Source organism: Thalassophryne amazonica, chromosome 22, assembly GCF_902500255.1.
Source record: "Thalassophryne amazonica chromosome 22, fThaAma1.1, whole genome shotgun sequence".
NCBI lineage: Eukaryota > Metazoa > Chordata > Actinopteri > Batrachoidiformes > Batrachoididae > Thalassophryne > Thalassophryne amazonica.
The window spans coordinates 8,530,576-8,652,471 of NC_047124.1; the positions used below are offsets into that span (position 1 = coordinate 8,530,576).

Genomic DNA, 121,896 nt, shown 5'->3' on the forward strand with positions numbered 1-121,896 from the left:
GAATTACAACAGCAGCAAAATCTGGACATATGGCATCTAACCACGACAGATTAGCTCAGATTGTAATTCCGTTACCGTAGAATTGCCCCTCTTGCCTCAATATACTACCAAGAAATAGTTTCTATCAGACAAAGCATTCTTTAGTTATTGCGCCAAAACAAAAAGCAAGATGACCCCTGTGGTGGCCAGACTGGATTAAGGACAACCGCCAATTTTTAAAAGGAACCTTCCTTGTACACCACCCAGAAATGGTTTCAATTACATGAGGCGTTCTGTAGTTATTGCACTTAAATGAAAACCAAGATGGCATTCATAGTGGCCATATTGAATAAAAGACGATGACAGTTTTCAAAAAAGAACCTTCTTCTTGTCTCCACCAATAAGCTGACACTCATGGTAGCCATATCGGATATCTGATGATGGGCATTATCAAAAGGAACCTCTACCCTCCCCCAGCACACCACCAAAAAATGGTATCTATCAGATGAGATGTTCTTCAGTTATTGCATGGAAATGAAAGTCAAAATGGTGCCCATACTGGACCTGCCTCTTGCCTCAATACACCACCAGGAAATAGTTTCAATCACATAAGGCGTTCTTTAGTTATTGCACAGAAATGGAAATCAAGATGACACTCATGGCAGCCATATTGGATAACTGATGATGGCCAGTATTGAAAGGAACCTCTAGCCTCCCCCAGCACACCACCAAAAAATGGTTTCTATCAGATGAGATGTTCTTCAGTTATTGCATGGAAACAAAAATCAAGATGACCCCTGTGGCGGCCATATTAGATAACATACAGCTGCTATTTTTGAAGGAAAGCTTCCTCTTGCCTTCACCAATACACCACCAAGAAATGGTTTCAATCAGATGAGATGTTCTTTAGATATTGTGCAGAAATGAAAATTTCACAGACAGATGCCCAGTTGCTCAACTGGACAGGGTGAGACCATGATGCTGACCCTAACTTCGTTAAGCAGGGGCATAAAAAACAAGGATGGAGTAGGATGGTTTAACAGAAGCACAGAGTTTCGAGCACTTCCTAAGGAGGTTGATTATCTGCTGTGCCGGCACGAGTGTAATTCTGACTGATGAAGTGTCACGTTGTTCGGTCAATCAGTGAATCAGTCAATCAATCCACCAGCTGCTTGGTTTCCCACTTATCCAGGATGCTGGTGAGGATCAGTAAGGCAGTAGCTGGGTGAAAGTCCAGCCACAAAGGGCGGGCGAGGCTCCCGATTATTTCCAGACAACAGTTCAGACGGCCAAAAAAGAAGGGAAGAAGGAGGGAGGAGGCTTTGAGTGTAGCACATTAACAGCAGGACCTCGGCAGTTGGTGTGTTTTCACAAACCTTTCACCATGGGAGATTACAACCGCATCGTGAAGTGAGAACACCAGGATACGACGAGCACACGGTCACCATGATGCAGCTGTGGGCTCTTCTCACTGTCGCCTACCTGTCCGTCAACCTGGAAGCCAATCAGCACTGCAGGAAAGGTAGGTGGACTCGCCTGCTCCGTGCACACTCTGAACATCTGTCACGTCTCATAGGCCATCAGAATGTCAAAAACATGTTGAGACGTTCCTTATTCGGAGGTCAAATCAATCCCCTTATGAACGGGAATCGATGGCGCCGACTTTATGAGAGAGGATAAAAAGCACTTTGGCGCCAACTCCAACATGGCAACGTGTACATTTCCAGCTTAAAGTGACTGTTATTACAGGATTTGTTTATTGAGGAAATTCCGATCCCAGCACTCGCATAGTTTGAAGTCTTGAGATAAGTCTGGTGATGTGAGAACATATTCAAGTTAAAGAGAAAGAATTTATCTTCAGGAAATAAGGAGCAGGACTGATCGAGCTTTTGCACAGGATCAAACCACAAATATATTTATTTGAAGTTATTTTGTTGTTGTTGTTGCTCAGCCAAAATCTAATACATTAAGATGAGGTTGTGCAGAGGAGGATTGTCACACAAGAAAACTGATCAAATCAGGGCTTGGGCCTCCCGTGTGCCTTCTAGCAAAGTGTAGCTGAAACGTCACATGTTCTTTTTTTTTAAGAAAATCCTCTTTGTTCCACTCCACCGTGAAGCTGTTACTGGTGATGTATTCTGCAGTTTCTCCAATCGCAGCCACAGAAGCTGTAACTCCTTTAGTGTTGTCACTGGTGGTCTTGGTGGCTTCCCTCATTTGTTCAGTTTTTCAGAACTGCCTCCTTAAAAACAGAAGTAAGCAGATTCACCCAAACGTATTAGGCCTGGGTAAGGGTTTGGGGTAGGGGTAGGGTCGGGGACCAGGTCTCACTTGTCCTGTATCCATGACATGTTGCCATGTAAGGTGAGAACTAAGCATTACAGATGGTGCAAGCTATTCCTTTTTAAGATCCCTTTTTATCAACATTGAAGCAACTTTAACTTTTGATCGTGTACAAATTGATCTTTGTCAATATTTTTTGCTGTTTTTACCCCATAACTCCATAACATTCAGTCAAATTCCAAACTATACCATTTTTTTAGCTTTATGATCAGACAAATAATATGGTATACCGTTCAATAGGATTGGAACATCAAATTTTGCCCCTATCCGGTTGTAGCTACCACCCTGGGATGGCCACCGTACATTTTTGTATAGGCCATAGTACACTGAGACTGGATTGTACAGGTTTAGTCCTCTTATTTGGCACATATTGGGGCAAATTTGGCTTTGGAGTCGTGGACTAAAAAGGGACTTTGGTGGTTTTCCTTTCTGATGGGGATTTGAGCAGAGGATCTAATCTCTAGACCATCATCACTCCCGCCTTAACTCTTGATACTATGACTGTATATCTGCAAATCACCTTATTTAACCTTTTTACTTAACCAGGTTACAATTATAAAGTTTCCAATCCACCTAACCTGCATGTCTTTAAATGTGGGAGGAAACCCACGCAAACACGGGGACAACATGTAAACTCCACACAGAAAGGCCGCAGGTGGGAATCGAACCCATGACCTTCTTGCTGTGAGGCAGCAGTGCTAACCACTAATCCACTGCTTGCAGATTAGCATCACACTCAGCGTATCAATGTCAATGTCCGTATAAACACAGTAAAGAATATATTTTGGATGCATTTTGTTTTTGCTGTGGGTTTCAAACGCTGTAGTGGACCTCTGTGGACTTTTCAGCCCTTTCCACACTAAATTAAATGGATTTAAAAGGTCCATTTTGTTGATTGTTTTTATTTTTGCCTCACTCTCTTCTTCATCAACAGAATCCTTCCAGCTATGAGTACCATTTAGCGCCACTAATTAATGGATCTTTGTTGTTCTCCTCATCTCCTTGCAAGCAGTTAGTGGGGAGATTACAAGTTCCCTGCCTGTGAATAATAACACTGGGGGAAGCCTGAGCATCCACACACGAATTGTTTGGCGCGCAGAGGGAGGGATGCAAAGCGCAACGGATCAACAGACTTTACGACGGCAGCATACCAAGCTGACATGTTTGGAAAAAAAAAAGGGCATGCGCTGTATGGCACCTAAGAAACAAACTAGTCTATAAATAAATGTGTACATCCATTTTTTTCCTGTAAATTTTTTAACATAGAATCAAATCAAATCAAATCAATTTTATTTATATAGCGCCAAATCACAACAAACAGCTGCCCCAAGGCACTTTATATTGTAAGGCAAGGCCATACAATAATTACGGAAAAACCCCAACGGTCAAAACGACCCCCTGTGAGCAAGCACTTGGCGACAGTGGGAAGGAAAAACTCCCTTTTAACAGGAAGAAACCTCCAGCAGAACCAGGCTCAGGGAGGGGCAGTCTTCTGCTGGGACTGGTTGGGGCTGAGGGAGAGAACTAGGAAAAAGACATGCTGTGGAGGGGAGCAGAGATCAATCACTAATGATTAAATGCAGAGTGGTGCATACAGAGCAAAAAGAGAAAGAAACACTCAGTGCATCATGGGAACCCCCCAGCAGTCTAAGTCTATAGCAGCATAACTAAGGGATGGTTCAGGGTTACCTGATCCAGCCCTAACTATAAGCTTTAGCAAAAAGGAAAGTTTTAAGCCTAATCTTAAAAGTAGAGAGGGTGTCTGTCTCCCTGATCTGAATTGGGAGCTGGTTCCACAGGAGAGGAGCCTGAAAGCTGAAGGCTCTGCCTCCCATTCTACTCTTACAAACCCTAGGAACTACAAGTAAGCCTGCAGTCTGAGAGCGAAGCGCTCTATTGGGGTGATATGGTACTACGAGGTCCCTAAGATAAGATGGGACCTGATTATTCAAAACCTTATAAGTAAGAAGAAGAATTTTAAATTCTATTCTAGAATTAACAGGAAGCCAATGAAGAGAGGCCAATATGGGTGAGATATGCTCTCTCCTTCTAGTCCCTGTTAGCACTCTAGCTGCAGCATTTTGAATTAACTGAAGGCTTTTCAGGGACTTTTAGGACAAGACTCTCATGTTAAATTCCAAATTTGATAGATTGGTTCACGCCCGTCGTCAGATCTACATGTTTATAACTGCAGTGAGAATCCATTAATCCTGCAATGTTTTAGGAAAAAGACAGATTTTTTATTTTACTTCAGTTTATATACTCCATAGGTTAAATATATAGGAAATTAAAATAAGGAAGGATGAGATCACTGATTCCCAAAGTGTGGGCCGACACACGCAGGTGGGCCGTGAAGATACCACCACATCTAGAAAATGGTCATATTCCCCAGCAACATTTTTCTGGGAGTCATCAGTTTAAACTTGATGAGGTTATGCATAATTAGAGCGTGGTTTACTTGAGTGACAGCTACCATCCAAGCACCCAGCCACTAGCACATCCCCAGCAGTGGGACACAAGCAGACTGTTAGCTCTTTTCTGAACCTTTTTCACAGCTCTAAGTTGTAGTTATCAGGAGAATTTCTATCCTTCTGTACGACCTTCCGGCAAATGTTTGTATCTTAAAACTCAAAAACTGTAAAACTCTCAAAATCAAAATTTGTAGACATTAATACTGGGAGGTCAAAGCTCTGTTTCCCAAAAAAACAGGCATTTCTGACATTTATACTTGCCTTTTTTACTGAATTTTTGGGTTTCAAGTAGGAAGTGTAGCAGAAGCCCTGAAATGCTCACATCGCCCACTAGATGGTGACAAAAACTGCTCAAATGTGCTCCAGTTATTGTGCTTAATGCTAGATAGATAGATAGATAGATAGATAGATAGATAGATAGATAGATAGATAGATAGATAGATAGATAGATAGATAGCTTTTATTATCATTGTCATTACAACAACGAGATTTCCGCACTCACATTCTACATACAAACAGCAATTAATCCACAATTATTACTTGTTTACCGTAATAATGGCACACATCAGAATTAGGACAACACATATACATTTGACATTGTTTATGTGCAGTAAACGTGAAACAGTCTGTTTTCCAAATTGAGGCGATGTCAGTGTGTTGGTAGCCGCTGCAACTGAAGTCGCGCCGCCTGCTAGCTTGGGAAGAACGGGGGCCTGCTGCGGGGGTGGTGGGGGGCAGGAAGACAGGTAAAAGGAGAAACTGGAGCATGCTTCAGTCCATGTGTAAGTCAGTTATTGTCTTTGTGGGTTGAGATAAGAATGGAGCCGAATAATCTCACCAAGGCCTGAATAAATTCCTCTGGAGGTAAACAGTGGGCAACTGACCTTGAGGCTAGATAGCCTCGAGTGTTGCAGCTGAGCAGTGAAAAACACTTTTTAACAGAGTCACTTGAATAACCAAATCCCAATTATGAATTAAGAATATTCCCAATTATGAATTAAGAATATTCACCATATTGAATTCATATTGTTATAGTTTTAATTAAAAACTTGCACCCAAGCCACCTGGCCAGTCCACACAAATATGCATAAACCAAACACCCCAATTTAGTAACTTTAAATGAAACAGGTTTTTGGAGCTCGGTCACTCGGGAGGAGCTCGGAGTCGAGCCGCTGCTCCTCCACATCGAAAGGAGTCAGTTGAGGTGGCTCGGGCATCTTTTCCGGAACCTGGACGCCTCGCTGGAGAGGTGTTCCGGGCACGTCCCATTGGGAGGAGACCCCGGGGAAGACCCAGGACATGCTGGAGGGACTACATCTCTCTGCTGGCTTGGGAACGCCTTGGGGTTCCCCGGAGGAGCTAGGGGAGGTGTGTGTGGATCGGGAAGTCTGGGCGGCTTTGCTTGAGCTGCTGCCCCCGCGACCCGACTCCGGATAAAGCGGAAGAAAATGGATGGATGGATGGAGGTTTTTGGGTTTCATTCGAGGGTTTGGCATTGCTAACTTGGCAACATCTTCAGAAAGCCTACTGGTGACATCGCTGAAGGTTTGCCCATAATTTTTCCAGTATATGGTGAGATTTGAAATGGTTGAAGGAGCTGCTGCCCCTTTGCAAAAGTTTAGGAATTGAAGATTAATTAAATCCGAGAGGTGCATACAATAAGGAAGCTTGGAACGGGGGAAAAACTTTACCAACAAGTTCCACAGCTGCACACCGGCATCGTAAGGACTAAATAAAGAGGTGGAAGGTGAGAGAATCCTGCAGAGGATTACATCAGTGCTCCGCCTTTCCTCTTGGTTATGAATGGTGGATTGTGAAAGCAGAGCTGTCGTCCAACGTAAAAGCAGGTACACGTGGCGCTCAGCCAGCACACGCAGCTTTGGCTGACCTTAAACCTGCCATTAAAAAAAATAACTGCAGCTGGCTGGCGACTGGCGAGGCTACGGGGCGGATCACGGGGAGAGAATGACTTGATCCAGATTCAGGTCTTCATACCGTATATTACGATCTGTGCGTTGGCTCGCATCATCAGCCAGACCGCCGATGGTGAAGCTCTGGAAAAAGACAAGGAGTTCCTTTTCGTTTCTTCCCTTTCCTGTTGCAGTACTACTGAACAGGTCTTGGATTCCCACCAGACGTGTCAATCGGGAAAAAATATGGGAAATGAAGTTATGTGGCTGGTGTGACTTGGCATTGGTGTGCGGCCGCTGGGCTCACTTTGTATTTCACTCTCGATTTTGTTTCCTCAAGGGTGTTACGAAAAGTCTGAACACAAATAATAAGGTCAAATAATTCCATGGATACAGTGCTGTTATACTCGATTATCACCATCCATCCATCCATCCGGCAGCTCTCACCTTCTTCTCACCACCCACATGCAGGATTCCAAGACATCTCCAGGCCAGATGGGATGTATAATTCCTATAACATGGTCTATCCTGGAGTCTCTTCCCAGCGGGATGTGCATGAAAAACCTTGAAAGCAAAATTTCCAGAATCTATCTCAAATGATTTTTGCTGCTCTTCCAGTCTGATTTCTCATCCTGCCTTTAAGATTGACTCCAACAAGGAAGAAAACTCATCTGAGATGTTTGTGCTTTGAATTTTTTTGGAATTAATTGGTGGTTTTCCTCTATGATGGTGTAGTTTTTGTTATTTTATTTATTTATTTTTTTACTATAGGGAGGTGGTGGTCTAGTGGTTAAGTGTTGAGCTTCAGACCAGAGGGTCCTCAGTTCAAATCCCTGGATGGCCAGAAAATGAGCCCTTGGGCAAAGTCCTTAATCCCTAATGCGTGTGTGAATGTGAGGCATCACTGTAAAGCGCTTTGAGCTTCTCATGTAGATCCATTTACCATATTATAGCGTATTACATTTTTACTTTTATAATTATTTTAACTTTGTTTAAAGTGTACCGCATTTTGTAATTTTTGTCTTGAAATTGCTGAATGAATTTATTATGATTATTAATATTATAATTATTTTAGCAAATATGAAATCACCTTAATTCTAATATGAATGTGATATGAATAACTAATAAATATTCCATTCATATTTTGATCATGCTGAGGTTTCTCCTGAGGTGCAGAGCTTGATGTCCTGCTTTACTCCGCATCTTTGGATGAGAGGTGTGGGGCCGTGGAATTGCCTCTGGTTATCACCTCCATTAAAATATGGATTTCACGGTGCATTATCGCGGCGATGTGGCAGCAGCGATTGTGTCCACTTGCTCACACTGATGGGTTTCATTCTAACTCCATCTGGTCCCTTCAGATTGTGGAGTCTCTGGTCTGCCGCATACGTACAGAGACTCAAACTTTTAATGCAGATCAAATGAAACCGGGAACACCTCAGGATCCCTGCAGACCGGAATCTCCAGCACCGGTCAATCAAACCTGCAAAATATTTTAGCAGTAATGTATCTTTACTTATCCAAGCCCAGGCCCACCCACAAGCACACGTCTGATAATTTGGTGCCTAATTTCTTGAATGTGAGAGAACCTCTAATCCAATTTCCTTTTCTGCTGTGTTCCAGCTTTGTATCCGTCAGCTTATAGGATCAAGCGTGAGACGTATTCACTGATCAACCCCACGTTCCAGCACTCCGTAGAGGATCTCAACCTGCTTTTTGAGGTCAGTTCAAACTCTGTAGGATTTTGAGGTGTTGAAATGCATCATTGCTCTGCGATTCAGCTAATGGAGACTGATTTTAATCGAATGCCCCTCCAAATCACACAGTGGCATCATGCTCTTAAATTGTGGAAAAGTCTCCAGTTTAACGGAGTGTTGACGAAAACAACACAGTCCTTAATGCGATTAATAAAGACACCTGATCCAACCAGTGTTATCAGATTAGATTAGATTAGCCAGAACTTTATTAATCCCTTGGGAAGACTCCCTCAGGGAAATTGAGGTTCCAGCACACAGGGGAAGAAGCACACAGAGAATCAAACGTGAAAGTAAAAAAAACAAACAATTTGCTAATATAAATATAAAGACACAAATATAAATACCAGACATACTGATCGCTACTGGTTTACTTGCTACTACTGTTCCTCTCCTTCCTGTCCTCTGTCTTCCTGTTACTCCTCATCCCCGCAAGTGAGGAGTTGTACAGTCTGATATCCTGAGGGACAAAGGGTTTCAGTATGAGTGATGTATTTCAGTAACGCAAGCACCTGAGAGTGCATACTCCTGCTAGTTATCTGTTTCTGCACAAGGGGGCGCTGTGCTGACAAAATACAAAAGTGCTGAGGGAGCAGAGTGATGCCACATCCACATTTCAGAATATCAGGCAGCACCTCACTAAGAAAAAAGCGATAGAAGAGATTCATGTCGGGTCGCTGTTGTGTGTGTCTCCCAGATCCTGCTTGCTGGAATGCAGATAGAAGGTGGGAATCAGGCCATGATGATCCCAGATGAGGAACTAGCCTCCCTGAGGAGCACGGAGAAGTTGGAGGTCATCTGTGATGACGTTCTCCCCAAGAAGCTCTCCGACATTCGCCGTCTGATGGCACAGCTCACCCAGCGGCCACGGCGGCCTCTGAGCAGGCAGGACTTTGAGAGGACAGTTCTGACCCTCGTCTATGTGGCTCAGACGCTGACTCGCTTCACCAACCAGCGGCAGAGAGAAGCCTGGACAGAAGCTCTGGTTCAGTTATTCAGAGCTGTAAAAAAGGACCTGGAGTTCTCTTGAGGAAGATCCATGACAGATTTCTGCTTATTCTGGAAGATGTGTCAAAAAATGAACATAAAATTTTCAACAAAATTCTGCAGAGAGCCAATCTTCAAGTTGTTAGGCAGAGGTGAAGGTTTTCCAACATTTGCCTACCTTCTGGGTGTCAAGTGTGACACCATTTATGCTGGACGTTATTACTCTGACATGACCTGGTTGAGTACTGATGGACCATATTAAAGAAAACGCTAATCACACTTAGTGTTAGCATACACAGTCAAGCGTTAGCATTAGCATATGCAGTTGACAGCAGTTGATGCTAATAACTCATAGTTAAGGGGAACTGTCACTTAGCGTGACTGCATGTGTTCAGGCGACACCCAATACGCCAACCTTTTAATGTGTGGTCGTATACCTATTCTTATGCTAACACAGTTAATTTTGTTTAGAACAACCCAGTAGGTCTCAAATATGTTGTGTTAATGTAAAAATACTCGATATAAATGGTGGTCAGCTGGACAACCAGTGAAACAGCCAAACATTCACCTACAACTGAGTCAAAGTGGTCAAGCCTGTTTTAGATCTTTCTAGGCTAGTCCATTTTATCCTTGTACCTCTGGGACTGGGGGTATTATTTAGACTGGTCTTTCTATACCAACCCCCAAAGCAAGATTATATCTTGGACATACGCATTACTCAGAGAAAATAAAATAATCCAGGGTAGCTTGTTAAATTTCAGCGAGTTTCACGCTAATGAAGTTCAGACTACAATGAATCCCATGCTAACAAAACACATTTAAACACTTATTACAAAACATCCCTTTGGACATTTAAATAAGACTGGAGTAAAAGACAAGTGGGTATAAACGGAATGACAGAGGTATAGTTGGGTGAAACCCAAATTACTACATGATACATAAAGCAAATCTGATTAACTCCCAAGATCAATTCCAAAGTATTCCTGGAACAGTCTGCTGTACCCAAAAATATGCCACAGGGTATCAATCACCTTGGACTATTTAACACCTTTGGGTGTATTTTGGGCAACACCAGACTGTTGTGTACCCAGGTATAATCTGGTGAAGCCCAAAATATGCCCCAGAGTATAAACCATCTTGGATTATTGAATACCCTTGGGTATATTTTGAGGTCCACCAGACTATACCTAGGTATAATTTGGAATTCTTTAAACTTTAACCCTCTAGTCAGGGAAGATTTATGGATCCGAGGTGTCTAGCTTGTCCATCACCGCCTCCGCCTCTCTAACTTGAACAGCCATAATTATGAGTTTGGGGATGTTTTTAGTCACAACTCACTAGACAGCAAAGAAACCACAAACAGCTGTAGGGTTTAACCCTCAGTACCGAGGCCAGTATGATTCAGAAAACTCTTTGCTCTGGTTACAGTTTGGTGACATGTTCCATGTACACTTCCAAATAAGATGTTCAGTTTTTAATAGGCCGTGTGTGTTTCTAAAAATCCGTCTTCAACGTCAGGTCAACCTAATATTGTGTTACAGCCTCTTGTGCACAATACCCATCTATTCTTTCTCTTGAAATTCAGATTTTGTTCTCTAACTGCTTTCTTTCGCTTCATATCAAGCTTCCACTTTGAGACTGGTGAAAATTGAATCAGGAAAATGAGTTTTTACTTGGAGTACTAACCTTTATTGTTGTGCTTCGTTTTTATATTATGTCCACTTAGTGTGTATTCCCAGTAGGTCATATGAACCAACCAGCAGCACCTTGCATGTTGAGACAGCGCCACCATGTGGCTGGAGTCAGCAGTGCTGCTTAGAGCGTTGAAAGCTGTATTTTGCCATGGGATAGGCTCCAGCCCCCCGCGACCCTTATTTGGACTAAGCGGTTGAAGATGAGTGAGTGAGTGCTCTTGTTTGAAATCTAGCAAGTTGAGTTTCTAGCTGGAAATCAATCTCTTTTTTCTTCTTTTTCATCAGCAGACTTCTTCACATACTAAGAAGAAAAATCAAGGGATATAACAGTTGTGTCTTGTAACATTAACAATGGCTAAGTGGCGGCCAGCAGGAACAGCAATCAGAACCTGAAGCCGGTTGACTGCAAAATTGTTTAAATCACTCAAAACCCAACAGGTTTAAAAGAGGTTTGCATGCTTATTTAAAAATGAAATTCCTTACAATGATGAGTTATATATGTACATGACTTTACTTCTCAGTATAACTGTAATTCATGTAATTATGGTCACTAGGTGGCAACATTAACAAACCTTATTGACCTGTGAAGCAACAAGAGTTTATCATTTTATTTTTTATTTGTGATTTGTATTGTGGTGACTGAGTATATAAGAAAATATATTTCAATAACTTCAACAAAATCTACTTAATGATGCAGTCACTTTAGAACCACAACTCTAATCACACTTGTTTTATAGAAACAGTAGGAGTTGGAAGCCGCGTGCTCCGGCTACTGTGTTGATTATGTAGAGCTAATCATCCGCAATAATGTTAAAATAGCACCTTACCCCATACACACGTTAAATTAATATACCATTTGATCACAAATGAGCTGCTAATTTCCGAGCCAGCTACATGCTACTTTAGCACTCCTATGCACTGCAAAATAAATTAGCAGTTACCTGCATTTATACACTATGTCAATGCAGTTTTGTCTTAAAACTTACTCCAAGTTAAATCAAACTGTTATAAGAACAATTTATACTTTGGTCAGGCTGGATTTGATAATCATAGATGAGGGTTAGTGAGCATGATAGCTCTAAGCTACAGTGAAAAGTACTGTTATTAGGCCAATGTAGTGCCTAGCACAGCTGCTAGCCAATAATAAATTTCAAATTGCATGCAGGGAGTGTATTTGGAACAGACTAAAAATTTGATTTGAGCTGTTACACTTTTTGTAAAATAAAAGTCACAAACTGAGTAGCACTTTAAACCAAGAAACACATTTTTTTGAATGCAGTTTGCTCACAAACAACCTAAACATGCTAATTTCACAGCCAGCTAACTGCTAAGCTAGCACACAGATACATGCACTTGTGCAATCCAGCATTGTCTGAAAACTTATTTTAAATGATATTGGGATGGTAATGGAACAATTTTTAATTGGCAGAGCAGGATTTGATCAAATTAGACAAGACAACTAACATAACATTTTAGTTGAGTAGAACTTAGCAAAATTAGATGCTATCATGGCTAGTAAATGTAACAGCTGCTATAGCAGCGCAACACAAAGTACTGTATTTGTACTGTTCAGTATAATCATATGACTTTGCTCTCAGCATTAACATTTTGGCAGTTGATAATTTAGCTAAATTAAATGCTATCATGGCTGGAAAATAGTAAAATGTTGCTTGAGTCATATCGCCAACTACTATCGTGCTTGTCAACAGCTTCTATAGAAAAAGAATCTAACACTAGAATGTACTGCCCTGAATTACTTTAATTTCTCATATCTGCAGTTTTTGTGCATAAATAGCTTTTTATTTAATTACATATCTTTTCACAAACTGCTGACTGATGTATGAGAGGGGGAAACTAGGCTTACGAGTCATGTGGCATTTTTAATTCGATTTTTGAGCCTGTGTTTGTGAGTTGTCTTAATTAGAGATGAATCTCGTCCAAACTGGACTGCGTATGTGATCGTCCTGCCGATTTAACTCGAGGTTATTGGCTGCGTATGTTTTCTCCACAGCTGTCAGACACATTTTCATGCCTGGTATCTCCAGCACAGCCAAAGAAACAAGACGGAATATCACAATCTGTCACACATACAAACACTGTTGTTCTGCACCAAACGGAGCCACTTAGCACTCCGTCCACGTGGCTTCAAACTGTCGTGTAACTAACAAAACAAAACCTCCTTCTGACTATCAGTCAGAAAACTCAAAACCGTCGGCCAGGATATTATGATAAAATTCCTCAGGATCTTTATCTTCAGGAAAACCATTAAAAACATTCCTCTGGTGGCAAAAAAAAAAGAGAAAAATCCATCAAATACCCATGGGGCCTAAATTCTGTTTTTTGAAGGGTTTGGGGTTTTAAAATGTTGTTTTTTGATGAAATACTGTATTTATCCAAAGATAGGAATGTAAAAATCAGTTTCAGAAGCAAGGGGTCATATTGTAATCGCTGCCATTCTGAATAGGAATGAAAGCTGTGACTAAAAAACACCAGATGTCTGCCGTCATGTGATGGGAAGTGATTAATGATTAATTATCTGCCCATCGGCACGCTAGACTAACTGTGCCCGTGTCCAGAATCTGTGATTTTTTTTTTAAAAATTTTCGGCTTTCTTGCATTTTCCATGCACGTGCATGATGAGTCAATAGACTGGACGCTGGGACTGTTTAGAGATGAGGGAGGATCTCAATTTGCTGTTGCACCACCAACAAAGTCCAACTTTTTAACAAAACCAGCTTTTTGCCTACTTTTGTTGGAGTTCTCTGCATTGGGGTCTTCTGTCAAGGTGCTACATGTCACATTTTTATTAAAATGGATGCAAAAATCTTATAGATGTGTGACACACCATAATCAAAAAGATGATGTATGGTGAGAATCAAAGAATCAAATGTGAATATCTCTGGAAAACAACAATGAAAATAATAGAAAGTGTGTATGTGTTTTGTGGTTTATTGTGCATAAATAAATAACTAATAATTATGTCGAATGAGACAATTAACATACAGAGGTGTGTCTAATAAAAATTAGTGTACATTATTTTGATTAAAGTGGAATACATGTAGAGATGCTGCAATTTCATTTATTGATTATGTTTGTACGACGGAGTTTTAGGGCCACATTGAATTTCTTTTTCTTTTTTTTTTGGACTTCGAGAATTTCCAAATCAGAGAATAGTACTTGTGCCAGAATCCACAGGATTGCTTCTTCTGGGTTTGGACTGAGCCCCCCTCTAAAGTATTCTGGGTTGTTCAGGCAACCTGGTGCCTAACTTTCTAGTTTTGGTGATCAGTACCAGAGGATACACCAGGGTACACGCAGAGCATGCTAGTGGGAGTATATAACAGAAACACCTTGAGTTCCGACCTAGGAGGTGTTGAGGGACGTGACTGGATGCAAAGAACATCTTATTGGCTGACCTTCTCTCAGCACGATCCACATTTAAATCTAAAGTTACCTTTTTAAGGTTTTAATTCTGCAAACTGCATGCATCATGCAGAAGCCGGTTGTGGTCATTTGTCGAAAAATGTTATTTGAAAATAACATATAATTGCAGCTGAGCCTGGAAAAAGAGAGACGGTGCCAGCAAGCGAAAAGGGCTGAGGGGTGAGATGAATGGATAGATGGATGGATAGAGACAGGATGAGTGAGACAGGGGAATGGGATACCTTGCTGTGTCCAAAAGCCAATTACACAGCATGAGTGAGGACAGACAGCTGGCTCAAAACAGCCCGTCGTTCTCTCTGCCACAGGTCAACGCCGTATTTCACAAATGCAACATAGCAGCTGAGAACAGCGTCAAAGGAAAGTGCAAAGCTTGAATGAACGAGGGGAGTGGAAAGCGCCACGTGGCTGAGTTTCATCCGGATGTTTTGCGTTGGATTCAGAACCCTATGTTGGAAAAACTGTCTCCACTGTTGTCAGACAATGCCTTGTTTTTCCACTTTGTACAGCAAAAACCGGCAGTCAGTACACAATTCAGAGTTCCCACCAAGTAGATTTGTGGGAGGTTTTGATAAGATAATGTGAGAATGTTTGGAGGCCGTACCATGGTATTGTGGATAATCCTCCCTGATTCTCCCAAACTGTTATCATTGTTACAAAGAGGCTGGAGGGTTTACACGAGAGTTCTGGCAGGAGATTCTGCGCGGGAATTCAGGCATAGTATGTTCCAGCACAGCTCTGCTGGTCTAATTGGACTGTTTTGGTGCAATCCATCCACAGGTGGAGCCGTCTCATCGGGAATCCTTAGAAAGCAAATGAAACTGTAATAATGACGCTATATGATGAAGTGACAGTGCTTACGTGTTATGAAAAGGTTCGCATTGTCCTCTAAGATCCTTCCCAATTTACTAGCACTTGCTATTGGTTCATAGGTGACTAGGTCGAATTTGGTCAGTTTAAGGGTCTTTTTGGAGTCATCATCAAAATCCTTAATGACTGAAGTCTAGAAATTAAGAGCGACTCCATGTCTTGGTCTTCAAGACCTTTTATTAAAGTGGTTTCTTCACTTTTAAAAGCTAAAGGAATCCATAGACCAAAGACATCTAGTTGTCTTAGGTCCACACACAGCAATGAAGGTTTGGCTCAAACTCAACCACAGATTGACCTGACGTGGCCTACATCTGAACATATACAAGTCTGCCTGATTAAATTTGGGCCACAAAACACTTACCAATGCTGCAACTGAGCCATAAGTGTCAAATGTGTCTGATATCAGGGTCACTGGTTATCATGCAGGTGCGACAAAGGTAAATATCGCTGGAAGCACTAGGATCTGAAACACTTGGACCTTTTGCCACCTCCTAATGTGTCAGCAGCGCTGTACCCCTCTGTCCTGTGACATCATGACTCCTCTAGCCCATCCCTTACATCCTACAACTGATGACGTTGACGGATGTTCCTGCTTTCTCAATGACTTCAATGCTTTTTCCACATATAGACACACACCCAAAGACTAAGTTGTTGCGATCACTCTGAATATACAAATCCAGCAAAGTGAGATCTCATTTGCTGTTGGGATTGAACAGTATTGGTTGGACGTCCATCAACCACATGTAGAATGGAAACAGAAGGTGAAAGTGTCGTCGTCCCGGCAGCCCTTTGGGAAAACGCATCCACGGGTTAATCCTGATCTAATCGATGAAATTACCTTTGAGTATTCTGGATTGCTCACTCAGCTAATTAGTTTTATTTATTTACTGTGGTACACATGGCCCAATGGCACTCACACTGTTGAACCAATTAAATACCTTGGCCTCTATATGGCCTTCATCACTGCACTTCTCATTTACTTAAAGTCTCGGTGGCTCTGCGAGGGGGGCGTGGGGTGGCAGGGGGGGGCTATTCTTTTTACGCATGCACTGATTATTGATCTAGAATTGAGGTCATCTCCACTTCACTATATGTCTGTCAAGGGTCACCCTGACTAAGGCGTAATCAACAAAATTAAAAGCGGCAGGCCTCAGACTTCATTACTGAATTGGGTTTGGGGCAGACAAGAAATGACAAACAACTCAATTTGATCCAGAGAGGGGGATCAGGAAGTGTCCACCCCAAGGACTCATGAATGATAGTCCCAATGCACAAAGATCCCGCCCCCAAAAACTGACAAGCGGTGTTTGGTGGCGAAGTCAAACGTTGACGGCTGAAGAAAAATGTGGATGAAGTGATGTGTTTGAGTTTTAGTGATAACTTTAATAATTTCCTTTGTTGTTCACATATGCTTCTAATCTTCTTGACAGCGTGATTGTTGGGCGCATTAAACCTTGAACGCGACGTGCGCCCCTCTTTGTGAGAATGAAGTCATATCCTGTTTCTGCCATGCGGACCTCTAAATTTGCAGTGTGATTCAAATCAGAACTGATAAGAACTGTGGAAAATTGGATTTCCAATGCTGAATTTCTTCTTTGTTACTCTGCAACAAAAAAAAAAATGCAGCATTTACCTTCATGCTCAGGCAGAGAAACCAGTCAGTCGCTCAGCTGCAAAAAGAATAATGTTTAAAACGGCAACTCTGGTCTTTTTTCTTCGCGCAAGATTGAAATTGTTATGAAAAAAAGGATGATTGATGAGTTTTGATTGAAGGTCACATATGAATTAAAGAGAATGTTAATTGGAAATGCTTCATCTTGGTTTTTACACATTAAAAAGCTTTCAAACAAAGCAGGAAGGATCATTAAAGCCGCTGGTTATTCAGAGGACTGAGTAATCCTGAGCGTATTGATTAAACTGTCTGAGGTGTCACTCTTTTCTCGACTGGTCCTATTCTTTAGTCATCCCCTGATTGAAATGTGGCCAAAAATAAATCAAGCGTGCCGAAGTATTGGAACATATTAATAAATCTTGTCAGCTAACCTGCATGAGTTCATTCTCGCCCGACGGGTGCGTCCCATAGTTTGTTGCCTAATTAAAATCACTACGACTTCATTAAAACACAGCAACCGGTGGTATATAACAGACATGGGGTCAGATACTTTGCATTGTATTTAAATACAAATACAAATACTTTAGATTTTTGAATTCCAAATACAAATACTTTGTACTTTTTCAAATACAAATACAAATACTTTATATTTTGAGTATTTCAAATACAAATACAAATACTTTCTATGAACTATAAACAACAAATCAACACAAAAACTGATAAACTGGTCACAATTTATTGTGAAAATAGCATGACCAAATACTATGGATAAGTAAAGGATTGAATGTTTTATCACAAATTCACTATCATAATATCACAGGCAATAATCAAACTATCACAATCTATATTCAACACGGTGTTACAGAGATTTCCAAGTTTGAAAAGTATTTGAAAAAGTATTTGTAAAAGTATTTGGAAATACTTGGGATTGGTGATGTATTTGAAATACAAATACAAATACTTTGAATTCAAAATCAGAAAATACAAATACAAATACTCCAAAAATGCATTTAAGTATTTTCAAATACAAATACGTTTGTATTTGGCCCCATGTCTGGTATATAAAGTGTTACAAGGCACATGTATGGAATCGTCTTCCTGCCAGATAATTACGGAAAGATATGAGGAACTGTAAAAATAAATAAATAAATTACAATGCAAAATCACAGTATTCAGCTTTGCATTTCATAATTGTGAATAGAAGAAAAATACACAATTTTGCTGTTTTTTTGTTTTTTTTTTCTTCAACCACTGAAATAAACCATTGAAATTTTGACTTAATATCACGTAATGCTTAATTTTTAGAGAAGCAGGTACCAGGTGAAATGCAGTGAATGAATAACTTTTTTTGACCAAACTACTCCAAAATCTTATCACTCTCTAGATAGTTATCCAAGTAATATTCCCACCAATTTTATAGGAAATCCGTCCAGTGTTTTTTGAGTTATCATGTCCACAAACACACACACTGATACGCAAGTAAAATACATTCCCCACAGCTTTACATTGACTAAATTGTTAAAATGAACCTTGTTAAAAGTTGTGTTTACTCCTGAATAAAAACTGTTAAAGAATCATTTTCAAAAATTTTAAAATAAGCAAATATGACAAATTTCGAGGTTGTACAAAGTACATAAATTTTTCTTTTCGTGGTGTTTTAATAAAATATTTTGACTTGTGAGAAAAGGTGCTACTAGAACTGATGTTCCCAATCCATGAAAAGGTTTGGTTTCAGGACATGGATGTTTCTAGATTTTTTTTTTTTTTTTTTTTTTTTGACAGAGAAGTGCTTTCTAATTTGCACTGTTTGAGTTCGTCATATTCAAATGTTACATTTCTGTAAGTTAGGCTAATGCAGCGTCTGTCAACTGTATGTTTAAGGTCACTGAAAAAAACATTGTCCATCAGCGTGAGGAACAACAGGGCTGATGGCGGCTCTTTAAATAAATCAAAGCCAATCAAATTCTATGCAGATGACAGAATGCTTTCACATGCTGATTTATCTTGTGATTGGTCACGCTCGTTGGTTAACCCTTGAACTCAGGATGCATATAAAACACCAGTAAGTTTATACAAGTCCAATTTCTAAATGATGGGTGACACAGGGCCAATACACCCCCCCATTAACGCTCCACTCTAATCTGATAAATGATACACAAAATGTGAACGTAGGACTACACAATCCCACTTCACTTATTTAGATACTGTACATTAATGGAGAACAGTTATAAGGTCACAAGATTAAAAAAGCATGACGTTATTAATCATCTGCCCTGAAAATTTGATTTATTTCAACTGGAAAAGGCTTGAAAAAGAATAGATTCTTTTTGCCTTTATTTTTGTTTTGACTTCAAAAACCGACTTTGCGGGCAGATATCGTTATTACTGAAGTGGAACGTCAAAACAACATATAACACGGTGTAAAACAAACCACAGTTTGTGGAAAAAAGCATCCACAGATTGTGGTTCAGAGAACAGAGGCTCATTGTGCCTTCACCATCAAAACAGCTGCATGACATCAACTTTTATCCAGTAGAGATTCAGAAAAAGTCACTGAAATGCTGCTACTGATGACAGAATTTACACTGCAGGATGTAAAACAAAATGTTGATAGCTGCTGCAGCTTTCTGTTGATGGAAGACAAATTTTGAGGGGTCTCAAAAGGTTTTGGCGAAGGAACGACGGCACCACAGTGCCGGTTTTGTGCAGCATGTCCATTAAATTGTTGGACTGTGCACGTATTCTCTAAATAATTTACTGCTTTGCAAAGTTACGAGCCAATATTAAAAGCAGCACCTGAAAGCTGAAATGTACATTCAGCCTTTTCCTAGCAAGAACCTCCTCTGACGAAAAGTGAAGCCCTCATGGAAGTGCCATAGCCTGCAGTTCCTTCAATGGCCACCGGCTACAAAAGTAAGTCACTCCCTTGGAGACACCAATGTTAAATTGCCCACCTTTCGAGCAGAATGTGACTCAAATGTTTAAGCTATTTTAGGCATAAAATTAGGAAAAATTAGCGCCCTATGGTCCATATATCCAATGGCCAGCATAGGGTGCTAGCAGCTTTGGAGTCAACCCTGTTTGCAAATGTAAACTTTCTGAGCATTTTCCAACAAATACCTGCGATAACACAGCTTTTTGTGTGGTCAGGGGTGGTGGCCAAGTAGTTAATGCGCTTGGTTTCAGTTCAGAAGGCTCCAGGTTCAAATCCCACCCCTGCCACATTTCTCCACGTAATGTGGAGTGGCATCAGGAAGGGCATCCAGTGTAAAACCTGTGCCAATTCAACATGCAGATCCACCTTGGATTTGCTGTGGTGACCCCAAGTGCAAACAAGGGAGCAGCCAAAGGGACTTTTAAATGTAGTAAGGGTTAGCATTGTATGGTTAGCATTGGTGCATCACAGCAAGAAGGTCGTGGGTTAGACGACCAGCCTGGTCCTTTCTGTGCGGAGTTTGTATGTTCTTCACATGTTTGCGTAGGCTCCCTCCGGGTTCTCCAGCTCCCTCCCACCTCTAAAAACATGCAGATTAGGTGAATTGGAAACTTACGTAAGATTGAGTTTGTCTGTCTAGATGTGTCAGCCCTACGATATACTGGTGGATTGTCCAATGACCGCTGAGATAGCTTCCTCCCTACCGAGCCTTAATTGGAATGAATATTGGTACTAATTAGAAGATATAGATAGCTTGGTGACTTTAGCTACACCTATAGTGCCACCATTACTTTGGAAAAACACTAGTCATAGTTTTGATACTTCAAGCCATCAATTAGTCTCCAAAACGATAAATTAACCAAACACCCAATCCAAACGTTACCAAGCCTGCAACACTAGCTTGGTAACTTTGAGATAGGTGGGCATTTTGGGGTATCCTAGCTATGTGATGCTGGTCTTGTCTGCACTATACCTATTTACCCCTTTATGCAGAACAGGTATCTCAGTAGATAAGGAGGTGACCTGCCAAAATGTAAACTTGGGTTCAAATTCTGTTTATGCTACCTGTCTGCACCCTTGGACAAGACACTTAATCTACATTGTCCCAATCCACCTAGCAGTAAAAAGGGGTACCACCCATGGCTAGAGAAGTAAATATGAGCCATCATTGTAAAGTACTATAGTCAGGTGATGGTGAGATCTAAAGCTGCCCTATTTGAGTTCTACAAAAAAAAATACCCCTATGGGTGACATTATGCAGTGTTTGTACAGTTTGTCCAGTATACTGTATATACAGTCTACAGGGGTTCCACGGGCAAGTTGTTTTTTGGCTAACTGAGGGATGTGGTTTGTCGAGGGAACAAGTTGAAGAACTTGAATAGTGGCAGTGAAAAACCTATAGTTCTCCTCTGTGATCATTCTACACGGGTGTCTGGAATCGGCTGAAGGTTGACGGTTCACGGTGAGTGCTTTCTGGGGTTGTGGCTCCACAGGGAAGTCATAGGTGTGTCAAAGGGTTCAGAGTCACCTTCAAGTCCCGACACATGGGAACTGACACCATGCATCTTTGTCTAATGCTAGAGTTCGGTAAGGGATACAGCTTGACTCTTGACCTTTGGTGCAATTCAGCCATTCGTTACGCATCGTGAGATGACGGACTCCGGCTCCTGGCACATCTGTTCATAATACAGGTAGTTTGTGGGGGGAGGGTGCACATCCAGCTCCCCAAGACGCCTTGAGCAAGAACCTGAACGATTCGGCTGCATCGGGAGTTGGTAGACGCGGCTCATCCATCCATCATCTCTCTTTTAAAAACGGTCACAGCAGTTGCGGTGTCCCATTTAGCTGTCACCTGCTGTTTCAAACTATTATGAAAACCAGCCGTTTGGGAACATAAGGTGTTTACATTGTCAAAGACAGATGATTCGAGCTCTCTGTAGGTTCAGCACTTTGTATATACGTTACTTTATGTTTGGTTTTCTATCATGCCAGACTTCCATTTGCCCTCAACGCACTTTTTAAAACCGTTCATGCCATTAACCGTTGTTGCATTTTGTGGAAGAAGTTTGCTGTGATGGCAGAAAATCTTCACGCTCCCTGTTTTTTCAATTGGTCAGAGAGGTCAACACTGGATTGACACCGGCATGATCATAGACAGGTGACCCTTGACCTTTAATGAAGGCCCAATCAGAGAACCATGACCATTCACAATTGATGCTGACATAATCTTCTTAGGGCCTAGAACACCCACAGAATATCTATTGTAGTGTGCCATCGACTGCGGCAAACACAAAGGCAACTATTGAGTGACCTCGCTGGTCCAAGCGGATTGACATGAAAAGCCACGTGGAGACTCTCCACCTGATTAAAATTCCTGTGAAGATCCAAAATCACCGGCGTGATCTACACTGACAGTGCAATTACAGGATGAAGACGATAAACGAAATTATGTTCCCCCTCAAGGAGACTTATCTCAGTCTTAAACTATGTGGTTAATCCATCTAAACTGTGATACGGGAGTTTTTCTTACTTGTAGGAATTCCATCTAATTATTATGTAGTACCTGCTGGCTATCATTCACCAGCTTCTGGAGTAATTAAAAAATAAATAAAAATTGCCCATGGGTGTTTTTCTATTGGCCACAAAACTTATTTCAATGTAGTTTTCCATAAGCTGGGGTTCATCCAGATCTCCACCAGGAGGCACTAACGGGAAAAGTTGCATCAAGATCAATACAACTGAACTTTGTATTTTTATTTTATTTCCTCTAACAAATCAATCACAAGCCACTTTGATGTTGACTTTCTGTGAGGCAGAAGTGACTAAATCAGTGGCTACATGGAGCTAGCTAATCATGCTCGAACATTCGCTTTAATTTTTATACTTTCAGACAAATACTTTTCTTTCACATGTGTAGTTAATTTTTCTTTTTTGGAACATATCACATAATGGCCACAGTAGCTAAAAATCTAACTTGTCCAGTTTCTGCAATTAGCTTAGCTACTTAGCATGTAGCTAGGTTGAAAATTTCGCACTTTTGCGGCCAACTAATGTATTCTGCTAGTGTGTTCATCTGCTGACGTTACTCTGCTAATTTAACCTACATTAATATAGTATTAGCGTCATACTAACAACACGTTAGCCATGGCGGATCCAACAAAAAGCAATTATATCACCAAGCTTCCCGCCCCACTGTGTTTCCGTACATCACAGATTAAACAACTAGTTGCTAATTCCTTATAGAACTGTAGCATTATGTTGAAATCATATTATATGTTCTTTTTATTGCTGTTTTGGTCACACCATTACATACATGATAATATGAAAAAATACATAAACCATGAACCTTAAATGTGCTGTCAGTGTTATTTATATTTAAATGCATCCCATCAAAATTCTTTTGCAAATACAACAGATTCTGACAAAATATTACAAGATGAAATTATTTAATTTTATATAATGGCTGAGTGGATCCTTGTCATTTGATTGGTGCATTGTATGTCACGTGACATGGATTATTCGTCCCATTTGTGTTGCGTTGCATTTAGTGTGCATATTTGGTTCCATTTACTGTGCAAATTTGGTTCCATACGCTTTGTACCCTTGCACGCTGTGAACCCCACCCATGCACACACTAGTGGGGGTGGCGTTTAGCTAAATATGGCGGAGTTTGTCTTGCTGGCGAACGATTTGAACTAGCTAAATGATGGTGCTAATTCTTCTAACACACACAAAAAACAAACAAATCCACAACTCCATAAGCCGTCTGGAGGCATGAAGAGCTGTTAGGATGAAGTTAGGATGAAAACCTGGACAAATGCCTGATGCAATTTTTCGCTGGAATGAGGAAGTACATGTCTTTATTTTATTTATTTTTTGTGGAAGTACACAAAGTCAGTGCACGAACATCATCAGAAAATTTTTTTAACTATCTAACTGTTTTTCCAAGTTGACTGACAACATTTTGGACTCATATTTAAAGTTCACATTGGACTATTGACGTCAAAGCTAGAGGTGGGCGATACCGGGAATTTTGGTATTAATCCAATATCAAGTAAATACAGGCACAGTATCGCCGATACCGATACTGATACTTTTTCATATTTAAGCTTCATAGATCCAAAGGATCCAAAAGACCTAGGATAGAATTTCGCCAAACATTGTACGTGACAACAAAATACTTTATTATCACAATCAACATTTTTGTTTTAAAAAAAATCACTCAACACAACTTAAAATCTCCTGAGGTAGAGGGCTGACAAACCACAATACAAGGTTGCGCTGCTCCGTATTGTGTGACACAGTGCAGCGCTGCTCTTACAGACAGAGTAGACTTTGATGAATCTGCATGTGCAGCAGTCAGTGCATGCGGGAGAGAAAAAAAGCTTGAGTATCGATCTTTTTACACCAGGATCGTTCAATATCAATACCAGCGTTGGTAACGACATTATCGATATTATGATTGATCCGCCCACCTCTAGTCAAAGCACCAGTGGCACACACCAAAATGTAAGTCCCTTTTCTGTTGTTTATAAATTAATAAAATATCAAATGACAAGGATGTATTTTAGCCGTTATATAAAACAAATAATGAATGTTTTTACATTCTTTCACTGGAATGGATATTTCATGAGGTGAAAGATGGAATGTTCCATTCAACGAGGCAATTAAAGCCGAGTTCATAAACATTCATAATTTGTATAATGTATTATTGGTCAAAGAAAGTTTACACAACTGCCTATTTGTATGGAGCCTGACTTGGGTACTATTTGAGTGCAAATAAATACATGGTCACACAGGAACAATTCAGAGAAATTAGAGATAAAATTCAATCAGATCAAGCAGACAACACGGCAATGAGACGGGAAGTAGCGTGAGCAGTTAATGAGCTATGGCTGACAGGCCAAAACTGATTGTGTCTGCGGTGATGATGGTGGATGAGTCCACAACCGACTGGATTAAATGTCTGGTGTGCAAGATAATGTACCACCTTCTAGAGTGGTATGTTCATCTGTTGAAGTCTCTACAGAGCTACATGTCTGTGTTCACTATCTACATACAATATACGAGGTCTGTTAGAAAAGTATCCGACCTTTTTATTTTTTTCAAAAACCATATGGATTTGAATCATGTAATTGCATCAACCTTCGTGCGCATGCGTGAGTTTTTTCACGCCTGTCAGTTGCGTCATTTGCCTGTGAGCAGGCGTTGTGTGAGCAGTGGTCCACCCCTCTCGTCGGATTTTTATTGCAAATAAATGTCTGAACGATTTGGAGCTTTGCTGCATCAATTTTTTCCAGAAACTGTGAGAGACCTCCAGGTGGTAACCATTCGGAAAATTCAAATGGCTTTGAGGGATGATTTTGTTGGGATTACACAGATTAAGGAGTGATCCAGCCGGTTTAAAGACCGCCCACAGCTGCTGAGAGCACGCCGCGCTCCGAGCGCCGATCGACAGGCTGAAACAAGCAGATCATTTCCAACGTGAAGGCTTTGTTGATCTGGGATGTCGTCTGACTTACACAACAATGGCAGGAGACGTGGACATCAGTACTTTTTTGGCGCATTCCACTGTTACAGGAGTTTTTTTCATGGAAAGAAAAGCGGACGGATGCGCTACCGTGCCGCTCATGGCGCGGCACAAAACCACCTCCATGTTGGTCTCACAGGACGGCTTTGAGATGGCTTTCAGACGGCTGTCAGTGGGTTTTCAGTCGTGTGACTAACTGAGAAATTGTGGATGAGCCTGGATATGCCAGAACATGTCCTGTGAGGCTTCATCACGGCGTTGCTTTGCGCCATGCGGCACCGCCGCGACGCGCAGAATTCCTCCGCTCCTCTTTCCATGACAAAAAATCCTGTAACAGTGGAATGTGCCGTTCATTTCCTTTTTGTTTTATGCGGGACATCGTCTGACTAGCACAGGAATTGCGGAGGATGTGGACATCAGCACTTTTTCGGCACAATGAGACAGACGTGTGGAGGAATTCCTTCATCTGGTCCAGTGGCTGGTAAATCCCAGGCGATTGGGGTCTGAGGACCTGCTGCAGCCTTCATCTACCTTCACAGCTGTTGGATTACAAGCCGCCTGATCTACCGTTGAACTTCTTGTTTCACCAAAGCACCATTATCCAGCTCGTGTTCAGGGTTCCTGTTGGGCCTTCATGGTTGCCGTAGCTGCCACTGGGCACACAAGGTCCCCAGCATATTTCACCCTAACAGGCAATCCCCTATTTGGTCCGTTACTCAGGTGTCATGATCCGGACAAGGGGTTGGATTTTGACACCCAAAGAAAATATGTGACATTGACTCACCGGAACACCAAAAACCAAACTCACAAACTCCTTCAACCAGGTTCACTGAGCATTTATTAACTGGTGGGTCTTCTACTGACTCAGATGAACTCACGCTTGCCCATGTTTTATTTTGGATGAGAAGAAGTCACTTCAATCAGATTCTGTAGAGACATTCAAGTCTAGACTTAAGACACATTCATTCTCCCTTTTGTATGGCTAGAATACTGACATAGCATGGACCTATGCTTCCTGTCCTTCTAAATTCAGTCTGTTAATAATGGAACAAGTCTGCCTCAACCTTATCTAAATTCAGGGTCTGTTAGTGAAGCTTATGGCTCACGGTTGGTGATCACCATAGAATTTTACCTTAGGTGTGGTTTTCCGGCTGACTAATTCTGCTCTTTTTCTCTCTGGCCGAGGTGCCGAGGGAACTACACAAGAGTGGCACCTGTGGACAGCGGGATGCTGGACTGACAGCGGGTGCTTTGTTTTTGCCAAACTTTATTAAACCTTGTAACTGTTAGAATGCCCTAAGCAGTGGGTCATCCCCTTGCATCTGGTCTGCTTGAGGTTTCTTCCTCAATATCATTGGTCAGTTTTTCCTTACCACTGTCGCCTGTGTGCTTGCTCTAGGGGTTGGTAAGGTTGGACCTTACTTGTGTGAAGTGCCTTGAGGTAGCTTTGTTGTGATTGGACGCTATATAAATATAATAAATTGAATTGAATTAAATTGAATTTCCAATGACAATGGAAAACTTCAGAATATGTTAGGGCACACTTACATAGCATGGAAGCCAACGGGCCTCTACAGGACTTACTGCTCTCTAAATGGTGCATCACTCAGGCAATTTATTCACTCTTCCATTTGCACTTCCAAATGCTTGTCTGAGGAACTTCTGGTATGTCTCATTATCAAACACTTTCCAGACTGGACTGAGTTGCAGTGGAACATACTCAGCCACTTGAAACATCTTGATATTAGCTGTCTAAACATTACTTTCTCTGCCATTCACTGAGGGATCCCAAGCATACTGTCCAGCACTTCCAAGCCTATTATTCTTACAGCGGCCGTGTCATTCAGCAAGTCCATTATCACTCAGTCTCTTTCCAGAAATCTAATTCCAGCAACTGTCACTCGAAATTCTACCAGCTGTTCCAGTCGTTGAGTCTTCAGTAGCTGATTGTCTCATTGTTTATAACACCAAAGTCATATGAGCCAATCCTGTTTATGAGCCAAATACAACACCTAGCATTGAGTCTAATTGTGCCCGCATGTGCCATTTCTTCTTTTTGATCAAATTGCAGTATGAGATTAACCTTTAAATCCACTTTTATTCAAAATTTAACGTTCTTTATTGCACATCCCAGACCACGGATATTCTGTCTGTATGGCACGCTATGAATTCAGATATTATTTTGAACTTGGTCCCAGTATTGCAATGTTTTATTTTCTGGCTTGCCACAGTCCAGAATCAGGGGTCTTCAATTGGTTCTAAATGCTGCTGCCAGACTTTTGACATGAAACAGAAAGTTTGACCACATTACTCCCATTTTGGCATCTCTTCAATGGCTTCCTGTCTCTGTGAGATCAGATTTTGAGGTCCTGCTACTGCCTTAAAATTGTTCATGGACTGACACCATCTTATTTGACTGATCGACTTAAACCCTACGTACCGACCCGGGCTTTGCTTTCACAAGACGCAGGCTTACTTTGTGTCCCTAGGGTGAATAAAAAGTCTGTGGGAAATAGAGCATTCTCTTATCGTGCCTCGGTCCTGTGGAATGCTCTCTGTGCGTTAGTGAGGCAGTCGGACTCTGTTGAGAGTTTTAAGTCACGATCGAAGACACATTTGTTTTCCATTTTATATGACTAACATATTGTTTTACTATGCTTTTTATTCTTTTTACATTTTTTACTTTTATTATGCTTTTAATCTTTTAATTATGCTCTTTAATCTTTTGGTTTCATTTGTTGTTGTCGTTGTTTTTTTCTGAAGCGCCTTGAGGCGAATCTGTCGTGATTTGGCGCTCTATAAGTTCAGTAAATTGAATTGAATTGTATGATGTTCGAGTATCACAATGCAGCAGCTTAATGACAAACAAGAAAAGCCATGGCAACCAGATTCCATTAGTTCCAGCGTGGAAGCGTTGAGACCTTTTTAAAGCTTGATTTATTTCTCACACATTATGTGAGGGGAGCACAAAATGATGTGCCGTGATGGGAACGGAACTTATAGAGTGTCCGGTAACATCTGAACAGATGGGCAGTGGATTGACCTTTTTCTGACTGTAGCAGCTAAGAATCGAGCAGTGTTACAATGACAAACAAATAGCTACAAAAAAGGCAATAATATAAACTTGATGCTTAGAGTTACAAACAAGATTTTATATATTTTACATGCACCTTAGATAAAAACTTTCAAGCATACATTTTCCTCAAATGTGCAAATTCAATTTTATTAAATAATCTGGTGGGGTTGGCCTCCACCAGGGCTGCGCTTTGTCACCAATCCTGTTTGTGATATTCATGGACAGGATATCGAGGCGTAGTCTTGGGGGGGTCTTCAGTTTGGTGGGGTCAGGGTCTCATCACTGCTTTTTGCAGATGATGTGGTCCTGTTGGCTTCAGGACCACAGAGGCTGGGATGAGGACCAGCACTTCTAAATCTGAGGCCATGGTTCCAGTTTGGTGGGCTCAGAGTCTTATCACTACTTTTTGCAGATGATGTGGTCCTGTTGGCGTCATCGGCCGGTGACCTCCAACACTCGCTGGATCGGTTTGCAGCCGAGTGTGAAGTGGCTGGGATGAGGATCAGCACCTCTAAATCTGAGGCCATGGTTCTCAGCAGAAAACCGATGGATTGCCTGCTCCAGGTAGGGAATACGGCCTTGCCCTAAGTGAAGGAGTTCAAGTATCTTGGAGTCTTGTTCATGAGTGAGGGGATGATGGAGCATGAGATTGGCCAGAGAATCTGCACAGCAGGGGCGGTATTGCATTCGCTCTACCATACTGTTGTGACGAAAAGGGAGCTGAACCAAAAGGCGAAGCTTTCGATCTACTGGTCAATCTTTGTTCCTACTCTCACCTATGGTCATGAGGGTTGGGTCATGACCAAAAGAATTAGATTGCGGGTGCAAGCAGCCGAAATGGGCTTCCTCAGGAGGGTGGCTGGTGTCCCTTAGAGATAGGGTGAGAAGTTCAGTCATTCGTGGGGGGCTTCGAGTAGAGTCACTGCTCCTTTGTGTTGAAAGGAGCCAGCTGAGGTGGTTCGGGGATTGGTAATGATGCCTCCTGGGCACCTCCCTAGGGAGGTGTTCTAGGCACGTCCATCTGGGAGGAGACCCCGGGGAAGACCCAGGACTAGGTGGAGCACCCCAGTCTCACGTTTTTTTTTTTTCGTGCTCCCGTGACGACATGAGTCAAATTTTCATGACGGGGTGTTTTTTAACTCACTATTCTTAATCCTACTTCTACCCCGACCCTAACCTTAACCATAACTTAATCTTACCCACCCCCATTGGTAAGACATTGGTTTTAGTGCACCACCTGCAGGGTGGGCTGCAAATGACAGGTTAGGGCTTAACTTGAGCACCAGAATGACCAGAAATGCCAGTGCATCACCTAAAGGGCTGTTGATAAAGAAGGAAACCATTAATCCAAAACGGACATAAAAAGCTGCTCAATAAAAATTTACAGTTGCTTTTTTTTAATGCTTTTACACCAAACACCAATTCCTAATAAATGATGTATGTTATGCTTTAACTCTTGATTACCCACCTTACAAGTTCCCCAGTAGGTCTTGTACCATTGGTAAGACCCAACCCTCGACTATAGTCGACAAACGTTCTCGACGTCGGCAGCACTGGAAATAAAATGGCTGTGACTGCTATTGTTTGAGAATGTAAGTGTTGGAAACGGAACCTTCATGTTGTATTCGAGATGGAGCGTTTGGTACGAGCCAGGGAGGGCTAATACAGAGAATTAGCATCACGTTGACCTCATTGAGCTCTCTGCCCTTGTTCTTGCTTCCTCTGTAGCGTACAATGCTGTCCTGCTGATATCCTTCTGATGTGGAAATTATCCTCTCATAGAGTCACAGCGCATCTCATTTGTCACTTCCAGTCGTTCTTCATTGCAGATGAGTAACACATGGACTGTGCAGATTACACTTCAAACGTGGACGCGGCGCTGCAGGGAGAGTCCTTTCCAGTTGTATCGACACAGACCGTGACTCCAGCAGAATTCCTTTGTACTTTTTTTCTGCAGGGTCGGGTTCGACCGCTTAATTAGGACGGTGTCTATTTCTTTTGAGCATTCATCAGATCTGCCCTTTTGTGCTTGGCAACTGATTAGTGATGCGATTATTCGCATCTCTTTTTGGTTTTCTTCACTTTCGTGTGTTTATACAAGTGTCAGCCACAAGTATGCACTGAGTACACAAATGAAAGGGAGAAATGTGAAATATGAACAGCCGTCCTGATGGATGATCTCATGTGCAACAGATAAATTCATCCCCACGTTTGTCCACCGAGCTGAAAAAAAAAATAAAATGTGGCAACTATCATAAAATCATTATTAAGTAGGCTATTTTCTGTATTGTACAGCCTGTAAATTATAGTATATGTCCTACTTGTTGCACGTTTGTATGATGTGGCTTTCTCCTTAAGAGATCAGATGGAAAGCAACTGAGTAAACCCGCTCAAAGACAACACCAGAACCATCATTTTAAGTTTGCATTTTGCACCTGCCAGTAGAGGTGGGCGATACCGATACTTTTTCATATTTAAGCTTCATAGAGCCAAAGGATCCAAAAGACCTAGGATAGAATTTCACCAAACATGTACGTGACAACAAAATACTTTATTATCACAATCAACATTTTTGTTTAAAAAAAAAATCACTCAACACAACTTAAAATAAAATCTCCTGAGGTAGAGGGCTGACTCAAGGAGAGCGCTGAGTGGGCGGGCCAGGCTGAGCCTACCTGCATGGCTGTTGGCTGGCACTGCTGAGCCATGTGACTGCGCAACAACAAAAGACCAGAGGGGGGAGGGTGCACTGCTCTTTGTTGTGTGACACAGTGTAGGGCTGCTCTTACAGACAGAGATTGTCTGTAAGAGCAGAGTCTGCTCTTACAGACACTCAGATTCATCAAAGTCACTTTGATGAATCTGCGTGCGCAGCAGTCAGTCTGTGCGGGAGAGAAAAAAGCTTGATATCGATCTTTTTACATGAGGATCATTCAATATCAATACCAGCGTTGGTATCGATTTTGTCGATATTGGGATCAATCCGCCCACCTCTACCTGCCAGGCAAAATTATCAGTCGCATCCATCCATGAACATGCAAACAGCACTGGTTGTTGAGTAACAGTAAGTCCAAGGTGGATTTGGATGTTTATTTCGCACGTTTTGCACCAGATGCCCTTCCTGACACAACTCCACCTCGCATGGACAGAGGTGGGGTTTGAACCAAGAACCTTCTGCACTGAAACCAAGTGCACTAACCACTTGGCCACCATCCCTGCAGTGGTTGATGAGTAATAAGCAGCGGGGAAAAAAGGTCGTCTTAGCTTACACCCTTATTCAACATTTAGGAACTTTAATTGTTCAACTACGCAGATAAACAGGATGGAATATGAGATGCGACACAAAATAATAGCATGTAACAGCGGTGATGACAGCTTACAGTTGAACCTTTGACCAGATAATCTAATATGAAGCACTCATGTAAACGCCACGTAGTGTGGTGAGCATCGTTGCAGGACCTTCGCTGACCTCAACCTGAGTGTTTAATGTCAGTGTGACAAATGAGGAACATCTGCAGCACTAACGAGGCACAGGCTGTTCTAACGGTGCGCTTAAGCTAGCCATCGAGGACACGACGATCCTGCGTGCAAAAGAGACAGCTGATCCCAAGTATAAGAACACAATCCTGCAAAATTTGGTGTTAGATTCATTTGGGTGGGGGCAGTAACCAAGCACCACTCTCGCTGCCCCACTGAGATAGACGCTCTTGAGCCACGTGTTCAATCCACCGGCTTCATTCTCATTTTCTTTTTCTTTTTAGAGAACCAAAATGTGCCACATGGCCAGAATGTCGAAGCTGACGTTTCCTCCATATCGTTACCGTGGCGACGTCACTTCCTGGTTTCACTAGCTGCTAGCTTTGCAATGTTTTTGGCTAGAAATAACACCTTTCTCATACATTATGTAAAAGCTAGCAAGAAATACACACTTCTAAAACTGAAAATGCTGTTTTTGGAACCTAATAACACCTCTGAACTTATTTACAACACAATTAGCAGACATTAGCGTGCATGCTAACTTCTGCTAACTTAAAGCTAACTTCTTATGGAGTTAAATTTGTCTCATTAATACCTGCAAATGTACAGCGGGTGAGCTACAACTATTCCTTCATTTGCACAACTTCTGCTCTTGTTGAACACATGCACATGCAAGGCCTCCTCCATACGATGTTAAATTGTAAATATTGTTTTTGATTGATTGATAAAGGGGCTTTATTGAACATGTACAAATTGTACATAAGACAATAGGATCTTAATTCATTAAACAACTGCTAATGATAAAGAACACAATGCTTATACGGCCGAGGATATTTTAGCATTGCATTATATTTTTCAACTTGCTGTCAGTTTCCCTTTCCAAATGGGGATGGATTTGTAGAGACTGACAAGTGCTTTAAGATAACACCAAAACCAGCTCTCTAGTCACTATATCTTTTGGATATAGGTATTTAAATTTATGAGGGTGTGCTAATTAGCTGAAATTTTGTTAGCCTGTATCTCACTAATTAAGAGTACATGAGCCACAATATGAGAGTTCTGGGTATTCCTTTTGAATCCCAGTGATCCACAAAGATTTGCAAAATTCTGAAAGATGTTGGTAGGATCTTCGTTGACTTGAAACTGAATGACCCAAAATACATGCAGTACTAAGAATGGCCTTAAAGTCATACCCGTGGATCCTCCAAAGAGATGTATTGATAAGAATGACCCCAAAGTCATACCCGTGGATCCTCCAAAGAGATGTACTGATAAGAATGACCCCAAAGTCGTACCCGTGGATCCTCCAAAGAGATGTACTGATAAGAATGACCCCAAAGCCATACCCATGGATCCTCCAAAGAAGTGCAGAACTAAGAATGACCCCAAAGCCATACCCATGGATCCTCCAAAGAAGTGCAGAACTAAGAATGACCCCAAAGCCATACCCATGGATCCTCCAAAGACATGTAGAACTAAGAATGACCCCAAAGCCATACCCATGGATCCTCCAAAGACGTGTAGAACTAAGAATGACCCCAAAGCCATACCCATGGATCCTCTAAAGACATGTAGAACTAAGACTGAGCCAAAGGCATACCCATGGATCCTCCAAAGACATGTAGAACTAAGAATGACCTTAAAGTCAAACCCATGGATCCTCCAAAGAAGTGCAGAACTAAGAATGACCCCAAAGCCATACCAATGGATCCTCCAAAGAAGTGCAGAACTAAGAATGACCCCAAAGCCATACCCATGGATCCTCCAAAGATGTGTAGAACTAAGAATGACCCCAAAGCCATACCCATGGATCCTCCAAGATGTGTAGAACTAAGACTGAGCCAAAGGCATACCCATGGATTCTCCAAAGACATGTAGAACTAAGATTGACCTTAAAGTCAAACCCACGGATCCTCCAAAGACATGTAGAACATAGAATGACCCCAAAGCCATATACATGGATCCTCCGAAGAGGTGTAGTACAAAAGACATCAAGTCATCGCCTGGTGGTCTTCCCTCTCTTGGGAAAAGAATTCTTTTGTGCCAAAAATTGGGTCTGGATTTGGATAGTTTATCCTCATAGTGAGATGAGGGTAAAAATACAAAAAGTGCCTTCCTGTGTTTTTTTTTTTTTTTCCTAATCATGTGTGACATCATTACACCTGTGTGGTGAATGTCACCAACTTAGTTTTTGGTTCACTGAACTCATTAAGTTGCTTTACTGCTGAAGGGTGCCACGTATCTTCCTTTACTCTCACCCGCCTGCACTCGTTATCCACTCCACCAATGAGGAGCCTGCATTTGAGGCCAAATAAAAAAGCCTGTACCACTCTTGTGATCCACCCTGACACTTTAATTGGAGAAGCATAAATCAGACTCCATTGTATAGAAGACGGGTAATTATTCCTTCTGTCTCAACCACCAGCACCGCCCTTTGTCCTCCCCCAGTGTCCTCCCTCCTCGCGTGTCGCGCTGCTTCCTCCTAGCTGCGACGTTTCCCAATAAGCTTCAGTTCTACCTTTAAGTCGATGCACTTTGGCATAAAATCCATCACATCCCGGCTCATACTTGCGGTAAATTGTTAAGTGACACTCGATCGGGGAAACACAAATGGATCCATCCCTGAAAGTGCAAGCAGAGCGTAATTTGTAGAACTCTGTATGGAAATGGGGCAACCTCAGAGTGGATAACACATGGTTTACATCCATTTATCCAGCCGAGTCTTTGGAGACTATGTCGGTTTTGGCTTGTCTACATCAGAATACATTAGCGTTTGTGTGGGTAAAGGTTTTGGCTGAATATGCACATGTTCCCCACTTTACCTGACATTGTGTTTAAAGTGAGCTTTGTTTTCCAGCATGACATTAACATGATGTCGTCTCTGCATACGGATTTGGAAAGAACAGCGTTTCTCTCACTAAAAGCAAATTCATGTCTGTCTCATGTCAGACCACATTAGCGAAAGCACAGCCTGCATGGACAGTGGGATAATGAGTTGGGCTACCAATATGTAGGCCTGGGTTTGATTGTCTTGTCCTTGGACAAGACACTTCATCTGCACTATCTCAGCCCACCCAGTTGTAAATGGGTACCGGCCTTGGCTGGGGAATATCTTCAATGGACTGGCGTCCCATCCAGGGGGAGTCATAGACTTTAATCTTGTTTGTGCTACGGAATTCTGGGGATAAGCACTAGCACCAGTGGACCTTAGGGCCTATATAGGACTTATGTCTTCTTCTCTGCTACCCATGGACATGGTGAGAGTAACAGCTATGGCACTGTCACATTTGTCCACAATGACCTTGACTTTCACCCAAATCATTGACGTATGGTTGAACTTGCCAGGACAGTTCTGGAATCCACCTCAGTGTTGTGTCAGATTTGACCCAAATCAAACTGAAACTCAAGTTCAAAATGGATTCTTTAAGGAAAATATTTTAAGTTATGACTGGACACATTTGTTTTCTATTTATATGATTAACCTACTGTTTTACTATGCTTTTTATTCTTTTTACTTTTTTATTATGCTTTTAATCTTTTAATTATGCTCTTTGATCTTTTGGTTTAATTTGTTCTTGTTTTTTGTGAAGCGCCTTGAGGTGACGCTGTCGTGAAAAAATTGAACTAAATTGAAATATTGGAATCAACTTTTACTGGCTCATCAAGCTTGGTAGAAATCGGCTAATGGTCTTGTTTGCTGATTATTCAGCTGTACATCACATTGTTTCATTTGCGCTATAAAAAAATAGTATTGTTGGACCAATGTAATAAAGGGCTTTAACTGGAAACACTCAAATGAGTTAGGTTAATCCAAATTATCTTAACAAGCAACATTTATGCCGACTTGTTAACCAGATCTTGGCATCCTTAATTTTAAGTGTTACCAGCTGAGGTAATTTGATTAAATTATCTCTTTTTTTTCAGTGTCTATGCAAAACATTTAAATAAATAAATAAAATACTTTTTTTAAAAATTACATTGCATGGCTTAATTCTCAAAATGAAAAGTCACAGAAATGTGATTTTACAAATATTGTGTTATAGAGTTTCTACAGGATGTAAGTATTTGGAAGGTTGACTGAACTCTGACAAATTAAATATACTACATTTACTTCTTTTACACTGGGGAAAAAGTGAAACTTGGACTTTTTTTAAAAATACTGTAATTTATAACATCTATATTTATTAATTTTTTCTCAAAGTATATTTATAGTTGACATTTTCAACTATAAATATACTTTGAGAGAAAGTAATAAGTTTAGGTGTAACAAATTAGAGCAATTTTAAGTTAATCCAAGTTTCACTATTTCATTATCTCAACCAGACCAACAAAACGTTAAAATGGGAAAAGTATATTTATAGTTGACATTTTCAACTATAAATATACTTTGAGAGAAAGTAATAAATTTAGGTGTAACAAATTATAGCAATTTTTTAAGTTAATCCAAGTTTCACTATTTCATTATCTCAACCAGACCAACAAAACGTTAAAATGGGAAAAGTATATTATAGTTGACATTTTCAACTATAATATACTTTGAGAGAAAGTAATAATTTAGGTGTAACAAATTATAGCAATTTTTTAAGTTAATTCAAGTTTCACTATTTCATTATCTCAACCAGACCAACAAAATGTAGTTAAAATGGGAAAAGTATATTTATAGTTGACATTATCAACTATAAATATACTTTGAGAGAAAGTAATAAATTTAGGTGTAACAAATTATAGCAATTTTTTAAGTTAATTCAAGTTTCACTATTTCATTATCTCAACCAGACCAACAAAACGTAGTTAAAATGGGAAAAGTAAATTGTAACAAATTGTTAGCATTAATAATATATTGTGTTTCAGGTTTCGTGGGTCTGGTGGACGTAAACTAGATGAGGTCAACGTGGCATTTAATTTCTTCGAGTGTGTGACCTTTTGGGCATCCTCCACCTCCTCCCTGATGTTTGAGAGATATATGTTAAAGAGATCTGTTTGCTGTCTCGTTAACACAGCGAGCGAGGGAGGGAGGACCATCACGGAAGGGTGGAGGAGATGAGGGGGATTCGGGATGTAATAGGACACCAGCCTTCTCTCTCTCACTCTCACTCTCTCTCTTCTCCTCCTCCTCCTCTCGACTCTCTCTGTTAGTCTTGTCCTGTGGGCACTTAGATGGAGCAGCAGCGTTTCTCCTCTTTGGGAGGAGAAGGGGGTTAGAGGAGGATAAATCAGAGTTGGAGTCCGGATTGCTCAGAGGCAACCACAAGTGAAAGAAGCTCCATAAGGTGAGTCCTGGAACCATTCCTGATCTGATCTGTTAATCCGGTTTAAAGATGTGGATGGGAGACGGTGAGCAGAAGGAGAACATGTGCAGACAGTCACTGGAAGTTAAAGTGAAATCGTCTGTAATATTCCAGTGAACTCTGACTTTGTGCTTTATTTTTTTTCCCCCACACGTTTCTGGCCGTATTATCAGATAAATTGCATAAGCTGTTACATCAGCTGGTGTGAGTTTTAAACTGATTAGAAAACAACAAATTAGACATTTTAATGCTTTCATTTCATAATGTGACAGATCAAAGACGAATCACGATGCCTATTTTTCCCGGTAATTTGAAATGCTTGAGAGTTCCCAGGCCTCAGAGTCACACGTGGGTGGAACGTGGGTGCCGCCGCTGACATCTGAATGACAGGGTGTGGTATGAACACACATGGTGCCACTGCCGGGACACAACGTGTGGAATTGTTTAGCATTCCTTTATCATTCCCGTCTCCGGTCAAGTGTAGTGTGTTTGGGGAAACAGTGAGATCCGTGTAGCCTCATCAAGACGGGGAGATTCTTGCAGACTTGTGTTTGGGGTTTTTTCCTGCACAACTTCCATAGTTTATTTAGTGGTTTATTGAGGAAAGCCAGCATGAGATGGAACATTCACAAGGCTTGTCATGGAAAGAACACACTGTTATCATCCCACACTGGAAATAGGACTTCCCTTTTACCCAAGCTGACCTGCTTTCCTGGAGACAATTAATTGTAGGATTCTGGTATTTGTGGGTATTTTGAAGAATTTGGAGAAAGTGAGTGAAGTACATTTAAGAACTAGTCTAGACTCTGATCTGAAGGCTGGTGATTCCAGGCAAAATCAACAAACTGTTAAGACCTTTAGTCGAGGATCAGCTCATTCATGACTCTTAGTATGGTACGCACACATACAGCCGGTACGAAGCATCTAATTCTGACCTGCTGGGTGTCATCGGACACTTAGCTCGATTCACTTGACGATGACTTTAGCAGCTGTGAAACCAATATTTCCAAGTCGGAGCCTCTCCCTAGGAGAGTCAAAGGCATGGACTGATCCCAAAGCAGGACTGGGGTTGAGGGTCACAACTGGGAGCTTGAATCTAATGTAACAAAGAAGCCTTAAAGGTGGATAATGCACCATTCTCTTTTTATTCCTCCTGCACCGGGATAGAAAAAAATTCACCTCTGCAACAAGTCGGGTCTGGTCCAAACACACCCAACCCAACTGAAATTTTATTGCATCATGCAGCTTTCTTGTCTGTCAGCCATCAAATTTTATTGCACATCTATAAGCAATGAGAGCAGGGATCCTGAATAAATATGTTTTTTCTTTGTTTCTTCGGCGTCAGGGATTGTAAACACACTGGGGATTTTTTTTTTTTTTTTTTTGGTTTATTTGTTTGGGTTTTTCTTTTCTTTTTCCTTGATACGCAAGTGTTTTAACGTTAAAACAGGAAACTATTCCTCTAGCACTGGACTCGGTGCCCCACGGGGAGCAGAGTACCTGCCTCCATCAATAATTGAAGCCATGCCTGTCTTGTTGTGGCAAATGCACGGGGAGCGGCTGAGAGTGTTTTCTGGCAATATTTTGTTGCCGATTTAGTGAGTCATGAACTGACATGTTTACATCTGACTGAATAAAAGCTATGAATCATTGCACTTTGCAACCATTCTGGACTGCCAGAGTTGTGATTTAATGATAAATCCTCCATTTTATAATAAAAATAAATAAAAACCGATGCAGTCATGTGTTGTGGTATATTCATTTTGGTACTGTAATTAATTTTCTTTATTATTTCAGCAGAGGAGAGAGATGGGTGCGGTATTTGTGCTGGAGACCCTCCTGTCCTGTGCACCAACAGCATTTCCTGTATGTTTGTTTTGTGAATTATTCTGTAATTTGTATCTGTAGCATGGCCCAAGCAGAGGGTCACCCCTTTGAGTCTGGTCTGCTTGAGGTTTCTTCCTCAGAGGGAGTTTTTCCTTACCACTGCTGCTCTGGGGGTTAGTAAGGTTAGAACTTACTTGTGTGAAGCGCCTTGAGGCAACTCTGTTGTGATTTTGCGCTATATACAGTAGTGTTCAGAATAATAGTAGTGCTATGTGACTAAAAAGATTAATCCAGGTTTTGAGTATATTTCTTTTTGTTACAATGGGAAAACAAGGCACCAGCAGATTCAGTAGATTCTCACAAATCCAACAAGACCAAGCATTCATGATATGCACACTCTTAAGGCTATGAAATTGGGCTATTAGTAAAAAAAAACGTAGAAAAGGGGGTGTTCACAATAATAGTAGCATCTGCTGTTGATTCTACAAACTCAAAACTATTATGTTCAAACTGCTTTTTTACCTCAACAAAAATATAAACGCACACTTTGGTTTTGCTCCCATTTTGTATGAGATGAACTCAAAGATCTAAAACTTTTTCCACATACACAATGTCACCATTTCCCTCAAATATTGTTCACAAACCAGTCTAAATCTGTGATAGTGAGCACTTCTCCTTTGCTGAGATAATCCATCCCACCTCACAGGTGTGCCATATCAAGATGCTGATTAGACACCATGATTAGTGCACAGGTGTGCCTTAGACTGCCCACAATAAAAGGCCACTCTGAAAGGTGCAGTTTTATCACACGCACAATGCCCAGATGTCGCAAGATTTGAGGGAGCGTGCATTGGCATGCTGACAGCAGGAATGTCAACCAGAGCTGTTGCTCGTGTATTGAATGTTTCATTTCTCTACCATAAGCCGTCTCAAAGGCGTTTCAGAGAATTGGCAGTACATCCAACCAGCCTCACAACCGCAGACCACGTGTAACCACACCAGCCCAGGACCTCCACATCCAGCATGTTCACCTCCAAGATCGTCTGAGACCAGCCACTCGGACAGCTGCTGAAAAAATCAGTTTGCATAACCAAAGAATTTTCTGCACAAACTGTCAGAAACCGTCTCAGGGAAGCTCATCTGCATGCTCGTCGTCCTCATCGGGGTCTCGACCTGACTCCAGTTCGTCATCGTAACCGACTTGAGTGGGCAAATGCTCACATTCGCTGGCGTTTGGCACGTTGGGGAGGTGTTCTCTTCACGGATGAATCCCGGTTCACACTGTCCAGGGCAGATGGCAGACAGCGTGTGTGGCATCGTGTGTGGGTGAGCGGTTTTCTGATGTCAGTGTTGTGGATCGAGTGGCCCATGGTGGCGGTGGGGTTATGGTATAGGCAGGCGTCTGTTATGGATGAAGAACACAGGTGCATTTTTATTGATGGTATTTTGAAAGCACAAAGATACCGTGACGAGATCCTGAGGCCCATTGTTGTGCCATACATCCAAGAACATCAGCAGGATAATGCACGGCCCCATGTTGCAAGGATCTGTACACAATTCTTGGAAGCTGAAAATGTCCCAGTTCTTGCATGGCCGGCATACTCACCGGACATGTCACCCATTGAGCATGTTTGGGATGCTCTGGACCGGCGTATACGACAGCGTGGTACCAGTTCCTGCCAATATCCAGCAACTTCACACAGCCATTGAAGAGGAGTGGACCAACATTCCACAGGCCACAATTGACAACCTGATCAACTCTATGTGAAGGAGATGTGTTGCACTGCATGAGGCAAATGGTGGTCACACCAGATACTGACTGGTACCCCCCCCCCCCCAAAAAAACAAAACTGCACCTTTCAGCGTGGCCTTTTATTGTGGACAGTCTAAGGCACACCTGTGCACTAATCATGGTGTCTAATCAGCATCTTGATATGGCACACCTGTGAGGTGGGATGGATTATCTCAGCAAGGAGAAGTGCTCACTATCACAGATTTAGACTGGTTTGTGAACAATATTTGAGGAAAATGGTGATATTGTGTATGTGGAAAAAGTTTTAGATCTTTGAGTTCATCTCATACAAAATGGGAGCAAAACCAATCACTAAACTAGTATTTAGTTGTATAACCACAGTTTCTCATGATTTCTTCACATCTGCGAGGCATTAATTTTGTTGGTTTGGAACCAAGATTTTGCTTGTTTACTAGTGTGCTTGGGGTCATTGTCTTGTTGAAACACCCATTTCAAGGGCATGTCCTCTTCAGCATAAAGCAACATGACCTCTTCAAGTATTTTGACATATCCAAACTGATCCATGATACCTGGTATGCGATATATAGGCCCAACACCATAGTAGGAGAACATGCCCATATCATGATGCTTGCACCACCATGCTTCACTGTCTTCACTGTGAACTGTGGCTTGAATTCAGAGTTTGGGGGTCGTCTCACAAACTGTCTGCGGCCCTTGGACCCAAAAAGAACAATTTTACTCTCATCAGTCCACAAAATATTCCTCCATTTCTCTTTAGGCCAGTTGATGTGTTCTTTGGCAAATTGTAACCTCTTCTGCACATGTCTTTTATTTAACAGAGGGACTTTGCGGGGGATTCTTGCAAATAAATTAGCTTCACACAGGCGTCTTCTAACTGTCACAGCACTTACAGGTAACTCCAGACTGTCTTTGATCATTCTGGAGCTGATCAATGGGTGAGCCTTTGCCATTCTGGTTATTCTTCTATCCATTTTGATGGTTGTTTTCCGTTTTCTTCCACGCGTCTCTGTTTTTTTTTTTTTTTTTTTTTTTTCCATTTTAAAGCATTGAAGATCATTGTAGATGAACAGCCTATAATTTTTTTGCACCTGCATATAAGTTTTCCCCTCTCCAATCAACTTTTTAATCAAACTACACTGTTCTTCCAAACAATGTCTTGAACGTCCCATTTTCCTCAGGCTTTCAAAGAGAAAAGCATGTTCAACAGGTGCTGGCTTCATCCTTAAATAGGGGACACCTGATTCACACCTGTTTGTTCCACAAAATTGACGAACTCATTGACTGAATGCCACACTACTATTATTGTGGACACCCCCTTTTCTACTTTTTTACTAATAGCCCAATTTCATAGCCTTAAGAGTGTGCATATCATGAATGCTTGGTCTTGTTGGATTTGTGAGAATCTACTGAATCTACTGGTGCCTTTGTTTCCCATGTAACAATAAGAAATATACTCAAAACCTGGATTAATCTTTTTAGTCACATAGCACTACTATTATTCTGAACACTACTGTAAATGAAATAAATTGAATTGAAAAATTTAGGAGGGTTTTTTTTTCCATGTTTGATAAATGATTTGATTGCTCATCATATGACTTATCATGGAGAAACACCTCAAATATTCCAAGCACTAATTTAGCTTGGGTAACTAGTCAATTCAGAAGCACTGTTAATGAACTAAACACAATTACTTTTAGCTTGAGCAGCTATTAGTCACAAGGATTGTATTCAGTAATTAGCTCAGTTAGCTAAGTATGGCAATAGCTTAGCCTGAGTGACAAATCAAATTCACAAGTGGTGTTAATCGTTGTTAGCATTACTTTGAGTAAATCATCAAATTTGCAAGTCATGTTAACATCTTAAGCTAGTGAGTAATTACATTGACAACTAATGTTAATTAACTGTGTTTGCTAAGTGCTAAAGAGCATTAGCTTGAATGACTGGTCAAATTCACAGCTAATGTTAAGTCTTTTGTGTATCTAAGCTCTCATTAGCATTAGCTTGTGTAGCTACTCAAATTCACAGCTCATGTAAACTTACAAACAGTAAATATCATTGCTAGCTGTCATTGAAGTAATATTCGGTGAACTCGCTGTGAGACAGATCCGCTGGCACCGCGGTGCATTCTGGGAAGGACAGGCAGCCGCCAGGGGCATTATGGGAAATGCTGAAACACCAAATGAATTCATTAATTTGTGCGCTAAATAGTATTAGCTTACGTGAAAATCAAATTCACAACACGAATTGACGAACATGTACAATTTTGTGACAGAGCTACTGTACATGAGAAAATACATACATAAGTTATGCTCATTGCACAGAAATAATGTTTGACTGTATTAAAATTTCATTTATATCCAGTTGTGTGAATCTTGAGAATGAATGTTCAAACTCCACGTTTGTCTAATTAGCGTTAGCATGGATTTCTGATAGCTGAGAGTTAAAGTACCATTTCAAAACAACAAAAAACTCCAAGATTGTGTGTTTACAGTGTGACAGAAGTGTGCAAATGTATTTTTCCTTGATACTTTGAAAACTTGATGCGTTTTGTTTCCAAACAGGTGGTGACTGGCGGCGGTGAAAGGGCGTGGTTCCTGAGCGGCGCAGTCATGGGCAGGCCGGAGGGGTGTGCCAGGCTACCTCTGGTGCCAGCTGTGGCGTTTTCCGTCTTGGCCCTCTTTCTCCTCTTCCCTGAGGTTTCTGGCCTCCCTCAACCCTTGCCCAGAGTCTTCCTTTCATTTGAAGGTACGGAAAATGTATCAAAAACCTGTGTTGTGTGCACGATGGGTGTCATGTTGTTGATTTTTGAGTTAATGCTGAACAAATGCTCGATATTGAGGCTAAACAGTCACGCATCTAAATTTTGTTATTGCATTTTTCCTGTGGATCGGTTGACTTTATGATTGTTGGAGATGTTTCCAAACCCATGGGCGCCCGTGCACCTCTCGCCGCACTGCCCAGACTCTCTTCTTCCATCGCTGTGGTGCCAGCAAAGATGAGAGGCTCTGCAGGAGGTGGCGCTCCTCAAAACAACCCCGAGTCTGTTCCTAGTTAAACTTTAATCGTGCAAACTTTAATCCCTGTACTGCCGGCCTGCAGCCTCTGGTTTTGATTCTCTTGTTTTATTTAATATCTTCATTGTGGGTTATTTTTCTGCATTTTTGATGATGTCTTGGAATGAGATTGCCAGGCGGTTTGTTTCTGCGAGAAGTGAGCGGTGCAGTAACCTTTTGCTCATGGCTGGAGTGTGCGGAGGGGGTTGAAGGAGACGTTTGATCACCTTTCACTACCCCTCACCATGGATTAGGCTTCACAGTGCAGCTGAGGCTGTCTGTCACTCAGGTTTCTAGGCTTTAGACTATTTGATTAGGTCTAAGATCGGGGGGGAGTCACATCAGCATTTGTGTGTGATAGTTAATTCTCTTTGAGTTGAATTAGTCAATCACGTAATTCTTATGGCTGATTATAAACAATTTTGTGACCCTTGGGGTGACTGAAGAAAACTGAATGAAACTTCCAAAAACAGATTGGTAGATGTTCAATGTTCAATAGTTGTTATAATCTGCCACTATAGCTCCAAAGCCATTGGATCAAAAATAACGAAACTTAAGCAACGGTTACACGAATTATATATTGATATGGTCAGGGGGGTCCATGTGTGCAAAAACCTATCTTGGCTCATTGAGACAATATTACAATTACCTCAAATATAACAAATTCCAAGGCACCCGCTAGGTACCAGGTAACCTTACTTGGTCTTTGCAGGTTCAGAACTTCTTGGTCCTCACAAACCTTTACACCTCCAGAACTGATGATGGCACAACACCTTCATTTGCTTTGGCAGCCGTTCCTAAACTTTGACTTGCATTAGTTACGTTATTCACTCACCTACTTTCGCTGCACTTATATCAGATTTTAAATGTATTATAAGAAACAGCTGCATTTGAAAGCAAATATTTTCCATTTGCATGTTTGTGTTTTGTACTTTCGTCTCAGTACGTGACTGTTTGACTTGTTTTGGTGTTTTTATTTCATTCCTGTCTTTGTGTTTTCAACTCTCTCAAATGATTGCTTCATGAACTATGGAATAGCGCCAGCAGCGACTCCATCCCCATGTTTGGGTTTGACCACTCAAGTCGCATTATTCACTCGCTCCCAATCCCTCAGTGCTTCCAAACAACTGGCTTTAATGGCCAAAGGTGGCCGTGTTGAAAACAAGCCAATCCCTGTCATCCTGGAATGTTTGATCCCTGTTTGGAATTTTGGATTCGGTTTGGTTTGCGTTACGTAGTGTGGTTATGCTTTGTACAAAGTGACTGCTGCTACGGTAGCAGTGGAGCATCTCTGACTTTTGCAAATGTTTTTAAAGAGGCTCTGGAGTTTATCCTTAATCTGTGTGATCATGAAGATGTTGATAGTTTTAATAATGAATTTTGGTGTTACAAGAAGTGTATTTGTTCAAAGACAGCCAGCTGGCTTACACATCTGCTTTGAATATTTGGCACCTGAGCCGAACCATCGGGGATCCGCAGCATCATCCGCCCTTGTTTCCCTGCGAGAAATCATTGTGGGTTGATGAGGATGAGGTTCACATCTCCCTTCAGACTGCAGGGGAAAGTTGAGCACAGGTGCGCAGCAGATGTACAGAGCCTGCAGAGCCGCTGAGATCCGAGGTGGAGCCTCATATCTCCTAGAAATACTGGAAGTCTTCCACTGAGGAGGGATTCAGGCATTTAAGATCAATCCAAAGCTGACTAAAAGATAAATGTCAAGTCAATGGAAGAAAGAGTATGGCCCAGAGGGAACAAGGCGCAGGGTGGTTGGGCACCTGCTGGGTGGACAATCGTTTGCTTCAAGATGTGGAGACTGTTTTTTAAATTAATGTGAGGTGAAACCAGTGGTGGGCACAGCTAACCAAAAAGTTAGCTTCGTAACCATTAATCCGATAAATGAAAAGTTAACTTTTATGACACTAAACCGATAAACTGCTAAAAAATGTATCTTTATTACAGATAAACCGATAACCGATAACTTTTGTATTGATTCGGACTCGGCAACATCAGATTATACTGTGGACTTCTGATAAACCAGTTTTACGTTCACTTTTGTTGCTGGGTAAATTCAAGGATCACAAACACATAAGAACACATGAAAAATGAATGAATAAATAAATAAAACCCCAAACTCTGTCATCATCTTTCAAAAGCAGTAAAACACAGTATTAGGAGTCACAGTTTTTCTCGTTAATAGATACACCGTCATTTACGACCTAAAAAGCTGCTGCTTTTTTCACACGTTTTGAACCCTGCGGCTTAAACAACTGAAATACGTCCATTAATGCATTGATTCGCAGAGTAAAATACATGTAGTAAATATAAATTCTTACCTGTTTCAGTGGGATTCATCTGAATAAATAATCCACATAAAGTGTCCATTTTTTAAAATCCAAAACAGTGTCGAAATGTGAAGAAAAGTCCCTCTGTACACACAGCTGCACCGTGAGAACTCCTCTCCCACACCAAGTCTTGGCGATTAGATTACAGCCACAAAGAAATAAAATAAAATAATGTTAAAATTAGTCCGTTTTGTTTTTGTGTCAAGCGGACTCACTCACTGTAATGTCCAAAGTGAACCAGAACTACACTACCCACAATACTCTCTGCGTCAACCGGCCAATCACATTTTGCGCTTAATTATGATGTCATCAGCAAGTGACAGGCAGCCAGTCTGCTACAAACACACAACAGATGGACTAAAATGTTTGATTTTAGGGTTTACAAACATTTTGACCGTTACACTTTGCTCACTTTACCAGCAAAAAAAAAAAATGTTATCAGACTGAAAGTTCATCCATTCATCCATCTTCTACCGCTTAGTCCAATTAAGGGTTGTGGAGGGCTGGAGCCTATCCCAGCAGCCATAGAGCGCGAGCAGGGTACACCCAGGATAGGACGCCAGTCTGTCCGCAGGGCCACAAACAGAACAAAAACAAAAACACAGACACACTCACACACACACCTACGGACATTTAAGATTCCAATCCACCTAACCCGCATGTCTTTGGAAGTGGGAGGAAACCGGAGCACCCGGAGAAAAACCCACGCAAACACAGGGAGAACCACCTGAGATAATCTTTGTGAAAAATGCAATGCAATGGTTTACCTTGAACCTTTGATCTTCATATTAATGACACCAGGATGGCCACATGATTGCTGTCATTACAGTTCCAGAGATAGGGACCTCGCTGTGCCGTGTGCTTTAGGCTGCCCCAAGTTGCTCAGGGTTCTTGTCACAATGCAGCAGGTTGGGATTTGGCACAAGACCTCCGACCCTCCAAAGGCTTGAGATAATAACATTGAAAATATAATAAAAAATTGTTTGTCAGCTCGAACAACAAAGCAAGTTCATGTTTTTTTTTATGTCTGCATGTAGTATTTGCTGTAGTTTTGAGTAGCAGTAGAAGTAGAAGCTGATCCCTACACCTCTATATGCCAACACAGGGAGAACAGGCAAAGTCCACACAGAAAGACCACGGGAATTGAACCCAGCAACCTTCTCTTTGTGAGGCAACAGTGCTAACCACTAAGCCACCGTGCTTGCCCCAGACTGAAAGTTATCAGAACTAAATATCGGAAGATAATTGGTCTGATAATGGTTTTAAAACTTATCTGAAAAGCTAACCCGCTCGCAAAAAACATTAACTTCAATAATTATCTGTTATCCGATTAGCTGAACTGTGGCCCACTGCTGGCTGGAACTAACTAAGCCAAGAAAATAAACCATTTAATGTGGCACTCTGGTTTTGCATAGATCTGAAAGCTGGAGTTCCACCCCGCCTTTATCTCCTCACATCTTTGCTGAAAATCCAATCCAGGTGAAATGCATTCATGATACTCCTGGAGCTGTATTCATGTCCTGCAGAGAAGTTGCTGTCTTTGACATTCCTTTCTACCTCACACCGCTTACGCTTGTGTTCCGCGGGCGAATGCAGCTCATTTCAAACCGCATATTTAAGAGTATAAAATGCTGCCCAGGAATGCCGCGAACCCAAATAATAAACTGAGAAGAGATGGATTCCCCTCTGTGACTCAGATAACAAGACCTTCTCTCTCACAGCAAAAGTTCTTTGCATTACCCACAACTTTTACAAAGCATTTCACAATTTATATCTCTATTACATACAGTATTTAATGATGGTACAATTACCAAGTGGTTAGTGCACTTGGTTTCAGTGCGGAAGGTTCCCGCTTCAAATCCCACCCCTGCCACATTTCTCCATGTAATGTGGAGTTGTGTCAGAAATGGCATCCAGCATAAAACTTGTGCCAGAATCAACATGCACGTCCATCTTGGATCTGCTGTGGTGATCCCGAGTGAAAACAAGGGAGCAGCCGAAGGGTCTTACTTTACAAGAATATTATTAATGTTTTAAACAAAAATATCATCAAATCATTTCAAGACGCACATAGAACCTTTATTATTAAACATACATAACCAGTCTGACTGTTTCCTGACATTGTTCCTTTCAATATATTTTTAAAGATTGGCCAGCAGATGTTGCCATATGTAATTGTAATCAAAACCTTCAAAACACTGGACCATTGCTTCAGATTGATTCAGTGTTTTCAAAACGCTTCGTTTTTCCCTCCGTCACTAAGTTTCATGAATTAAATGCATCAGCAACCGTTAATTATTACCACATATGCCCGGATAAACTTATAATTATGAATACTTTGATGTTGTGTTGCAAACAGGGATGTTAATTAATGTGCGACAACTTTTAAACACTTACTGAAGAACGAAGCAGAGAATAGCTCACTGAGATCTCTCGCGTAATGTCATCTAATCAGTATACTTCTCTTGTGCGCCTTTAAAACAACTGATTTATAGCCCACGCAAAAACACTTTGGCCTAATTTAAAAATGCATAAATAGCAAAAATGTGCAAACTAATTCTCATTCCTATGGCTGTCAGTCAAAACTGGATTCAATCATTGTGCAGAACTCCAGCGTCCAGGCCCGCCCACAGCTCCATTCACCCCCTTGAGACGCTCAGTGTCCAGGGAGGTGGGACAAAATTATGGCTTTATCCAATGACCGTAGCCTTTTGTGGCAATGAAAAAACCTTTCCAGGCAGTTCCATTGAAGTGAACGGACGCTCAACTTCTACAGGAAAATGCATTGACCACAGACCGATTGAGAAAAAAAGATTTATGAGAAGTTAACAAAATAGAGTCAGTCGATTTGTGATAAGTAGCTGATTCGGAACAAACTCATTTTCAACATGAATGTGTTCTAACACATTTGTAGTCAATGAAATGATAAACTGTACATATTCGACCATTTTTAAGGGGAGCCTGAGCTTCCCTTGCAGTCTGAGAGAAACCGCCTCTGTGTCACAATTATGGCATATTAAACACTAAAATAACAATGGTATTAACTTCTAATCTTCTAACATGAATGGCACCGACAGCTGAATACATTCCATTAGCTTCTGCAGTTCTTACTTGGAAAAAAGAACTTCAAATTTAATTACAAGGCTTTTATTGTCAGTAAGTCCATATAGGCCTTGACGGCCATTGGTGCCATTGGTTATCTCCCAGTACCGTCATGACAGTCCCCTTGAACTGGACCCCAGTCCGATGTGGGTTACTTCCCCACCCCTTTACAGCTGGCTGGACTGTGACAATGTAGATTACGTGTCTTGTCCAAGAACACAGACAGGTAGCATGTGCAGGAATCAAACCCAGGTCTATATATTGGCAGGCCAACTGCTTCTCCATATGCAAGGGCTTGTACAGAGGTAACAAAATTTTGTCATGCCTTGGATACAGAAAAACAGTGCAATGCCCAGCAAATTAATCCTTTGTGATTCAATGAGACCATAATCTGTGGCCTTGACTTTTGATCCATTGTGTCCAAAACTTCCACCATGTTCAACCCACATCCAAATCGTTAGAGTTCAACAGTTAAGACCTTTCAAGGGCACCCATTATCAATGGTCATGTGACCTCAAGAAAGATGATATGACTTTCGGAGTGGCTATACGCCCAACCCTTGGTTCAGTAAAGTAAATACGCGAGCATATATGCCCAACCATAACTGACCAATGAGCGTGCTTGTAAGTTCACTTCCGGTTGCAACGCGGGGGAAAAGGATGGCTATTTTCTTGCCAGTTGGGGGAGGGTTTGCAGCCCGCGGAGGGACTGTGATATAAGCGGTTCTGTTTGGCTCATCACACCCAAGGAACTGTGTCAAACTAACACCATCTTACAGGCAACAAGCAGCATTTTGTTCATAAAAACTGTTTCATCGTCGTTAACTTTCATCCATTGCAGGGTTTTTTTCACAGTAATTAAAGATGGCGCCGTTAAATGTGTCAAACATACACCGCTTTTCACGCCGCAATATAGCATTAAAAAAGTGGTGTAAAAAACGTAGTTTACATGCACAAAACGTGTCAAATACACAATCACGGTTGGGCGAATAAGGTAAGACATTATATTTATCTGTCCAACGGTTGGGCGAATAGCCTTGCCTATGACTTTATATAAGTGCTTAATACTAACCACCTGTTTATTTTTAAGCAAATCCTTGAAATAGCCTTTTCTAAATATTCCCCATGTATAAGCATATATTTGACCTATATATATGTGACCTCTGCGCTTGACTTTGAACCAATTATTCTTAAAATCAAAGCATTTAGTCTTTGGTTGACCCACAGACTTTCACCAAGTTTGGTAATCAAATCAGATTAAAATGCCAAAACCAAAACCCCGGTATTCAAGACTGCATGCAGGCGTAAAAATCAAAAGCGGTTGCATTTTCCATATTGCAGGCTCCTCTATATCCTACAATTTAAGAAAAGGTAAGCGACTGCCAAATATTTGCACATCAGTGAGAGTGCTTTCACATTCTGCAAGCTGAGAGACGAGTTTTGTTTAAAAGGGCGTAAAAGAACACGTTTAACATGCTGCTTATTGCTTTTGCTCTCGGATCAAAAGGTTGGACTCACCGCTGCAAAAAATACCTTTGCAGAATGTTGGGATCAGAACCTCAGCCCTCTTTCAGCACAGTAGGCATGTTTGGGGTCACAGTCTGTGTTTATGATCAGGATCATTTAACCTCATCAGTGGTCTCACCCTGTTCTGGCAGACCTCCTTTATTCAATCGAGTATTAACTCAGAAATATATACAATATGTTCGTGAGCCGTGAGCGAGGTTTATTTGGGAGCGGGGAGGTTTACACATGGGTTTCTGTGGATGGTTTTGATTTAGCACACGCGCGGTTCGCCTAGTCCAATACGAAGAGATTGATTAAGATGATGGTTGCAGTTTAATGAGAGCGCCCTCATTGGAGTTTGTGCCACATGTGGGGAGCTGACAGACAGAACGCCTGATCGGAACCAGGCGGCTGGAGATCAGGGACCAGGCATCAGGGACCCCGTCACAAAACAGGATCCCCTGCTTCCACTGATTACTCCTTGCTTTTATCATGCCTCATTACATCCTCCAATCACCCCTCATTATTCAAAAAGTCACAGTCGTGTTCGCACGCCGTGCGTGGAACTCAGTCTGAAGGGTCGCAGGAACTAAGAGCCCAGATGTCTTCTCTGTAGTAGAGGACCTAGCTGAGACATGTGTGCACATCATTTAGGAGAGGATAACTCAACTGTTCTAGACTAATATGACCCCAATGAACAACTTGGGATATGTGTCAACATCTCTATCTGGGATGAACAGCCTGAAAATGACCACGCCCTTTTTCATCCCGAGTGTTACTTCAAATACAGCTACATTTTCTAAACTATAGCAGGTATAGATTTTCCAAGGTACTCAAAATGTTCAGAATGACCAATACATGTTTGGGAGGGTCGCAGAAAAGTGTAAAATTTCTATTTTGGTATTTTAACCCGTTTTGTCCTGCTAGTAACAATTGTTGCCGAAGTGTATCACTGTCATTTTCTACTCACAATAAAAAAATCTCAAAGTTACTAATGCAACTTTTTCCACTTACTTAAAAAAAAAACAAATCTGGGCATAAACAGGTTAAGACAAAACTGCTAAAATAAGTGGGTCAACTTGTTACCATACATCAAAAGAAAATGAATATTTGGCCAAATACAATGAAATTTATTTTCAGTCATACTGTTATCAATGGAGTATTGATTTGAAGTGAAAAATAAAAAAAAGAACTTGTTTCTTTAGCAGACAGCAGTATCTGGGAAATTCCCAACAGTCAATAGCCCAGGACGTTTAAGTTAATAATATCTCTGAAAATTTCAAATGAAAAATTTTACACTCTTGTTCGACATGTCCGACACTGGGCACAATTTGTTTCTAATTTTAACCAGCAAGGGGTAGAATTGGCTGAAATCTTGTTGCATGATATGTTGTCAAAGATTTTTGCATCAAAGTGAAACTTGGTTCATGAGGTCACCTCGTTAAAGGCTTTGGATACCTTTGATATTGTGTGTTTCAATTACAATTGTAGCCACAAGGGGGCAGAGCCTCTGAAACCTTGGGTTTGCGGACCTCAAACATGTGGACCTTCTTTTGAAAGAAGCAATTTCATGATGCAACATCTTCATAACATTAATTTTTATATTTTTTTATGGTGACATAAATTCTAGAAACGAGTGTCTGTTGTGTCTGGCTGATACCTCATATATACTCTAGTGTCTTTGCGGCCTTACGTACCTTCGAGCGAAGTCAAGTCTGACAGCCCTCTTTTTCTCCATTGTAGGGGCAGAATTGTTATTACAAATGTTTTCTGTTTCTTTTTCTTCTCCAGAGAGTTGTACATTGTACTGATGTGCTCTACTTTCCACTGGTTAACATAATAAACCCTTTGAAATAAAATCGGTGAAACTCTACTGTATTCTTATGGGTAATTAGTGGTAGTAAAAAAAACCACAATCATGTCCTTGCTGTTGTGAGGATGGACAGAGAAAAGCTCCAAATAGCTCTACATTAATAGACCATATACCTAAAGTGTGAGGTGGTCGCAAGGTCTATGGTCTTTGTGTACGGTGGAATGTCTTCTAACTTCCCCTACATACAGTAACTGCTTGTTGTGACAAATATATTTTTCAAAGGGATTGGGTGACCATTGCAGTCCTGCTGCTTGCACTGCCTTGAGCCACAGCGACTAAGATGTTTGATAAGCCCTTTCTCTGCCCATGTCTCTGTTTTGCCATTCTTGTGTCTGACCTTGCTACCTCTCTTAAATGTTTCATATGTTCTTCCATTGCAACATGTTGAAAGCTAATCAGTGACCATCGATACTTGAAGACAAACAGCATCTTTCCAAGGAGAGCCAGGATTGACTGGACTCTCCTTGCACTAGGGTTTACATTATCTCAAATCGATAGTCCAGTTCTTTGGAAAATTGCGTTCCAAGTATTGCAAACTTGGTGCTACTGAAGGCATTGGTTATGCAGTGCTTTAAATAAAGAGACGTAGTAAAGTCATGCCAGTTCACAAGTTCTGGAGGTTTGAGACAGACGTTTCTTTCATTATACGAAATATTTTACGACTTGAGTGTGTTTTATTTAAGCACTTAGATCATAAATAGCCCATCTGCAAGAGGTTCTATGGGTATATTTACCACAGCTTCTCTTAGAGCAAATCCTTGCTTTCTTTGAGTTAAGTCAAGTCTTGCAGCATGCATTGGCACAGTTGCATCCCCACCTTATGGAACCACTTGCACACCCGATGGGACCCATCCAGGCAATATGAAATATGGAAATATACATAGAATAAACCATAACAGTATAATTTTTGGGTCATTTGGTTCCAAAAACCCATATGGAACGGAGTGTTTGAAAATTTCAAGTAACGGCGTGTGTCCGTATACATATGTGCTGTTGACGTAGAAAACCACTCTGTTGCTTATATTTAGTTCATTGTGGCCATGTCATTCTTTAGCATGTGATGATTATACTCAACTGATGTTCCTGAAATAAAAACTACATAGATTTGTTTGTTACAATTGATCGTAGCATATATACTGAAATTAGTTAGGGGGTTTTTTTGTTTTGTTTTTTGTCAATAACTCTTAAAAAACATCAAATAGGCTTATTGTTACTATAGAAGTTGATATAAACTTAGGGTCAAGCAACATTTGGGAGCCAAATTTCAAGTCTCTAGGTGCAGCGGTTCTCAAGATATGGACATTTTCATCGATATTTTTGGCGATTTTTGAACCCGATATCTTCACTGGCTCCGTCCATATGGTTTTTGGAACCAAATGACCCATTGATCCTGCTATTGGTTTATTCTGTGTATATTTCCATATTCCATGCAAACATTATAGATTTCCAGTTTTTTTAAATAAAACCCTCCCTACTAGATTCCACAGTCAGGTGTAAGTGGTTGTACCCGTAGGCTTGTCCAGCTGCTGTGTCCTCAGTTGATGAGCACCTGCAGGGTACAAATGTCTTGACTGCAGTGTTGCAGTTGACTCAGTGGCCTCCATTCAAGACTTCACCTCTTCTGGGTTTCCTTAAAATCAGCAATTTGACATAAAGTAATTCCCTGGTACCTTGTAGCAAAAAACATCAAATCATCCTTCAGGTCTCACGTTTTGCACCAAAACTCTAGGTTTTAGTCCATCAGAGGAGTCACCCTTGCCTGATTGTCTTCCTTTTTCCTTAGGGCCTCCTCTTTGACTAGTAATACTCAACCTCTACACCCTCCATCCTATATCTTCTTCTTCCCACTTCCCTTGGACCTTAGCGTCTCTCCAGGATCCTCCCTGACAGTAAAACCATAGATTTACTAGTTCTGGGGGGATGACTGTAACTTGAGGCTTGTGGTGTGTGCAGGTGAGAGGTCAGGGCTTGGTTACCCAGAAGGTTGGGTGGAAGCGGGATGTGGGAAAGCGGGTGGCAGCCGGTGACATGTGAAGGGAAGAGCAGGTGCTAACTGTGGCATACTGGAATGCTTTCTAGCTGGCTGGCAGACGAATATGAATGAACGGGGCGTCTTCCTCACATTTCTGCTCCTGTGGGGAATATTAGGCGACACCTTAGCAAGTCATCTGTGTAGCATGTCCGCACCAACACAAACACATGCATTGGACACACGCACACACACACACACACACACACACACACACATAGTCAAGGGAGAAAATGCACTCTGGCCTCACGTGCCATATTAAGATATGACATCTGCCTTGGGAAGTCAGTTTAAGAAGACATAAGCACTCAGGCATTTTGTGCAGCAATATGATTCATATTCCCTAATGTCTGAATATAGCTAATTGGCAACAGACACAGACAACAAAAGGAAAATTAATGAGAGAGAGAGAAAAATTCTTTCCACGGGAGCCAACACTAGCTTCTGTCTGTAGCAGTACTTTCAGTACTGTAAATTTTTTAATGCTGTTTTGCTTTTTGAGCGCTGCGTACAGCCTGGGAATGTGGAATATGTCTGTTGACAGACAGTTGGACGACTCGGTCAGTACCTCCGCAGACATTCTGGGTGGTCTCCGAGCACTGAACAACACCTCGACTGCCTTCCACTTCATAGATATGCAACCATTTATTAAGGTGATGGAGGATTTCAAAAGATTAGATTTAAAATTTTTAAAAAGCATGAGAATATATTATTGAAATCCAGCCGAAAAACACGGCGATCTTCGCATTTATCAGTGTCTCTACTCTAGTGATGGCAATTAAAAGGAAACTGTACTGTGTTAACCCACCCCAACCCTTCTGAAAGATCATGGAGAAAAGCCGAGGACACACCCCCATTTCAACCTGGTGGCAGTGAATCAATGTTTACTCTCTAGAGTTGAGGATGGACAAGTTGTCTGCCTGGGTGGTTGCTATCCAGGGCCAGCACATGCTCCCAAACTTGACTTGACTTGTCATGTGATGTAATTTTGTGACATCATATACTGTATATACATTGACATGCCATTTAAAGTTGCAGTTTGTCATCATTCTGTCACTACTATTCAACACTTATTGCGAAAAATGTCTGATGATGTCAGTTATGACATCATCAAGTCATGTTACACACGTGCATGCATTCAGACGACACTTTATTTGCCAGATTCATGTGCACCTGAATAATTCATTCATTCATCGTCTACAGCTTATTAAAATTAAGGGTCGCGGTGGGCTGGAGCCTATGCCAGCAGTCATGGAGCACGAGGCGGGGTACACCCAGGACAGGATGCCAGTCTGTCGCAGGGCCACAAACAGACAAACAAACACAGAGCACACCCCACACACACCTAAGGACAATTGTAAAGAGTCCAATCCATCTAACCCGCATGTCTTTGGATGTGGGAGGAACCGGAGCACCCGAGGAAACCCCGCAAACACAGGGAGAACCACCTGAGATTAATCTTTGTGAAAAATGCAATGCAATGGTTTACCTTGACCTTTGATCCAATATTAATGACACCAGGATGCCACATGATTGGCTGTCATTATAGTACCAGAGATATGGACTCACATGTGCGCGTGCTTTAGGCTGCCCCAAGTTGCTCAGGGTTCTTGTCACAATGCAGTGGGTTGGGATTTGGCACAAGACCTCCGACCCTCCAAAGGCTTGAATAATAACATTGAAAATATAATAAAAAAATTGTTTGTCAGCTTGACAACAAAAGCAAGTTCATGTTTGTTTATGTCTGCATATATATTGCTGAAGTTTGAGTAGCAGTAGAAGTAGAAACTGATCCCTACACCTCTATACCCTGTACCTGTCATTCAATAGTCAACATCCAATTCACAAAAGTTGCCACTGCAACTTGACTCACCATAACTGATGCCATGACATGTTTTGTTGATGTGTAAAGGTTTACTTCTTCAAACTGAAGCTTTTGGTGTACACCAAAAGTGATGTATCACCAAACAGAATGGACGAGCGTCGTGTTCAGGCTCAAGTCATTTTTCATGTCTAGAGGGGTACGTGTCATTACCAGGGTGAAGTCTTTCACTGGTGCAGTATGTGGGAGAGGCCAGTGGTGTTGTAGGTAAGTGCAGCCATCCAGAACTCAACCGAGGAGCTCTTGGTATTGTCTTGACAAAGAGCTTGGTATTTGGCAAAGGATTTGAAGTCAGGCCTGTGTGATAAAACCCTCTCTAGGAGAGATGAATTGCAAGGGGGCGGTTTAATCCCCTGCTTCAATATTTATCAAGATGGCGGATTGGGGTCCTCCCACCGGCTGCCCTTGACAACCACAGAACAGGTTCCACGCTGCACTGAAAGGAAAGCTAGCCTCATTAGCATGGAGTTAATTTATTCATGCCAGCCTTTCAGGTAGTAAGCCAATTGGCGATGGCTAATTTGCATTGGGGACACTCTGACTGGTTTGTAATTGGTCCACTGCCACCCTGTTAAGTGTTAATTAGGTGCGGGGATCTTTTGGCTTGTGTTCACACACTGGTGGAAATAAAAAAAAACAACAATAGATGCAGTTTAAGCACTTATCCTTTTGTTTGACGAGTACAGCTAGCTAGCTCTCGCAAGTGGATCCAGTAATAATTTCCTTATTCTAAACCGGTTTCTGGAACGTTGGTGACATACTGACTTCATGCTGGAATGACTGCAGCTGTTGTGTTACAGCTGTGCAGCTAATCCATGTAAATATGAACAAATAATACCTTTTCTCTTTGGCTCAGATGCAAAACATCTGGACTTTTAAAGGTTAAATTGTCTTCTTGTAGTCGCCTAAGATTACGCATGACTACATAGTTGCGCAACACATTATTTGCTTGCAAATAAGCTCAACAAACTAGTTTTCAAGCTTTCATACTAATTAGTCTTGGTTGCTAGTTTACTGAGCCGTTATTGTGGCTGGAACAGGTTAGCTTTTGTTGCTATTGGACGCAGTTGTGAACCAGCTAATTCACTAATTCAAGGGAATGTGTTTGTACGTTCCACTCTTGTGTTACAAATTACTTCAATTTGTCATGATCTTTGTGGGAAACTTTGTGTACTCCATAATTTTATAAAGTGGTTTGTCTGACACAGCTAACTGCCTTCACTTTGGACGCTGTTTATTTTTGGTGCATCAAAGCTCAGCAGTATTTTTTAACTTGCTGCTGATGCAAATTCAAGTCGAAATGGACAATAAATATTTGCACGGATTACTCAATAAGGTAGTTTCCCCCCTGAAAGTATGTCCTCAAAAGCCTGGATCACGATAAATTACATTTATATAACCTGGAATTTGTAAGCATGATGGTGATTTTTTTTTTTTTTCTGTCAATTTGGTCCAAGTCCTATAATATTGGCAAATAAAACGTTGTTGACAACATACGTCAGGTCTTTAGGCTTTGGAAATGGGGGAAAAAAAAACACATTTTAAGCTACACGTAATACACCTGCTCCTAATTTCCATCATGCATCCTGATGTTGGCGTTGGATAGCATGGTGATATATTTGTTTACCATCCTTGGCACCCAGATGGAAGGTCTCCAGGTCAAGGCCACTCATGTTCTGTTTTTCACATACATCTCAAGTTGAGTCAAGAAGGACATCCATTGTAAAAATTGTGCCAAATCAATATGTGGATCCAGACCGGATCTATTGTGACGACCCAAAACAAAGCAGCAGCAACAAAAACAATATTTCTTAAGATTATTCCCAACAACAAGTCCAGAAATATCCAGCAAGTCGTAGACAAGCTACATGCAAATCCAACCTGCTTCTAATTTCTGTCATCCATCCAACAGGAGGCAGTGTACAGAAGAGATATTATACAAAACAAATGGGTAACAAGAGAACCTGGCCACAGGGAGAACATGGCCTGGGTGAAGAACTCAGTTAGGGTTAGGTTGGGGCATAGGCGTAGGAGGTTGGGTCTATTTGGGGGGACGACACCAAATTTGCCTGAATTTCAGAAACCCCCAGCGGGTTTCTGAAATTCATGGCTCCTAAAACCATTACAATACATTTATATATATATATATATATATATATATATATATATATATATATATATATATATATATATATATATTTTTTTTTTTTTTTTTTACACAATTGTCCTTTATTGACTGAGTTTCATTCATGAAGTCAGTGGTGTGTGTAAGTGAAGAGTTAATGGTCCATGTCCTCAGGCACGGGTAGGAAACATACGCCTGTTTATCAACCAAATGTCACAGACAAAATGACAAGAACAACCAAAACTACGTACTTATGGAAGGAAATATTGTCTCCCTTGTTCCCCCGTTTGTGGCTTTGCCAACATGCGCAGCTTTCCACCTGTTTCTTGACGAGACTAATTGAACTTCTATGCGTGCTACCTCCTGACTTGCCTGGAATTAAAATGGCAACCACGCCTCCTTGCCGGGACACGGCTCAGTGCAAGTGCGGCCTCTAGTACTCATAAACCTGCAAAACTGACAGGGGGTCAAATACTTATTTTCCCCATTCTATATAACCTCTATGGTTGGTCCACAGGTGGCCTTTAGTTCTCTTACTCTCTGCCAGGAGGCAGCACTGCTTGGGCTTTGGACTGGAAGGAGTGGGCTTCATGCTGGCATTTACAGCCCTAGACCCTGGCACTAGACTCTATAGAGTTGAAGACATCTGTTCTACTTCTACACTGATGATGGTCATCACACTTTCGAGTAAAATTTCATCATCAGTTTTTTTTTCATGGCCTTTGGAATATTTTTTAGACATAAATATATTTTCCTTAACATGGCCCATGCCCAAATTTCCCAGCCCATCTGCCCGAATTTGAGCATTTTGCCGAGCCCGGGGGGGTGGTTGCCGCCCCTGCCCCCCCCCCCCACCTCCTATGCCTATGGGTTGGGGCTAGGATTTGTTAGGGTTATGGGTTGAGTTGGTCACAACTGGGGCTCACTTTGCATCGGGCAAACTTCTCCTTTAGCCAAACAAATGTACATTTTGTGTTGATCTGTTTCATCAAAATCAATCAATGTCCGATCAGTTTTTCCTCATTGTATGCCCTCTAAAATTGGTTATAACAGCCATTTCCCATATGTAATAAGGCTGTAGTCTACTTTGAAATCTGAGTATCATGACCAAAAAAACAATAAAAAAAATGAAATAAATTGCAATTTTAACTGAAACCATATGCAGATGATATATTAATATTAAACTAGGTCAGATAATGTAAATTAAATCCCATGGCTTTGATTTATTTCTTCTTCCTACTTTTTCAAAATAAGATATTTTGGGCCATTTTAAAGTGTATTACAAATTTGAAACTCAGACATTTTTAGTTATATTTTTTCAATGAACTCTTTTGGCCCACTTGCAATACCTTTACAGCCACCAGGGGACTGGGGCCACACTTTGAGAATCTGTGTTATAAGATAATGCCGCTTATTGTTTTTGAGTTATGCCAACAGTCTAGACAGGATGGATTCATGCACTCACTGCATTTTGCAGCGATCCTCTATCAGATCCGTGACCACGTTGTTTACTCCTGCAGGAATTACCATAAAACATCCTCACTTCCTTGTGGTGTTGCAGCAGAAAGAAAAGCAGCATTGCCCTCTGTCTCCTGTCGGCAGCAGTTAAATGAGCGCCGCAATCTCCTCTGCACTTTAATTGCCACCACACAGACTGGAGCACAATGACAAGTCTCCTTCCGTTGCCTGCATTTCTTTCTATTTCTGCTTGGCTTTTCACCACAAGCATTTAAAAGGACACGCTATTTTTGTTGTTGTTGTTTTTAACACTTTGTCGCCTGTCTGGGTCCCACTGCAGAGCTGAAATATTGATCTTGTGGTCACTTCAGCTCTATTAGCAGCACAAAGACAAAGACAGTCAAAGGGTCATTTTTGATCAATACTGGAATGCTCAAAGGACGTTAATCAGGGTATAATTCTGTGATGTTGATCTAATGGTATGGCCAATAGTTTCATTCTGTACTTACAATCAGGTGTCAAAACCCAACCCCTCGTCCACATCATCACACCTTGGTAATGGATCAAATAGGGGGCACTGTCTGTTGGGGTGAAATACGATGGACTTTGTGTGCCCCGTGGACACTACGGTAGCAATGAAGGCGGTAGGTCTGATGAAACAAGAAGTCCTCAATGGCGGATCAGGCGGAGGAGGCGATGCCTTGTAACCCAACAGCTGTGAAGGCAGATGAACATTGCAGCAGGTCCCCAGGCACCAACTGTTGCAGATTTCCCAGCCATGGTACCAGGCTACGGATCTGTCATGGACCTTGTGTTTGTCAGCATGCAATGACATTCCCTCATTAAAAAAAAAAAAAAAAACACTCACAGGCATCTCAACATCGACCCTGGATGTAGATTTTCAAAACTGGGCCTGTTCAGTCATCTCTCCATCCAGGAGAGACCATCTTCCTCGCCACAGGAGCATTCCCACAATGACAGTCATGACTTATTAGCAATGTCAAAAATTTAGTTTTGCAGACTCTGCTCTGAAAGATTTGTTTGTTCGTTCTCACAAGTTAATCCGTTCACCTCGCCTTCCTGACCCAATGATGTGTATTGGGTCATTAAGCTCACTTTTACTCCATAATGTTCATCAATTATTGCTATTTCCTACCCTTCCCTGAAGGTAATTCCACTCATTATCCTGCATGCCAGCAATGCAGCAGGGTATTGTGTTGTATAGCCTTGTGTGTTTATGTCTATGTACAAATGAGCAGATTTGCACCAAAGTTGGTAGGAGTTTTTTCCAGCATGTCTGGAGACGTTTAACTCAAAGATTATGATCACGGTCATCAAAAATATAAAACGCATACAGGAAAAACACATTTTTCCAGGATATCTCTGCAACCCATAGATCTAGAGAGGTCATCTAAACGTTACAGTTAATTATTTGGAATTACATGGTGGTATCATGAAATTTCTTGGGGATGTTTAACAAATAAGTCTAGGACGACAATTTTTATGTTTTCAGTCTCACCACTGATACTCCTCATAGAACTTGAATCGACTAGAATACTCTCACAACACAGTATTATGCGTAACTTCCCGGTTGGTCTACTCCCATTTGGTCTACTCCCAGTTCGCCTACTCTCAGAAATGTAGAGTAGTGCCATTTTGTCTACTCTCATTTTGTCTAGACCAAATGGGAGCAGACCAACCGAGAACCTAGCTGTAGACAAACTGGGAATTTTTAGAGTAGACCAAATGGGAGTAGACCAACCGAGAACCTAGCTGTAGACAAACTGGGAATTTTAGAGTAGATCAAATGGGAGCAGACCAACCGAGAACCTAGCTGTAGACAAACTGGGAATTTTAGAGTAGACCAAATGGGAGTAGACCAAATGGGAGCAGACCAACCGAGAACCTAGCTGTAGACGAACTGGGAATTTTAGAGTAGACCAAATGGGAGTAGACCAACCAGGAATAAACCATATTATGTGCATGTGCAGAGTCAACGCCTTTCATGGTTCCACTTAATGCCTTTGGTTCAGTTCACTGTCCTCTTTGAAGGGCTGCAACTGCTTGACAGATTATTGAGTGGAGAGAGGGTCAGCTAATTTTTTTTAGTGCACTGGTCATCAACACTTTTAATAGAGAGCCAGATGAATAATTAAGTTGTGAAAACGTCGCCATTCGGCATTTAAGGAATCTTTTTCAGTAGATATGATGCAGCTCCATCGTAGCAAAGAAAGCAACCTGCTGTTTAATATTGAATGAGGGCTTTTGTCCTGCTTCTGCTTGACCTCTTCACTTAAATAGAAATCATCCAAAAAAAAAGGAGATCCCACTGTACCTCTCTTGGATTAAGGAACGCTTTATCACCAAAGGTCCATTCAGAGTCCATGCACATAATGGAAAAACCCACCAACTGCTGATGTTCAAACCTGCTACCCTTCTTTCTGCTTCCCCTTCTTTTCTGCTCCTTGTTTAATTTTTTTTTTTTTTTTTTTTTTTTTTTTTGGCAATGTATTCCATTCCAAAAGCTATAGAACTTTAATCTTCAGTTCTTTGTGATTCTCGGCAGAAGACACGATTTGGATTCTAAAACCACAACGTCCACAATAAGCAGCTCATGAGTCATGATGTCCAAAAACATGTTTGTCCTTCTATCTTCTCCAAAAGTTGCTTGAGCTCAACAGTGTAGAATGCAAGAGCAGCAAACCACATGTGGTCCATATGATTTCTTAAAAAAAAAAAAATGCTTTTATTGGTGGGGGGGTCAGTTTATTTGTTTGTGTTCATGGTGTCTAATTTGAAACATCTGGAAAAGTAACAAGAGAAGTAGAGTTTACAGTCTGCAAAACCTCATTGATAGTTCCTGAGCTGGTATCTGCAAACACCTGGTCTCTGTAGATACAATGCACCACCTCAACAATTCTTCAAAGTCCACGTATCCTCCTGATGGAGCTGGTGTCGGAGCTCATGACTCGTATATTTGTGTGGGATTGGAATCAGCGCGCTGAGAAGATACCGGATCCACTGGTATGTTGTTTCCAGAGGGTCAGCTTATCTCTGAGCTGGATCCCTGCAGAGTCCAATCCCAGCACCACTGACAAAACAAAACGCAGCACACCAACACGTCAAACGGTCATTGCACCCTGAACCCCACTGATGAACAATTTGTTCCACATTCAGAAAGTTCTGGAGGGAAGCTGCTAGAAGAAGAGCTGAAAAGGCGGTCGTGACGCTGTCGGATTGTTCTTTCAAGCATTTCTCAGGGTCAGAATTTCTGTGGAAGCATTAGTGCCACTATAGACTGAACTAGAAATCAATGATTCATCTTTTAAGAGCAAAAGAAAGAGGCTGTTTAAGCTGTACAAAAAAAAAAAACTGCCATTATAATCACAACTTTAATCAAATAATATAATTTTTATTCTTTATTTATTGACAGTTGTAATATAATATATATAATACTGTAATATCATAAAGCACCAATGACTGTGCCAGTTAAATTGGTAGCTTCATATATTTAGTGAGTCCATCTGACAATAATATAATTTTAGTTGTTATTCTAAATAGTTTTGGAATTTATCACTTTTTTGAGTCTTTACAATTAACCTTTATGTAGATATTGATATAAAACACTGATGAAAAATGACACATTGTTTATCTCTTATTTTTTATTGTTTTTACGACATTAAATTTAGAACACATTTTACAATTTATAAATGATGTTCTGTATATTCAGTTCAACATGTTTTCATGATTTTTTTTAAACTGGTGTTTGACTTTTGACATCTTTTATGCTGTTATTTATCTTTTGATTGAAATGTTTCAAGGGTTACTTGAAAATTTCTGACTGAAAGTACTATATAAATAAATATTATTGCTTTATGTTAACATGCCTTAAATTTATTAAAAATATAAAACTAAATTAATTGCATGAGTAAATGAGATGAGTTGTACATTTTCTGTCTTAACTTTTTGTTTTAACTTAAAGTGCATGCATTTGTTAAGTCAAATTAAAATTTTTAAGTTTGTTTAGTTAGATTAATTTACTGTTTTTGTTTTTAATTTGCTTAATACAATTTTGTGCATTCTGATGACAAAACAAATTTAACTGGCGTTAAATTATTTTGTTTTGTTTTTTAGTTTACCAAACCTCTTTAAGCTCTTGCAAGTGGTTGGTTGGTTGGAATTTGGCAATTAGTTAAATGGAAATGAGCTTTGTTTACATCGGACATTTCATTTATTTTTAGTGTAAACATTTGTCTGGATGGCGACACTGAGTCCACCATAAACGTGCTCCAGGCAGCTCTGTAAAAACATGACAGAAAAGCACAAGTCGGGTGATGACAAGAAAATGTAACTTGGAGTTCAGTCGAATCAGTCATAAGAAAGAAATCTGAGGTATATGGCACATCTTGACTTTTTGTGTTGCTCTCGTCTAAAAGTTGAACTCTGCTGTCGCTTTGTTTCTTTACGCTGACGCTTAACTCAACCTCTGAGATTATATCAGCTTTCTTCAGACTATAATGTCTAATTATAAAGTTGGAACAGTTCTATTTAATGATAGGTGCCAACCAAACTACGTCTAAAGAATGTTTTTAAATTAAGGTTTAGCTCCAAGTCTAAAAATAAGATACAGTATGAGACACCTAATTTGCAAAAGTGTTTAAAAAAAAATTAGATTTTCAAATTTGGAACCCAGCTTGTTTTAATTAGCGGTTGGGGATATGTAACATTTTTAGCGTCTTTGGAGTTCGGGAAATACTCCAGTTGACAACATGCCTTTAGTTTTAGGTCCATTTCTGGCAAGTCAGGTGTGTGCGTGTTCTTCATTGGGCACCAGATAATTCTGGAAAAGACTGTGCTCTCAGAAAAACCTTGAAGACGTTAACCGTATAAGGAGATTCATCGAAACATAGTGGACTGAGGAGTCGTGGGAAACGGGCCGGCGACTGAAGTGGTTAAGTTGTCTTTATTTAAAGTTAAACACTCCAGGCTTTACATGGCAAACCCACCAAGCAACAGTCTGTGATTACAGGCAGTGGTGGCACAGAAAAGCTACTTTTCTTCCAGATAAAAGACCCCAGACTCAATAGTGTATACCAGAGAATAATGAAAATGTGACTTTAGCCCATGGCATTATAGAGACGCATTGGCAACCAGTTTGTTGATTAGAAGAGGGGCTACAAATGGAGCTCTGAGAGGGTCAACGGGAGAGAGTTAATGGAGGATGTAGATCCACAATGACTCCATCCCCTGCTCTGAGTGCAGATTGAAAAAGTGATAAATATGCATGAGTTTGGCTTCGACAGTAAAGGCCTTTGATGGTAAGGTTGAGGATTCTCTGTCTCCAGAGTAAATAGGCTGAAAATAACTGGGTTTACTTTGTATGGGTGAACAATGTGCACTTATAATGAGTTGAAACAGGAAGACGTTCATGTAGTACATGTAGCGACTGCATCTCTTTCCATATGTACTCTGGTCCTTCTTGTCTCTCTGGCATAAGACAGAAAACCCTGAAATCGTAATGCACAGTGGAGTCCGGTTGGATGGACTCACCAGAACGTTTGCACATGACGTGGTGTTGCTTCTATTGCAAGTGCTTTGGAGAAAATTCATTTATAGTCTAATTAAGTTTAAGTATGATGTGAATTTCTAAGTTTTGGGTCTTCAAAGAGTTCACTTGTGTCTTTTGAAGAGGTAAGCCCTATGTAGGCCCTGAAGCCCATTGGTAGGGGTGTTTATCCCCAGACAGCATGAAACTACTTGCCTCAGACATTATGCCAGTCCATGGGCTAGGACAATGCAGATGAAGTGTCTCGTCCAAGACTGTGACTGTAAATCTCAGGTCTACTTATCTTGGTGTGGGTACAATGTTAATGTGTCCTTCAGAAATAAAATGTGAAGAATGTTATCAACCAAACCTTCCCCTATCTTAGACTTGCAGGCCTACGAGTCTTTTGAATACTTCAGTCTGTCAGACAAGGCCATGGACTACAGGATACTGCAGATGGATGAAGACCAGGACAGGATGTATGTGGGCTGTAAGGACCATGTCCTGTCCATGGACATTAATAACATCACCCATGGCACACTTAAGGTCAGCAGATACTTCTTATTATGGTCTGTGATTAGCAATATTTTTCTCATATAGTTGTGTCGAGATTTAAGCAAAAGCAACTGGACTTTTTCTTTTGTCTTCTCGATGTTTCACCACAAACCCAAGTGGTTTCTTCAGTTGAAAGTTTACACAAGAGAAATGCTTTGATGCAAAAATGCACAGTATAAATTACATGAAGAAGTTCAATCAGGCATCAAAACCAACTGAGCTGAGCCCTCTATGTCCAAGTGGGCTTTGGTGTCACATTTCCAAGGCAAAGCAATTTGAACCAACTGGACTGGTACTTGCATAAGAAAAAAAATCTTAAAACCTTGACTCCAGGACAGCTGGGAGTCTTGAGGAGGACATTTCATCTAGACATGTTTTGGCTGGTGACAGGATGAGAAACATCCTCCCAATCCTGTTACCACAAAAAGTGCCAAAGGTCCCCAGAGACATTGTGGGTACAGTAAGCATGAACACTAAAACCACGCTTATGCACCAACACAGTCTCCCCACAGCCGCTGAAGTTCTTAAAATGGAATGTAGTGCATCAGACTGTTGTGCAATGTAGAACCCTATCGAATTTTAATTTGAAGTGGGCGTGTCCAGGGTCATCCTTAGCATGGTGAAACCGAATCCATGTAATTTAAAGGTACTATGAATGATTTTCCTACCGCTAGATGTTGCACTTGCAAATTTAAAATTCTCATAGTTAAGCATGCACGTGAGGTCAGACTGAGAATGTAAATGTGATGGTAAAGCTCATAGCACAGAGGGAGCGCCACCTCATTCTCTGCACAGGATATCATTAAGTCACTAAATACTGTAGTTACGCAGATAATAGTTGTTGACTGCTATATTAATATTTAAAACTCCATTCATAACACCTGTATATAAACTTCTCGATGTCATCTGCCTGGATGACTTGGAATTTTAATTGACAGTTTCCCTTTTATTAACGAGTACCATAGTTTCCAGAGTATAAGTCACAGTTTTTGTTGTTCTTGTTGTTTTTTACTAGTTTAGGAGGCCCTGCAACTTATACTCTGGTAACAAAATTTTACAAGTTTGTTATTAATAATAGTAATTATAATGACTATTTATATAGAACTTTTCCAAGAATCAAAGTACTAAACAAAATAAACTCCAATAATAACTCCAGCATCTAAAGTCTGGGTCTTTTAGTGTTGCTTAGGGTTAGTGGCCGGCGATCACCTTAGTATTTCTTCTGTTATTCTTGTTGCTTAATGCTGACAAATTATACTGTATTTGTTGTCTTTGTGACGTGTGATTTTGTTGTTTTCTCTCTGTTTGAGATGCGGCTCCATCCAGAGATGGGAGTGGTGTCTTCTTCTGCAACCCTTCTGTCCTGTGCAATGGGAACATTTCCTGTATATTCATTTTGTAAATTGTTTTGTCAATTGTGTTGGTAGAATGGCCCAAGCAGAGGGTCGCCCCTTTCAGTCTGGTCTGCTTGAGGTTTCTTCCTGAAATCATGAGAGGGAGTTTATCCTTACCATTGTCATCTGTGTGCTTACTCTGGGGGTTAGTAAGGTTAGACCTTACTTGTGTGAAGCGCTTTGAGGCAACTTTGTTGTGATTTAGCACTATATAATTGAAAATAAATTGAAAAATAAATTGAAATACAGCATTGCACAAAAATTCCAAATTAAAGAGCTCATAACTCTTACTATATATGCTTTATTCCTCTTCAAGAGGACTGTTTGACAGGTGCGACTTATACTCTGGAAAATATGGTATATACTCAGCTCAAATTGTATGATAGGAACTTCCTGTAATTACCGCCAGTACACAGGAACACCAAAGACAACACAAAAATAGCCTTATTTGCTAAGTTTGGGTGTGCAATGATATGCAAATGTTCAAACATTTGTTGCGACCAGAACAATTTTGGAGTTATGCAAAACAAGCCGTGATACTGCTTCAGGTGTCTGAAAGCTGGTTTTACACAAACTGAAGGAGTTTTTTTTCATTGGCGTAATTAACAGGCATGAAGCGCATAAACAGAAGGGAAAGTGTTTACGTCCCCCCAGCGATTTTGCTGCACCACATCCATATTTTAAACAGTGTGATGCATTCCCTTTTTTTTTTTAGATTTTAGAACACACCAAATTTTCCAACACAGTGTAATCGCTGTCTGCTCACTGATACATGTGCTTGTTGTTAGTTTTTCATAAATGTCCCTGGGATTTCTCTCACTGTAGCCTCAGAAATGAGACATTATTGAACAACGTATCACGTCTTTATCTTTACTTTAAATTTGGATGATGTGTTGTTTCTCCCAACCAGGTGTTTTGGCCTGCGTCCACCAGCAAGATAGAAGAATGTGAAATGGCAGGCAAAGACCCCACGGTGAGAACCCTCAGACTTCCAGATGTTCCTTTTTTTTTTTAAAGAACAGTCTATTGTTTCATTATGGAAGTAATTTAAATGACAAATATCAGTGCTTATTATAATATCTTTGGGATGGGGTTAAATTTGGAACATTTTCTTCCTCTCCTCAGAAGATATTTGGAAACCCTTGGCAACAACGGTGAAACTGTATGACATAGATTTTTGGTCAGGTCAGGTTTACATACATCTGGCATCCCCAAGAATACTGTGGTAGTAATAAGCTGTCAGTTGTTTGTTTGAACTGTGCTTTTTATGAGATGGAATGATTATACAGTATGCATCTTTAATTGGAAAAAAAAAAATTGATTAATCTCAGAACCTCCAGTGTCACCGAGTGCAAATGTGCCACATTTACTGTATTTTCTGCAGTACATGTTGCTGGGTTTACTAGTTTTGGAGGTCCTGCAACTCCAACGTGATTTATATAAAGACTAAAAAAAGCACAGGTTCATTATTATTAATAATAATAATTAAATGACTATTTCTGGGGTTTCATCAGGAATCAAAGCACTAAGCAAAATAAGAATAACCGAACGTACACAGTACCAATGCACAAAAAAATCCCAAATTAAAGACCTAGTGATGCAATACAGAAAAGAGATGTAACTTATACTCTTTATATTTGTTTTTTCCTCTTTAAGTGGCATTTTTCCAAGTATGATTTATACTCTGGAAAATGTGGGATATGTACAGTAACTAGACACTGGTGGTCACCATCAGCAATCCTCTAGCATATTTGACAGTCAATTGCCAATTAAATTTTTTGGTTTCCTGGAGATACACTTCCAGTAGGGCTGGTTTCAGCATTTTGTGAAGACTTTTCCAAAAGCTTAATGTTCACGTGCCTCATCCATCCCACCACCAGCTTTGATGTGTGTTTGCGGGTGTTGTGCAGTTGCAACATCCATCTGTGTTGAACCGTTAATAGTTTTACAATACATTGCACAAGTTACACTGGTATCAAAACAGCTACAGACCACGATGCTACTCTGACCATGTTAAACAACCGGTTACCATGCTCTTGAGGATGAATATTAGAGACTAGAGTACCTGGTGAAATGCTGTTGCACCTGCATTAATTCTATTGTACCTGCATGAAATGTAAGCATCCTCCAGGTGGAGATATTGCTCCATTTCAAGAACCTTGAGAGATGCCAATGACAACCTGTTGCTTATAGTAGTAGATGTGCTTTTTTAAATCATTCTGTTCCAGAAAAAGTACATTTCAAAGAAATATTTCTGTCCATAAGTATATGTAAACGTCTGCCCAAAACTGAAATATCACACTTCCTTCTTTTAGTTGGCTTTGATCATTGTTGTGTTTGCCTTAATGTATCTGTATGGATATGTGGAGAAGTATTGATAAGGGAGATGGTTTCATTTACTGTTGCAAGAAAAGACATTTGCAGTATTTTTGTGCAAACAAAAATACACCAGATAAAATTTTGTTTGAGGGTTTTTTTTTTTTTTTGATATTTTAGTATATCCATCATGTAACACCACATTTGACCAATACTGTGATACTAGAGTAAACTAACTCCAGTAACTAACAAAGTGTTTGTCGGCAAACTCAACATGTTACTATAACCCTGCTGGTTTCTTGGCTTTCTGGTTAAGATGGAGACTAAAGGTTTTGTCAGCTGTTCCCAGACACACTGCTTGAAGTGGGTCTAAACCGGATCAGTGCGTGCCGCCTCCTGGGATTTCCTTCTCCCATCTGTATACTTGTGTCAGGTCCGACCGTATGTGAAGCAGGCAGCGGATGTGGACGAGGTTCCTGACTTACCCAAATGTCCTTATAGCATCATAATAGTGTATCTGGAGAAACATGAGGTGTGGGAGGACTCCTATAGCCCACTGCAGGGAAAAAATAAACCAGAATCAAAGCGCACCAATGGGGCACAGCTCATCACTGGGACAATGGAAAGATTTCACAACATGGCCTGATTCTGAGCAACACTTGTTATGTGCAGGAAGGTTTAATGAAGACATACAACAAGACACTGAAGACTGATTCCTCCTGCGCCTCTGCTTTTCACTAATTGGGTTGGTCTGAATCATACAGAAATAACACTGCAGTGCAGAATACAAAAGGAAAGAAATGCTTGTGCAAATTATCCCCCACCCAACAAAAAAAAAAAAAGTAAAATTAGTGGGCCCACATGGGCTAAAAGTGCTTTTCTTGCTCGCGGCTGACAGTTGGCTGGCTACGTTGACCCGGCGTACGAGCTGCCACTCATAGCAACCTAATTATTCATACCTTTATAGCTTAAAATAGCTTAAACTGAGTTTTAAATAAAATAAATAAATAAATTCACCCTGTACACTTGCCATGAGCAAGGAAACTAATACTGAAAAAAGAACATCTTGGTGCCATAACTAATAATACTAGCATTAACTATGTCAGTATATTAGCTGCACTTATTTGGGCTTTAAATTTTATAAGACACAATTGCTTTCGGAAGAGCACCTTTCCCCATTTAGGTTTTTTTTTTTTTTTTTTGTCATTTATTGTTACACAATTCTTAGCATTAGCCTTTTCTTACTGTAGTTGTGAGCATTTTATCTTCATACATATGGAGGAGTCACACGCAAAAAAATTTTGACTTGGTTATGTGAAACACAGCTTATGCAACCCTGCAGAATTCCTTCAACTAACTGTTACTTTGTTATTTGAGTAAGCTACCTATAGCCAGCCAGCTAGCTACCCTAGCTAAACCAGCCTATTAGTTACTGCGATGCTTGGTATTTTTTGTATAGTGGTTTTTGCCCAAAATACAGCAAGCTATCACATTATTTATGTTACAGGTTCCAGTTTATCCTACTACCTATTACATTTCCTTGAATGATTGATATTGTTCAGATTTATAAGACAACACTTGTTACAACAACACACTCAAGTAACTGTTAGCTTATTGTTCAATCTCCCACACAACACAAGCTAGCTAGGTATCAATTAAAACATCGCATTAACATCACATCACAGTAACTAACAGTGCAACCAATTAGCTTAATTTTTAGCATGTAATCACACATTAGGTATATTTTCAGTACTATATTCCACTAACATGTGCTTTTGGGTAACATTAGCATTCTAGACCTACTATGTAGTTTTAACTATGTTGTTAGAGTTGATCTAACTTACAAACTGAAGTTCAAACAACTTAATTCATTTAGGTTTTACCAATTGTAATGCTTTTTTTAAGTTGGTTCAACTATTCTCTTTTTTCAGTGTAGCTATAGATAGCAAACCCATTTTTTTCCAGGATGTAAATTTGCTTATTTCTGGTGTAAAGATGGTCGTTTTTAATATGGGGGTCAGTGGGGAGTGATTCCCTTTTGGAACCCGCCTCAAGTGGCTATTCAAGGAACTGTAGATTTCGGCATTGGCATAATTTTTTGTACCTTAGCCGTAGGTCTTGGACGTCCAAATATGGAGTCCTGCCTGCTCTGTCAGACACACACTCTGAGTCCATTGGGGCTTTGTGTAGCATTTTCAAATGTTTTTACAGATCATTTCAGTGTTTATAGCATATTGTTGTTTACATTTGTGGTGGCCTATATATTAACTCTGTAATATGTCTCCTTTAAAAACTAAATAGGTATTGTCTGTTGCACAATGTAATATTGATATATAGCCTAGGTATGTGGAGCCACCAGTGGTGCCCATTTGTAGTTACGTGGGCCAACATCCCAGCGGTTGATTTTTGAGGTGGGATTTTTGTATGACATGCTGTTGCAAAAATAGACAAATCTGTTTCCAGTCACTGAGGGAATCGTGTTGCCTTGAGTCACATCCTGGCCACGGCAGACAGAATCCCACAAATATTTGGGTGAGCCATCCCTGTGTGGAGCCGCTCAGAGGGCCCCGATCCTTTCTGTCATATATTTCCTATTTGCAACCCTGCCAATCTTTTATTAATAATTCCACTTTCTCTTTCATTTCTCTCACTTTTGCCAGGATTTTTTTTCCACCCCTGCTATTTGTGTGCCACACTTTATTTCATTTTGACCTTTCTCATCTTTTTTTTTATTTATTATTATTATAATTTATGCATCTTAATCCAGAGCCTCCTCCCAATTAAACTACATTCACATCGTGGATTAGGTAGCCTACATTTTACTATTAACTCATGGTTTTGTGACGTCAGTGTGGAGTTAATCATCATACACAAGTCTCAAACATATGCAAGGAAAAAATGATTTAGTAAAGCTACATAGTAGGTCTAGAATGCTAATGTTACCCAAAAGCACATGTTAGCAGAATATAGTACTGAAAATATACCTAATGTATGATTACATGCTAAAAATTAAGCTAATTGGTTGCACTGTTAGTTAATGTGATGTGATGTTAATGTGATGTTTTAATTGATACCTAGCTAGCTTGTGTTGTGTGGTAGTTTGATTGAACAATAAGCTAACAGTTACTTGAGTGTGTTGTTGTATCAAGTGTTGTCTTATAAATGTGAACAATATCAATCATTCAAGGAAATGTAATACGTAGTAGGACAAACTGGAACCTGTAACATAAATAATTTGATAGCTAGCTGTATTTTGGGCAAAAACCACTATACAAAAAATACCAAGCATCGCAGTAAATAATGGGCTGGTTTAGCTAGGGTAGCTAGCTGGCTGGCTATAGGTAGCTTATTCAAATAACGAGGTAACAGTTAGTTGAAGGAATTCTGCAGGGTTGTATAAGCTGCGTTTCATATAACCAAGTCAAAATGTTTTCGCGTGTGACTCCTCCATATGTATGAAGATAAAATGCTCACAACTACAGTAAGAAAGGCTAATGCTAAGAATCGTGTAACAATAAATGACAAAAAAAAAAAACCTAAATGGGGAAAGGTGCTCTTCCAAAAGCAATTGTGTCTTATAAAAACTAATTTAAAGCCCAAAATAAGTGCAGCTAATATATTGACATAGCTAATGCTAGTATTATTAGCTATGGGTGCAAAGTGGAAGAAGCTATATTGCCACCAACACTTCTGGAGTGGAAAAGACCAATCCACAGTGATGTAAACACACCTTTACACCTAATTACAAACCCTAATGACCTGTTTATGGAATTATACTTTAAATTGATAGGATTTTGTACAATTGGATTATTTGGCATGTCAAGCTAATATAATGGCCGCCTCCATTTTGTGTACCAAAGGTTCAAGGATCCAGACACCATTTGTTTGGGCTTTTCAAAGTTAACTATTACTGGACTGGTGTACGTACAGGAAAATGATCTATTCTGTTTTCCTGTGGAGAGAAATGAGAACTACAAACTAAATTCTGAAAAATAGGACCTACCAGGTTGTTTGAGACCATTTGGACCTCACTGAAGACCCTCTATAAACTCGCCGCAATGACGACTCAAAGTCCGCACCAGATAAACGTAAGCTAATGGGTGTGATGTGATGAATGGGTGATGAAAGTAAGGAGAAATCGAGGGAGAAATAACAGAGATGGGTGTGTGTGACAGTGAACGTGCAGTTGTGCTCTCGGTGGAGTTGTGGACGAGTCATGAGCTACAGCAGCTGCCATTCCTGCATTTGCCGCCAAGTTCCTGAAGGCTGCCTGGAAACAAATTACTCTCCCGTGCATGTCTTTCCTTTCTCTCCTCTTCTCTTAATGCGAGCTCAGGTTTAATTATCCAGAAAGTCCAGCAGTCCTCTAACGTTTGGGAAGTGGAAGCAGGAATGGGCCTTACCTCGAAATATCACGAACTGACAATGTTTTTCCACTGACCTTAATACCACGTTGCAGACTCATTCAGTCACACAGCACAAGACGTGACACACATTTGAATTTTTCATGGACACGGAATAGGATACTTCAGGAGAAACATCTGTCTGTAAGAGCAACGGTGAACTGGGACATCACCAAATGTAGGCTTTGGAAATTAAAGACCCCAACGAAGAAGCTTACATCAACCTACATGTGATTGCTACCACACCTGCTCCTAATTTCCATCATCCATGCATCCAACTATGCCAGACCTGTCCAGCAGATGGCAGACATATCCTGGAAAAAATGCATGAAATGATCTACATTAAATAAATCCTATTAAGTGTGTGGTTGTGATTATTGTTCTCCAATGACAACACTGAAAATATTTGTTTTTTTTCTGTTTTATACAAAAGCGAGGTTGTTTTTTTTTTATGGCTTCTCACCTACGGGTCTTCCTGTGTGTCTCGTGTCTTTCAGCACGGTTGTGGGAACTTCATCCGCGTGGTGCAGCCGTATAACAGAACACATCTGTTTATGTGTGGCAGCGGCGCGTACAGTCCCGTCTGTGTGTACGTCAACAGGGGACGCAGACCAGAGGTTAGTACACTCAAACAAATATCTTGACACATGATGTCATATTGACTTCAACAATTGTCCTGATGGGTGCCTGAGAATGGTGCAGTCTGGTTGTTTCTAGATCACTTTAGTGTCCATTATAGCTCACTGATGGACAACTGTCATGATGACACGGGTATTAAAATATTTCTCTCTGAGCATTAACATATGATTTGTAACATGAAATGGAATGACTTTTCCTGATAGAATTCCTATAGGATTTCTATTTGGAAATTGGACCAACTATTTCCAGAAGGAATCCAATTGGAATCCTGGCCAGCACAGTGACTTAGTGGTTAGCACTGTTGCCTCATAGCAAGAAGGTCATGAGTTCGATTCCCACCTGTGGCCTTTCTGTGTGGAGTTTGCATGTTCTCCCCGTGTTTGCGTGGGTTTCCTCCGGGTGCTCCGGTTTCCTCCCACATTTAAAGTCATGCAGGTTAGGTGAATTAGAAACTTTAGAATTGTCCAGGTCTCCCTTGCAAAAGAGGTTAAAAGAGGTTAACCTGGTTAAATTAAATAATCATAATAATTAAAGGAATCTTATACAATTTCAACCAGAAATTGAAACAACTTTATCTTGTAGGAATACTATAGGATTCTTTTTTCCAATAGCATTCTTGCCACCAACTGCTGGGATAGGCTGTAGCCCCCGCCCCGCCACGACCCTTAAATGGAGTAAGCAGGTATAGAAAATGGATGGACGGACTCCCGCCACACTGTAAAACTCAATGAGTTAGTTGGAACTCAAACCGTTTGAGGAAACCGATTGCCTTAAACCATTTGAGTTTGCCAAATTAAAGTAGACCTGCACTGAAATAAATGTGGTCAGATCTCAGAAAGAAATAGCTGATATGTATTTATAAGACCCTTATGAATGCAGTAAAGTAAATCTGCAAGCCCAAATTTGTAATTCAGCGGAGAAATCTTCGTTTAAAAATGACAAATTTGCAGCTAAAATTTGGCCCTCTGCGAAAACTGTTTGTACATCCGGGTCATTGCAGTGACGTGCGGCAGAAGACGGAGCACTCGCGCCTTCAGTCTGATCCCACATTGAAATTGATTTTATCTGTTAGTAATGTTACTGTTATACACATCCTGGTTTCAGCATCCAAAAGTAAGCTGCAATGAATGTGAGATACAGCTCTGCATGCTCAGATCAGCACCGACATTGACAGCGGGCGACGTTCTTCCCCGACGCCTTGCTCTCTCTGCCTCCGATGCTCTTACCGAGTCTGCGGGCTCCATAAATGCGGCAGCGGGCCACTCACATCGCCCCCGTGTCTGCTGTGCAGCCGGCACCACCTCCCTGTCTACTGAATGAAGGTGCGAGCATAAATTTCAGCTGGAGAACATGTACTCACAGGCCACACAAGGCTTGGGAATACCTTGGGATCCCCTGGGAAGATCAGGAATTGGCCGAGGATGGGGAAGAGTTTTATGAGCTGCTTGTTCTGCTGCCATGAATGAATGAATGAATGAATGAACCATCTGCAGCTATGCCATTCACCAGTTTCCTGCAGAATTTTATCTTCTTATACTATTATATTTTCCTATTGACAGTTTTAGAGTATCCCAGAATCCTTTGCGCGCTGGGGAGGGAGGCTTGATAATGGCTCAGCTTAATGCTAACTTTAACATTGAAAATACCGTAGACATGCTAATGCGTTAGCATCGGTCCCGTTTATGTTATAAAATACATCTATAAACTGTTTCAGAAGACCATAACAGGTTGGTTTAACATAAAAAAGGTAAAAATTACTCACAGACATATGGTTTTTAGGGTTTTAGCGGGGAAAAATTAAGATAAAGCAAAATAAAACAAAGAACCAACAAAGCAGAAGATTGAAGCACTGCTTCATTGGTTCAAGGTTCAAAGTAAAGCCGCGCTGCAGAAACGCTTGATTACAGGGTCTGTAATCATTGTAGAGAAATTATCATTTTCCTGACAAACACCTCCAAAAACAACGGCCACTCTGAAGGACCGATAAGGGAATCGTTAAGCAAAAAGGCTATTGATATCGATGGATCAAATCATTTTTTCTTTTTTTTTTTTATAAAACTCACATTAAAGAGTCACAATAGTTAAACACCTAAATACATATTTTGGTTGAACTCACCTCCATAACGACGCGATGTTGCAAACAAGTTGCCGCAAACGCTTGTTTACACAGACAACAAAATCTCGGCCACGCGGGATTTGACACCATAAAGGCGTCAATAGGATTCCAAAGGCATGCTAGCTACCACCACAATCTAGAACAGCGAGCCTGTACTCAGGAGGCCACGTTAGCTATGTAGCGTGGCGGTTAGCCAATATTAAATTGATTGTGTGAAGAGATGCATGAAGTGTGACTAAATTTTTTTAAAAATAATGTAGTACATTTTGAATTCCTGTGCAGTGACTGAAGGCAATGTGAAATGTAAAACAATGAAATACATACTTGTTGTGTCTCTCATGCTGATTTATGTCGTTGATGTAATACACCCTTGAAGCAGTAACGCACAGTGCCTCTTTTTTGCTGCCTTTAAAAAATGTGGTGTTGGCCTGTGCATAAGAATGTGTAGTCAACACACTTTATCTGGGTCATGAGAGACTACTGTAAGGTAACAAAAAATAATAATAAAGAATGCATGATGGGAAGAGAGTCTGAAGCTGTTTTTTCAAGGACAAACACAATACAGAATATCCGCTTATTTTATAAAGTAGTTGACAATGAAATGGTAATTCTTTATGCAACTTTGAGCATAAAGCAATAACCACATTAAAAGGAGACTCCCTGAAGACTGTAAATGTATGAACTGGATGAGAACCAAATCTCCTGCAGTTAAAATCCCATGCTCCATCAGTTAATTCCAATGTGGAACAGATTCTTCCACTTCAACGACAAATTCTCAAATGGTACCTTGTTTTAAAATTTAACTTTCAGACTCCATCATTTTGAGTATGAGTACATTATGCTGCGGTGTTTGATGCCACATGAGGAAAAGATCCTGGGGATAAGGGGGTGAAAACGGAGGCCTGTTGTCTGCACGCTCCGGCCTTCGTCTCCGGCCACATGGTTCTGGAAGTGAGAGCGGTGAAGCTCTCCAGGAGAAAAGTACTCAACATTTAGCCGCAGGCTGCCAACTGCCACCAAACGCCAATAAGCAGAGAGGTCTGAAGCAGACTCTTTCTGCTCTGCGGTGCCTTTTGTCATTTAGGGTTTTTGTTTGAAAGGCAGACTGCCTTTGTTTGCAGTGTTTGAGCTCAAACATGCCTCAGGACGGGGGATCTGTTAAGTGTAACAGGCTGCCGAAGTGGGAAGTTGAAGGAAAGATCATTGTGCTTCGGGAACGTGACCAAGATTGTTAATGATGTTCTGAAATTCGATGGGATGCTGCAGAAGACACTGTGGTTTGCACCCTTCCTCGGGCATTTCCCTTCATGCAGAACTGGTTGCACTGTACCTCGCTAACCTAATCAGGAGCTCCTCAGGTGGAGCTCCGTTAACGCAAAACAAATGTTTGTCCGTCATCTGCAGCTTAGTGGGACAGAAGTTGGCCCTGGGTTTGATTCCAAATCCTTGGAGAAGACGCTTCATCTGCATAGTCCCAATCCACCTAGTTGGAAATGGATACCGCCATCAACTGGGGAAGTAGCCCGCGATAGACTGACGTCCTGTATAGGCAGAGTCGTAGACTCTTACTTGCTTCACACTGCAGAATCTGGGAATTGACATCAGCACCAACTGGCCTCAAGGCCTAAGTTGGTGGTTTTACATCTAAATTGTCATGTTCCTGGTGCTTCCTGTGTGCTTGTATCTGTGGTTGAGAGCCTTGGGTTCTAAGAAGTGACATAAGGCAAGGGCCAGATATCTCCTCCTAGAATCCTTGGGTACAGTTGGCATGACTTCATGTAAGATAGATGGTTTCTTAGGGAATCCCAGATGAGGTGTACCACTTGTATTGTAAGGCCATGTGGCATTGATCCAATGCTGGACTCCAGCACCTGAGAAAGGTCAGGGTGGTCACAGATGGCTACTTTCAGGAGGTAAAGGTAGACCAGTTGTCTGAAAGGGTGGTTGCTATCCAGGACCCAAAGCAGTTCCGCAGTGTGGTTGATACGAGCATGTCTCCAAATCTGACCTGACCTAAAAGTGGTAATAGAGCTGATGTCAGGATAGCAAGACTATTGTTCCCCCTCTCAAATGGTTCCACTGCAGATTGGCTGAAATAGTAAATGGACTGCATTTATATAGCGCTTTTCCATCTGCATCAGATGCTCAAAGCGCTTTACAATAATGCCTCACATTCACCCCGATGTCAGGGTGCTGCCATACAAGGCGCTCACTACACACCGGGAGCAACTAGGGGATTAAGGACCTTACCCAAGGGGCCTTAGTGATTTTCCGGTCAAGCTGGGATTTGAACCAAGAATCCTCTGGTCTCAAGCCCAACACTTAACCACTAGACCATCACCTCCCCCCACACATCAGAAATGTACGCTGAGTTACTATATGGCCCTTTGGTTCCACTGTAGAACCAAATGAAGACCCGGGGGTTGTTTGGGATGACAAACCATATCGGATGCTTCATTATAATTTAAAGCCTGTTGCTACATTTTGATGGATTAGAGAGCGAGAGGCCCACAACATTTCTCCAATAACTCCCCTTTTTTTTATCCAAATAAAAGTAGCAAATATCAACCTACTTTACATTTTGCCCCGACATTGATATATTAGTGTTTTTGTGCCGTAAAATGGTCCCATTTTCCACATTTTTTGTTGGGTTTTTCCCATCATGTCATTGGGGATTCCCCTTACCTCTGCTTACTCCCTACAAAGGAAAACGTTATGCTATCCATGGGGACTAGAACTACTTGAATCAGTTAGGAAGCTCTACAAATGACACTGAGCAGGTTGCAACTGTGCCACCTATTGGTAGTAATTTTTTAACATCCATTTGACTCCAATTCTCTGATTTTTCTCTCTTCTCATGCAGGAACAAGTATTTTACATCGACTCCAAGACTGAATCTGGTAAAGGGCGATGCTCCTTCAATCCACAAGTGAACACGGTCTCTGTCATGCTCAGTACGTATCTCCTACCGCCTCTTCTCCCTCACTTACCCCTCTTCAAAACCTCACACATCCTAGTTCACATTTGAGCTCGGGGTTGGAGCAGGTCAGTTTCTCCAAAGAAAGATACTTTTTTCTATTTCACACACATATTTATCTCTGACAGATGCCCACTTGCTGCTAACGTGCTAGAAACTCAAATAAATCTATGTAGGTTAGTTTTGAGGTTCTAGTTTTGATTCAGGGGGTATAGTTTTTAGATGCTTTTGGATGCTGTGTGAGGTTGATGTGGTCCAAGAGAGACAAGGTCACATCAATCAATCAATCAATCAATTTTTTTATATAGCGCCAAATCACAACAAACAGTTGCCCCAAGGCGCTTTATATTGTAAGGCAAGGCCATACAATAATTATGTAAAACCCCAACGGTCAAAACGACCCCCTGTGAGCAAGCACTTGGCTACAGTGGGAAGGAAAACTCCCTTTTAACAGGAAGAAACCTCCAGCAGAACCAGGCTCAGGGAGGGGCAGTCTTCTGCTGGGACTGGTTGGGGCTGAGGGAGAGAACCAGGAAAAAGACATGCTGTGGAGGGGAGCAGAGATCGATCACTAATGATTAAATGCAGAGTGGTGCATACAGAGCAAAAAGAGAAAGAAACAGTGCATCATGGGAACCCCCCAGCAGTCTACGTCTATAGCAGCATAACTAAGGGATGGTTCAGGGTCACCTGATCCAGCCCTAACTATAAGCTTTAGCAAAAAGGAAAGTTTTAAGCCTAATCTTAAAAGTAGAGAGGGTGTCTGTCTCCCTGATCTGAATTGGGAGCTGGTTCCACAGGAGAGGAGCCTGAAAGCTGAAGGCTCTGCCTCCCATTCTACTCTTACAAACCCTAGGAACTACAAGTAAGCCTGCAGTCTGAGAGCGAAGCGCTCTATTGGGGTGATATGGTACTACGAGGTCCCTAAGATAAGATGGGACCTGATTATTCAAAACCTTATAAGTAAGAAGAAGACTGGCTACAGTGCTGAAAAGAAACCTGGGGTTGTTCTTATTTTCTTCAATTAGTGATGAGTAGAAAGATGTCCTAGCTTTACGGAGGGCTTTTTTATAGAGCAACAGACTCTTTTTCCAGGCTAAGTGAAGATCTTCTAAATTAGTGAGACATGAGAACAAACACTGGTCGGCAATGAGGAATCACTAGGAGAAATACAATAACGCTGTTTGACCATCATCTGCAGCTTAGTGGGACAGGAGTTGGGCCTGGGTTTGATTCCCAATCCTTGGAGAAGAAAGTTCATCTGCACAGTCCCAGTCCCTAGGTGGACTGAGACTATGCAGTCCCAGTCCACCTAGGGAGTGAGACTTTTTCATGTTCTCACAGGAGAACACGAAAAAGGCCTTTAAGAACACTGGGAGATTGTTTTTATTGAAAAATCTAGCAGGTGTACACAGACATAGAAGTAAAGTGAGTGAAAATAAACACAGAAACTATAAGAATATAAAAGGAAGTGAGATGCGGAGACAAAAAAAACTAACAGACAGTACGTGACATATTGAGGTTGTACCCTTTTATCTTGCTAAAGGGATTTTGAGTTGCCATTAAATGAGGCAACAGTGGGAGGTGATGGTCTAGTGGTTAAGCGTTGGGCTTGAGACCAGAGGATCCTCGGTCCAAATCCCAGCTTGACCGGAAAATCACTAAGGCTCCTTGGGCAAGGTCCTTAATCCCCTAGTTGTTCCCGGTGTGTAGTGAGTGCCTTGTATGGCAGCACCCTCACATCAGGGTGAATGTGAGGCATTATTGTAAAGCGTTTTGAGCGTCTGATGCAGATGGAAAAGCACTATTTAAATGCAGCCCATTTATCGTTTAACATGAATACCTACGGGTTTGTTTTCTGCCACATGAGCATCGTTGCGTAAGCGGCGGCTTTGCCAGCCAGCTACCATCTCCCGAGACACCTCGACGTGCAATGGAAGAAAGCCGTTAGGGCCCCCTGCCTGCCAAATAGTGTCATACTTGGCGTGGTTGGAGATAAGAATCAGAGACAGATTCTGGCCTTGTTAAACTCTGTGCCGCATCTGACCATCTTCATATTTTATACTCTGTGAAACTGTCAACACTTTCTCCTCAGCGAGGCCACTTGGACGGATGCCACATACCCCTAATCCGCCCTCAATTTACCCCACATCCTCCAAAACACATGGTGCGGAACAGATGGATTAAAGAGCATGAAAAGAGCGTTGACAGACACTTCTTAGCAGCAGGACACACACACAGCCAGTGAATGTGTCGAGTATAAAATCATCTGGTCATTTTCATTCATTAAATACAATCTCAGTCTGATTTATATGTCATGGAACGAAGTGTTGGTGTCGTTTTTTGAGGTAGCTACTTTTTCAAGGGTGTCAAGCATGTCGTTAGGGTCAGCAGTTCCTTGTGGGGACGTACATTTCCTGTGGGTCCAAAAAGGGGAATAGTCATGTTTTTAAGAGTTAAGATTAGGTTTTTGATTAAGAGTTTGGACATGTTGGAATTTTAGCTTACAATCTGTCTTCTGGGAATCCGTGTTAGCCACCTTTAATGACACACACTCTCTGTGGGTGTTCCTCCAGACCAGGAGCTGTTCTCTGGCATGTACATCGACTTCATGGGGACAGATGCTGCCATCTTCAGGAGTCTGACCAAACGAAACGCAGTGCGGACGGACCAGCACAACTCCAAATGGCTGAGCGGTGAGACTTCCCAGCATGCATTAATGCACTTTTGCAGGCTGGAGGCGGTTTATTATTTTGTTGATGGGTGCTTTCTTTCATTCAGAGCCTATCTTTATTGATGCCCACCTGATACCAGATGGAACCGACCCCAACGATGCAAAACTGTATTTTTTCTTCCGCGAGAGGTTGACAGACAACAGTGGAAATACAAAAAACATACACACCATGGTGGCCAGAGTGTGTCCAGTACGTGACTTTGATTCTCCATAAATAAGCCGCTGAGTGTTCTGTTTTCTTATTTTGACCTGATAAAGCGAGATATTAGAATGACAAGCCAACGTGTCTGGAGCTACATCTCAGTTTGTAGATGATCGTGAGTCCAGTGTCCTGTATCGTCATGTTTGTGACAGATTCAGTCTGATACAGACTGTTTTGTGTGTAGAATGACGTCGGTGGTCAGAGGAGTCTGGTGAACAAGTGGACCACCTTCCTCAAAGCCAGAATGGTGTGTTCAGTTCTGGAGGACGACGGCACTGAAACTCACTTTGATGAACTCGGTGAGCAAACTGGAAGAAGATATTTGTGAAGCCGAGTTTCATTTATTTCTTCTGTGTAGTATTTATTTAAACAAATGCATAATTAAAAAAAAAATAAACTTAACCCGTAACAGTTTCAGAAAGCTCAGAATGGTAGATAGAAAATACCAAAAAAATGTGTTTTTTGTATGTGCAGTCTGCTATTTTGGATCAACTTAAAGTGTACTTAGTGTCTTAAAGATTTATCATAAATTCAACTTCATGTAAGTATATTGTGTTATAATTGGGCATCATTGAAAAATGCCTTTTGTACTAAATATATTAATTTATATTTCACATTAATGCCTTAATATACTGAATAGATTTTCAATTAGTGATGCATGTATATATATACGAGGTCTGTCAATAAAGTATAGGTCCTTTTTATTTTTTTCAAAAACTATATGGATTTCATTCATATGTTTTTACGTCAGACATGCTTGAACCCTCGTGCGCATGCGTGAGTTTTTCCACGCCTGTCGGTGACGTCATTCGCCTGTGAGCACTCCTTGTGGGAGGAGTCGTCCAGCCCCTCGTCGGAATTCCTTTGTCTGAGAAGTTGCTGAGAGACTGGCGCTTTGTTTGATCAAAATTTTTTCTAAACCTGTGAGACACATCGAAGTGGACACGGTTCGAAAAAATTAAGCTGGTTTTCAGTGAAAATTTTAACAGCTGATGAGAGATTTTGAGGTGATACTGTCGCTTTAAGGACTTCCCACGGTGCGAGACGTCACGCAGCACTCTCAGGCGCCGTCGTCAGCCTGTTTCAAGCTGAAAACCTCCACATTTCAGGCTCTGTTGATCCAGGACGTCGTGAGAGAACAGAAGTTTCAGAAGAAGTCGGTTTCAGCATTTTATCCGGATATTCCACTGTTAAAGGAGATTTTTTTAATGAAAGACGTGCGGACGGTGCGGTGCGGCGGCACAGGAAAAACACCTCCGTGTTGATAACCATTTGTAAAATCCAGGCGGCTTTTGATGGCTTTCAGTGGAGTGAGTATATGAGAAATTGTTTAACAGCTGGACATGTTCCAACTTGTCCTTAAGGCTTCCAACAGAGGTGTTTTTCCTGTGGCGGAGCGTCGCGGCGGCTGCGAGCCGACGCTGCAATCCGCCCGCACGTCTTTCATTAAAAAAACAGTGGAATATCCGGATAAAATGCTGAAACCGACTTCTTCTGAAACTTCTCTGTTCTCTCACGACGTCCTGGATCAATAGAGCCTGAAATGTGGAGGTTTTCAGCTTGAAACAGGCTGGCGACGGCGCCTGGGAGTGCTGCACAACGTCTCGCACCGTGGGAAATCCTTAAAGCGACAGTGTCACCTCAAAATCTGTCATCAGCCATTAAAATTTTCACTGAAAACCAGCTTAATTTTTCAAACCGTGTCCAATTCGATGTGTCTCACAGGTTTAGAAAAAATTTTGATCAAACAAAGCGCCAGTCTCTCAGCAACTTCTCAGACAAAGGAATTCCGACGAGGGGCTGGACGACTCCTCCCACAAGGAGTGCTCACAGGCGAATGACGTCACCAACAGGCGTGGAAAAACTCACGCATGCGCACGAGGGTTCAAGCATGTCTGACGTAAAAACATATGAATGAAATCCATATAGTTTTTGAAAAAAATAAAAAGGACCTATACTTTATTGACAGACCTCGTATATATATATATATATATATATATATATATATATATATATATATATATATATATATATATATATATATATATATACAAGGTTCCTTCTTCAGCTTGAAGCTGAAGAAGGAGTCCTACTTATCTTTGTTGTTAGGCAGGACCCCAGAGGCAGCTGACAGGTACCGGCAGGCCAAGCGTGCCGCAGCCCATGCGGTCGCAGAGGCAAAAACTCGGGTCTGGGAGGAGTTCGGGGAGGCTATGGAGGAGGACTGTCGGTCGGCCTCGAAGAGATTCTGGCAAACCGTCCGACGCCTCAGGAGGCGGAAGCAGCTCTCCACCAGCACTGTTTACGGTGCGGGTGGGGAGCTGTTGACCCTGACTGGGGATGTTGTCGGGCGCTGGAAGGAGTACTTCGAGGATCTCCTCAATCCCATCGTCACGTCTTCCGAAGAGGAAGCAGAGACTGGGGACTCAGAGGCGGGCTCATCCATTACCCAGGCTGAAGTGACCGAGGTGGTTAGAAAGCTCCTCGGTTGCAAGGCTCCTGGGGTGGATGAAATCCGTCCTGAGTAGCTTAAGTCTCTGGATGTTGTGGGACTGTCTTGGCTGACACGCCTCTGCAACATCGCGTAGCGATTGGGGACAGTGCCTCTGGATTGGCAGACCGGGGTGGTGGTCCCTCTGTTTAAGAAGGGGGACCGGAGGGTGTGTTCCAACTATAGTGGGATCACACTCCTCAGCCTCCCCGGTAAGGTCTATTCCAGAGTACTGGAGAGGAGAATTCGACCGATGGTGGAACCTCGGATTCAGGAGGAGCAGTGTGGTTTTCATCCTGGTCGCAGCACACTGGACCAGCTCTACATGCTCCATCGGGTGCTCGAGGGTTCATGGGAGTTTGCCCAACCAGTCCACATGTGTTTTGTGGATCTGGAGAAGGCGTTCGACCGTGTCCCTTGGGGCACCCTGTGGGGGGTGCTCCGGGAGTACGGGGTACAGGGGTCCTTTGCTAAGGGCTATCCGGTCCCTGTACGACCGCAGCAGGATCTTGGTTCGCATTGCCGGTAGTAAGTCAAACCTGTTTCCAGTGCACGTTGGCCTCCGCCAGGGCTGCCCTTTGTCACCGGTTCTGTTCATTATTTTTATGGACAGAATTTCTAGGCGCAGCCAGGGTGTAGAGGGGGTCTGGTTTGGAAACCACAGAATCTCGTCTCTGCTGTTTGCGGACGATGTTGTTCTGTTGGCTTCATCAAATCAGGACCTTCAGCATGTACTGGGGTGGTTTGCAGCCGAGTGTGAAGCGTCCGGGATGAAGATCAGCACCTCCAAATCCAAGACCATGGTTCTCGACCGGAAAAAGGTGTTTTGCCCTCTTCAGGTCGGTGGAGTGTCCTTGCCTCAAGTGGAGGAGTTTAAGTATCTCGGGGTCTTGTTCACGAGTGAGGGACGGATGGAGCGTGAGATCGATAGACGGATCGGTGCAGCATCTAAAGTGATGCGGTCGCTGTATCGGACCGTCGTGGTGAAGAGAGAGCTGAGTAGGGGGGCAGAGCTCTCGATTTACCGATCAATCTACGTTCCGATCCTCACCTATGGTCATGAGATTTGGCTCATGACCGAAAGAACGAGATCGCGAGTACAAGCGGCCGAGATGATTTTCCTCCGCAGGGTGGCTGGGCGCTCCCTTAGAGATAGGGTGAGGAGCTCGGTCACTCGGGAGGAGCTCGGAGTGGAGCCGCTGCTCCTCCACGTCGAAAGGAGTCAGTTGAGGTGGCTCGGGCATCTTTTCCGGATGCCCCCTGGACGCCTCGCTGGAGAGGTGTTCCGGGCATGTCCCATTGGGAGGAGGCCCTGGGGAAGACCCAGGACACGCTGGAGGGACTACATCTCTCGGCTGGCTTGGGAACGCCTTGGGGTTCCCCCAGAGGAGCTGGAGGAGGTGTTTGTGGATCGGGAGGTCTGGGTGGCTTTGCTTGAGCTGCTGCCCCCGCGACCCAACTCTGGATAAAGCGGAAGAAAATGGATGGATGGATGGATGGATATATACAAGGTTGGGTAGGATTACTTTGAAAGAATACATGTGGATTACATGTATGTATGTACATACATTTGGATTACTTGTAATCTGATTACTTTTGGATTACATTTCAAAGTAATCCTACCCAACCCTGTATATATATATATATATAGAGAGAGAGAGAGAGAGAGAGACACACACACACACATTCTGTGTGATAGATGAAGAATAACATATTTAAATCTCACAGCTTGTTTTTATTTCTAATTACACTGTAAAAATATATATAATTTGTGATGTCGTCTTAAACTTTCTTACAAAACTGAAAACCACAAATCATTCCTTTATATATTTGATTACATCTTCATGATGCCCCCCCCCCCCCCCCCCAAAAAAAAGCCACAGTGAATTACACTTAGTTTAGTGTTAAAATTGCACAGTTTAATAAGAGGTCATATTCTACACCTTATCAATAATGTCATATTGGTGACTGTGTGTCTTAATCTTCAAAGTATTGATGGTGAAGCACCTTATGGAAAAAAAATCTACAAAAAGCTGTTTTGTGCATAAATTTTGCATCAGATTTTTGTTGACTCTTCGGCTCTGAGCTCTTTTTGAATTTTTGAAGCTGTTGTTCTTCCTTGATGCCTTTCTTCACTGCCGTGTTGACACCTACAGACATCGGGTCACGACATTTTCAGCCTCCAGCTTTCACACTTGGCTCATCAGACTCCCATCTGTCAACACGCGCATTTATTAATCCTACATAAATCACGGTTTGCCTGTGTTTGCTGCAGGGATGAGCCGATGACTGCTTTAGGCTCTGTAGGTGTCTGCCTCTGCACATGTGAACATGCGTGTTTCCTCTCACAGAAAGCGTGTTTTTGATGGAAACCGATCTACCCAAGGACCTGTTGATGTTTGCAGTTTTCACATCCACTAGGTAAGACCAGAGAGGACAATGCCAACTGTAACATTCCTGCATTTCTCTGCAGTAATGTTAATCACCCCCTGGATGTCAGCGGGAGCACCGCCCCGCTCAGAGGGAATGTTACATTGAGATGTCTCGTATCGTGTTGCAGAACAGCTTTTTCAGGTGATGAGCTCTTACTTTGAGCGAGCTAGTGGCTTCACCATCTGGCCTTCACATTGATGTGATTTCCTTCTGTTTGCCAGCAGAACGGCAGCATTTTTGAAGCCAATTAAGAGCAAACGTTGAAATAGTTTGAGCGACTACAGAATCCTCCCACATCGTTTGACCGATAACCGACAGTCAACCCCAGAATTCCCCTTAAAGTGTTTGTTTTAGGTCAAGATAACTGGGGTCAAGCATCAAAATTATGAATTTTTTTACACTCCATTGTCCATCAAATTTGGCACACAAATGAAGATCAGTTCTGGAAGATGCCTAGAAGAAGTTACATTTGCTGAAAGTTGGTCAGTCGGATCAAAGTCGTTGTGATCAAAGGTTAAAAGTTGGCCATTAGGATCAAAGTCATTGTGATCAAAGGTCAAAAGTTGGCCATTAGGATCAAAGTCATTGTAATCAAAGGTCAAAAGTTGGTCATTAGGATCAAAGTTATTGTGATCAAAGGTTAAAAGTCAGCCATTAAGATAAAAGTCATTGTGATCAAAGGTTAAAAGTCAGCCATTAGGATAAAGGTCATTGTGATCAAAGGTTAACAGTCAGCCATTAGGATAAAAGTCATTGTGATCAAAGGTCAGAAGTCGGTCATTAGGATAAAAGTCATTTTGATCAAAGGTTAAAAGGCAGCCATTAGGATAAAAGTCATTGTGATCAAAGGTTAAAAGTCAGCCATTAGGATCAAAGGCATTGTGATCAAAGGTTAAAAGTCGGCCGTTAGGATCAAAGTCATTGTGATCAAAGGTAAAAGTCAGCCATTAGGATAAGTCATTGGGATCAAAGGTCAAAAGTCGGTCATTAGGATAAAAGTCTTTGTGATCAAAGGTTAAAAGTCAGCCATTAGGATCAAAGGCATTGTGATCAAAGGTTAAAAGTCGGCCATTAGGATCAAAGTCATTGTGATCCAAGGTCAAAAGTTTAATTTTTTTATCCAATTTGCACCGACTTGGCCCACACATGAAGGTGGATTCTGGAATTGCTGATCAAGGTCACATGTGCCAAATGTCAATCACTGGCGGGGTCATGTGTACCTGTTTTTGTTGGCCTACTCCTCCAAGCATCATTTGTTGATTTCTACCAAACTAGGTTGACCCAAAAATTACTCTTAAAGAATTCATTTTGGTAAAGGTCAAAGAATCTGATTTTCAAATCCAGTTTGGACCAGATGTGGCATACACTTATTCCAGAATTGCCCTGAAAAGATCAGTCAGAGGTCAATAACTGGGTGAAGGTCAAGAACACTGGGGTCAAAAGTTAGATCAATGTAGCCGTTGGGGTCTTCATGCCCACGGGTGTTCTCACCTAGTATCCAGAATTGTCCCATTTGCACAGTATGCTTCTGTTCCCCTTTTCAACAAGGCGCCTTTTATGTGCTCCAGCAGTGTTTTACATTACTGTGCCACACCACATGAGATCATTAGGAGTGTAAGAGGTGAGCTGATCCTCCTGTACGGCGGAGCTTTGACCCAGGGGCACAGAACCTCATATGTTGTGGACAATGAAAAGCCTGCAGAGACATTTTGTGATTTATTGCTACATATAAATAAAGATTATTTTATCTGAGGGGATTATATGCCTGTGACTGCCGCGTCCTATGTTTGTGTTTTATTGAAAGCATGCTTTTCCTTTCCTCAGCTCTGTTTTTAAAGGCTCGGCGGTGTGCATGTACAACATGGCCGACATCCTCACTGTCTTCAACGGGCCCTTTGCTCACAGAGAGGGGCCCAACTTTCAGTGGATGGCATTCCAAGGTCGCATTCCTTTTCCAAGACCCGGAACTGTGAGTTCATTATTAATGTTACTCACTTTAAACATGGTTTTTAAAATTATGGTGCCGATGCTACCGACAACAAGCAAGTCCAGTTTTCAAAGCCCATCCATGCCCAAGTCTCTCTGTACATCCAAGCTGCATCCAGTGTTAAACTTGTGCCAAATCATCACGCAGGGAACAGAATCACACATGTATTTGCAATTATGAATCCACAAGATACAGTTTCAGAGTTACCGTGCACAGGTGCAGGTCCTTGTGTGGTGCCTCAAGATTTCATTCTTGGACCACTGTGTGTAAAATGTGACATGCATCTGCAATAACATGTCCCCCCCCAAACCTTATTTCACATCATGCATGATATGCTACAAGCAAGCAAACTTGTTACAAAATAAAATATGAAATTAAGTACTTGGGTCCCCACAACAGATCCTTGAGGGATTCCACATTTAACCATTTTACCCAACATACACAATCATTTTAGTTCTGTTATTCTAAAGCTGATTTTTTTGTTTGTTTGTTTGTTTGTTTTACACATTCCTAGGTTCTGTAGATAGATAAATGAGTCCAACCCCAAACACAATAATACTATCATCATGTATGTCTCCAAAATACAATGGTGTATAATGAGCACAAACTGATTAAATTTTGTTGAGATTTGATCTACCAGATCAAACCAAACAGCAACATTTATTTGTTTATGCAATTCTATGGATCTCTTTGCCACTTGTTGGATTCTAAAAGGATTATGGACTTTAGGAGCAGGTGTTCATGAATGGATTTGGAGCTTGTCTGCCACCTGCTGGACATGTCTGAGCTTGTTGTAGGGAATTATATTATGACATGCATGGTGGAAATTAGGAGCAAGTGCAAGTTGCATGTATGTAGCTTCAAATTATTTTGTCAATTTCTTTCATTTTCAAAGCCAAGATGTGCTGTTTGTTAATGAACTGTGCGACTCACCTCCGCTGTGTTCCCCATTAGTTATGGTATAGTAACAATATTCTTTATCAAATAATAAACGCTCTGATTCCCAGTGTCCTGGAGGAGCGTTTACACCGGACATCCAGACAACAAAGGAGTTCCCAGATGATGTGGTGACCTTTGTGCGGAACCATCCCATCATGTTTAACGCAATCTATCCGGTGGGTAGGCGACCTCTGGTGGTTCGTACAAACGCTGACTACAAATACACAACCGTAGCTGTGGACCATGTCGTGGCTGCTGATGGAAACTACCAAGTTCTCTTCCTGGGCACAGGTAGGAAAGTGCACACATTTATTGTCATTTTATAAAATAAAGTCAAATCCTGATTTTGACGAGTGCCGTAAATGGGGACATGTCCAAATTGTATTTCTTCAATTTTCAATGTTATTAATGTATTAAAATAAAATATTTGCAAGATCTGTTTCCCTTCATGAGACACTAACCCACACCAGCATTTGTCTTGCAATACTATGATATCAAGTCTTTCTTATGCTTCAACATCATCATAAATAATTGAGTTCAATTCAGTTTATTCATATAACACCAAATCATAATGTATGTCACCCCGAGGGGCGTCACAAAGGTAACATCTAACCTTACCCACCCCCTGAGCAAGCATGTAGACAACAGTGGTCAGGAAAACTCCATCAGGCACTTTTTGATTATAGGAAGAAACCTCAAGCAGACCAGACTCAGAGTGGTGACCATCTGCTTTGGCTATACAGAAAAAAAAACACAAACAAACTACAAGAATGAATTGAACTAAACATCCAGGTAACTTATAAAGTCCAATGGTTGTATTTACCATCATCCAAACAATCAAGTGATGAAGATCATGGGTCCTTGGTTACCGCGTGTCGTTTCTACATGTGTAACGGTGAGGTCAGTACGTGTATTTTTGTACTCGTCAGTGTTCCTGTGAAGATGTCTTGTATTCAAGGGACTCGCTCTCACAGCTGTTTTTGGTTTTATAAAGAGCACATCTCTATTCTATCCCTCCTGCCTGAATTCTTGAAGAGAAGCCAGTGCAGGCAGACTAGAACCGTGCCGCAGCGGGCGCTCTGCCTCAGATACGCAGGAGGCTCCTATCGAATGTGTTCAGGAGCCGTCCTTCTTCCCACACTCTCAGCTCAGCTCCCAGGACAAACCAGCTGCACAGACGACGGCCGTGTTGCATTTGGCCTTTTCCGTGCCCTCGACCTCCCTTCTGCAGATTTAGGTCCTTGTATTCCCACTGATGCCGCAGCTGATTTTGCTGGAGAGCCGGTCGCAGCTATCGTGTCGAATTCAAAAGCAAACACGGGCAAAGGAAAACAGATACGGAAAGAATGGAGGATTCACTTTTCCCCTCCAGTTGTTATGCCTTCTTGTTGGAGTTGCACTTGTGCTGTTGTATCTGCTTCGTATTGTTCAGTGCAGGGGTTTGGTTTCTAACTGATGTGTCCTTTTGATGCCCCCCCACCCCCCACCCAAGACAAAGGTACCGTACAGAAGGTGATTGTGCTGCCAACCAACCAGTCCTTACATGAAGATCTGATTCTGGAGGAGCTGGAAGTGTTTAAGGTCTGCTGTGTGTCTTTCTCTCTTCCTTTCATCCTTTTCTTCCTCCCCATTATGTCTCACATCAAAGGATAAAGGGCACACTTGACCACAACACAAATGCCAGAGGTATTCAGACAAAGACAGTGTGGCAGGGAGGAGATTGATGTTCTGCGTAGGGCAGCAGTGATGGGAAACATACTAGCACACCACGTGCAGGCTCACACACATGTCCTTTTTATCTCAGCCTATTGATCTAACTTAAAGGTGCAGCACTTTAAAACATTTTTACCAGTTAAGTCATGAAAAGGACGTTTATCTGCATCACTACAACTGTGTCCCGTAATATGCAAATTAATAAATCAGTTAAATCACCAATATCGTTGGAATAGTTTGAGAGACTACAGAATCCTCCCACGTCCTTTGACCGATTTCCGACAGTCAACCCCAGAATTCCCCTTAAAGTGTTTGTTTTAGGTCAAGATCACTGGGGTCAAGCATCAAAATTCAGATTTTTTTTTTGCACTCCATTGTCCATCCAATTTGGCACACAAATGAAGATCGGTTCTGGAAGATGCCTAGAAGATGTTACATTTGCCAAAAGTTGGTCATTCAGATCAAAGTCATTGTGATCAAAGGTTAAAAGTCAGCCATTAGGATCAAAGTCATTGTGATCAAAGGTCAAAAGCAGGTCATTAGGATCAAAATCATTGTGATCAAAGGTTAAAAGTCGGCCATTAGGATCAAAATCATTGTGATCAAAGGTTAAAAGTCATCCATTAGGATCAACGTCATTGTGATCAAAGGTCAAAAGTCGGCCATTAGGATCAAAGTTATTGTGATCAAAGGTTAAAAGTCAGCCATTAGGATCAAAGTCATTGTGATCAAAGGTTAAAAGTCGGCCATTAGGATCAAAGTCATTGTGATCAAAGGTTAAAAGTCAGCCATTAGGATCAAAGTCACTGTGATCAAAGGTTAAAAGTCAGCCGTTAGGATCAAAGTCATTGTGATCAAAGGTTAAAAGTTGGCCATTAGTATCAAAGTCATTGCATTCAAAGGTTAAAGGTTGGCCATTAGGATCAAAGTCATTGCGATCAAAGGTCAAAAGCAGGCCATTAGGATCAAAATCATTGTGATTAAAGGTCAAACGTCAGCCATTAGGATCAAAGTCATTGTGATCAAAGGTCAAAAGTCAGCCATTAGGATCAAAGTCATTGTGATCAAAGGTCATAAGTGGGCATTAGGATCAAAGTTATTGTGATCAAAGTTTAAAAGTCAGCCATTTGGATCAAAGTCATTGTGATCTAAGGTAAAAGTCAGCCATTAGGATCAAAGTCATTGTGATCAAAGATTAAAAGTCAGCCATTACGATCAAAGTCATTGTGATCAAAGGTCAGAAGTCGGCCATTAAGATCAAAGTCATTGTGATCAAAGGTCAAAAGTTAATTTTTTTCAATCCAGTTTGCACCGACTTGGCACACACATGAAGGTGGATTCTACTCAGTCCTTCAATTATAACTAAAAGTGTAGAAAAAACTGAAATTGAAGAAGATAGGAATTGACGGACACAGCTAGTAACACACACAGGTGACCAGAGATCCCACTGGGAAGAACTTTCACATGATAGTTTTGCTGGATGACTGCTGGACGGGTAACTTTAGTTACAGCTACAATGTTTTTAAGTAAAATGAATCAGTGCGGTGACTTAATGTTTTAGCATAGCTTTATTAGATATGTACAAGGTACAGGAACTTCTCAGTTCCCAGTTTCCTTCGAACACAGTAGGAACTTTGAATGTTGCATATATGCACATACGCCTTCTCCCTCATTTCATCTGCAAGATTTCACACCACTAAATCACGATATTTGCCATGAAATCCCATCAAAAAATATACTTTACCAGCAGTAAAACTAGCTGTAATTTTGTGATACATCAATATGAAGTGAATTTTGTTAAGTGCACCCTTAAATTTCCAAAGTTTGAATCCACCTGACTCTATTACATCTTAACGTCACCATTCCTCCACTCACTGACAGATTTATATTTGAAAAACAAAGTATGTTTCTTCTTCTTCTTCTAAAAAAAAAAAAACACTATCTGATGAGAAACAGGTTGGACTGAACATTTCTGGAAGTGCTAAATGTTGGACTTGTGCTCATTTTCAGAACAAAGCTCGTGTTACAAACCTGAGAATATCCCCCAAAAAAGTAAGTACACTTTGATTTGTTCACATATTAAGTTTGCTTTTATTGTTTTAACACAGTATGTTATTTATCATCCGTGGCGAGTATGAAATGTACGGAAAAGCAATATTCAGCACGTAATAAAGCTCCCGGGGGAACGGAAATAATAAGCCGGCATGTTTGTGCCTCATTTTCCTGTCAGCCGGCGTCTTATTAAGACAAACAGGCCATCTGACACTTGAACTGTTTTACTTTGCAGCAACAGCTGTACGTCAGCTCAGAGTTTGGTGTGTCGCAGGTCTCCTTGCACCGATGCCACGCTTACGGCTCGGCGTGCGCGGACTGCTGCCTGGCCAGAGATCCTTACTGTGCCTGGGACGGCCTCAGCTGCTCCCGCTTCTATCCCACCGGAAAACGGTACGTAGATGAGTTTACAGTCTTCGGATTCATGGCTATGTTGCGCCGGTGTTAGGACCTTAAACATGACCTGTGTAAAGCCGTGATGTATTTCCAAGCAGTGGACAGCAGGAGGGGAACAACCTTCCAAGAACAAACCCTAAAGTCGTCTTTTTGATGGTAATACGTGGTGACAGGTGTTGATTAGGGAGCCTGTGCATGGAGCCAGCTGTGCAAAACTGTCACAAGCATCAAATAAACATTAGGATAAGGTAGATTTTTGGCAGGCGCCTCGTAACCCTTATCACTTTGGCCAAACATTACCATGTGTGTACAAAAATCAAACAAATAACTGGAATGTGTGAACTTGCAAATGTGGGAGTGGATCGTACAATTGTGGTTACAGAAAATATCACACTGTAAATACTGTAAAATGGTCAAGATGCTTGGAAACTCAAGTGGGTTGGTTTTGGGTGTCGCCATATTGGTAGTGTCTTACTCCACCTAACTCCTTGCCAAACCATAAATGGTCAAAGAACTGGAACATGGGCATGACCGGCATGACTTAGATGGGATGAATGAAGTCCGAACATGGGCGCCTATCTCATAGCTAACAAGCTAGCTATGTTTAACAGGTTAGTGTTGGTTTGGGCATTTGATTAACCTGTATTTTTGCAAACACTTGGTGGATTCATAATGGGTGACTTGGGTTCAGGTATTAAGAACTATGACCAGCTTCAGTAACCATGGTAGCATTAGTAGAGCTAACATCACTAAGCTATCCATACCTGCTAATTAGTGCTAACAGTGCTAACATACAAATTAAATAATGCTAAAATTTTATTTAACAGAAATACTGGAACACCAACTTCTTGGTTGGTCCATTAGTACAAATAACCACACAGCAAGCCATATTATCTCAAATATTTAGACTAAACTGCTCGGGAAGGACAAACACAGGAGCTGGCTGCCTCTGCTAATGAGGCTCAAAGTGAACACACCCCCAATTATGTATAATTTTATGGCTCAAAATAACTTATAATGATGATTCATTTGAAAATTCAACCCCTGTATAGTTGTGATGAACTGGGAAACTAGCTATAGAGACCCAAACATTTTGTGTACTAGGCTGTAAATATGTTGATTTCTACTGTAAGGTTGGACATTTTAACATGGGCTTCTATGGGGATTGACTATCTTTTTCATCCAGCCTCAAGTGGCCATTCAAAGAATTGCAAGATTTGGCACTTCAGCGTTGGCTTAATTTTTCAGCACTGGCGACTTCTGCTTGAAAACTATCAGTGGAACAGAATCCTTCTTACCTACTTCAAAAAAAAAAAATGATTTGATGAATTCCGCTTTAGTTGTTTCCCCTGCTGTCTAGACATAACATAGACAAAGACAGATGAGTGACACCTCCGTTCTATTTGCTTCAAGAACCAGATGTGTGTCTGTCGACATTCCAGTCAGACGCAGGTCAGGTTTAGTTTGGACACTGAACAAAAGCACGGCTCCTATTTTCCAACAGAAAATGTGTCTGAAATTTGTCAGGTTGTTTGCACGACACAGCTGAGTAGAATACCAGCATCACATTTTCCTCGCATTGTTTTGGCAGTGAACGCTCCTTCCGCAATGGTAACTTTAGATTAACATTCTATGAGGGCAGCTGTTTTGATTGTGTTTGTTAAATAAAGGTCATGTGGAGACAAAATCTCAACCACCTGCTTCATTTTGGAATCAGAATGTTGTATGTATGAAGATAAACACAGCAGCACATAGTCCCAGATTAAACAAATATTAGCAAGGGAGCATTGAAAGACATGAAAAAGCATAATTCCACTGGAGATGATCACATTGTTTTCTGCATTACCACCAAAAATCAATGGCAGATTAACAATTTATTTGACACCGTCTGTTTTAACTGGTCAGAAAAGCTCTTTTTTTATGTCTGCTTGTTGTGTTAACAGAAGTATGCCAGACTCCAGTGTGCGTAAAGGGGAAGACAAATGACAGTTTGATTGGTTTCTTCCATTTTATGCCCAAAAAACACCCATGACTAAGTAGGTGATGAAGACAGCCCTTTATACATGTTGAACACACCCCAAATGTACTTGCATTATGCACTTTAGTCCATGTGCATTGGTTGGCAAGATAGGGCCCTAAGTGTTGCCAAGAGCCAAATTACTCATATATTTTCATTCCTTATGCTGAGTCAGAGCACTCAAAAATAGCTCAAAATGCTGAAATACATCCTCATCTGGTGATTCTGCTCAAGATATTACTCATATCTATCACCTCATTAAATTTCATGAGGATATGTTCAACAGTTTATTTGTTACTCTTGGAACAAAACCATCACACACACACACACAACCAAAGGTGAAAGTATGACCACTCTCTGGATGCAGGTGGCAATAAAATTCTGCATTTAGCTATGATGTGTATTTTACGGAATTCCATTTATTATTATCTATAAATTTGTACTTATTTATTTATTTATTTTCATAGGAGAAGCAGGAGGCAGGACATTATCCACGGAAACCCACTCACACAGTGCAGGGGCTTCAATCTAAAAGGTAATTACCTCAAACACGCCTTTGAAGAAGCCGCTTTACTGTCATACTGCACGCCGTTGTAAACACCGCCGCAGTAAATTCTCAATTACAACCTCACCAATGTGCTGTGCTTGCAAAAACAAATGTCAATATTTGAAGACAATAACTGCCAGGGACAAAAGACCACACAATAAATTTCGCCGTGGTTTACACAGAGGCTGGTAGCTGCAGCTGCAGCCGGCGTGCATGGTGCGGTTTAACGAGGGTTTGCTCCCCGGAGTGTTGCATTTGGTGAACGGTTTACGTTGCTAAATTAGCCCAAGCTCAGGGAGCCAAACATATGGTCGTCACCGCTAATGAGATGCTGTCATAAATCCAGCTAGTGCAGCAGATAAGAGAATATTTAGAGCAGAATCCTGCAAATGGAATAGTTTGGACCATGTATGATGCCTAGTTATCAAGTTACGGGGTCACATATGTCACACGTCATAGAAGCCAATGGACGTTGACCTTGTTTGACCTTTACTTTGGAGACCAAGCATTCAACACTGTCAAAACTATTCCATTTATTAATCCTATTAGCTCAACCAATAATTTGCATCACTTTTTACAAAAAAATGGAAAAACTTTAACTTTTGACCCCTGTACAAACTGAAACTGACCTTTGTCACTGTTCTTGCTGTTTTTACCCCATAACTCCATAACATTTAGTCATAGATAGTCCAAACTATACTTTTTTGGAATCTTTATGATCAGACAAATAATGTGGTGTAGTTTTCAATTTGATTGGAACATTTTAAAATTGACCCCTGTGTAATTCTTCAATTGACCCCTACCTGGCTGCCTACTGAAAAGTCAAGTGGCCAGTCAGTTTTTTCAGAACAGTAATGTCTAAGGTGTATTTGTGCAGACTTTGGTGCTTGCGTCATCATTTGAAGGATTGTTTCAGTTATCTGCTACAATAAGCTGAGTGATGAACCCAGATTTGACAGCGAGAGTCCTGAATTTTTCTAGAGATGAACGCGACGCACTCCGGGGCGCTTTGCGTCAATATTTCACAGTCACGGCTGAAGCTTGAGTCAGATACACGTCCATCTGCGGGGTTTGTGTCTGTGCGCCGGTGACGTCTGATTGTGCCTTATTCAGCTGTGTTTGTCCCACTAGCTTACAGGAACGCCGTGGAGATGACGCAGTACGGCGTGAAAAACAACACCACTTTCCTGGAGTGCACGCCAAAGGCTCCTCAGGCGTCAACCCGCTGGGTCATTCAGAGGGACAATGACAGGAGGAAAGAGGTCAGAGGTCAATAACAGTCACCCAAACAAGCATCCTGCGTGTGAATTGTCACTGTCACGTTCACCGTCTTTTTCCAAAGGAGGCACTCTATTTGTTTGACTAATATGAACAATTATCTTACCTCAAGTTCAGTATCAATGAACTATGACAGGCAGATTTGCATCAATGTCCAATCGTGACTCATCTTGTAGCGGTGAGCTCGAAGGCGGCAAAAGTAAAGTGTTCAAAATGCTCGTGCTGTCAAATTACGTATCCATGCCACGATATCTTAACTATTTGAACAGCCGATTGATTTAATGTGCAGGTTTTTTCAAAGATAACATAAGGAACTTATTAGCTTAGCAGCTAGCGCTTTCAATGCTAATGAATTTATTTCAAGCTAATATTTGTCTGTCGCAGTGTGAATCTGTCATCACGTGATGATGAGTGACCAAGATTTTATCCCTAGTCGTTACTTTAGAAAAGCATCATTCATGGTTTCCAGCGCTCATGAGTGACTGCATAGTAGTCAGTGGTAATCAAACATCTACCAATATCTCATGATTGTGTAGGATGTGATGCATAAAATTTTTCTCACTTTATTTTCATATTAATATTCACCAGAATGCTAAATTAGAATATCATATGTACAATAATTTGTCTATTATTGTGCGTTAATAAACTTCTGAGATTGATTCACTTACTTACTTGTGGTCTCAATCCAGATTAGTATAGGGGACATTACAGGACCGTAGTAAATGATTTATTAATGCCTAACAGTAGCACTAAGTAGTTAACAAGATCACACTACGGCATGTCATCGATTTTGATGAAATTCTGCCCCAACAAAGTATAACCTGCTACAAAGCAGATTGACGTAACTTTCAGTTATTTGCAGGGCAATACTGAATTGTAGAAATGCACTCTCTTCGTAGAATTTTTTAAATATATTATTGACAAGTGGCCATGATAAGGCATGCTAAATTTGGAGGGAGCTACAATATTAGCTACTATTAGCTATTATTGCTAAGTCACTTGTAATCTACGTGTGTCAAATAAATATAAATGTACATACAGTTAAATAGAAAACTCTTTCATAATAAAGTACAATTTGTTGCAAAACAGATCAATATCATTTGCTAACTACCTAGTTTCTGTGGCTAAATTGTTACATTCACATTCTAAGTGTAGCTAATTAGCATATGGCTGACTCAGAAATCAGCCCAAGATCTTATGCAAGCAAATAATGTATTCTGTAATTTGTGTTCATTGGGTTTATGAGGCTGATACCTTATTTATGATTATATTAAATACTTTATCTTTCTAGTTTAAATGTTACATATTTTCTATGATTAGCTACACATTAGCAACATAACAGCTACAGCACAAATGAAAAGAAAAAAATGTAATGAAAAAGATCAGGTAAATCGCCCTTTGGAGTCATTATAAAAGTATTTCTAGTTTTTAAGTTTTCAGCTAGTGTGCAGGTTAGCTAGTATGCTAGCTATCCCAGCCTAGTCGATACATTAGAGTGCTAAACCAGCTAGCTGGGATAGTTAGCCTGTAGCTTGTGCAAAAGTCAGCCTGTTGAGCTTGCCTGGAAGTAAATAATGCATTTTATTATCATGTACATCAAATGATATCACGTGGCTAGCCTTTTAGCAATTTTCTAAATAATTCATCCTTGCAGGTGCAGTGCTGGGTATGAGATATTTGCTCGTGTGAGTGCAACAGATGGAGAATGAGATGTCTGTGCTGTCTGGTTAAATATTACATCACAGATTAGACATATAGCAGCCAGATGATTTCACATGCTTGATTAAGGATCGTATCGCCTGAAGGATAAAGCATTTGCACGTTTATTGGCAGCGGAGTGTTGTAACGAGCGGTGATACAGATCAAACATGATATGGACCTTGACTAATGACTGGATTCTCGGTAGTGAAACATTTTACAAATATTTGACACCCCTTAAACGACAAGACCACTTGGAGCGGCTGTGATAAATTAGATTAAGCTGCGTGAGAGACACATCTTTTATAGATTTAACATTGACGTCTGTGGAGTAGGTTCACAGAGTAATGGTCATTTTATAGCTGTATAGTTTGGAAGTGAATCCCTGGCGGCAGGGGTTTTTCCGAGCTGGAGCTAAGTTTACTTTGGTGTTGTTTCAATTTTATTTCAACAATGTATTCTTTATAAAAATCTGTCCAGGACGTTTGGTCCAGAGGGGTTATGGCTGTAGTTCCATCTTCCACCTCATGAAATATTCTTTCCATTGAACAAATGAAAAAACATTAATTATTTGTTTTATATGACGCCTAAAATAGATCCTTATCATTTGATATTTCATGCATTTGTAAACAAGAAAAAAAGGGCTTATGCCCTTTCCAGTCCTATGATGTCCACCAAAGCTTGGTAGTGAGCCTGAGATGTCCCATCTCACCCAGGCGCCATCTGACGGAGCCTGTTGTGCCCCAGTGGCCCCGCTCAAACCCCAAGCTGTGGCGGGTCCAACCCGGCCTGTGCAGCTCTGCCTCTGGCAAACACTGCTTTCTCAGCACACCGCTGACTCGCTCTCAAGCCCCATCGGCACATCCAGCCTTCCCCTCTGTTACCCAGGGAGTCTGGGCACTGTATAGGGCCACTGTTTGTTTTTAAGCTAAGCGCCGTCACCGCTAGTGTGAGCGTACGGCAGCGTGCAATGGCACAAAAATGTATGGAATTTGCATGTTAAATGGAACCAAAATTGCACGGTAAATGGTATACAATGGCAAATAGGACGAATATCGTGACATACAAACCACCAATCAAATGACAAGGATCTATTTAGGCGTTATATAATGCAATATATTTGTGCCTGGAAGACTGGATCATACATTAAGCGTTTCGTGTGCCTTGCTTACTCCCATCATTGTACTGGTTTATTTAAGTTTATGGTCCAGTGTGTGGAGCTAGCTAAAAGATACCATTGTAGCTATCAAGCTTGGTGAATTTTCTTACCTTCCCAAGTTCTGAATTAGACTGTGTCAAGTGTTTACGGATGAATGCTAACATTAGCTAGTTTTGAACTTTTGCCTTAAAGCTGTTATGTGTATGATTTAGGGGTGTTGATTAGCAAAAATGAAAGATAGCATTCATAACCATCTGTATAATTACTTCAAACAAAGAGTCGATGTGTTATCATGAACTTAGAATGTACAATTCATATTTACATGGGAGCGGGCTTGCTCGTGGAGGCCACCATGTTGATACAGTAGCCCAGAAGGGACATATGTAAACTTTTTTTTTCGCATTTTGCAGCATGGCCAGGAGACTGAAGAATAAAGAAGTGGAATTTGTAGTTGCTCTCCTCGGTCGGTCTACTGGTTGGTAGCGCAGGTTAGCAAGTATGACAACCCACATTTTTATGAAATGGAGCATCATACAAATTGCTTAAGACAAAAGAAGTCAAGAAAGTGTGAACCCTTGTCACCAAATAAAGGAAAATGTGAACAAAATTTTGACCGGTGACAGCAAAATGCATTCTGTAACCTTGCTACTAGTTGAGACTAAATCCTACCTCTTAGCTCTCGAAAGCTAACATTTTTCTGAGTTAATATTTGGTCATTCGGGCACCCTTAGTGCAACATGGGTTTGCAGTAATTCTGGTCGTGTTAACTGGAGTTAACTTTGAAATCAACTTTGCAAAAATTAAAGTGAAATAACAGAATTAAAAAAGTTACGAGTAGATTTTTGGATGTCAGAGAACGAATTGGAGTCCAACTTAATTCTGCAGTTAGACTTCTCTTTTCTGCTCAGATTCTGCACACAACAAAAATTCAGAATGTGCATTGCTTCGGAAAGCTATAAGAGGCCAATTTACACGCAACTGTTTGACATTAAGTGAATGCAGGTTGAGGCAGGAACTGTTCCTCACCCATAAGGAATTATGGCTCCTATTAGTGGACTGTTGTATAATTTGCACTTTGTTAACTTTGACACCTCCAGGTGAAGCTGACTGACCGCGTCCTTTCCACCAGGCACGGCCTCCTCATCCGCTCCGCCCAGCTGTCTGACCAGGGCCTCTACTACTGCCTGACCACCGAGAACAGTTTCAAACGCACCGTGGCCAAGATCCGCCTGCGCGTGTTGAGCGAGGCCATGGTGAGCATGCTGACTGACAAGCAGCAGTCGCCCTGGGCGTGGACTAGCACGTTGCACCCGAAGGCCCTGCTGGCCACCTTCAGTCCGGCAGAGAGCCTGGCTGTGCAGCAGTACTGCAAAGAGAGGAAGGAGCGCCAGAGCCTCCAGCAGAGGCAACAACAGCAACAACCCCAACAGCCTGGTCCGCTCAGGGGCGACCTGGCCAAACTGAAGCCGCTGCTGGACCACAGGAAGAGCCGCAACCGCCGCAATCACTTCCCAGAGGCCTGACATGCTCAGATGCCCCTTTGTTCCAGTGACCTCACTAAAAGATCCAATCCCTAGTTTTTCCAGCTCTCATCTCAAACTGTGGAGAAACACTGTGGATTTACATGGAAACAAATGGAGGGAGCGTGGAGGTTGAGCGACGATAACTCATGACATACTGTCACCACATGGTCGTGACACACAGATACACACACAGAAGCCATTAATTTGCTGCCGCACAAACTGGAGTGGCGTCCTCGCCAGCACCACTTCAGCTGTTTCTGGAAATCCCTTCTGACACGCATCTTTGATCATATTTGAGACGCAAGACGGAGAACTGACCCGGCCGGATGTGCACTCGATGTGTTTTGAAAAAAGGTGGTTTAACTTTCCACGAGTGCACTCAGACAGTCTGTGATGATGTGCATACGGTTGCCGGAGCGATGCTGAGCTGCTTTGATTGGCAACTGTTCAAACAAAGAAAAGGAGGAAGACGATGTGAATATTCTACATTAATATACATGAATAACTCCTTTGGTTCGAGGGCAGACAGAAAGAGAAATTTCAGCCAAACCGCTTCAATGGTTGGGTTCTTCTTCTTTTGTTTTTTGTTAACTGTCACACAGGCTTTGCACTCCATCACCACCTACTGTTCTGGTGCTGAAGTGCAGTCGTGAAAGAACTGCGGAACGATGCAACAAATCAGTGGCAAATAAAATCCAGACCTTATGCTAGAAAAACAGCAGTCAAAAGGGAGTCATGTGCATGTACTATGCTAACCATAACGCACTTCTCACAGGTGAAACCAACATTTAAATATAAGTCTTTTTGTTGACTGAAAGCTGGTTCCCTGTCTACTCAGGCGTCCCAAACCCAGATTGTAATATTATATTACAGTGCCATAAACCCATAAACTAAATTATCTCCATCTGGACATCAAACCATTGTCATAAAATACACTGCAGACGTCGTATGTGATCTCTACGCATATCTGACACTTCACTTGAACCTTAATTTAGCTTTTTCGGTGTATTTTCGCAGTTATTGTTGCCACTATAGAAGAAGGCGTGCAACTACGGCACTCATTTCGTTAGAGGGCGCACCTCCGCTGTTCATCTGTTAAATATATTAAAAATTACGTTTTGGCATAATCCTCAAAAGGCAAAATCTATTTTAAAATATACTGGCTCCACCCCTTTATTGGGATCTGCCCCCAGTACTTAATAGATTTGAATCTAGAATTAGCATTTTTACAAGGTTTCATGAAAATCAGATGTTGTATGAAAAAAAATTAAAAGTAAAGTCTTTACATATATATATATATATATATATATATATATATATATATATATATATATATATATATATATATATATATATATATATATATCATTTTTTATGTTTTGCTTTTCCTGTTTTATTCCCGTTTTTGCAAACATGGCCCCAAAATTTAAACCTTGTCACCAAATGAAGGAAAATGTGAACTCAATTTTGACCAGTGACAGCAAAATGCATTCTGCAACCTCACCACTAGTGGACACTAAATCCTACCTCTTAGCTCTCAAAAGCTAACATTTTTCTTAATATTTGGTCATTCAGGGACGCATAGCGCAACGTGGGTTTGCAGTAATTCTGGTCGTGTTAACTGGAGTTAACTTTAAAATCAACTTTGCAAAAATTTAACTGTCAAAAAAAGCGGTACTTGAAATAGCAGAATATAAAAAAGTTACGAGCAGATTTTTGGATGTCAGAGAACAAATTGGAGTCCAACTTAATTTTTTAGTTATATTTCTCTTTTCTGCTCGGATTCCTGCACACAGCAAAAATTCAGAACATGTGCATTGCTTCAGAAAGCTGTCTATTCAGGCGTCCCAAACCCAGATTGTAATATTATATTACAGTGCCGTAAACTAAATTATCTCCATTTAGAGGCCAAACCATTGTCATAAAATACATTGCAGATGTCTTATGTGATCTCTACGCATATCTGACACTTCAATTGAACCGCAATTTGGCTTTTTCAGTGTGTTTTCGCAGTTATTGTTGCCACTATAGAAGAAGGCGCGCAACTACGGCGCTCAATTCGTGCGCACCTCCACCAAGGCCTTAAACGTCTGTTAAATATATTAAAAATTAAGTTTTGACATAATCCTCAAAAGGAAAAATTTCACTTTTTATTTGTGAGATCCTGACAAGCCAAAATGAGGCGGGTGGTAGGGGGATAAAATATACTGGCCCCACCCCTTTATTGGGATCCCCCCCCCCCCCAATACTTAATAGATTTGAATCTAGAATTAGCATTTTCACAAGGTTTCATGAAAATCAGATGTTGTATGAAAAAAATTAAAAGTAAAGTCTTCACATTTTAAAAAATATATATATAAATACAGTTCTTTTTTATGTTTTGCTTTTCCTGTTTTATTCCCTTTTTTTGCAAACATGGCCCCAAAATTTAAACCTTTCTACACCAAGTTAAAGTCAACCTTCTTACCACATTTTGTGAAAATGAATTCATTCGTTGCAGGATAATCCCACTAATAAACAAAACATGGTCAAAAATATAACCTCCTCCTCTGAGATATGTATGTTAATTGTTGCCTTCTGATGAAACATCTTAAAATAATACAAATAAATAACAGGATACTTGTTTTTTTTTTTTTTTGGACTTCCGGTGGTCATCTGGAAGACAGACGATATGTGAATAGCAACTTTTTTTTTCCAGAGGTGTAGTTAGTGTAGATAGAGATTATTTGTTGCTTGTGTACAGATTATTTTCATTTCGTCCTGTTAATTTAATGTCGTGGCAGGTTTAGTGAAACTGTGTTTTCATTGTGGACCGCATGTATATAATCAAACAACACATTTCACAGATTAACTCTGACTGCATCTGCACATTGCAGAGACGTCGTATGTGATCAGTGTATTTTTATTTTCTCATCTTACATACAGACATCTGCTCCACATTTAATAAAAACTCTGTGACCAGCGTCATGTCGACTTCAACTCGATGTAATTTCATTGTTATGGATCGTGTATTTCTATTTATTAATGTAATGATAGTCTGAATAAATCTGTTCAGATTTTACACAGAAACTGTAGTCAACATTTTTATTAGTATAATTCTTCACAATATTAAGTTTAATAAGATGGTTCTAGGGATTTTCTGACTGAATTATGAAGCCTGGGATGCTCAAAAGACTGAATATTCCCTGAAAGACAAGCAAGATCTGTCTGTTTTTATCTTGTTGGGTTACTTCCATTTTAAATATGACATACAAGCTTAAAGCTGAACAGGACAGTCAAAGAAACCCCAAGGCTTTAGGGGGCCATTTAAAACTCATAAAACTGCAGTCGGTAGAAATCCTGCGTTCCCAACACGCCGTTCGTAATCATCTCAAACCCCCAATTTTAGAGCACTTTTTTTGATTTATGGGCCACTTACGTTCAAGAGGAAATTGCATAATTTTTATTCTGCTACCACAGGACTGAGGTTTGTTGGTGAAGTTGTAGGTGACTGGCTAACATCCAATGGCAGTAAGTTAAATAAATGAAGAAAAAAAAAACCCCACACATTTTTCCAAATTAAGGTTGAATGTTCCAACACTGGACTTTGAGTTTGTGCTTTCTGTCAGTCGTTGCAGATTTGCACTAAACATATAGTCCTCCAGTCCAGCAGGTGGCTCTAGTTTATATGCAACAACCTTCTTAAACAGCCAGGAAAAGTCAAAATGGCAGAAAAAAAAAAATCTAATGGTCGCTCATATGTCAAGGACAAATGTAAGGACTTGATCACTTCAAGATTTTCATGAGTAAGCATGATGATTTTTTTATATAATGTACACTGAATATTTACAGTTTTTCCTAGACTTTTCCAAAGCCTAGAAAGGTACCATAGAGAGGAAAGAATAATAGAAATAGACATCAAGCTTGTTTCTGTAATATTTTCATCCACCATATTGTGTAAAGAATCACCTTGGTGTCAAATTATTGTAGCGGGAATCCAGTTAGCTTCTCTCTAACTAGCGCTACATCCGGTAAGTGACTTTGATAACTGTTTTCTTGTGCATTGACAATTAATATTTATCACTACGATGGATTTAGACCTCATTTGTCAGTGCTTATCACCCAGATAATGGCTGTGGCGTCATGATTCTGTAGCATTCAGTATTGAGTCAGTAGACTGGATGGACCAGTAGCTGTCCAACTGGCCCAAAATTTTGGGATGGTGGCCAAAGCCACTTGCTAATTCTTGGTTCAAGCAATTACAATGTCCACTCTACGCTTTGTTCATCTCTATGGTATATACCCTCTCAAAACCAGTGAGTCAATAGCTAAGCTGGCTAGTTAGGTAGATGTTTGATGGACTTGCACCACGTGACATCTGCAAACACAACCACAGCATGTCTGTCGACTAACTTTACCATAGTTTTTCAAAGTTCCCAATGAGAAAACAAAGAATATTTGAACATCCTAAAAATCCCACAACAGTTGAACCATGACGTCAACAAATTGACATCTCGGACACCCTACCGGATCCAAGATATGGACAAGGTTTCAAATGGTGACCTTCCAGGATGCTTATCTTTATGCAAACACACTAACACATATTTCATATAAAAATAGCAATACAATATGTCACATTATTGGCATTTATTATTTGATGGAACTGAAGGAGTTTAAAACAAATCTGGAGGGTCTCAATGGATTCGCCTTTCAAAAACAGAATATAACACCAAGTAAAATTCAGTTTCATGTTTTATTCTTTCTGAACACACTAATTCTGCAAATGACATGAACATTTGCACCAGATTCACATTTACAGACATTTCCTTTCTTGCATATAGAAGAAATCAACACTTTGCAGACACCTAAAGTGGCTCAAGAAGGTGGTAGTTAAGAGGAGTCCCTGTTGGCTGTTGCTCTAGTAGTGCAGCAAATAACTGAAACAATCCTTCACTTGGTGATGCAAGCATCAGATTTGGCATGAATGTTCTTCATATGTCAGTGTTTGAGAAAAAAGTGCCGGCCACTTGAAAATCCAATATGGCGGCCAGGTAGAGGTCAATGAAGAATTGCACAGGGGTCAAAATTTAAAAATGCTCCAATCATGTTGAAAGCTATACCACATTATGTGTCTGATCACAAAGATTCCAAAAAGGTATAGTTTGGTCTATCTATGACTGAATGTTATGGAGTTATGGGGTAAAAACAGCATGAATGGTGACAAAGGTCAGTTTCAGTTTCAGGAGTCAAAAGTTAAACTTGTCCAATTTTGGTAAAAGGTGGTGCAAATTATTGGTTGAGCTAATAGGATTAATAAATGGAATAGTTTTAACTGTGTTGAATGCTTGCTTTGCAAAATACATGTCAAACAATGTTGACGTACATTAGATTCTATGACATGTGACATATGTTACCCTGTAATGTGACAACTGAGCATGACACATGGTGCAAACTATTCCTTTTTAAATCCCTATTAACTCAAACAATAATTTAACTTTTGACTCCTGTACAAACTGAAACTGACCTTTGTCACCATTCTTGCTGTTTTTACCCCATAACTCCAGAACATTCAGTCATAGATAGTCCAAACTATACCTTTTTGGAATCTTTGTGATCAGACACATAATGTGGTATAGCTTTCAATATGATTGGAGCATTTTAAAATTTTGACCCCTGTGTAATACTTCATTGACCCCTACCTGGCCGCCATATTGGATTTTCAAGTGGCCAGCACTTTTCTCAAACACTGATTTATGAAGAACATTCATGACAAATCCGATGCTTGTATCACCAAGTGAACAATTCTGGCTAAAAATCAAACTTATCTGCTCCACTATAGAAATCCCTGATTGAGTTAGAATGTGACAGTGATAACTGTGGTTAAGAAATAAAACTTTGCAAATAAAGCTATCTCTCAAGCATTACAAAAATCACAGTATTTGTCCACGTGTTATCAAAGCAACTACGGCATTATAAATAAGAGTGACATTACAAAAATGTGCGAGGATATATCAAAAAGTTAGCCGTCTCACAGCAGCTTGACTTCACTGTGCTCGCTGACGGTCGTGCGACGAGATTCCGCGATTCACTCACACAAGTTTGGTTTGGTTTATGGAATCGCAGATCCTCAACAAACAGTAGGAGAAAAGACAGAAGATAAAGACGGCCAGTCCAGATCCCAGGAGCGCGCTCTGCAGGATCTCCAGCATTCTGATGCGAGAGAAGAGCTCCGTCTTAAACCTGTCCGCCGTCTCGTCGTCCAGCGTGGCCGTCTGAACACAGACATACAGCAAGAATCACAAAATGTTTCAATGCGGTGAAACTCTTGGCCGTAACGCTGGTTCGCTAGCCTGTGCGGTCTTAGCAACCTGCTTAGCATTGCTGGCTGGTGTGAAAACAATCCATAGCAGACAATGTACTGTATATGAAAAAATGCCAAACAGATTTATTCTGCCATCTTGATTTCGAGCAAGCTGTCAGCTTTTTACTTGTATTCTCAAGGTCGGTCATCCGGGCATTTAACCTCGAGGGAGGGGTTTTCTTGGTGAAAACATCACCGAACTCAATACAAATACACGTAATTTGGTCACTTTTCAAACGGGTCAGACTCGTCAATAAAGTCAATTTAATGTACAAGGCTTCATTCGTTCCAGGCAATGTTAGCTGTAGCTGGCTGTTAGAACCAAGTTAGAGACAATTCAAAAACCGTCTGATTTTAATAGAACAGCATACAGACCAAGCACGTTTTCACCGAGCGGCCAGTTACGGAAGAACGAATTCCCGCCTTCGGATTGGCCACTTTGCTGACGTGACGTAGCGGCAAATTTGAGAACTGGCAGTTGCCGTGTCGACTTGCTCAACCTTTGCATAAAATAGACTTCTCGTCTATTTTCGCCTAGCCTAGCTGGCGGCATAGCAACTGTTGTCTCTTGTTGCTGCAAAAAATGCCCGCTCTAATGGCAAGTCCTCGCTTTGCCTCTGTTGCTTGTAGCTAATGTGACCGTAGGGTTAGGTTGGCCCACAAGCCCACTGAAAATTGATATAGACATATTGTTTCTTGTTAAATTGCTCAACTTGGTCAGCAATTGGTCATTATTCTTCTCTACAAGAGTCAAGACAGAAGTCAGACTACCAGAGCAAGAATTTTAGCTGAGGAAGCTTCTGCGATTTGAAGCAAAACGTCCTCACGTCAAGCAACCCAGTCCAGTCGAAGATTCAAGCTTCTCTACTTTGGTTAGCAATGACAAAAACGTTATATAACCTGAACAGTCCAAGTTACGTTTAGAATTTTGATATCATTGATGCATCTTAGGGTAGACTATAAGCCTATTGAAGATTGGTTAAAATATTGGTCTTCAGTCATGATGCAAACCTGAAGAGTTGAAGAGATTTGTAACTTAATTTACTGAATAATGCATCTTTGGATGGACCAGAAGCCTGTTGAAGATTGGTGAACTTCATCTAATCCTTTGGGGAAAATAAGGTAACTTGTTCAGTAACTAAATTGGCACAATATCACCTGATCAAGCTATGAGCTGTTCATTATAGTAATGTCAGAGATGTATGTTGGGGTGGAGAACATCTCCTGTTGGAGATTATTCTTCATTGGCTTTTTCTGGGTGTGGACTTTTTAAAAAATGCTACTTGTTCACCAATCATGTTGTACTTCTGAAAAACCCAAATTATGCCCTTACTCATCTGCTAAAACACAACATGTAGAACTGCAATACTTTTCTCACCTCATTGAGCCAAACAATGGGGAATATGGTGTAATCCTTTACTTTCTTAAGCACCCTGCATGGAAAGATGGTTATTACTTGATAATCTGTGAATGATTATTTCATGAAACCTCTTGAAAAACAAATATAACTTACTTGATAACATTTGATGGTCCATACATCATGTTCACTTGGATTCTCTTGGCAAACCTAAGAGTAAATCCGGTTATCTGGTGGGAAAAGTAAAGTAATAAAGTAAATATTGGAGCTGCTGCCACTGAAGACAAGTAACGCAACAATGGGGTTCTTACAGGTTCAACATCCAAGAAGGTCATATGGTCCTCCACACTGGAGCGGAGGCCCTGAATGGCTTCTGTCAGGACTGGGCTACCATAGAGAAAGTGAGGCAGGGAGATGTAGATTGGCTTTTCTGTACAGATGTAAGGGTACAGTGAGGTTTCTGAGTACTGGATCTACTGTACTGGACCAAGGTTGCAGAGTCCAACCTTGATGCTGCAAACAGAATGTGAAATTACCATCTTGACAGGAGCTGATGTCCAGCACTCCAGCGAGACTGCAGTTCTTGGTGATCTTTTGGTCTCTGCAGAAACACTGGTTGTCTGGGTTATCCTGAGGGGAAGCCAGGGTAGATGGCAGGAGGGTGTAACGATACACCTCAATCCCTTTCAGATTTTTGCTTTCCTCATAGCTGGCTGACACAGACCTGAGCAGAAAGAAACAAGGTGTGAGGTCAAGAAATGTCCACCAACCAACAAAAATCTACCCTTGTAAGGTCGGGCCATCAAACTATACAACTCCTCACTCAGGGAGGAGAAGTAACAGGAAGACAGGGGACGGGAATGAGAGGAAACGTAGTAGCCAGTAAAGCAGCAAACTGTTTTTCTTTTTTACTTTCACTTTTAATACTCTGTGTGCTTCTTACCCTCTGTGCTTCTATACAATGATGCTGGAACCTCAATTTCCCTGAGGGGGTCTTTCCAAGGTATCAATAAATTTCTATCTAATCAAATCTAGATGTCTTCAAATGTAGATCCTCGAGTATTTAATAAGATCAAATATGGTAAATATCCCATCGCATACACAGTAAGATCACCAGTGTTAGTTTTACACTGGTGAATTTACTGTGTAGAATTCATAGTTTGGCTAAACAACAATCACACAGTAAATCAGAAAAATTCCTTCAAGAAAGACAAACCTGCAGATGTCTGAGGAGAAGAAATCCAGAGGTTTCTTTTTGTCCAGGAAAGGAGGGAATGAAGAAGCATCTACAAAAGAACATGACCAAAAGATGGAAACTGTATAAATGTTGGGAATATGGGAATGCACTTTACTGCATGAGGTACACACCTGTTCCGTTAATCATGTCACAGTATGTGTCGTTCCAGAAATGCAAGTTCCTGTTGGATAAAGTAATGGTGATTAGAAATGTCAATAAAAGTCATTTATACAGCATCAAATCACAACATAAGTAATGTCAAATATCCAAGTAAGGTTTAGACCTTCGTTACCCAAGAAAAACTTTCACAATTCATTTCAGCATCCTAAAAATAAGGTTTCTTGTGAAAAATCTGTGCAAGAAGATTTAAAGTTTTCACCCACAAGAGATCTTTAAAGGATTGTGTTCAGATATACAGAAAATGCCTTGACATGGCATCAGAATTCAAATTCAGAAATTTGGAATTCCCCTACCGTGTGCCTAGTTGTAATAATGTTTTCTGACCACTTGGTGTCAGTATTGGCCTTTAAACTGACCATTATTCCATGTCCTGTGCACAAATAAACTACAATTTGGACATATTGAAGTGAAAAGAGTTTTAAAAAGCCCCAGATGAAGTCTGTGAGCAGGGTAATCAAACATTCTTCACAATTTTGAAGTAAATGTTTGTAACGCTAAGTTGAACAGAGCATCTATCTGACTGTCGCACCCAATTTCAAGGTACTTATTGAAAACATACTTAACATTTTATAGTTGTGGGAGGTATATTTAGCATTATTGTTCAAATTAATGACATATTTTGTACTATTTTATCACTTTTTAAGTAGAAAACAAAGGAGTGTGAAACAAAAAAATTGCCAAGATCGAAGCTTCAACACCAGACTCAGTTTTTTCATATTTAATTGCAGCGGGCGTCGTTCAGCTCACCTCTCGTTCTTCCACCTGTCAATTATTCCAACTTTCGAGATGTTATCCTTTCCCGTGAAGACAGTGTACTGGCCGTCATGGGTACCATTGTACTGAGGGGAAATGGATGGACAAATACAGTCTGTTGCATTTATTCAATTATTTCCCGTATTTCAAAGTATAAGTTGCAAGTTTTTTAATTAATTAGGGAGGTCCTGTGATGTGTGACGAAAACTCACACATTCATTATGAATAATAATTGTTATGACTACACAGGACTTTCTCAGGAATCAAACCACTAAACAAAATAAACTCCAATAATAAAAGAATACATTCTAATAACAAAAAGTACACTGGAGCCATAAATAAACATCCCAAATTATAGAGCTGATAATACAGAAATAAGGTGCGACTTATACTCCAGGACAACTTATATATGGGTTTCTCCTCTACAAGAGACCTTTGTTGACAGGTGCATGTCTTATACTCTGGAAAATTAAGTAAATACACAAACTTTGCTTCTTCAGTATGGAAGTATAAATCTGTAATATTCCTGTGTTTACTCACAGGAACAAAGATGCCCACTTGTCTTTTCGATAAGGGGTCTCTGTAACCCCAGAGGATTTCTTTAACTGTCCGGCGCTGGAACAAAGATGAGTTGGTCTTGTTTATTAAAATCTCCACCATAAAGTGCATCTGCTTGTCGACCATTGAATAAGCTCCCTGAAATACAAAAATAAAGCAGAAACACTGATTGCAACAGTATAGTTCTGTGAAGACACACAATCAAAACTGCTGTGCAAACCATGAGATAAGAAAATTTTACAATCAAAAAATTATATAATTCCTTCCACGTGTCATTTCATGGTGTCAAAGTTTGATGATAACAAGCAGTTTTTCCACATCAACCATTATGAAACCATAACTTTGATAACTGGTCAAAATGTCTGGATTGTACCATTGTAGAACTTTTCTGATTTTCTGTTTTTAATTAATACTAATGTCTAATCACCTTAAAAACTACAATGGTGTTGACTACCAATCCCTGTGTCTGCATCATTATTCAGATCCACACCCCAGTATTTACTACTATATATTGCATTCCAGGCTCAACACTATCACCAAATTTGTGGAAAATTCATTGAGAAATTTGGGGGTTAATTCTGCTACCAAACACACAAAAAAATGGAAGTTGAACAAACAACCTTCTTAGTAATTTGTTGTGATAATAATAGTTAAATATTTTTTGTTTGTCAATTTATTTACTTATTTGTCACTAACTATAAGCATTGGTGTTTGATTTGTATCAGTTAGCTACAAGCTATTTTCAATAAAAACAACAAAAAGTCCATCCTGATTCCAAAAGGTTCACTACAGTTTAACGGTTACTCCTAAAAGGAGAAGAAATGTACACCTGGGTTTTTGGTAAAATAAATAAATAAATAAATAAAATTCAAATTCACTCCATATGCCATATTTATGTTAATAACAGCTGCTAAAAGTAAACAATGACTATTTTTAGGTTAAAAAAACTAAATTGGATCAGTATCATATTAAAATAAGATGTTTTTCATGTTATATGGAGATGTTTTCATAATATATTGAGATATTTTCACAATACATCCAATATTTTCGGAATATATTGAGATATTTTCACAATACATACAGATATTTTCACAATATATTGAAATATTTTCATAATATATCGAGATATATTCACAATACGCCAATATTTTCATAATATATCAAATATTTTCGCAATACATACAGATATTTTTATAATATATTGAGATATTTTCAGAATTATCGAGATATTTTCAGAATATTATGACATACACACATAATGTTATAATGCAATATTTCTTCTAGGTTTTTGTCTGCCCACGTGAGCACTATTTTAATATTAATAAACACTGAGACTAGGCAGCACATAGCAGGTCATTTCTATATTAATTATTCACTATTTACATATGTTGTTCTTGATATTATTACTGAATAACCCAGAATATGATTATGGCATCTTTTGAGCAATGGAAACATTTCAGTAATAGTTTAAAAATAATGCAAAGTTATGGTTCAAACTTCTACTGTCTCTGACTTTAACTGTGTCCTTACTAAAAGCCATAAGAGCTCATGAAGGGACACAAAGAAGATTGTTCTTAAAGACGAGAGGAGCTCATGTGCTCAAATCATCCACCCGCCTGAATAAATGGGTTTCTTTGATATTAGCCAGATATCCATCAGATCCGTGGGGTTCAAAGTCAGATTACGTCCACACGGAATGACGACACTCACTTACAGCCACACCCAGGTTCAGACAGGTGACTTGGTCTTCCTCTGACCCCACTGACATTGACGGCTCGAAAATGGCTCCACACGGCAACCAGTAGGACACAGTGTGATTTGGGTTGCTTGTGATGTTTTCTTTGGGGAGATATCTTGTCCTTTAAGGGGAACAAAAATAGCATGAATTGGACGGGGCATTTTCAGTGACTTCTTACTTTTTTCAGTTAGCTCATTGTTCACACGCAAATATTGAACAACAACAAATATTTTATTATCGCAGCTATATAGTTACATTATTACTAATTATTCATCATCTCATATTTTCTATACCTGCTTATTCCGACTAAGGGACATGGGGGAATTTTCCAGAGTATAAGTCGCATTTTTGTTTTTTGTTGTTGTTGTTTTTAAGTAGTATGGGAGAACCTGCGACTTAAGCCCAATTGATGCTCTTCCATAGCCTCCCTCCGAACCCCTCTCCAAAGCCTGATGTGCATCTCCCAAAACTTTAAATACACGTCGAGACAACGAGATCACACAGGCTGTGATTGGTCCGCTAACTACACCATTTCCGGAATCTCACTTTTACAGTTCCGCAGTCAACGACTTTCACGAGTATAGACATCATGGGATAGCAGACCAGTCTTCGTGAAAAAAAAAAATGTTGCACCCCCTACTGTTCTGGAGGTGAATTGCATTGCAACGCCTACCAGCGCGTTAACCCCGATGGAGAACTTTATACCTCAGTGCGACTTATATACCGAAGTATCACGCAATCGTTGTTGATGAGATGAGAATAATTACGTATAATTACTATTTATAAAGGACTTTTCTGAGTAATCAAAGCACTAAATAAATTAAACAATAATAATAAAAGAATAAATGGCAATAATAAACAGAACACTTCAATAATGTACAAAAATCCCAAAATAAAGAGGTGATAATACAAAAAAGGTGACTTATATGTGGGTTTTTCCTCTTCAAATTCAAATGCATTTTTTTAACAGGTGCGACTTATACTCCAGAAAATACGGTACCTACATTTAGTAAACACAGCAGTTCCTTTTCTCGACTGTACGTCAGATAAATGTGAATTTCTAAATGAGTAATAGTCAGATTGTTAATATTAATGTGACTCAGTCTGCCTTACCTGTAGGTGTAAGGTCCTTTTTCTACCACAACTGGCCTTGAGCCGTTCTCCACAACCTCTGAGGGGTTTTTAACGTCAAAGAGCCAGAACTGCCGGTACACGTTGGCCCCTGTAGACACCCAGTTTTCATAAGCTGTCGTTCCAGGCTCAATGACGGCTTCCTGCACCCCAGACACACACACAAACAGTCTATTTTTAACAAGCTTCAAGCTCTCCAGCAGGCCACAGCATCCTTACTAATGTGGCACGAAACAGGCAGATTCTCTCTGAATTCAAAGGAGCTCGATTCATATTTTCTCTGCTGCTGAAAAATAAGATTAAAACCAGTCAAAGAAGATCAGATGTTCTTGTGATGGATTGTAAAACGCTGCACACTTGGCTTCCTTGTTTCCAAAACGCCCCTCGCGCCGTGTCTCCTGGTTCACCTTGATCCCCTGCACATGCACGTTCATACACGTTTCCGTATCTTCCTATCCAGTGGGTAACTGAACACCGTACCTTCTTCACTGTCCCCTCAATGATGCTGTCCCCCAGTGCAATGAGGACGCCTCCCAGGATGGCTACCACCGCCCCGAAGACGGCTCCAGCTATCAGCCCACACCTCCTGTTACAGCAGCCCATGCTGGTGGTGGTGATGGTGGTGATGATGCTTTGCCTCCGTCCAACAGTCTGTCTGTCTCCCTGCCAGCCGCTTCTCCTTCTGTCTCTCTATTTGTGGCGTGTGAGTGTGTGTGTGAGTATGTGCAGCTTGCAGCAAAGGCAGGCTGTACCATCAGAGGAGCTGACAGAACACTCAAGGCCAGGTAAAGGTACAGACAACCCCGGGCACGTGCACAGCCAGCTTTTAATAACCATGTTACATAATCACACACACACACACACACAGGTTAAAGGGTCAGAAGGCAGACAGCCGTCCGTCTGCTCAGATATCAGAAAGAACATTACGATATAAAATGATAACAGCTGAGGAGAAAGGTGAGAAGACTTGGCAGACAGCGACTCACGTACAAGCCCCAAATCACAAACAGTTGGGACTGTTTCACAATTCTCCACATGTTCTCGATTATGTAACACAGAAATAGATCTGTTGTATGGCTGGGGGGGCCTGGCTGCCTTTTTGTTTCTGTCTTTTGTTTTTCCTTCCAGGTGGCTTGCATTTGGGACTGAGTGGCTGTGTTGCTGAGGTTATCAGGACCTCACCCTGATCACCTGCGGCTCGTCAGGACTCACAGCTGTGGTGCATCTATATGGATTGGAACATGGTGGCATTTAAGACTGGAGTGCACAGTGTGTATTTGCCAGAGACTCGACCTTGTGACCAGACGGGTGAGATCGTCGTCTCGGGAGCCATCTCATCATCAGTGGATGCAGAGAACGTCCAGGGTTTGATGCACGGTCTGTGAAAGAGGAGGGGGTGAGGTCTCACGCTCGTCAGCACACTTCCTGAGGTACGTTAGATTTTGTGACTAACGTGTATACAGTCAGTAAATGTGGTGTCCCTCACACCTTATTATATTGAGCTGTACGTTAGTCATGTATCGGCTTCCACTGCAGTGGAGTTTTGTGAACTGGATGTTCCATGCCTGCAGGTTGGGAAGCTGATTAGTAATTAAGCCAGGAAGTGTTTGCTGTTTATGTACACCTTTGAGTGGTCTCTCTGTGTGTAGAGTGTGGACTCACATAATGGTTCCTTCTTTCACAGACTCGGTTTGTTGCGGCCACCTGGGGGGTGTCGGCGGGGTCCTTGGGTCCGAACGGCTTCTGGCTCCGGACCGTTAGCGCTGCTGGGAGCGCACCGTATCACCACCACGCCAGACCGCACACTCTTTTGTTGTTTTGTATCACATCACTGTTATGTATTAAATTCAGTTAGCCTTTGTACTGTGCTCTGCTTATTTCATACTGGGTCCTTCAAACGCTGGTCGGTTCTCCGAGCTGCGTCCGACACATAACAAGATCCTCGTCATTTGATTGGTGGTTTGTGCTTCATGTGATATTGATCATTCATCCCATTTGCAATTGGCAGTGGATATTCTTCCATGACTGGAAGAGGACTTACTTTGGCTATTTGTCCGGAACACACTGTAACTGTTCGAGCGCGTTGACGTCATAACGTGACACACACACCCCCCTTTAGCGGATCACTGGGTTTTTAATTTTTTAATATTTCCTTTATTTTTTGCTATTTCTAACCCTTCCGCGAACCCTAACCATAACAACTCCCCCCCCCCCCCCCCCCACCCCCGCGTCACTCTCTCGTGCTCCCGTCACAGCGTGTTCCGTTCAAACAACCAAATTATTCTTCTTCCCATCACGGAAGAATATCCACTTCTTTGTTTGCACTTTTGGTTCCATTGACTATGCCATTTTTAGTTCCATACATTTTGTTCCATTGCACGCCGCGACCACCTTAATGTAAAAACACGGCGGCGGCACTTAGTTTAAAAACAAACATGGCGAGGTTTGTTTTGGCGACAGATGACGATTTGAACGAGCTTGTTGACGGTGCTTATTCTTCTAACATAAAAATAAATAAATAAATAAATCTGCTACGCTGTAAGCCGTCTGGAGACATTTGCAGTATTCGCTGGGATGTCGCTAGCTGAAGTAGAAACGCTGTCGGATTGGATTACTATTTAAAGTTTGTGTTGGACTGTTTGGAACCTCTTGACCTCAAAGGACCAGTGACGCACGCTAAAATGTAAGTCCCTTTGCTCTTGTTTATAAATTAATAAAGGGTCAAATGACAAGAATCTATTTAGGTGTCATATAATACAAATAATGAATGTTTTTTATTCATGCAATGGTAAGAATATTTCATGAGCTGAAAGCTGGAATGTTCCATTCAACGAGGCACAGAGCCTAAACAACTAATGTGGCAGTAATGAGTTTTAAATATGTCAAGAGTTATAACTTTAAAGCTGCTGTGTGTAGGATTTAGGGGCATTTATTAACAGAAATTGAATATCATATTCATAACTATCGGGTCATTAGTGTATAATTACCTGCGTTAATGAATCAGTGTGTTTTCATGAGCTTAAAATGAGCTCCTCGTATTGACATGAGAGTGGGCCCCCTCATGGAGGCTGCCATGTTGCACCGCCATGTTGGTACAGTAGCTGAAAATGGACATGCTTACTCCATCTTTTGCATTTTGCATTATGCCTTAAAGACGGAAGAAAAAAGAATCAGTGGTTATTCTACTGTACACTGTCTAGTGGTTGCTAGCACAGGCTAACAAGTTTGAGAATACTAATTTTTGTGAAATCTAGAATCATACATCATACTTATTCCAAGAGAAGGCAAGGGAGCATAAATCCATGATAAGCAAAAAAAATGGGACGGGAAAACAAAATTGTGCAATCTGCATATTCACCACTAGATGACACTAAATTCTCCACACTGTAGCTTTAAAGCAAACAACTCAGAGGGGAATGATTTAAAATACAAGCTGATTCAGGACTAAATTTGTTTTGCTGTATAACAACACTCCTCTCTGACCACACATGCTTGAGGGATTTTGCAGGAATGTTTTGGTGTTGTGTTTTAAACTTGAGCACATTTTTCGGATCAACAATTGAACATGCAGCTCTGAAGCTCTCTGAGGCTCAGTGTAACCACTGGAGGGCAGCACCGTCATTCAGTCGTCACAATGCATTGCCCAGCAAAGAACCCTCATCCCTTCATTCATGGCACTTTCTTCTAAATCCCCACTTCTGATTTTTTTTTTATAATAATTTTTATTGTTAGATTTTTGCATTTAAATTTTAAATTACTTTCGCTGTGTTTCACTGAACCTCATAAATTGAGTTCTCTCAACAGTATCACAAACGAATCTAAATTGAAATGTCTGTTTTTTTTCTTCAGATATATTTTTTAATTGGGTCAAAAGGCCCATTTGGGCTGCATTTCTTTTTAAGGCTTAATTTGATCAAAGGTCAAGATTACTGGGGCCAAAGGACAAAATTCAGATTTTACATACTTTTTTCCTTTTTTTTTTTTTTTTTTTTCTTTTTTTACTTTCATAAGTGGTCTTGGAATTAATCCTGACCTTTGCCCCATTTTGGCAAAGATCAATGAAATTGATTTTCCAACCTGATCTGCACCAAATATGGCACATACTTAGATTCCAGAAGTACCCTGGCAAGGTCAATCAGAGGTCAATCACAAAATCATTGGGGTCAAATGTCAAATTGCTGCAGCTGTTCCTACATTCATGCCCACAGGTGCTGTTACCTAGTTGTAAAAATGTGAATAAAAATGATTATTGAACTGAAACTGCCTCGTAACCTCATTATCACCAGGTGTGCAAAGACAGTGAGTCTCTGATATTTTATTATTTATCTCTTTATTACACGGCAGCAACCATGTAAAAAAAATCTCTTACCTGTGATCTGTACCTGTGCAAAATACATAAGCTTGCAAAAAATATGTAAGCAAATATGGTTATGTTTAAAATGGCACATATCAACAGCATATATGAATGTTTTTATTGCAGAGAAAGCTGACCTTTCCCGCCGCTTGAGTATTTTCTGCTTTAGATGAAATGTCAAATTGTATTTATTTATTTATTTGGCTAAAGGTAATATACACCCTTTGTATCTTGATAATTTGAACCTGGAGGAGGTCCAAGGTGCAGCAACACAAAGGAAAGGTCACGACCATAAATTTGCATGTACTCCCAACAACTGAGCTGAAAGTCACATTTAAATATGCAGAGATCATTTTCACATAATAAGGAAACTTGAATTTGTGCAACCACAAACAAATTTTATTACAAGCTACATACAATATTACAACACATTGTAACTGTAAAAGCAGAAAAACAAGCACCTTCTATTATTTTAAAACAAATTTAATAACATTTCATGAATTTACACATTATAATTACGTACTGACGGGAATAATTAAAATCGAAATACTACCACGGTTAATAATTAAAGGAATTTTATCCATTTTAAGATTAAACTGCAAAATAATTTAACTTAGTACAATACTAACGGCAATAATACATGATTTTTTTTAGCAAATACAAAAATTACTAATAATATACAATACATAATACATACAATATTACAACATACTGTAACTGCAAAAGCAGAAAAAACAAGCACCTTCTATTATTTTAAAACAAATTTAATAACATTTCTCAAGTTTACACATAATTAT

At 40.8% G+C, this 121,896-nt stretch overlaps 3 protein-coding genes across 4 annotated transcripts; 2 read left to right on the forward strand and 1 right to left on the reverse strand.

Annotated features, from left to right (window-relative positions):
- The first annotated feature begins 1,338 nt into the window (after positions 1-1,338).
- LOC117504167 (protein FAM180A) lies at positions 1,339-9,524 on the forward strand. Its single transcript, XM_034163560.1, has 3 exons — positions 1,339-1,501; positions 8,327-8,424; positions 9,155-9,524. The coding sequence occupies exons 1-3, from the start codon at positions 1,426-1,428 to the stop codon at positions 9,485-9,487; spliced, it is 507 nt and encodes a 168-aa protein (XP_034019451.1). The 5' UTR covers positions 1,339-1,425; the 3' UTR covers positions 9,488-9,524.
- Positions 9,525-37,161: 27,637 nt separating this feature from the next.
- sema3c (sema domain, immunoglobulin domain (Ig), short basic domain, secreted, (semaphorin) 3C) lies at positions 37,162-104,710 on the forward strand. Of its 2 annotated transcripts, none has more exons than XM_034163496.1 (18): positions 37,162-37,349; positions 43,530-43,713; positions 66,268-66,428; positions 68,742-68,804; positions 75,048-75,167; positions 80,169-80,259; positions 82,859-82,978; positions 83,064-83,206; positions 83,403-83,517; positions 88,061-88,130; positions 89,967-90,111; positions 91,137-91,359; positions 92,561-92,649; positions 94,792-94,837; positions 95,069-95,226; positions 97,714-97,781; positions 98,925-99,055; positions 103,026-103,163. In XM_034163496.1, exons 2-17 carry the CDS (start codon positions 43,578-43,580, stop codon positions 99,040-99,042), a joined length of 1,866 nt encoding a protein of 621 aa, XP_034019387.1. In that variant the 5' UTR covers positions 37,162-37,349; positions 43,530-43,577; the 3' UTR covers positions 99,043-99,055; positions 103,026-103,163. The 2 variants fall into 2 exon arrangements, with proteins under 2 accessions (XP_034019387.1, XP_034019386.1); XM_034163495.1 differs by having other exon boundaries at positions 37,166-37,349; positions 94,792-94,833; positions 103,026-104,710.
- A 4,604-nt stretch (positions 104,711-109,314) lies between these two features.
- On the reverse strand, positions 109,315-117,524 carry cd36 (CD36 molecule (thrombospondin receptor)). Its single transcript, XM_034162929.1, has 12 exons — positions 117,226-117,524; positions 116,728-116,888; positions 115,591-115,735; positions 113,859-114,014; positions 113,313-113,404; positions 112,517-112,566; positions 112,365-112,434; positions 111,685-111,872; positions 111,460-111,578; positions 111,305-111,378; positions 111,170-111,224; positions 109,315-109,702 (listed from the first exon to the last, which is right to left on the reverse strand). The coding sequence occupies exons 1-12, from the start codon at positions 117,346-117,348 to the stop codon at positions 109,520-109,522; spliced, it is 1,416 nt and encodes a 471-aa protein (XP_034018820.1). The 5' UTR covers positions 117,349-117,524; the 3' UTR covers positions 109,315-109,519.
- Positions 117,525-121,896: the final 4,372 nt, after the last annotated feature.

Bases quoted from the DNA above. Each gene is read 5' to 3' on its own strand.
- LOC117504167 (XM_034163560.1), top strand. From the start codon at position 1,426: ATGATGCAGCTGTGGGCTCTTCTCACTGTCGCCTACCTGTCCGTCAAC. The intron at 1,502-8,326 runs GTAGGTGGACTC...GCTGTGTTCCAG, and splicing joins CAATCAGCACTGCAGGAAAG to CTTTGTATCCGTCAGCTTAT. The intron at 8,425-9,154 runs GTCAGTTCAAAC...TGTGTCTCCCAG, and splicing joins ATCTCAACCTGCTTTTTGAG to ATCCTGCTTGCTGGAATGCA.
- cd36 (XM_034162929.1), bottom strand. From the start codon at position 117,348: ATGGGCTGCTGTAACAGGAGGTGTGGGCTGATAGCTGGAGCCGTCTTC. The intron at 114,015-115,590 runs GTAAGTGAGTGT...TTTGTATTTCAG, and splicing joins GTCTGAACCTGGGTGTGGCT to GGAGCTTATTCAATGGTCGA. The intron at 111,379-111,459 runs GTAAGAACCCCA...TTTTCCCACCAG, and splicing joins CCTTCTTGGATGTTGAACCT to ATAACCGGATTTACTCTTAG.
- sema3c (XM_034163495.1), top strand. From the start codon at position 43,578: ATGGGCAGGCCGGAGGGGTGTGCCAGGCTACCTCTGGTGCCAGCTGTG. The intron at 90,112-91,136 runs GTGAGTTCATTA...TCTGATTCCCAG, and splicing joins CTTTTCCAAGACCCGGAACT to TGTCCTGGAGGAGCGTTTAC. The intron at 91,360-92,560 runs GTAGGAAAGTGC...CCCCCACCCAAG, and splicing joins AGTTCTCTTCCTGGGCACAG to ACAAAGGTACCGTACAGAAG.